The 144,179-nt window shown below is 40.1% G+C and overlaps 3 protein-coding genes and 1 long non-coding RNA gene across 11 annotated transcripts in view; 2 read left to right on the top strand and 2 right to left on the bottom strand.

Annotated features, from left to right (window-relative positions):
• Positions 1-20,060, top strand: part of p2rx1 (purinergic receptor P2X, ligand-gated ion channel, 1) — a 21,575-nt gene extending 1,515 nt beyond the window's left edge. The window contains exons 2-14 of one of the 7 annotated variants that reach the window (XM_089017816.1): positions 4,887-5,031; positions 7,388-7,459; positions 8,944-9,013; positions 10,000-10,087; positions 10,175-10,255; positions 12,883-12,937; positions 13,027-13,172; positions 13,383-13,473; positions 13,615-13,680; positions 13,778-13,873; positions 14,948-15,037; positions 15,130-15,201; positions 17,184-20,060. In XM_089017816.1, coding sequence (XP_088873942.1) covers positions 4,887-5,031; positions 7,388-7,459; positions 8,944-9,013; positions 10,000-10,087; positions 10,175-10,255; positions 12,883-12,937; positions 13,027-13,172; positions 13,383-13,473; positions 13,615-13,680; positions 13,778-13,873; positions 14,948-15,037; positions 15,130-15,201; positions 17,184-17,189 — 1,078 coding nt within the window. In that variant the 3' untranslated portion in view covers positions 17,190-20,060. Of the gene's footprint in view, positions 1-4,886; positions 5,032-7,387; positions 7,460-8,943; positions 9,014-9,999; positions 10,088-10,174; positions 10,256-12,795; positions 12,938-13,026; positions 13,173-13,382; positions 13,474-13,614; positions 13,689-13,777; positions 13,874-14,902; positions 15,038-15,129; positions 15,202-17,183 lie in introns of those variants that run through there. The other 6 variants (XM_089017813.1, XM_089017814.1, XM_089017815.1 and 3 more) reach the window with 6 other exon arrangements.
• On the bottom strand, positions 20,060-55,524 carry camkk1a (calcium/calmodulin dependent protein kinase kinase 1a). Of its 2 annotated transcripts, XM_089017811.1 has the most exons (16): positions 55,196-55,524; positions 53,199-53,246; positions 51,250-51,303; positions 49,025-49,076; positions 48,238-48,371; positions 45,224-45,260; positions 44,862-44,883; positions 43,549-43,637; positions 39,476-39,675; positions 38,494-38,547; positions 38,192-38,265; positions 33,720-33,807; positions 31,695-31,823; positions 28,350-28,453; positions 27,452-27,499; positions 20,060-25,238 (listed from the first exon to the last, which is right to left on the bottom strand). In XM_089017811.1, the coding sequence occupies exons 1-16, from the start codon at positions 55,508-55,510 to the stop codon at positions 25,166-25,168; spliced, it is 1,521 nt and encodes a 506-aa protein (XP_088873937.1). In that variant the 5' UTR covers positions 55,511-55,524; the 3' UTR covers positions 20,060-25,165. The 2 variants fall into 2 exon arrangements, with proteins under 2 accessions (XP_088873937.1, XP_088873938.1); XM_089017812.1 differs by lacking the exon at positions 27,452-27,499.
• LOC148886191 (uncharacterized) lies at positions 53,499-55,630 on the top strand. Its single transcript, XR_016117966.1, has 3 exons — positions 53,499-53,541; positions 55,234-55,288; positions 55,465-55,630. It is a non-coding gene; the product is annotated as an uncharacterized LOC148886191 (long non-coding RNA).
• Positions 55,631-83,477: 27,847 nt separating this feature from the next.
• On the bottom strand, positions 83,478-143,498 carry atp2a3 (ATPase sarcoplasmic/endoplasmic reticulum Ca2+ transporting 3). Its single transcript, XM_089016571.1, has 21 exons — positions 142,993-143,498; positions 129,119-129,136; positions 128,592-128,674; positions 121,714-121,818; positions 120,605-120,743; positions 114,941-115,021; positions 114,687-114,772; positions 112,329-112,793; positions 103,287-103,375; positions 101,894-101,996; positions 98,681-98,812; positions 96,873-96,989; positions 96,556-96,774; positions 94,194-94,529; positions 93,410-93,630; positions 93,132-93,334; positions 92,580-92,665; positions 89,418-89,551; positions 88,214-88,331; positions 87,897-88,014; positions 83,478-86,120 (listed from the first exon to the last, which is right to left on the bottom strand). The coding sequence occupies exons 1-21, from the start codon at positions 143,159-143,161 to the stop codon at positions 86,077-86,079; spliced, it is 3,066 nt and encodes a 1,021-aa protein (XP_088872697.1). The 5' UTR covers positions 143,162-143,498; the 3' UTR covers positions 83,478-86,076.
• Positions 143,499-144,179: the final 681 nt, after the last annotated feature.

The raw sequence follows: 144,179 nt of genomic DNA, 5'->3' as shown, positions 1-144,179 counted from the left end.
CTCTTTGACCACATCCATAAACTTCCTCTTCGGTCTTCCTCTCGGTCTCCTGCCTGGCAGTTCAAGACTCATCATCCTTCTCCCGATATAGTCACTCTCTCTCCTCTGGACATGTCCAAACCATGTCAGTCTGGCCTCTATGACTTTCTCTCCAAAGCCTCTAATATGACTTGTCCCTCTAATGTACTCATTCGTAGAAAACCTCACCATCTTCAGCTCTGCTACCTCCAGCTCTGCTTCCTGTCTTTTCTTCAGTGGCACTGTCTCCAGTCCAAACATCATGGCTGGTCTCAGCACTGTTTTACAGTGTACTGTTTCACAGGTGCGCCTTATATGTGAAGTAATATTGAGGCACAACAGGTCTTGCAACTACTGTCAGCAGCCACTGACTCCATTTCCCCCTGTAAAATAAGTCGTGCGTAACCCAAGCCTGTACCGTAGCGCCTTATAATCAGAATCATAAAGCCTTTAATATTACCACAATGTGGAAATTTACATGTTGTGTGCCTTATATTTAGAAAATGTTTCTATATTTATATATTATATTTGGAAAAATGTGTCATTCATTGGGGGTGGGCCTTATATTCTGGTGTGCCTTTTATATGGAAAAAGTTTGAAAATACACCATTCATTGGGGGTGCGCCTCATACTCATGTGTGCCGTATACACTGGAAAATACTGTTTTCCACCCCCAACCCCTCTTCTTGTCTTATATGTCATTATTCTAAAAATTACTCATTTGAATATCCATATCCATCCAGTTTCACAACAAATAAACTGGAAGACTCATCATTCATTCACGGGTGTCCCTAGTATGGTTTGGGGGCCAATTGAAGCCCACTGTCCATTGTGCATTTACGCATGCATATGTTTTACAGTATTTCCATATCATTGTTATCGTATTATACGGCTGCCGAAACTGCCAGGCCTTGACTTTGACACCTGTGCAGTACTGTATTAGCTCCAAACTGTCAGACACAAAAATGCAGAAATTTTCAACTAAAGAAAAAAAATATTTCGCTCAGAGTGTGAATTATTGTGCACTTACAGTATTATAAAGTGGGTATACTCACATATTTTTCGGGTTTTGAAAATCCACAAACGAGTTCAACCTTTATGGAAGCCCAAGTGACTGACATTGGTTTTAAATTTTGCATCGTCTTTCAAGCTGGTCCCATGTGTTTTTGTGTCATGGTTTTTAATTATGTAGAATTATGATGTCTTCATCTAACATCAATGAACCACCGATTGCCTTTCAATGTATTCAAGAATTCATTATGATTTCTGTAGCTGCACATTCTTCTTTGCGTTGAGGAAAGCATGAATAGGTGGACTCTTAATCTCATGAAATGTTTTTTTCCTTCTCCAAGGCATGACAATCTAACGGTTTTGTGAGCAAGTGGTGCTTTGCATAAATCTTTCCTAAAATACAATATGAAAAGGAAAAGGGTTTCAGCCAAGAACGTAATATTGGATGAGGCCAGACATAAATGATTGGTCTCAAACATAAATAGAAAAAAAACTAATTAATTTTCCCGTACGTCACATTTAAAGTGGCAAAAATGACAATCCATTGTTTGAGATGTTAGACAGATTGTTTGAAACAATGACGGGTAATCGCGGCGGCACAGCATGGTGAGAGAGAGAAAAAGACCTCATTGCATCAAGAAGCCATGTTTCTGCGGCTATTCTCCTTTCACTTCCACTCTTGGACTTAATTTTTCATGCTTTTACAAGTTCTCATTTTTCTATCCATGCGCTCTAGTTTCCTCACTTCCCAAAACCTTATATAATTTGATTTACCCAAAAGAAGTTGCTTTTGGTTGCATACATTCCATTTCACTTCTTCCATTGATTCAATGAGCCGCTTCCCATGACAAGGGTTGCAGGCGTGCTGAAGTCTGTCCCAGCTCTCTTTGGGTAATAGATGCAGTCCACACTGAATTGCTTTGAGCCAGTTCTAGTGCCACACATATACAGTATTAATAACCATTCATGCTCACAATCACAACTAGGGACATTTTTTTGGAATGAGTGGAGAAAAAAAAAAAAAACAGAAAGCCCATGCTGGTACAGGGGGAACATGCGACACTATTACCCAATTAAAAAACACAACCAGAAACTACAAAATGGTGTATTTTGCCATGATCATTTTTCAAACAGTATAGACATATTTTCATAAAATTCACAAATTATTTATTTTGTAATATCATAACACGTTGGCTTTGGCACTATAGTGCAGGAGTGTCAAATGCATTTTTTTGTCGCGGGCCACTTCGGAGTGTGATGTAAAATCTCAATGTTATTTCTTGCCCATTACAATTCAACATTTTGATACAGAACACAGCAAGGATCATAAAATAATGTGGTGGGCCATATCTGGCCCCCGAGCCTTGACTTTGACACCTGTGCTAGTGCTTTTCATGACAATATATTGCTTAACTGACAATAAAAAAGGTGGGATCTAATGATATCCGACACTAGAAGTGTGTTAAATAATTTTCATTTACAAAGGTAATGTTTGACTGACAATATTAGAGAACAAATATTTTAAAATTGTAAATAGCACAGCCACCATATTCAGCATATGTGCAGTTGCATATATACTTGTATCTATATTTTATGTCTTTTATATTTTATATAAATAGCACAACTAGCTGATACAGCATCTGTGCAGTTGTATATATGCTTATATCTATATATTTTTTTATATTTTATATTGCATCCTGTAATGTGTACAGTTATTTTTTTCTTATACATTATGTTGTGCATACAAAACTTTTTGTTTGGGAACTTTGACGCCCCCCCTTCTTAATTAGTGCTGCTGTAGATTGCACTCTCTGTTGAAGGACGAGTAAATGTTTTCTTATTCTGCTGTATTATTATCTTATTATTTAATAATAGCAGTTGTAGTTTGCTGTCACGGAGCACAGCACATTATACTGAGAAATATAAATGCTTATCAACTACTGGTATACATTTAAATAAAATGTTATGATATTTATGATTCATTTATTTCGACACAACTACAAAATACAACATTTATATTTTAAACATGTATGTAAGTGGTCATCATGTGATGGCTGGTCAATTTTTTTTATTGTGATACTTGAATCTATAACGTAAAAAGCAACTGTAGAGCTCCAATTTTATAATTTTGTGTTGAAGCTTTATAGGCTGATACATATGTCATTTTCTCAACAACAGTGCTTTTCCACATCGGATTGCAAGTAAAGTGTTTAGGCCGAAAGCGGGGTGCACCCTGGAATGGTTGCGAACCACTCATGGGGCACATATAAGAATTATTTACACTCACATTTACGCCTATGGACCATTTTGAGTCTTCATTTAGCCTAACCGAGTGGGGGAGGAAAGCTGATTACCCAAGAAGAGGCAAACTGTCGACTGAGAATGAAAAAAATGCTCTTACAAATAATGACTGCCATTTTGTTGCTTTTCTACAAATGCAGTGTTGTTTCATTCAGAAATGCTTGGCCAATGTTTCAGGAGTTCGATTTCATACGTAACAACAATAGACATGAAATTAAAATCAAACAACTACAGGGCATGATTTTGGTGTGGTGTAAGATTGCCATTTTAAATTTAAGGGCTTTCATTAAAAGATAAGAATTAGTCTTTTTTTTTTACAGATTATTCATTTTTTTTCCCAACGTGAGGTGATGACAAGTATTGGCACACAGATTTTAAATCGGGAGGGTTGACACAATCATTTTCACCCATTGCTATCATTCAAGAGCAATGAAGCTATTTTCGACTTTATCAGAAAACATCCAATCAAGATTCTTTGGAGAGATAAAACCAAAGTCATTTTTTATCAGAATTACAGGAATGGACAAAACATTATTGTGAAGGAATAAAATAGTTACTGATATAAAGTGTTAAATATGGCGGATATGTCATCTCATGTGATGACTAAATGAAGACACAAAAAACGGACCTAAGTGTCTATTCTTATCCTCACATTTGAATTCGAACAAGACTACAAATGTGACTTTGTGAACGCATATGAATCCAAGATTCTTCAATGGCCAGGTCAGAGGCCAGATCTCAAATCCAATCGAGAATGCTTTTGTCATGATCTGGTTAGCGACCAACGGGGGGCGCTGTCGGCCCCGCCTACACCTGCACAGGTGCTGGTCGTCCCGATCAGATTGGCGACCAGCGGGTAGCGACGTCAGCCCTGCCTGCAGCCTCGCAGGTGCTGGTCGTTTAATCATTGAAACTTAAAAGGACACCCGGCACGACCATCCCGTGCCGATTCATTGTTTGTTTGCTGCTTGGTTGCAGCATGCATCGTGTACGTGTTTGTTTAACCTTGGCGGGCTTTTACTTTTGGTCTTCTTTTGCTACTTTGTATTTTTTCCATTCAGATCATTTTGATGTTTTACATTTTGTTCCTGCTGACTTTATTTTAATACAATTTGTCAAACAACCTCCTGCTCCCTCCTGCCTGCTTTTTGGGATCCGAACCCGCCATCACCACCTCGCAAACCGTGACAGCTTTTCACTTTTCACACACAAGTTCAGGGAGTCAGACAAAAACCAAACAACTGAAAGTCAAGCCCCAACAAATGATTTCCACTTCATTTTACAGTGTGGGGTTACTAGCTATTCATGTGACATATGAGCACACAAATAATCCATCTCTCTCTATTGCAACATTTCAAGTAGAAGTCCACAACATTATACTACTCCACTGACACACGCTTGAGGTGTCCTGTTGGCATGGCACGATTGCAATGCTCCATGTTTAAATCAACACTATCCCGTACGTGTCCTTGCCTGTGAACTCAGATGCTTAGCAAGGGCATAGCTGAAGCCTGAGGTGATGAACAAGCCTGACGATTGTCCCTTGTCCCTTACAGGTGGGTGTTCATCTACGAGAAAGGCTACCAGTCCACAGACACGGCCGTCGGCTCTGTCTTTACCAAAATGAAAGGAGTGGGCTACACCAACGTGAACGGAGAGGAGAGAGTATGGGACGTGGCCGACTACGTCTTCCCGCCACAGGTTGCTCACTAGATTGCTCATGGTGATTCATACATGGAACGCTGTGAATAAAGTTCAACCACTGCAGTCAATTCGAATCATGGCGTGACGCTGGACGCACTGTCAATCCCGGTCAACATCTTAAGTCACCATTGTCGTTGACTTCATAAATCAAACTGTCAAGTTTCATAAAAATCAGATTGAGTTACTATGAATGCTCCCCAAAAGCTGCATGGTGACCTCCTGGTGACAAAGCTCAAGGTTTATGACATCCTTGTTAGCTTGACTACATGCCAGAAGTCATCAACGACAAGGAGATACTCAGTTTCAACCTCAAGGCGTCTTTGTACTCTCGATCATGTGTCCCATAAAGCACAGAGCAAACCGTCAATGAAAAGACTGCAGTCGATGTATTTCTCTGTTTATCTAAACCGTTCCTGGGTCCTGTTAACTCTGAGGAAGAAATAACAAAGGCTCTGTGATTGTCTTTTTCGCTCGAACGTGTTGAGTGTGGACCTTTATTTGTAATTATAGGGTCATCTTGTGTAAAATACTCAACTGTCATGGGATTGAACTAAAGTCAACTTTCATTTCTTCAACAATTTGAGTGACTGTGTACTATTTGTAACTTTTACCGAAAAGCTTTTAAAAATAGGCATTTTTAGCACCTACAGTAAATGCAGCGAAGCGAAGATGTGATTTTATTGTGTTCTGCCAAAATGAATTTCAGTAAATTCAACACATAATTCTGTTCAGTGTACAATACACCCAGCGCCTACTGCCCAAAGACAGCCCAAAGATTGTAAAATGGATCAATGCATGGATGGATTTTTTTCAGTGTAGTGATTGCAGCCATGAAGAGTATTTCAATCAATGCTAAATTATCTGAATGTTATGCAAATGATAGGAATCTAAAACATATGTGGAAGAAATGGAACAGTTCACAATCAACAGCATTAGTTATGTGCATAATTACTGTATTTCAATGGGATATCATGGCCATCAGGAAAGCAAGAAAAGGCACTGTTTACACATCTCTATGAAAAACCATAAAAATAAACCTTACAATCACTTAGTTCCTGTAAAACAAGTGGAATAAAATGGATGAAGTGTAAATTATGTGAAGTTACAATAAAGTGTATAAGGTGCACTGAAGTATAAGGCGCACCTCCAATGAATTGTGTATTTTCAAACCTTTTCCATATGGAAGGTGCAACGGACTATAAGGCGCACCTTCAATGTATGAAAAAAAGTTTTCCAAATATAATATATTAATAAATAAAATGATACAATATAAGGCAGACCACATTATAAGGCGCTGCAGTAGCTACAGAAGAAGTTGGGTTACCCACACCTTCTACGGGGGAAAATGGACTCGGTAGGTGCTGACAGTAGTTGCAAGACCTGTTGTAGCTCGATATTAATTCACATATAAGGTGCACCTGCGTATAAGGTGCAGGGTCATCTTTTGAAGACAATTAAGGCTTTTGGGTGCCCCTTGAACACAGGAAAATACAATACTTTTAAAAAAAAAGTGTTTCCTGGAAAGTGGCTTTAAATTAAGAGTGTCAAACTCATGTTTTGCCGTGGGCCACATTGTAGTTAGGGTTTCCTGTCGGGGGCCGTTATGAATTTGGGGAAGCCATTAGAGTGTTTAATCCCCTCCACATATTACATCTGAAGTGCACAACAAATAAATGAATAACTAGTTTTCAAATTTCAAGGTAAAAATAATGACTGTTATTATGGTTTACATACGACAATTTGAAATTTTGGTTCAGACTTTTCAAGCATCATGGAATTTCACAAGTTTGATTTGTTTTCACGGGCCGAATAAAATGATGTGGTAGACAGGATTTGGCCCCCGGTCCTTGACTTTGACACTTGTGCTTTAGAAGGGGTTGTTTATAAAGTGTCTGTGTAAGAGGCTTTGAGTGTTCGTGTGTGTCGATGAGTGATGGGCCATTTTTTCAGGTGTCACTTGACTGAAACAGAGGTGAAGCACTCGATAGCCATCGGCGAAAGTGATCCAGCATGCTCAGTCTTCAACAAATGAAACAATCGAGACCACAGTATGATTTTCTGAATTCTACCCAACGGTCCACCTTGAAGGCTGAACTGTGCTAGTTTGTCCAACTTTATGATAAATTCCTCCCCACAGGTAGTTGGTTCATGTACCAGACATGCCTTTTTAACAAACTCTAAACATTGTCAAAGCGCTCCAAACTGGAATGTTGAATAACAATTTTTCAGGTTTTGTATTGACTGTAAATGATGTTCAAGGGGTTAAAAAGAAAGCTCACAATCAACTGGATCTGAGTATTATATGACTGTTTAACATACTGTGAAATATTTGTCTTCTGATTGTAAACCACAGGGAGATTCTTCATTTGTGGTGATGACTAACTACATTATCACGGAAGGCCAACAGATGGGAAAGTGTCCTGAGGTATGCAAATCTCTTTCCTCCCAAACCCTTCACTTGGACATACAGGACCTCAAGAAAAGAATCTGTTTTGAATTACATACAGTACCTCTCTCATAAGCATAAAAAAACATGACAACAAAAGAGAAACGGGGTCTCAAAACTGTTTTGAATAACTGTCAAGTAGGAAATATTTTCTGCACTGATTTTGGTCGTCAAATGACTAATTGTGGTCACACGTCTGCATTCCAGACACGTTTTTTAACCATCGTTAACAGCGAAAATACCACAGTTGAACATTTCACTGTTAAAAATTGGGATTGGCTATTTCAGCTCAGTGAGCTCGTGTAAACTATGAGTGTGTTTTTGATTTTCCTTGTGTTTTCGAGTGATATTACCACAGACAGGTACCAATGAGGGTATTCATAGTAAATTTCACTTTTGGATTGATTTGAAAACTTATCCTATCTTTGTAAAAAATGGCTTAAATTATTTATATTAAATTGTATTTGTATTATTATTATTATTATTATTATTATTATTATTATAGGAAATCAGTTACTGGAAAGCAACAGGCTCCAAACCGGAAGAAAAAAAGAGTTTGTAAAAGACAGGAAATGCAATGAAAAATACCAAAATTTCAAATGCAATAAAGATGACAATAACTGATTTTTACAGTAATCACATTTGATTTTTATGACTGAAATACAACACGTTTTGATGGGCGCCAATTATTTGTGGTTTCACACTGTTCGCTACATATCTGTCAACTTATAGGTTTTCTTAAATCATTTTTTATCGTTTTTTAAAATCATTTTAAATAATATATGGCATACTACAACTTTTATACGGGAACATTTTTTTAAGAGTGAACCGATCTTACAAAGATCAAATTCACTTCGTCTCAACTGCTGGTTGCCAACGACAATGCTGCTGCCGATTGCTGTTATTATCACAGAAAACCAGCAAGTAATCCTCAGTCATATATTTTTTTATGGCTGCATACGGTCACATAGATAAAAGCATAATGTGCACATGCGCGGTAAACGGTGCATTTCCGCTTGTGTTGGCATTTAAAAAAATCGTTTCAAATAATGTCCGGCATACTACAACTATTATACGGGAATTGTTATCATTTATAAGGGCAACTATTAGCCAAGGTTGTCAGGCATGTCGCAAGGTAGCCCAGTTTTTATCTCCCCTTGAATGGCAACGGTCCATAGCAACCCTCTCGGTAATGAAGGGATGACTTGACAATTGCTGTATTTCTTTGGATTGTGCAAAAAAAGAGCAAAAGTATTTCAGCAAATAGAGGGTGGTTGAAAAAATACTCAATGTTCACTGAATTCAATTACATCGCAAAGTATTTACTAATGAAGGTAGTGTCAATAGCTACCGACCATAAAAATGACCAAAGAAACTTGCCACAGAACTTGCCATTTTCTTACTTCTTTTCTTAACTTCTACAGGAAAAAAAAAAACTAACCCAAGTTCATTATTTCCGACAGCTCCCAGGCAAGCACAACTGTAGCACCGACGCCGACTGCGAAGGAGGGAGTTACAAACGTACGGGACACGGTAAATTCTGACGGCCTGACAGTGTGTGACCGCATTAGTCCTCACTGAACAACCGTCTGAACAAACCAATAGATCACACCTAGCTATTCTTCTCCTATTTGATTAGGCTTCAGACTTATCGCCTTCCTCAAACTTCTCCAAAGCCTTTTTTAGACATGATGATGCTGATTGGACAGATGAATTAAAGAGCTCACCTGCCCTCTGTTTGCCAAATGGGCTTTGGCAAATGAGAACTGCTATAAGATATGAAAGACTCATCATTGGCAACCATTTGATGTGTCTTTGTAATTCTTGCCACTGGCCATAGTGCATGCTTGTCTCTTCTTGCTTCTCATTCAAGCACGAGTCTCACGCCGCTTTAAGCAAGTCATGCATAAGTCCATCTATGACCATAGACTCAATGTTAGTTCTCTGTATAAGCTGACATTGAGCCACTAAAAACAAACATTAGAGCCAACTTTTATCGGCCCAAATTTTCATGTCACTCAGCTCAATGATTCTTCGGTATATTTTGTCTCCTCCATCTTTCAATATTTCACGATTTATGTCTTCTGGATGACCCCACACATCAAACAGAAGAGTTAAGGCATTGCCTGATGTGCGTAGCAATCAAGCTAACATCAAGGCGCCACTCGGAGCGTCGCCATCTCATGAAAACGAGTAAACTAGGGGGGTATCGGGGAGAAGGCTGATGGCGAGTGACCAAATGCCTTCTAGGAAACCGCCTGTGAAATCATGTATGGTACGGATAGACGGCCGCACAGAAAAAGAAACAGAGAGAGAGAAGGAGAGAGAGAGAGAGATAGTAAATTCAACATCCGCTTTGCTTCACATCTTGCTTGCTGCAGTTGATGGTAATTAAAGATAAGTTGATCACAAGTGGAAGCAGAAAATGTTTGGAGTGGCATGCGTTCCCCTCGCCAAGAGCTTGGCTAGTGGTGAAGCGATTCTGGATTTTTTTTAATGTTTTTTTTTTATCTTTGAAGGACATATGACTGGCGTGTGTGATAATGCAACAAAGACTTGCGAGGTTCTGGCATGGTGCCCGATTGAGAATGACCATAATATACCAGAGTAAGTTATTGCCTGACACTGAATTGTTACTATTCTTCAGTCTGTTTCAAAGGAAATACAGTTTGTCCAATTTTCTTATTTTTCTAGCCCTCCGCTCTTGATGTCAGCAGAGAACTACACACTGTTCATCAAGAACTCTGTAACATTCCCTGCATTTGGTGTCACGAGGTATGTATGAACCAACATTTCGATGCAATGAACCTCTAAAGGAGGGGTGTCAAACTCATTTTTGCCATTTTTGCCATTCACAATTGAAAAAAAATGTCCATGTTGAGCTTTTATCAAAGATGATGAACTGCCCATTAGTGTAAATGAGGGGTGTCAAACTCACTTTTCACTGTGGGCCACTTAGTAGTTACGGTTTCCTCTTGAGGGCCATTATGAATTTGGGGAAGCCATTAGTAGGTTTAATCCCCCTGACATATTACATATAGAACGCACAACAAATTAATGAATAACGAGTTTTCAAATCTGAAGTAAAAAATAATGACAGTTGTTGTGGCCTACATGGGACTATTTGACATGCTTGATTTGCTTTCGCGGGCCGAATAAAATGATGTGGCGGGTCAGATTTGGCCCCCGAGCCATGACTTTGACAACTCTGCTCTAAAGCATTTTGCAGAAAAATGCACCAGCTAAATATTAAAGAGAAATAATACGATAGAATTATTACGGTTTTAAGAATCAACAAAAAATGTTATTAAAAAGAATATTTTTTCAAAATAGTGCATCATTACATAGTAATAGTTAGCAATCGTATTCAATATTCACATTAACTCATTATTTCACATTATAGAATAGTTGTTGGCAAGTTTTTTTTTTGGGAGGGATAACGTTTTTATCTTTCCCAAACAAATTCGGGGATGGCCTCCACATCATGCTTTTCCCTTCCCAAATACATTCAGGAATGGCAACGAATGAGTTATTATATCATATTTTCCATTGTATAAGGCACACCGGAGTATAAGGCAAACCCCCAATGAATGTTGTATTTTCAAACTTTTTCCATATAGGCGCACCGGACTATGAAGTACACATTCAGTGTATGAAAAAAGGTTTCCACATATCATATATATTTATATAAAAGTTTTCCAACACACCACATTATAAGGCGCTACAGCACAAGCCGGGTTACGCACTACTTCCTCTACAGGGGGAAATTGAGTCTTGGCTGCTGACAGTAGTTGCGAGACCTGTTGTGGTACAGTATTACTTCACATATAAGGCACCTCTGCGTATAAGGCACAGTCATCTTTTGAAGAAAATGTCTTTTGGGTGCGCCTTATACGCCGGAAAATACGGTACTCATAGTTTTTGGGTTTCAAGGGAGTTGCTGATGTGCATGAAAAGGTTGAGAGGCAGTAGTAGTTTTCTGTGAAAACAGTCAGTTAGCCAAGTACTGATTTAAAGGGTAAATATTATGCAAATGAAGTCCACCGGATTTAAAAAAAAATGTCCTTAGATTTGCTTTAGCTATCAAAATTGCAGATTAATTAGCCACACACACTTAAAAGCTTGAGCAGGTTGTGAATGCGGTGGTGGAGCAAATTTGAGTACACACACCGAGAGCAACTTTTTCCAGATTCAGCAACATCAAAATACCCCAAAGCTATTTAAACATTCTTTGCAGCAAAATGGGGATTGATCAGTGTCATCAGAGTGAATAATATGAGTGAACATTCAAAAGTGTGACTTACTAAGTACTGCGGCCCTATATTATTTCACATATAAAGTGCCCATGCGTATAAGGCGCAGGGTCATCTTTTGAATAAAACTAAGGCTTTTGGGTGCGCCTTTTACACCGGAAAATATGGTACCTAAAATATGTAAAAACAAGTCAAATTACATCCATGTTATAATTATATCAGAAGAGATTTGTCCAAAAGACACATCACTAATTCTGCCACCGGCTTTGTTATGATTGATTCTGTTACAGTAAGTACAGTAAAGTCTCGTTATATCGATATTCTCGGGAGTCCGAAAAATATCGATATAACCGGGACTATCAATATATCCGACCCTGCGCGCATGTAATTTTCTCCGTGCATGCATAGAAATAGTATCGTAATAAGCGGGACTATCGATATAACCGATATCGATATAACGAGACTTTACTGTAATATGTCAATATTGGTTTTTCGTTTTGCGGTGTCGTTGCACTGCACCCTACTGGGAGGTCTTTACAATACATCTTTCAGAAAACAATGCAATGCTTAGTTTCGTTTGGCACTTACTGTCACATTTTGGTTTTCATGTTCTTGTAGTACCCACGTGCAGGAAGGCTGGGATGGTGGGGACTGCGGAGCAGGAGGAATCTTCAAAAATATTCACTCCTAGACAATATAAAATAAAAGGAAAAGTAAACAAGGATTAAAGAGGAATTGACCCAAGAATATGAGAGGCTAATTAACAAATCAAACTGTCTGGAAACTTTGACTGACCATGGATGAAACAGAAGCAGAATCAATTAACTGACAAAGACCAAAAGAAAGGAGAGAATTAAATACAAACAAACTGATGAGATGAGAGGTACCTGGACAAGCCAAGACTGGCTTGAACGGGAAAACAAAGACACCTGAGATAAGCTCCAACTGAGCCATGACCTTAGTGGGAACAAGCAGGATAGAACATGGATGAATGGACTCTTAATATAATGTACAATGCAGAAAAATACATCACAAAAATACTACATGTTGTTATCTTTGTAGGAGTAACCTTGTCGAGGGCATTGATGCAACATATATCAACAAATGTGTCCACAATGCAAGAGATTCTCCACTGTGTCCCATATTCAGACTTGGAGACATCGTCAAGGAGTCTGGCTTTAATTTTGAAACCATAGCCAAAGTGGTAAGTTTGACCTGATGTGATGTGAATGGGGAGAGATATTTTTTTTGTTCACTTCTGATTATAACACTTATATGTATGCTATTTTAAAGGGAGGAGCAATTGGCATCGTGGTTGACTGGACATGCAACTTTGATGTGGATGTAAAATACTGCAAACCCACATACAACTTCCATGGACTGTATGGAAACCCTGCAGAGACAGACAAGGCCAGAGCATCAGTTGGCTACAACTTTAGGCGTGTACACATTTTCTTTTTGCTGAACACTTAGTAACCATTTAAGGAGTTTGTGCTTTTGGCTCGACTTTAAGTGCCTCCTAATTTTGATTCTCAATATGATATTTATGAACAGTGTAATAGAATGGAGAAAAGTATGCAGCATTTTCAATGTGTGATGTGGTAAAGGAGAGCATGGATATAATGTTTACATTTCCATCACTCTTTCAGGTATGCAAAACATTATATGGAGGACAGAGTACAAAAAAGAACCCTCCTCAAAGTGTTTGGCATAAGGATAGATATCATTGTGCAATCATTGGTAAGTGAAATCCAAACATACTTGGTGAAGTATCAAAACTGACCAATCCATTTGGTGCAGTCTGGAATACTTTGTTTTATGCTGCGCATGTGTGCGTTAATATTGTACAAAATCTGAAACATTCTTACTATGTATTGACAGGCCAGAAAATTTGATATCATTCCAACATTAACAGCAATAGGCTCCGGAGTGGGAATTTTTGGAGTGGTATGTTGGTACTGACTCTTTTATGATTTATTCGTTTCACAAAGAAAAAACTTTACATTTAAAACGATCTCATACTGTTTTATTACCTTTTTTTCAGGCAACTGTTGTCTGTGACCTGGTGCTGCTGTATCTGCTTCCCAAAAAAGAATTTTACAAGAACATGAAATTCAAATACACAGACACACAAGGACAGGTAAACCGCGAGCGAGTAAATCAAAATTGTAAATCAATGTCTGGGTGACGAAATTGTTACTTTGGCCGCAAGATGGCGGCAGAGATTAGAGAAGAGAGCAGTTGATTTTCAGAGAGGATTGACATACCGATGTGATATTCATTTGAATGAGTATCTATTACATCTACCTCACAATTGAAACAGCAGCCCTCTCCAGTTATTTAATGAATGCTCTCCTATATGAACGTTTGTATAATATATTATGCTAAAAAGAAGGAAACATTTCCATTGGACCGTGGATTTTATCGCTTGGTCTTCAGTAGTGCTCTCTCTGAATCGATCCAGACTGAAAGAAATGTGCTGTGATTTAGTACAAGTCCACTGGAGGGTACCAATAGCCAGGAAATAACTGACCAACCTTTCTTAATGATGTCCACTTTTTCTTGAAAAGTCAGTCTTGAAAATGGCTTTTACTGCACATCTCCAACCAAATCAATTTCTTCTCTTTCAGCCATTGTGGGTTGACAAAATTGGTATTAAATCAACAAGATATATTGGTTAGTGCAGCTCACTACTGATACAGTGTGCTAGCTCTGGCCAGTATGCTCTTGTCACGAGCGGCTTGTGATCAGAGCAAACTATGATTGGCTAGTGACTAGCCAATCATAGTGTGCGAAAATTCTGACGTTGACAAGCGCCTTCAAGAAGGCGTTGGTCAATGTCAGCCCTTTTGGATTGCCAACTCGAAATCTGATTGGTTAGACTTTTTGAGCGACAGTTTGATTGACACATTTGTACAGGTAGCAAATGTTGGCTGAAATGTGATTGGTTAAATGCATAAATATGAAAACACACATCTGGAAACAGCGCAACGGGAAAAGTAATGAAAGGAAGCGGAAAGACAATTTTGAAATTATATAACAGGAATTCATGGACAAAATATAATTAACATCAGTCTGTGATTCAGATATTTTCAGGCCAGCAGAGAAAGCTTTACAGTGCTCGACGGTCCGCCACTGTCCTTACATATACTGTGTATCACCTGAACAGCTTGCTCTCCATCACTGAACCAGGCAGGACATTTTGTATTCACAGCATGACAGTGAGTCGCTTGGTTTAGACACGACCAGCGTCTATTACGCCAGTGAAGGGAAAACAAGACCAAGCCACACTGCTCGGTCAAATGTGAGTCTAGAGTCGCTGTCTCAATTCACTGTAATTCACGTGCCATATTTACATGAGTTTACGCACACTCACCTGAGTGGCCTTCTTAACAGGGGAATTCATGTGCTTCTGTGATGCAGGACCCCGATTCAGAAGCAGGCAGCACAGACACAGAGGAATCCAAAGTAAGGAATTGCTTCCTCCCTCCATTTTCTGTGGTGTATTTGCCCTCCACACATGTGCATCACATAGACCATCTATATTAATGTCTATCATCAACTAAAAAGTGTAAAAGAAATTTTCCTTTCAACTGCTCTAATGTGCAACATGTGTAATGAAAATCATATTATGTCACAGCAAGACAGAATATATGTGTGGGAATGAGAGGGATCCAAGTGCAAGAGTGATGCTACAGGGAGAAGAGATAAAGAAGGTGGAGGATTTTAAGTACTTGGGGTCAACTGTCCAGAGCAATGGAGAGTGTGGAAAATAGGCGAAGAAGTGTGTCCAGGCACGCTGGAAAGGCTGGAGACAAATGTCAGGTGTGATGTGTGAAAGAAGGGTTTCAGCTAGGATGAAAGGAAAGGTGTATAAAACGGTGCTGAGACCAGCCATGATGTTTGGACTGGAGACAGTGCCACTAAAGAAAAGACAGGAAGCAGAGCTGGAGGTAGCAGAGCTGAAGCTGTTGAGGTTTTCTTTGGGAGTGACCAGCTTGGATAGGACCAGGAATGAGTACATTAGAGGGACAACTCATATTAGAGGCTTTGGAGAGAAAGTCAGAGAGGCCAGACTGAGATGGTTTGGACATGTCCAGAGGAGAGAGAGTGACTATATCGGGAGAAGGATGCTGAGCCTTGAACTGCCAGGCAGGAGACCGAGAGGAAGACCGAAGAGGAGGTTTATGGATGTGGTCAAAGAGGACACGAAGGTAGCTGGTGTGAGAGAAGAGGATGCACAAAAACCGGGATAGATGGAGGACATTGATTCGCTGTGGCGACCCCTAAAGGAAAAGCCGACAGGAAAAGAAGCACTAATGAAAATCATATTATATAGTCATATTTTCGAATGCATTCTTGGCTGACATCGCTAACAGTGTGCGTGCTACTAGCAAGAGTCTCTTGCCGTTAGTTAGAAACGTTTGGTGTGACCTTGAAAATGTCGGGTAGTTTAAAACAACTATGCAAACTGCCACGTAGATAGAAAATGTAAGAAGTTAAATGGTTGCCCGAGTGGAATGGGGAGCAATGCAACAGATCTGAAGAGATTTTTCTTCCATGGCCATATTTAACTCATTCATTGCCAGACGTGCAAAAATGTCTCCACTCCACTGCCAGGGTTTTTGTCATTGTCACTCGAATTCCAAGACCCACAGAATATTGAGTTTTAGGACTACATAAACATTACACCTTAGACTATTTTCTTTCATCAGAAAAAAAGAGTTCATATAATATTAAGCAGATTCTTTACTTACAGACAGTGTAGGTGTTCAATTAGCTGACTGCTTAATATTAGATATCAAGTAGACAGGATGAACTTAGTACAACGAAAAAGAGTTCATTCCTAAATTATATGGGCCTGGAGTTATCTGAGCTTGAAATGAGGGTGACTGTCCAAAATGCAATGCAGTACACACATATTGGTTTATATAGCACTTTGACAACAGCTGAAGCTGGAACAAAGCGCTAACATGAAATAAAAGGAAATGCTGCCCCATTGTGGAGGGGGAAAACGTTACCAGAGGCCATGGCCAGCTCTTTATCCGCACCCCAACAAGTAAAAAACTAAAACCAGAACAAATTCGGGAATGGCGCTGTGCGTCATATTTTAAAATCCCGAATTAATTCGGTAAATGGCAGTGAATGAGTTAAGGGAATTACTCTTACAGGAATTCTTAGTGAATGTGTTGAGTCTTAAAATCCGAAGATTGTCACATTCCAAAATTAGGTATTGTAAAAAAAAAAAAAAAACAATATTTTTTCCAGTTGTTATCAATAGTTAATTTACTTAATTTAATTATTTGAGTCTGGGGGGGCGTCTCTGTTTAAAATATTAGCAAAGTAATGTGGATACCATATTTTAATTCTATAGCCAGGTATATTTTATTGTTAAAAACATTTATTGCAATACCGTTATTTCTAGTACTGTAACTATCTTTCTCTTGCAGAAGTGACAACAGGGAAGAATTTCACAGAAGCTGCATTGCATTATGTGAGAGAGTGGAACCTTCAAAAAAGTCAACCCCCTTTCTCAAAGGACACAAAAGGACAATGTCTTTGACCTGACTGAGCATCACCGACCCACATAAATGAACAATAAAGATACAACATCTTATTGGGGTTGCAAAACAAAGTGACTCCCAGTAAATTGCAGTTGAGATGCAGTTCCTCACAGCATATGACACGCACCAAAAACATTTGCAAATGTGTGAGCTGCGGCCATCTTCTGAGGTTGCTCTCATCAAACTCGGTGGGGTCGCATCGGAAGTACATTTCCTTTGTACAAAGAACTCATGATTCAATTCATGAATGTCATAATGGTGAACACATTTGCGAACTGACTACAAGCAAAATAATAGGAAAACGAATATTTGTTGTTGTTGTTTTTATCTTTAGGCTTTCTGAAATGCCTTTCAGTTTGGGACACCTGAAAAATCTAATGAAATCCAACACAAACAAATTCTGCTTTAAAAAAACAGTCTCGAATGATGCATTCAGAAAAGCATTATCATGTTTCTCACGACTGAAATGAACGTACTCAACTTACTTTCATTATCAAAAAGATAATGAAAGTAAATTCCTGTAGTCAAAGTCTACATTCCCACTGAAAAAAAACAACACTAACCCTCATATTTAGCACATTTTGCTCAAAATTATTGTCTTTGCAAACTCCCTTTTTTCATTTGCATTGGAATTTGATCGAGGAGGTGTAATAAATCGAGTGTTTCGATGGGTGGAGGGAACCATCCCACATCAATTGTGTTGTGTGTCGTGCAATCAATTACTGTACCTGTAGGTGTCATTGTCAAAGCTAGAATTACACTGTGTGTGAATATCTGACAGTTGCACCAATTTCATCTTCGTGTTTACCGCTTGAGCCTAATGGAATTCAATAAAACATATTGTTTGGAAAAAAGAAAAAAAAACACCTTTGGATTCTGTCCCATTTTTATTGACTCTTAAATCAAAGTGTACAAAATGCATGCAAAAATAGCTTTGTTTACATATATGTCTATCAAGTAGATATTTACAATGTGACTGTATGAGCATGGAACGTTATTGCTTCGCTTTTAGCAATATGTACAGAGCTTAACTCATTCAATGCCAGATAATGTGCAAAGATATGTCCACTCCGGTGCCAGTGTTTTTGTCATTTTCACTCAAATTGCAGGACACACAAAATATTGAGTTTTCAGATTACATCAACGTTCATTGCAGTGGAAGAAACCTTAGACTGTCTTCTTTCATCAGAAAAAAAGAGTTAATTCCTAAGTTATATCAGTCTGGAGTTATCTGAGCTTCAAATGGGGGCAGCTGTACAAAAGGCAAATGCTGCCCGCTCGTGGGAGGAAAAAAAACATTGCCAGAGGTCTGACCAGCACTTTATAGACACCCTCATGCAAGAAAAACCGAAACCTGAAAAAAATTGGGAATGCCGCTCCACATCATGCTTTTCAATTCCCGAATACATTTGGGAATGGCAGTGAATGAGTTAACAAATCTATTACACCAACCCCATCATTTAGAGGCCCTTAGGGGAAAAAAATATAAATATTTTCATCTCTGAATTTGCAAATCATGAGTTCAATTCAAATCTTACGCTTATTTTTATTTCTCAATTGAGATATGACATAAGTGGCTTTGCTGAACCAGCGCAATTGTTTTCGCGGTTGATTCATGTGTCGTCCTTGATTACTTTCGGACTTCTCAAAAAGACGAGCCGGCCGGATCTAATTTAGTCGTCAAAAGGAGATTTCATTTTCCATTCAGACATTTCCTGCTTGGCTTGAATGGGATCACGCCTGAACTGAAGCTTTTCAAATCTACCCAAGTTTTACCCATTAGTCAGCCAACCATGTACACCACAGGTGTCAAAGTCAAGGGCCACATCATTTTATTTGGCCCACAAAAGCAAATCAAGCATGTTAAGTGCCATGATGCTTACTAAAGTCCGAACCAAAATTTCAAATTATTGTATGTAAACCACAATAACAGCCATTATACTTGAAAACTATGTATTCATTCATTTGTTTTGCGTTCTGTATGTAATATGTGGAGCAGATTTGACACCCTTGATCTACACCAATGGGCACTTTATCATCTTCGATAAAATGTTATCGAAGCTATATTTTATTTAAGCTAACCGGCACATTTTTTTCATTGCGAATGGAAACTGCATTATTCAAGTCCACACTGAAGGATCTAAATTGAGCAACCCAGGACCTCTCGGCTGTGAGGCTTACATGCTAGCTAACCACACAGACATGCTAGCTAGCCACTTGTACACTGTGCCACTCATGATTACATTTTAAAATATTTTTATTCTTCTTCAAAACGGTAAAAACATCCATGTGAAAACACTTCATAACACTGTCGAACAAACAAGCTAAGCACACAGTACACGCAAGAAATGTACCAAACAACGCAACAGACCGTTAACATGGAACAGGACAGTAAAATACACAGCAGCGAGCTTACATTCCACCATTTTCCTTCACCTGAAATCGATTCCAGTGAAACAATTACAGCATCCATTTTAATCTTATCTAAAAGCCCAGTTTTCACGACACCGGGGCATATTTGATATTTCCCATGTATAGAATATATTAACTATATGCATCATAAAATGCAGCTCTGCATAAATCGCGAGCAACATGCATAACATTAGCATTGCTGCAAGTATTACAATTTTCATTGAGGGTGCACAGAAAAGCAAACATGCAAATTATTTACTTTTATAGTTTGGAGCTGCAAAATACCGCAAGGATAGATCATTACACATTGACTTTTTTTTTTTTTTTTTTTGGGGGGGGGGGGAGGGGTAGGGTAGGGTAGGGGGGTGTCTTCTATTTTACTGTATAATGACTTAAAGGACAACCGACGTCTCCGGACAAGTTGTGTCCATAATTTGTAAAATGGCTTCAAATGACTTCTACTGAGCGTATTTTACAAAGATTCCACCGCATATAGCTATATTTTACGTTTTAAGACTCGCACTGAATATTCAGGAAGTCTTGTTTTTGAGTTGGTGAAGAGTCCGTACGTGACGTCACGAAAGGACCGCCCCCTGACACATTGTAGCGGTCCTTCCATCACGTCAATGTATTTTGCTGTACATGTTTGGTCTGAGAACCGTGTTGCACCCAAAAGCCGCCAGAAGAGGGCATCCAAGCTCCATATAAGGAATTTATCAGCCTGTGGAAGCGGAGGTGGCCACCGGAGGGCGCCATTTTGTGTCTCTTTTTTTTGGGTGAGAGATTTTTCCCCAATGTTGCCTCAAAATGGCACATATAATTCTTTAATTGATTGCAAACATGTATGCTTTCCTCTTCAGAACTATTAGAATCATATTCATGACTGGATGTTTAACAAGAAAACATATTCTCCGAATCTGAGGCCGTTGTTTGGATTCTCCAGCAATGCAAGACGTCTTGGCGTGACGTCACGAACTGGGGGCGGGACTTTATGAAAATGCCCAATTCGCAGCTCAATTTTTTGCAGATTTTTGACACTTTAAGTCATTTTTATTGTTTTTTTTGCATTTGACTAAAAATATCATACTGCGTGTTTTGGGTATTTTAGATGCTAAAAACCGTTTTTCTGATGTCAGTTAAAAAACAAAAAAGTGACGTCGGTTGTCCTTTAAGAGGTTAACAAACATGCCTCACTGAAGATTTCAAAGATATTATGCACATTGGGTACGTGAAAGAAAGCACTTTTGTAACTTATTTTATTTGCTGCTTTTCTCATTGAACACTTTTGAATATTAGCACACAACTGTAAAAAGCACCCAGGAGTAATGCATCTTTTTTTTGTTTTTTTTTTAAAGGGGACGCACATCATGACTATTAGTCTTGTACGTGTCTTGCGGATGTTGCAGGTCTTTTATGTAAAAGTGACATATTTACAGTAAATGTAAAGTGCAAGCAGTGAGTTTCCTTTATAGGTTGATGACCAAATCACAGTACACAAGAGCCTGAGTGTTTGGGGGGAAAAAGTTAGCGGCACAGACTTGTACATAGAAGAAAGAAAGAAAAAACAATTCACATAGAATGTTTTGTACTTAAAAAAGCCCTTCATTGACATTTCCCTCAACATACAGCAAGAAAAAAAAACAATACAACACAGCACTTTTGCTGTTTGATGCAGACTCATTATTGATCATTGCACATAAAGATATAAATACGAAACAGCTCCTTTGTCAACTTTGTCATGTTTCACCGAAGGACCCTGAGGAGGAGACCAACCGAGGGCGAGCAAAAGTGCAGCGCTCTCCCTTTCTAATCAGCCACACTCATGAGAGCAAAGAGGTGGATGCAGAGTGCTGTTCCTGCCAGACAAGGCCTAATCATAACGTTGAAATGCACCTTGTCAGTGTGGCTAAACGGATTTCTATTTCGCAAGCAGTGGCCAATGAAAACCCGGTCACTAATTTCAGTTGAATGCCAAGTAAGAAAAAAATAAATACAATAAAAAAACAACTATCAATATCAGAATCCAATATGGAAATATCCCTGAATGCCAGCAGGACATTGCCATTTTAATGTGTTTCAAATGGTATAATTCAACTAAACTTAAAGGACAAGCGAAGCCTCCGGACAAGTTGTGTCCATAATCTGTAAAATCACTTCAAATGACTTCTACTGAGCGTATTTTACAAAGATTCCACCGCATATAGCTATATTTTACGTTTTTAAGACTCGCGCTGAATATTCTGGAAGTCTTGTTTTCGAGTTGATGACGATGCCCGACGTGACGTCACATCTGGAACATCCCTGACCGAGAAAGCGACACACAATGCATTTTGGGTACTTTGTTTGGTCTGAAAACTTCGTGTTGATGGCGAAATTAGAAGGAAAAAACATAACGCGATAGTGAATCATTATGTGTTGCAAGATTACTATTTGATACTAGTTGACACAAATTCCCAGCAGACAAATCAGCCCATTTCCAACGGAGGTTGGGCGCCATCTTGTGCATTTTCTGGGCACTACATTGGAGTCCAGATGCCTCAAAATGAGACGGAAGGACTTCTTTAATCGATTGCAAACATTTATGCTTTCCTCTTCAGAATTATTTGAATCATAATCATAATCATAACTGGATGAGTAACAAGAAAGCATCTTCTCCGAATCTGAAGCCATTGTTTTGATTCTTGAGCAAGGCAGGACATCCTGGCGTGACGTCACGAACAAGGGGGCGGGACCTTCTAAAACTGAAACTTTCTGAGGTCATTTTGAAGTAGTTTTGGGACACTAAGTCATTTTTATTGGTGTTTCGCATTTGACAAAAAATATCAGCCTGTGTGTTTTGGGTATTTTAGATGTTTTAGAACGTTTTTCTGATTCAGTTAAGAAACAAAAAAAAGTGTTGGTTGTCTTTTAAGTGATTTTTGTCTTTCGACACCGCTGAAATTGATTGAAAAAAAAATAATAATAATAATTGAGGACTAACTGCCATTTTGTGGAGAGTAAGTTAATTTACAGGGGCTAAAACATTTAAGTGACGATACCATCATTATGCTGCAAAAACAAATAAATGCTTTTTGGCTACATTCTTTAAAATTAAGCACAGTTAAACGGAATAATAAAAGACCAGAAAGGAAACAGGAGAAAAATAAAGTTGATTCGTTATCATCACAATCTATATTAGAAGTCCAAGATGGCGCCCGAGTAGGCGTCATCTCACGAGCCGTGCTTTTTTTTTGGGGTTGTTTTTGAGTTTTCTTTTGTCACTGAGTTCTTGTGTGTCGTGTGGAACCGATACAGATTGTTTTTTTGCATTTTGGGCCACGACATTCATCAAGGAGGAGACTCTGGTTGCGCCTATTCGGCAGCACGAATATGCCAGCACTGTTTTTTATTTGGGAAGAATGTCAGTGCCATTTCACTGTCCTCGCTGGACAGCTATGGGGTGATTGTGCTTTTTTTGCACCTGTAATTGGCAGCATTTTCACAGCCCCGCTTTGTCCAGTGGAAACTGTTGGTGCTGTTGGACAGTGCGGCTGGATGGATGTATGGCTTGAGGAGCCCGCGATAAGAAGAAAGGAGCGTCAGCGCAGAGCACCGATGAGTATGTGGAACTGTCACGGCTTGGAATTGAAGCGGATTTATGTGGGACAGGAGATGTGAGACAATCTCGTTTCGTCGATGGATGCTACAGCTTTGTGTTTGCTTTCAACATTTAGCTTTTAACAGACATGACCATTGTACCAGGATGTCCCTGATCCACTGGTGAAAAGGAGACTTTGATTATCTTCTCTTTCATCTAGAATTGCTTCTTACAACAAAGAGGGTGCAGAACGTGTTTAAGATTAAATGACTGTTCTTTTGTGTTGTGTCACATTATGTGTTATTTAGGGTTTTTTTTTATTTGTTGTTTTGACTTCAAAATGGCGCCACGAGAGTGGCTGCCTTTCCAGCAGCTCATGTATTTTGTTTTCTATTTCTTCATTTCCTTTCCTCTTACTTTCATCACTTTGCTGCTGTGAAATGTAAATTTCTCCACTGCGTGGCTAATAAAGGTTAATCCAATACAATCAAAAGACACCTTCATGAATGCAAATAGAATACATCTAAGTCACATTTCAGTGTTTGCAAAAACGAAACCGAGGTCAATTTGTATCAAAATGATTGCAAGAGAAGAAAAAAATGGAGCGAGAGAATCATGATCCAAAGCATTCCACATCATGTGTTACATGAAGCTCCTCAACCAACTTAAACATAGTTTCTTGGCACCAAGATATCAGCAAAGCACTGCAGAGCTCCTCAACTGACTTCAACATTGTTCCTTTGCACAAGGATGCCACAAAATAGTGCCACAGGAATGCTTGTGTTGCACAGAAGTGAGAGGTGGTGGTGATGGCTGGGGGTGGACAAGTTAACTCTGTTCTAACATTGAACCAAATGCTATAATGTTGATAAAACTTTAGCTACATCACTGATTATGACCCCAAAATGACTTAACTCCAGACATTAGGAAAACAAATTCAAGTCATGCTGTGGACTTACTAAAGACAGAAAGACTCACTGGTAAAACATCTCTCGGATGACATTTGATGATGATCTATCGGCTCTCGACCACAAGCACTCAACTCAGTGACTGCAAATTATTTTCATTCAATCATTAAAATGCAAATTGTGGGACTCGGCCTCAATTGTGTATAATTCCAAAATGGCAAATGGAATATTTTTTTCTGCAATACTCCACCTCAATCACAACTTGATTGTTTCATTTCAAATCAGTGATGGGGGTGTATGATGGCAAAATAGCCCGAATAACCAAATCCGGAGATGGCTGAAGCCATATTTATCAGACTCTTGTCATAAAATGTCCTTTCCGCCTGTTTAAGAGCAAAAACTGTTTAACTTAAGAGCTGCTTTGTTTGCGATCACTGTCAAATGTTTTGTTTTTACTTTCTGAAGAAATTTGCAAATGTGCACAGGCTTCAAAGGTAGCGAAGGCAACATAGGAATGAGTAAACAATATGGGATGAGGATTGTGGGAATGACCCAGATAAGACCTTTAGACATCTATGTACAAGAATTAGACAAGCAATAATTGGTCAGAAACAAAAACGTCTGCAGTTACTAAGGGAATACACACACCACATGGTCTTCAACTAGGAAGCCAAAGTCCAGTCTTTGACTTCCTCAAAACAGGCCGGCATAAAAAGAACCAATGATGAAAAGCAGATTAAAAAATGGGGGGGGGGCAGTGGGGAGTAATGTCACTCCGAGGTCAACTGGAAGTTCAAACACAAGCACGTCGGAGTGTAAAAAAACAAAGAAAAAAAACCACTCAGCTTCCATGCCTGTTTGCTGCGTAGCAATAATAATAATATCAACCATTATGGCAAGCACATAATGGTTGAAGCAAAGAAAAGTGGAAGAGACGTTTAAGAAGCCTAAAGACAATCAATGTCAAAAACTCAAGACGAGGGCTCATCTTCATGTAAATCCTCGAGCTCTCCTTCCCTGGGTCCATCACCAGTGCTGCTCTTTCTGTAATTAAAAAAAAAACATTCAAGAAGGAAGAATGACTGTCAATAAACGCACTCCAAAGGAAACCAGTGAAATACATCCATTACGGATGAGCATTGAAGGACAAGGACTACTTTTGGCGCCATTAAATGACAGCGGCGGCGGCAGCGGCAGGAAAATGACAAAGAAAGTCAAAGGTGGGGAAGGAGCGGCTGAATTGCCTCAAGGATGAAGCAAGCGGAGGCCGAAGCGGTGGATGTTGGACACACTGCAGTCACCTGCCACAACATTAGGTACACCTGCACAATCGACCTCATTTTCCGGTGTATAAGGGCGACCCAAAAACCTTGATTTTCTTCAAAAGATGACCCTGCGCCTGATACGCCGGTGTGCCTTATATGTGAAGTAATATTGAGCCACAACAGGTCTCACAACTCTTGTCAGCAGCCAGTGACTCCACCTCCCGTGGAAGAAGTAGTGTGTAACTACAGCCTCTACTGTAGCGCCTTATAATGTGGTGTGCCTTATATTTGGAAACCTTTTACATATGTATATATTATATTTAGAAAACCTTTTTCATTAATTGAATGTGTGCCTTATCCACCGTAAAGTACGTCAATCAGGATGATACAAAATCACTCTGTATTGAGAATGTTGCAGGTGTTCAAATGAGACGGATGATTTTTCATTGTTAATCTAAATGTGTTAGCTACAATATCAAAAATGAGTCTTAAATTGCATTTCAATTCAAAGAGGGAAACTCATTTTATTATATGCATTTAAAATAATTTCATGGCCTTTGTTGGTTTCTTATATGAATATTGTATTTTAAGCTCTCATCATCAACAAATAAATACAACCCTGAAATAAGTCACTCTCTGGGTAAAGAGTTCATACATTTTTTTCATTTTGTATTAAATTACATGAAACAGATTTATTGAGCTACAACTATATTATTATTATTATTATTATTATTATTATTATTATTATTATTATTATTATTATTATGTATGTTCCTTTCGGGTTGAGTGAACGTCGCTGCTCACCCGCATAAAAACGTAACCTCCGACTGTAAAGTGTACTTGACAGTTTTGAAAGGCGCTTATGAATGAAGTGTTATTATTATTTATTATGATTATTATGATTATTATTATTATTATTATTATTACTACTACTACTACGATTATTAGTATCCTTATTATTATTATCATTATTATCATCATTATTATTATTATCATTATTATTATCGTAATTATTATCATCATTATTATTATCATTATTATTATTCAGTAGTATTATTATGAGTATTCATTTATTAAGTGTGGATTTAAGCATCATATGTTGAAAAAAAGCATGTTGATTATGTTGTGGGTCATTTTTACCCGTATGTAAAAATCCACAGAAAACAGCCAAATAATAGGTGACATCAGCAACAACTGCTTCTGAGATGTTATGTACTTGAAAAGAGAGACAACATATTTTCTATCCCATTGGGATAGTTTAGAACTGTTTTGAAGAAAGGAAAAGGAAAGGATATCCAGTGCTTTAGTCAACACAAAAATTGACCCCTTAACATAATATGAGGGTTAACCTCACTTTTATCAGACCGAATAAAATATGAGATGCTTTTCATGCTTCATAGATTGTGTGACACTCCGAGAGGTGTTCTCCTCAGACTTGTTGAATTGTATTGCATAATACTGTCAGTTTTTTTGTGTGACTGCTGTGATGTAGTCATGATTAAATTGGGGAGAAAAATTTAGAAATGCCCATGAGTACCGTCGTTGGCGCCATGGTGAAGTATAGCCACAATGACAAAACCACTGCTGAACTAATGATGCTTTGACATCATCATTAACCAATAAATATATAAATTCCAGCAAGATTAAACGACACAAAACGAAAGCTATTGGTAGGCTGGTTGGTTATTTTTCTTTTAGTATTCAGTAATTTACCTAGCATTCTATTTTTTCCCAAAATGGGCAACACTCATACATCAAATTGATTAAGGCATTTTCCATGAATCAGAAAGTACCTTCTGAGCTAAAATATAGATATATATTTATTGATTTGGCTAGAGTTCAGTATTTGTCGCTTCTTGCTGAATGCTGCGCAGCCCCGGTCACTTTTCTAAAAGCTGAAGGCACAATGCAGCTCTGATGCTGGATCCCTCCTTCATTCATTTGCAGGTGTACCTAATGATGTCTCTGGTGAGTATGTATAGCACGTGTTACCTGAGTGATGGGTGCAGTTTTAAAGTTGGCCGGAAAGGCCAAGAGTCCCTGCAGCAAAGTAGAGGAAAAGACGGAGATCCATTTGTGAACGAAAAACCTCAGTAGCTCAGAAGGGGGTAAAAAAATGGCAACTAGTGGAGGCAACCACTGATGCCCTCGCAATCATTGGGATTGGATTGGATTTGCCTTTATTCGTCTCGCAGTGGAGATGAATAATGAGTCAACTTGTCGGGGCTTTACTTAATTTCCTGAATTCGGACGATCATATTTCTCGCAGGGCATATTTCAATGCTCACCAACGTGTAATTAATTTCTTATTTGTCCCCTTTTTGTTGGATTTACATGGAATTTCCATCGGAATCGCTCCTTCCGTTTGCAGTTCATAAGGACGCATCCATTTATTTTCAGTATGTTTGTTTCTGTGTAAGCCATTCAAACGTGCAAATATTAACCAAGCTATAGTCAAAGCAGCTGCCACGGCATTTGTTCATTTTATGCACCTCCGCCGCAGCAATTTACTGCTGTTTTAAAAGCATCCTGGGATATGATGAAACATTACCCAATGGGATTTTTTATCACTGCGTTCACACCCCCCCTATCCAATCCTTTCTCTGTCCCCGACGTATGACACCAACATACAAAGAAACCCTTACAAAAGCCGGTGAGCTCCACGGCATACAAATATAGGATGAATTATGGCACTATGGTGACAAGACAAAGCAGCAGTTAGAGCTGCGGCAGTGATGCTAGCCCGTCTAACAGAAGAGAAAGAGGAGATTGACAGGGAGGGAAGTAGCAACAAGAGTCCCAGACCGCGAGCAATATTCAATATTGACCAACCATTGGAACTTTGTGCTCTTTCTTAACAAAATAGAATGAGTTTGAGGTCTGGACTTACATGAGCAGGCTGCTTGGTGCTGACATCGACCTTTCTTCCCTCCGACTCGGACACTCAAACGGATTACTGAAGGATCGTTTCCTCAACATGGCTTTGACCAAGATCTGAAATTCACAAACAGAATGACATTAAAACCTCACTACTGCTTTGGGTTTTTTTGCATTGCCGTGTTGGCTAAAGTGGGTGATTTAAGTTATGTATGTAGTTCAGGGCCTGATTTACCAAAGGTTTGCTTACTTAATTGCTCAGGCGGTGGTCGCTGATGAAATGACAGAACTCACCCACAAGATTGCATCTACCAAATAGGCAAAGTTGCTGTACAGTGAAACTAGATTAATATAGCAAGCACATTCCGGGGGTGTACTTAACTGGATTATAAACCACGATAAATGAGCGTTATCAAGCCTGATGCTAATTGAGGTGGCTGATTAAGCATCTTTATAAACCATGCCTGAGAGGCGACGCTGTGCCTAACGACGACTGCGTTATTGTGGCAAGGACGATGCACGGACACAATGAAAGACGATGCGAACAAAGAATCTATTTTGCTTCTGCAAGCATTTTGAAAGAAGAAAAAAAAAAACACTTCCAGTTTCTTCGCATGAAGCTTAACATCACATTTACTTACAGACACGTTACGGTATAATCCATTTGAGCGACTTCAAGCATGACGAAAAGCAGTGGCGGGCTGTGGATTTCATCGCTAGGCCTTCAGTAGTGCTATGTCTGAATCAATCTCCAGCTGCGAGCGTGGTGTGATTTACTACACGTCCACTAGAGCAGGGGTCCCCAACCCGGGCCGCGGACCGGTACCGGTCTGTGGGTCATTTGGTACGGGCCGCAAAGAAAGAATAAATAATTTACATAATTTCCGTTTTATTTATTATCTGAGTCCGAACCATGTTTTATTTTGAAAAATGAAAAGTCACCGCTTGCAGTGCATTTCCGTGACGAGGAATGGGTCGCAAAGCTCACTTATTTGTGCGACATATTCAAACTGCTCAATGAACTCAATCTGTCACTTCAGGGGAAAATGACAACTGTCTTCAAGTTGGCTGATAAAGTAGCTGCATTTAAAAACAAACTGGATTTGTGGGGACGGCGCGTGAAAATTTGACATGTTTCAAACATTGGCGGGGTTTTGGGAAGAGACTGAGCCCGAGCCTTGATTCCCCCAGCTGATGCACGAGCACCTGTCTTTGCTTTTAAAAGAGTTTGAGCGCTACTTCCCAGCCACAAAAGACCCACGAAATGACAAGGAATGGATCCGCAACCCATTTGCCAACAAACCAGGTGAATCCAGCATGCCTGTGAGAGAGGAAGAACAACTGCTGGAGTTCGCAAATGATGGCGGATTTAAAAGTATATTTGAGACAACAACTCTGCCGGTGTTCTGGATTAAAGTGATGGCTGAATACCCCGAGATCGCCACAACAGCACTGAAAACCCTGTTGCAGTTTCCGACATCTTATATGTGTGAAGCGGGGTTTTTTGCAGTGACAGCCACCAAAACAAAACTACGGAGTAGACTGGACAGAAGCAAGACACTTGGGGTGTCATTGTCTCCCATTATCCGTAGATGGGACCGTCTCGTTGCAGAGAAACAAGCTCAGGGCTCCCACTGATTCAGTTGTCGTGATTTTTTTTATTTTTCATGCACTTTGCACTTGTTTTTGTGGTGTATCTTATTTTGAAGGCACGTTTAAACATTACCATGGTGACCATTGACCGTTAAAAGGCAGAGACGATGTTACATATGTTGTTGTTGGTGCGATCTTACCAGGACTCTGCTAATAAAGTTGGCTAAAAATACACAATGGATTCACGTTTATTATCATATTTAAAAGAAAGAAAAAACAATTTCCATGCCTGTTGTATCATTTTATTTTGTTGTATTCATCCGCCGGTCTATGAAAATATTGTCTGACATTAAATCGGTCCGTGGCGCAAAAAAGGTTGGGGACTCCTGCACTAGAGGGTGCCGAAAAGCTTGTGACTTGAAGAAACGAAAGAAATATTGTCATTAAACTGTTCACATTTTTACTATGAACATGTGGAGTCATGATAGCTTCATAAAATTGCTATATTATTTCCTATTTTTTGATTGCTTCTGAGCTGTCCATTTGCTTCTGCAGCTCGCGACAGATACAGTGTGCTATCTCTGGCCAGTATGCTCTTAACACTCGTGGCTAGTGATACTACGATTGGCTAGCAAGTGACTAGCCAATCACAGTTCGTGAAAACGTTTACAGCGCCTACCAGCAGACCTTCAGTGACAACTCAAAATCTCATTGGTTAAAGCAACAGTTTCATGGACATGTATTTTTACGCTCCAGGGTCCGCAGAATTTATTGTGAAGGCGCTCAGATAAATTGATGACCTTGGTAACTAATGATGGCTGGTGTGATTGGTTAAATGCTTAAAGGACAACCAACGTCACTTTTTGTTGACGTCTTGCCTTTCTGGAGAATCAAAACAATGGCTTCAGATTCAGAGAATATGCTTTCTTGTTACTCGTCCAATTATGAATATGATTCAAATAGTTCTGAAGAGGAACTATTGTTTGCAATCGATTAAAGAATTTATTCCATGGCATTTTGAGGTATCTGGGGGTGGGAAATGTAGCACAAAAAGAGACAGAAAATGGCGACAAAGCTCCTGTAAGGAATTAATCAGCTGGTTTCCACAGGCTGATTAATTCCTGACCTGGAGCTTTGTCGCCCTCTTCTGCCTCTTTTTTGGTGCTACACGAAGTTTTCAGACCAGCCAAGTACAGCCAAATGCATTGACGCGATGGAAGGACTGCTACAATGTGTCCTTTTTTCGGTCAGAGGCGTTCCTTCAGTGACGTAACGTGAAGCCTCGTCACCAACTCAAACACAAGACTTCCGGAATATTCAGCGCGAGTCTTACAACGTAAAATATAGCGATATGCGGTGGAACCTTTGTAAAATACGCTCAGTAGAAGTCATTTGAAGCCATTTTACAAATTATGGAGACAACTTGTCCGGAGACGTCGCTTGTCCTTTAAATACGAAAACACATATCTGGAAGCTGCACAACAGGGGAAAAGCAATGAAAGGAAGCTGAAAGACAATTTGGAATTATTTAATCAGAATTCATAGACAATATATAATTAACATTAGTCTTTAATTTTGATATTTTTAGGCCAGGAGAGAAGGCCTTGCAGGCCCTGACGGTCCACCACTGATGAAAAGAGAGTGAAATATTTCCCGCACTATGAGGTGCACCTAAAAGTCATTTTTTTTCAAAAGCAGACACTGTACCTTACAATCTGGTGCGCTTTATTATCTGAACAAACGCGGTCCATTTAATTTGACTTACCACAGCAGAGAGGCTGGGAACATATTTGACTGAGTTTTTGATGTCCTCTTCCGTCACCTCCACCACAGAGCAGTGCTCCTCTTCCAGAGGCAGGGGGGCAGTTCCACCTTGAGTCACCCATTGGTCCACCTAAACACACGTATAGGGTTAACTTCAATAGGTGCAAACAATGCTGTGATCATTCAGCAAAAAATCAAAACGCTAACCAATTAAGTCATTAACAATAAGCGCTTGGTAAGCACCAATTGTATATGGCGTGATGTTGCTTAGTTCCATGTGAAAATTACACGACCGAATGAATAATGATTGAATGAAAGATAGCGTGGCATGTCAACCGAGCAAGGAACTCTTAAATTTCAATGAGAATGAGGATAAAATAAACAACTAAATAGATATATAACATATAGGAATCTCTTTCGGGCTTGTCTCTCAAGACCAGTAAGTCAAGTTAAGGTGGGACTTGCTGAAAAAAAAATATTGAATTCAGTCAAGGATTCGTCATCAATCAATTTCAAGTATTGTACTGTATTTTCCAAAGAAGTCACAGCCAAAAGCATTCCATTTTCTGAGCGTGCACCTGATAATAAGATGCATCATATATGGATCAATATTAGGGAGGCCCGGTAGTCGGGCCGCCCTAGTCACAGTGCAGAGGTCGCCGGTTCGCGTCCCGGTCCGGCCTCCCTGTGTGGAGTTTGCATGTTCTCCCCGGACCCGCGTGGGTTTTCTCCGGGTCCTCCGGTTTCCTCCCACACTCCAAAAACACGCATGGCAGGCAGATTGACACTCCAAATTGTCCCTAGGTGTGAGTGTGAGAGTGACTGTTGTATGTCTTTGTGTGCCCTGCGATTGGCTGGCAACCAATTCAGGGTGTCCCCCGCCTCGTGCCCGAAGACAGCTGAGATAGGCTCCAGCACCCCCCGCGACCCTAATGAGGAATAAGCGGTACGGAAAATGAGATGAGATGAGATGAGATGAGATATATGGATCAATATTCTCATTTCTTGGATGTGGTATTTTAAATGTTCCGTAAAACGCTTCGTAACAGCAGCGCTGGTAGTCAAATCTCAATCTTAGGAAAACAGAATTGTATTGTATTCCATTTAGCATAGCTCCAACTAGTGGATGCATAATTTTGTATTGTAGGTTCTGTCTTTTAATGTGATCCACCTTTGTCCATGAAAACTGTTTTAAAATATGCTATTCGTTGAAAGTGTGTGTTATTGTCCAAAGCATTTATTATGTGGGAAATTGTGTATTGTTTTTTAATTCAGATCCTTATTGTAAATGTAAGCTATCCTGGTGGCCGCCTGTTTAACATAACAAGCTAATAGTTTTGAGGTTTGGGGGTTTCAATCTTAGCATTGGTGTATCAGACAAAGTTCATGAAGATCATGTTAAGTAGTGTTAGCCGTAATGTACACAACATTGACAGGTGTCTTGGACTTTTCCTTATGCACTGCACAACATATATCAGCATGCCTTTTCCAAAAAGTGAACCCTGCAATCTGTAATATATAAATACTACGGCCTAACGTTTGCCTTTATTGATTAAGCTCAAGTTAAGTCTACACAGCCACTGAGTAGTTCCAAAACATCAAGCCCAAACAGGAATCGCATGTCCTTAACAACTGCAAAGAACCAATTAAAATCAATCCGTGTGTCAAGAGTGTGCAAAAAGACATGCATGCAACCTGGCAGCCAAATGACGTCTTGAGCTACAAAAACAAGCACAGCGGAGTCACTTGGGAAGAAGATTCAAGATGACTCATAGACACACAATTTAATTGTGTCAGGCAAAAGAACTAACCGGAGAAGGCAATGCCATCCTGTCGAGATTGGATATCCCGGCCTCTCATACACCAGTGCCCGATTGTGTCTTGTCCTCCATTGGGGGAGGTTCAATCATGTGCTAAAGCACGTTGAGTATATTGAAACAATTTAAGTGTGAGCGATGACAGCCAAGCATCAAGTGACGAACCCACGTGGAGTAAATTTCAGATTTTGTTTTCTCTCTCGTGTTACCTTGATCTCAGGGATGGTTGTTCTGGTGTCTGGGTTCTTGTCCAGCATTCGCAAGATGAGAGTCCGCAACTCTTCGTTGATTTTGGGTCTGAAGGGAAAACACAAAATAATGATGCTGTGGGCAACTTTTTGGGAGGGGAGACTTGATCACGAATTACCATGCTTCACTGAATGCCATAATACGCCATAAACGCCATGATAAGAGTGAAGCTAAGGGCTTATTCTATGTTATTGTAACCCCCTCTTTAAATTTTATATTCATGGCTTGAGGAGCTATTCAAACAAACTCTCTTCTGCACTAACGAGTGGGAGTCAATGAAGGTTGACAACAGATTTCTTGTTTGAGTAAGCCGAGTTCATAGGAGATAGGGAGAACCTTGAAGCTAGAATGTCTTTTGCCACGGGTTAATGAGGAACCTATGGAAAATGAATAGAAAGCAGACACTGAGACTCAACCTTGAATGCATTGCTTGAATGCACTGGACTGTTATTGTGATATGTGCAAAATATGATATTACCTCCGCATTCAAAAAAGTAGATCTTGAAGATTTCATTCGTGTCAAATAAACATCAGTTGAGACAGAATTATTCCCCGTTTTCTAATATCCAAGCCATGTTCAAACAGCACTTGGAATCGTTGATGACAATTTGATGGTTGTTAATCAAACAGTAAAATCATAACTACATACCTCATGTTTCTAATCAGTCCACCCAATCAGTCTTTTTTACTTTGATAATTAATTTTGGATGTGCTTGATGCTGCTCGGCCCTAAAGTAAAATCCACTGTTCATTTGGTGGAAGTGGTGAATTTTATCCAAATGTTTTTGACATGGAATTTGCTTTTAACGGAAGCCCAGTATCGAGTGGTAGGCACACTGACTTCACAGTGCAGAGGTCGTGAGTTTAAAACACGGACCGGCGTCCCTGTGTGGAGTTTGTATGTTGTCCCCGGGCCCGCGTGGGTTTTCTCCGGGTCCTCCGGTTTTCCTTCCACATTCCAAAAACATGCATGTTGATTGAACACCCCAAATTGTCCCTCGGTGTGAGTGAATGGTTGTTTTTATCTGTGTTTGGTTATTTTATTTGATCACATTTCATTTGCTTTTATGAGCTGCCATGCAAATTTAATTTGCTGCTGTGTAACACACACACACACACACACACACACACACACACACACACACACACACACACGCACGCACGCGCGCCACTTAAATGGCTGCATTATTTTTAGATTAATCAACAACACAAAAAGAAGACAAAATTTATAATCATTGAGAATATTGATGATTAGGTTTCTTCAATGGTCGTCTGTACTTCTTTGAAGGTATGCGATGTTTCAATCCTTATCCGAGAAGCTTCGTCAGCTAACAAACATTTGCTGGTAGCTCTGGCCCAATAGTTCGCTGACGAAGCTTCTCGGTTGAGGAGCAAAACGTCCGACACCTTCACAGAGGTCCAAATGACCGCTGAAGAAACATTTTAATCGATGAACCACTACTGTACGACTGAGAGCTTACACAGACATATCATTGAGAACATTGTTTTGTTTCCCAAAAACAGCCTTGATGAAAATTAACTAATTCACTGCCATTCCCGAATTTATTCAGGAATAGAAAATATGACATAGAGCGCCATTCCTGAATTTGTTCGGGTTTTGTTTTTTCTTGTTTGGGTGCTGATAAAGGCCTGGCCAGACCTCTCTAAGTTTTTCCCTTCCACAAGGGGGCCGCATTTCTCTATTTTCCATGTTAAGGCTTTGTTGCAGCTTCAGCTTTTGTTAAAGCGCTATATAAACCAAAATGTATGAATTGCATCATATTTTGCCCTCATTTCAAACTCATGTAACTCCAGATCCATATAACTTGGGAATTAACTCTTTCTTTCCTGATGAAAGCCGAACGTCTAATATTTCTTATGTTTCACTGAATGTTTATGTAGTCCTAAAACTCAATATTCTGTGGGTCCTTGAATTTGAGTGACAATGACACAAACCCTGGCACTGGAGTGGACACATTTTTACGCCTGTCTGGCAGTGAATTAGTACATTTTGGCCTTCCCCCCAAAAATTGGTAGAGGTTGGTTAAGGTTTGTTTTGTAGATTCTTGTCCAAATGCATTCAAATTTGAGAGCCAGTTGGTTAAAAAAAAGTGCACCCAAATAACTGACAGAAAGGTGGAAGGAACTTGTTGATGATTACAGGAAGTCACGGATTTCCCCCCCTCATTCTTTTTTTGCTGCCAGATATTAAGTTGTGGGTGCCAATCATGAAGTCGATTTTTAGAGTTGACAGTGTCATGATCAAAATTGGCTTCTTGACCTCTGCTTGTTTGTGTTTTGCCGATGCAAACAAATAACATGGATGAATTTTAAATAATTGGTAACATTTTGACTTGCCCTCTTCGAAAGATTATTTTTCTTATTTAATTTAATTATTATAGTATATTTGTTTAATCTACGGAGTTGTTGATGTCATCCCACACATTAACAGTGGGACCAGCTTTGTAAGGATGTACGTAAGTCTCAATTGTACATCATTACATAAGTAACATACATACATAACTTTACATAACATAATTTAAACAGGGGTGTGTAGACCTAACATCCAGTTCAAGTGAGGCAGCGTTAAGTACAGAGCTGAGAATTAAGAGAGTCATTTTAAATACAAACCCTGTTATCGCTCAGATGTTCACGGCACGCTTAACTGGCCACTGAATTAAACCAGCTGAAATAAATGGAAGCACGTAATGACCCATGGATGGTGCCATATTTACACTGCACAGCGACAGACTCTTAAGATGGAAAACGAAGATGGAACGAAGCTCTGAAAAACTGAGCTTGGTAATCATGTTTGATTAAAGCACAACCGACGTCACTTTTTTTGTTAATTGACATCAGAAAAACGTTTGATAGCATCTAAAATACCCAAAACACGCAGTATGATATTTTTATTCAAATGCAAAACACCAATAAAAATGACTTAAAGTGTCCTAAATCTGCAAAAAATTGAGCTGCGAATTGGGCATTTTGAGAAAGTCCCGCCCCCAGTTCGTGACGTCACACCAAGACGTCTTGCATTGCCTCAGAATAGAAACAATGGCTTCAGATTCGAAGAATATGCTTTCTTGTTACACCTCCAGTTATGAATATGATTCAAATAGTTCTGAAGAGGAAAGCATACATGTTTGCAATCGATTAAAGAATTTATTCCATGCCATTTTTAGGCAACATTGGGGAGAAACGATCACCAGAAGAGGCACAAAATGGCGACCTCCTGTGGCCACCTCCGTTTCCACAGGCTGATAAATTCCTTATATGGAGCTCGGACACCCTCTTCGGGCGGCTTTTGGATGACACACAAGGTTTTCAGACCAAATAATACAGCAAAATACATTGACATGATGGAAGGACTGCGACAATTTGTCTTTTTTTCGGCCAGGGTGCGTTCCTTTAGTGACGTCACGTACGGACTCGTCACCAACTCAAAAACAAGACTTCCTGAATATTCAGCGCGAGTCTTAAAACGTACAATATAGCTATATGCGGTGGAATCTTTTTAAAATACGCTCACTAGAAGTCATTTGAAGCCATTTTACAAATTATGGACAAAACTTGTCCGGAGACGTCGGTTGTCCTTTAAAATTAAATGTTATTTTTTTTAAATCTTTTAGGAAGGAAATAAACTCCCCCACTTTGCTACTAGTGGTAGTTAATGAGAATGAATATGATATTGTACTTCAGCTGCTTCACAAATCAGGCAGTCACATTTCTTGTTTTTACTAAACCCTCACATGGCGAGAAGCTGATTTGAATGTATAAATTTTGTAATGAGCTCGATTGGCCCGCGAGAAATGTAGCTGCCATTAAAAAAAAAAAATCAAGCCATTTCAGTCTTTCATTGTGGGGAACTGAGAAGTTGGTGAAAGCTAAGTTGACATTTTGTTCTTCACAAATGTTTTAGTGATGAGCTCAAATAAGTGTTGTTCACGTTCAGGCATACTTCAAACCAGCACTTATGATGGAATTTGATTTTTTTTTGTGAAAAGGACATTTGCATGTTGCTAAGCAATACGCAGGCTATTGTTGTCGTACTATAACAAACAAGTTAATGATGACAAATTTGACATCTCCATTAATTAGTATCTTGCGGCATTATCCCGATTGAAATGTTTCATTCAAAGTTACAGAGAAGACGTGTCTGTTGATTCAAGAGGTAAAAGGAAACAAAGGTTCATGTAATGCCATTCTGCCGATTGTCTCCGTGTGTCTTTTCTTTGCTTGTTTTGATCACATGAGGGTGACATTTAACGCATGCTGGCGCTGCAATGACATATTTGTGTCTGAGATGCAGACGGAATAAGAGGTAAATGCTTTCAAATATTGACCTGGGAACTGGATGTGTCTGGGCCTGTCTATTTTTTCATAGATTGGTGGTGTGTGGTGGTGCGGTGGGGGAGGGTGGGTAACTTACATTTCGGGGAAATCCACAGCTTTGGTCCTGATCTTATTGTGCAAAGCCAATATGTACTCGTCAATAAACGGGCACTACAGACAAGGCATTGGGAAACAATGGACAAACACAAGAGAGGTAGATTCAATTATTCCGTTGCGAGAGGAAAAATCGTAAAGAGATGTATGTGATAAGTTATTTGATACTAATTCAACTGAATGGCTGAGGGTGCGGAAGTATGAATTAACAATCACGTCGTCAAAACACTTTTCTTGAAATAAGTCAACCAAATGCTGAAACAAAGAGGAAAGAAGCAAACTTGCCTTTCCAAAGATGAAACAGAAGAGAGTGACTCCCATGGCCCAAACATCCAGCGCCTAAAAAACAAATATATAAATAAACCAACCAACAACCAAACAAACAATACATTGGGTGAGATGTTTAAAACTGTAAAAAATACACTGCAAAAAAACAGATTGAATAACAGGGAGTAATATAATCAAATGGATGCCAACAGTTTAAGTTAGTTCAAGCACCATATTTTCCAGTGAATAAGGCACACCCAAAAGCCTTGTTTTTCTTCAAAAGATGACCCTGTGCCTTATACGCCGGTGCGCCTTATATGTGAAGTAAAATTGAGCCACAATAGCTATTGCAACTACTGTCAGCAGCCACTGACTCCATTTCCCCCTATAGAAGAAGGAGTGCGTAAACCCAGCCTCTATTGCAGTACCTTACAATGTTGTGTGCTTTAAATTTGCAATACTACTATATTTATATATTATATTTGGAAAACATTTTTTTCTAAATTGAAAGTGCGCCTGATAGTCCGGTGCGCCTTACACATGGAAAAACACACCATTCATTGGGTGTGCGCCTTATACTCCGGTGCACCTTATACACCGGAAAATACGGTATCTTCTGTGTCTGTGTGTGCAATGACTGTGGAAGTGGGAGTTACTGACCAGGCACACAGAGGTCATTTTTTGGTTTCATTTGAATTCCTTTTTATAATCTTAGTGGTACATTTAGCTGGATTCCAATTTATTGTACTCTTGGTACTCATCAAAATCCCTCAAAAGGAAATTGAATGTACCCATTGTTGTACATGTTTGAATTTCAGAGCACAGAAATTTCTAACCAGCTCTGACTCTGATCCGAAATGAGAAATCTGAGACTGTACAATCCATCACCATGGCCATCGGTGTTAATCACTAGACTGTAGTGCGTGACTAACTTTCTCTAACAAAAGGGAAATGTGTCCAATATATAGGCATCCATCCATCCACCATGTAGCTAACTTACTTTTCCACTGAAGCTCTTCCTCTTGTCTGACAAGGTCTCTGGCGCCATGAACGCAGGAGTACCAGCCGTGCTGGACAGCAAAGCGTCTTTGCCCTCAAACTGGTTGCTCACTCCAAAATCTGCAATCTTAACATGGCCGTCATCACCCAGTAACAAATTAGAAGGCTTGATGTCCCGGTGTACAATTTTCTGGTAGTGCACTGTGAAGACAGGTTCATAATTAGTGCTTAAAACTACCGCAGTCTTTGCTGCTGTGAAATGTAAATTTCTCCACTGTGAGACTAATAAAGGCATATCCAATCCAATCCGATCCAATCCAATCCAATAATGACTGAATACTCAGATTTACAAAATGTAGTTGCATTATCTTTTAATGTGTCGTAAATTGCATAAGCAAAGACAATATAGTACTGGAACTAAACGCCATGACTTGGGTTTTCTTTTCATTGACAGTAAATAACTTTTGTATCATAGGGATTTCCTCTAGACACGACAGAACTGGTCTGAAGAAGACAGCATTGTTTTTGGTTAGCAAGACACAGATCTGGTTGTTTTCTCAAAAATTTAACACAAAGACTGAAAATACAACCAAAACAACAAGGGCCTTAAAATGTAACCTTGGTGAACATCATACAAGTTGGGACACAGAGCAACCAAGGCTAACACAAAACGTCTTGTCTGCCAAGTAGATTCTAAACCATTCTGGAATGTTACTGCTAATGCACAACGGGTGATGAACGCACAACGCTGGTGTGAGATCTAATAGAACAAGAAACAGACCCCAGTGAATGTATTAATACAACACATCTTAACTAATTCACTGCCATTCCCAAATTTGTTCGAGTTTTGGTTTTATCTTTCCGGGGGTGCCAATAAGGCGCTGGTCAGACCTCCGGCAATGTTTTTCTTCCCACGAGTGGGCAGCATTTGCCTTTTGTCCATGTTAGCGCTTTGTTACGGCTTCAGCTGTTGTTAAAGCACTATATACATCAATATGTTGATGAGCCATACAATGAAACTTTGGGAAAGAGTAGTTGAAACTAGACTAAGAACAGAAGTGAACATTTGTGAGCAGCAGTATGGCTTCATGCAAATAAAAGAGTATGACAGATGCAGTGTTTGCTTTAAGAATGCTGATAGAGAAGTACAGAGAAGGTCAGAAGGAATTACATTGTGTCTTTGTAGATCTGGAAAAAGTGTATTACAGGGTGCCCAGATAAGAGCTGTGGTATTGCATTAGGAAGTCTGGAGTGACAGAAAAGTATGTCAGAGCGGTGCAAGACATGTATCATGACTGTAAGACAGTTGTGAGGTGTGCTGTCGGTGTGACGGAGGAATTCAAGGTGGAGGTGGGACTCCACCAGGGGTCAGCTCTGAGACCCTTCTTGTTTGCTATGGTGATGGACAGGCTGACAGACGATGTTAGACAAGAATCTCCTTGGACCATGATGTTTGCAGATGACATTGTGATCTGTAACGAGAACGGGGAACAGGTGGCGGAGAAACTACAGATGTGGAGATATGCCCTGGAAAGGAGAGGAATGAAGATCAGTCGTAGCAAGACGGAATATATGAGTGTGAACGAGAGGGATCCAAGTGCAAGAGTGATGCTACAGGGAAAATAGATAAAGAAGGTGGAGGATTTTAAGTACTTGGGGTCAACTGTCCAGAGCAATGGAGAGTGTGGAAAAGAGGTGAAGAAGCATGTCCAGGCAGGCTGGAGCGGCTGGAGAAAAATGTCAGGTGTGATGTGTGATAGAAGGGTTTCAGCTAGGATGAAAGGAAAAGTGTATAAAACCGTGGTCAGACCAGCCATGATGTTTGGACTGGAGACAGTGCCACTGAAGAAAAGACAGGAAGCAGAGCTGGAGGTAGCAGAGCTGAAGATGTTGAGGTTTTCTACGAATGAGTACATTAGAGGGACAAGTCATATTAGAGGCTTTGGAGAGAAAGTCATAGAGGCCAGGCTGAGATGGTTTGGACATGTCCAGAGGAGAGAGAGTGACTATATCGGGAGAAGGATGCTAAGCCTTGAACTGCCAGGCAGGAGACAGAGAGGAAGACCAAAGAGGAGGTTTATGGATGTTGTCAATGAGGACATGAAGATAGCTGGTGTGAGAGAAGAGGATGCACAAAACTGACTTAGATGGAGGACATTTATTCGCTGTGGCGACCCCTGAAGGGAAAAGCCGAAAGGAAAAGAAGATACATCAAAATGTATGTACGCTATTTTGTACAACTGCCCCCATTTGAAGCCCAGAAAACTCCAGACCCATATAGCTTATGGGTCTTTTCTCATGAAAGACAAGAGTCCAAGGTTTGTAACGCTGTACTGAATGTTTATGTAGTCCTAAAACTCCCTATTCTGTGGGTCCTGCAATTAGTAATAAGTAAAAATTACAAAAACCGTGGCACTGGAATTGACACATTTTTGGCAGTGAATGAGTTAAGAAGCAAGAATTGTTTTTGGTTCGCAGGCCATAGATCTGGTGGTTTTCTCAAAAATGTAACTCAAAGACAGAAAATAGAACCAAAACCACAAGTGCCTTAAAACGTAACCCGGGAGAACACCCACTAATGCCGGCGAAGGGTGATCCACTGTATCAAACGCTCGTGTGATGTCTAATAGAACAAGACACACACACAGACCCCAGTGTCAATATTAAACAGTACAACGCACCTTATTAAAAAGGTACAACAAATTGCTCATCATTACCATGCTTGCAAGCATCTATGATATGTGCTGATTATCATAACATCCAAAACAAAAGGAATTGCTGATCCGAACAAACAAGATGGTCTTGTGCCAACGGGCCGCTGACCTGCTTATTTTAAATCTGACCCTACTGCAACACATCTGATTCAAATGATGAGGATGTCATGTTTTTAGGGTTTCCTGATGAGCTGATCCTTAGAATCTATTGTCTTGAAGAAAGAAGCGATGGAAAAAAGGCAGCACAGTGTCCCCGGAGGACCGGAGCTGGACATGCCTAGTCGAGTATGAGCACATTCTAATAGCTATGGGTATTAATAAACAATAAATAAAATATGTCTTCGCATGGAGACTTTGATATAACCTGAAGCATGAAAAAAAATCAAGTAGAGTACTGAGAGGTGGGTTTTTCAGAAGAACCTCCTTCATCAAACTCGCTGAAAACCCCCTCAGCACAAGAGGTTATCTTCTTTTTAGTACTCTCCACACTTATCTGAAGGGTGCAATCGCAAGCGAGTATTGATTCTGGATCATTAGGACCAAAGCCTGGTGAAACCAATCTACTGCAGCATACCAGGGAACATGTAACGAAACATGATTTAAGGCAGCGATCCGCAGCCTCTGGGCCGTGGACCGCTACGGTCCGTTGGTCGTTTGGTACGGCGCTGCAGAGAACGAATACATAACTTTCATTACTTCTGTTTCATTCCTTTCTGAATCAATTTTATTCATTTTGGAATCTGAAACGTTTTATTTTGAAAAAAATACCAAATTGTCTGTCTACAATATCACTCTTAACGCATGTCAGGGATCGCTTATAGGTCACATGATGGGTTACTCCTAAAAGGAAACCGAGGAGCTGCATCATATAAGGCGAGGGTGAGTTGTATTTTTCATATACTTTGTACAGTATTTCCTTCGTATCTTATTTTGAAGGTATGGTTAAATGTGACCACAGCCAATCTAAGAAGAGTGTTGCGGCCAGATACGTTTTCATGCAGGTCTTATCATTTTATGTTGTTGTATTTTGTTATCTGTCACACCTTAAAGGCCAGTCCCAGAAAATATTTACTGACATTGATCCAGTCTGTAAGGAAAAACAATGTTGGGGCCACTGACTTAAGGTATAAACTGTAGTGTCGGCAAAGTATTGATAAGCTTGTAAGCAGACGCACTCTCGTATGTCCTGTTATGCTTCTGAATGCCATATGCTTCTGAAAAGTATCCTTTGAAGCAGACACAAAACAATGGTCATAATCCACACAATTAAATGTGGTCACAGTTTTTATGAGATTAAAAATGTCCCTTATAATTGTAGTCACTGACCCCCGTATGAGGCTTCAATGTAAAGGATACTCACAGTACTCAATACCAAGGATGACATCCCGGAAGTATAACCTTGCCTGTTCCTCTGACAATGGATTGTCAGTGGGTACTTCCAACACCGGCCTGCAAATTGAAAGTGCACACAGTTTTCCATTTCAGAAGCACTCTAATATGAGAAGCGGCGCTTGGTATTGATAGATTGCGAAATGGAAAGTCAAAGTCGAATATCGCCAACGCCACATTTATGTATGCCGCGGGCGTTTTTCGCCCAATTATAATTGAAAGCTTTCGCTGAAGGTAATTTTGGGGAGTGAATGCCATTGATCAGCACACTGTGATTACAAGGCCGGCCGGGATGTATGATAGAGTGTTACAATGTACCTGTTCTACAAGTGCTTTCAGTGCTGTTACATTGGGATATTCTCTGTACAATCAAGGCTGTATAAAAATCCGAGTACAATTCAGTAAATCTGGTTTCATTAAGTTTTGGTAGATAACTATTTCATCACAATTATGCAAACCGCCCGATAGACGAGGAAAAACTGTTGAAAGATGCAAAAGGGAGTTGTGGATTCAGATGGACTAATTACATTTTCACGATTCCCATTATGAAATTCATTTCCCTCTTTCAGGAAAGATGTCAGAGTGAAGTGATTCCACAACACGGTCATACACAAATTCAGTTAAATATGTAATGACCTGCCTTTTTTCCAGCAGGTACAGAACAGTATTCATGTCTGATGAAACAAAACTGTCAAGATTAGTCATTATTGACGTTTTTTCATTTTTGACATTATGCCTTTCTCATACAAATCAAAATATATCAATAGATCTTTCGCATTGGATGTTATTAAATAAGAAATGGGTAACTTGTGCTGTCAATCATTTTTTAGTAACTGTAAATGCACATTGCTTACTTCTCAAAAACGAGTGAGACTAAACCGATTTTTGTGGATCACCTTTGTAATCAAAAACAACATGTATCTTTCCTGACCTTGCGCTTCAAGATTAAAAGATCAAATCGTGAATCCGATCAACTGCGTGCATGCAAGCATGTCATGTTTAACCGCATTCCCTCGCGCCCTGATGTAATAACAACAGGTCTCATTTCATTTGATCCCATTTTTAGCTGTCTGGGGGAGGCAGCCCCTGCATGCAGGAGCTGACTTCTTCGGGTAATAAGTATGAACTTATTACAAATCCCTTTGAAGGAAAAAAGGCGCAAAGACCGGCACACCGCCGGCTCTGAGCGGATGGATGGAGGGAATGAGGAAATGAAGGGAAGAGGAGGAATAGAAACAGAAAGAACGAGCCTTCAAATATTCACAAAGGATGCGTTGCACTCACCCTTTGCGCATCAGCTCGAACACTGTAAAAAAAAAAGAGAGAATGCATAAGTAAATATGAATGCCAGAGACAAAATAAGTCAGCAATTCATGCAAACATGTCACGATGTTTGGCCGCCGCTCATCCTCACTCGCGGGTGTAGCGGGTCAACAGCAAATTTCTGGCAATGAATTGGACCATTGAATTGTGAAAATGGGCTATATTAAGCAAACGAGGGCTTTGACTGTCCAACTGTGACCTGGCAGTGCTGATGAGGGTTAGCATGTGCCATGGGGAGACGGAAAGGAAAGCTATGGACAAACTGAATTAGTTATAAGAAGGCCAGTTACCGAAACGACAAAAAGAGAATGCAACGTGCATACCCATGTGAAGGTTATCCTCGGATGGATCATCCAGCACCTGTTAGACAAACAAGGAGGTGACTGACAAGTAGTGACAAAACATTTTGAAAAATGACTGCCATCCCTTATGAGACAAAAATCGTTTTTCAATCTTTTAACTGTAATATATTGCAAGGTATTTTATATATTGTCATCAATGTCATTTCCCAATATATTTTACATTTTACATTCATGTATTATATATTGTCAATACATATATTGTACAATATATCATATATTGTCCATAATATATTATATATAGTTCACAATATATTATGATTGTAATAGAGTAAAGTCTCGTTATACCGATATCGGTTATATCGATAGTACTGCTTATTACGATACTATTTCTATGAACGCAAGGAGAGAATTACATGCGCACAGGGTCGGATATATAGATAGTCCCGGTTATATCGATATTTTTCGGACTCCCGAGAATATCGATATAACGAGACTTTACTGTATATTGGAAAATCTAAAAATGCCATTTTTCATTTATTGAAATACAGTAAAGTCTCGTTATATCGATATCGGTTTTATCGATAGTACTGCTTATTACGATACTATTTCTATGAACACAAGGAGAAAATTTACATGCCACAGGATCAGATATACTAGTGCAGCGTGTTCTACCGGAAACAAATTCCTTGTGTGTTCTACATACTTGGCAATAAAGATGATTCTGATTCTGATATCAATAGTCCGGTTATATCGATATTTTTTCCGACTCCCGAGAATATCGATATAACGAGACTTTACTGTATATTCAAAATATCATGTAATATATGCATTCATACAGGACCAAATATATGCAATTTTATATTTATAAATAACCATAATCATATTACATTTTATATTAGACAATATATTTAGTCTTATATGCAAAGATGTATGGCCAATATATGATAAAATGTCTAGATACATATTGTAATGTCATGAGAGTCTAGCTCTCAGCGGGGCAGGACAAGGAGTGCAATGGGCGACAGGTTTGAATGCAAACAAAGATTTTAATAAAGGTTTTCAGGGGGAATTCACAAGCAAAAAAAGGCAAGAATAGTGTCCCTTCCAATTCTCAAAGTATAACAAAGTCACTTTTGAGGTGAAACTGAAGATGAGGTTCTCTCACATGTATTTCTAGGCCTCACCCCTCTTGACGTCCTTCCTAGGTAGCCTAACCACCTTTAGCAAGGGTCCAAATTCAGTGTTCTGTCCTATGGTCCCAACTGGCGACGAGTTCCATGCAACAATCACTTTCTCTGTGTTTCTCCACAGAGCACAACAATGGAGCTTGTCTCCCCGGGCACCACACTCAGAGGCTCTCTGCCTTGCATGCCAATCAAGCCATGATCAGCCACAATTGTGGGGTTTGGATTGCTGCCTTCTACCAGATGGGCCCAAAACTCTCTCTCTGGGTGAAGCCATTTTAGGGGAAGATATTTCCCCTCCAGGACCCAGCCTCTCGTGACATCACCATATGTAGTATTATATGAAAATATAAAACAACTACATACAGATATAAAAATAAAAGAGGTCTTGTGACAGCTGAAAAGTCGTTTTCAACCTACGGTCTGTCAAAGTCATGTGTGAATTGTGCCAGTTCATCTGGGAATGTTGGTTTATTATCCAGTGCCGTGTTAGATCCAAAATATGCTGTCGAAGAGATAGGAATGACCTTAATTAGATGTAAAAGTGGGGGGAGAAGTATTGATTTATTTTTTAAATGCATCATTTGCATTTTAGTCGTGGATGATTACACAATAGCAGATCATTAAATGCCAGCTGAAAGACAAGTGGAAAGCTAATACAAAACAATCATAATAGCACTAGTGTGAGTTAATGTGCCATTTATATTTCAATATAGTACAGCGGGTGGTCCAGTGGTTTGTCCGCTGACCTCACAGCAATTTCACCTCGGGACTCCGTGAGTGGAGTTTGCATGTTCTCCCTGAGCCCGATTTTTTTTCTGGGTATTCCGGTTTCCTCCCACAATCCAAAAACATGCATGGCAGGCTGATTGAACACGCTAAATTGTCCCGAGGTGTAATTGTGAGCGTGGGTGGCTGTTTGTCTGTATCTACCCTGCGATTGGCTGGCAAACGGGTCAGGGTATCCGCTGCCTACTGCCCAAAGACAGCTGGGATAGGCCACAGCAACCCACGCGGCCCTCGTTAGAATAAGCGGACCAAAAATCGATGTATGGATAGATATTTCAATAAACACAATCGCAACATCACTATCATACTCAAACGTGTTGCCATTTTCAGCTAATTTAATTTCTAAGTCACATTAAAACATGGTTTGTTTTAATCAAAGACAGTTGGCTGAAATGTTTGTGTTAATCATGAAAATATGAGTCTTTTTAAATATAGTTTGAAAAGTAGTAAGTCATCACACAGAAAGAAGACTGGCCCGTCGCGGGGTAGTACTTTGGTGGCTGCTGACTAATGTAGTGGCTGACTAAGAGTGATTAAAAGAGTAACTCAATTTCAAATAAAAAAAGCGGTCGATACTCTATGACTCAGCATGGATGATATTCTTGCTTGTCCCTGCCATCTGTGACAAATGGACACAAAACATTCATTGGTTATTATCTGTTCTGCACTGCATGGGCTTCGATATTCATAACGGCACAACAAAAGGGACTGGAATGCAGTCTCCTCTTCAACTCAAAATAAAAGTTCTTTTGACCCAAGAAGATTTCAGGTGACATGATATGGTGGCAGGTTCACTGCTTAGAAAAAACATGGCACTCCCAATCTAATAATTGGAACCCTTATCGCCTGGATGTTTATACCGGCAGACGCTGGAGCCTCCCCTCTCTCTCTCACCCCCTCATTTTACTGGGCTTTGTATCACAGTTCAGGAGTCAGGTCGGTCATCTCCATTGCAACGACACAATGTAACATACATCCACACTCTCACATGCTCACACAACATTCTAATTTGAGTTCTTGGATACAGTATGTATTTGTTTTTCCACTAAGTGATCAACTCACCTCCACTAGTTTCACAATGTTGACATGATCAAGCTTTTTGAGGATGGCGATTTCTTGGTAGACTCTTTCCAATGGGCCCAAGAATTTAGGCTGCTCTCCTTGGACTGCTTTTGGTCCTCTCGGAGGTGGGCGACCTGCAAAATCCCCAAAGTGCACACATACACACACATTTAGAATAAAAAAAAACATTCAAACTTGATTTGTACAAATGCAATTAAGAAATATATTTCATGGTGCACCGGCACAAATACACACACACACACACACACACACACACACACACACACACACACACACACACACACACACACACACACACACACACACACACACACACACACACACACACACACACACACACACACACACAAACGAGCACACACTTGGAAACAGTTGCATTGATTACCAATAGCAACAAGAGTAGAATTGAGGGGGAGTGTGTGTTAATGATTTCGTCATATTGAAAAAGTAATCATGATTTGGGATATTGGCATGCTGTTCATGCAAGAACATCATTTTAATGCCTTCACACACACGTACGTACGCACACACACAACCAAATGGTGTGATTAGATCCTTTGTAATAGCCCGTTTGATGCAGCAATTCAGTGCCAGTGGGCCTCAAAACCAATTACAAATATGCTTTGATGATGATTTTTTTACCCTTCATCTGTACATGGAATTCTTTGAAAAAAAAAAAACAATCCTCCTGATAGGTTTTTTTTTTCTCCAATATAAAAAGTTGACTTTTTGTGTTGTTGAGGGCTCGGGGAGGGTCTTGACTTACGTGGAAAACCACACTGCTTCATTAACTTCTTCTTGGACACCACTTTCATGGCCTGCAAGGCAAAAAGCAATTTTTATTATATATAGCAGAAACAATGTATTGGCAGGTGTGTATCTGCGACCTCACAGCGTTATAATTAAAGCTTTGACTGATTTTTTTAATCTCCTTATAACCTTTATGTAAGAAAATGTACAAAAAGCTACTGCTGACCGAAAGTTTGACTGTGAAAGTAACTTTAGTCATCTTATTAGTAGTGGTGAGATCAAATGTAAAATATGGATGGATTATGTGCAGCCTGGTGTAGCCATTTTAGACCACGATATTCATCAAGGAGGAGACTGTGCTGAGCGGTTGCACCTTTTCGCCAGCACAAACATATGTCATCGCTGGACAACTCTGGGGCGATTGTGCTTTTTTTGCGCCTGTCATGGGCAGCATTTTCACAGCCTCACTTTGTTCAGTGGATACGTTGGTACTGATGGACGGTCTTCGGCTGGATGGATGCTTGGCTTAAGGAGCCCGCGATGAGAAGAAAGGAGCGTCACCACAGAGCGCAGATGCGTATGTGGAACTGTCGCGGCTTGGAATTGATGCACATTTCAGAATCAGAATCAGAATCATCTTTATTGCCAAGTATGTAGAACACACAAGGAATTTGTTTCCGGTAGAACACGCTGCACTATATCGTCGTCAAAAAAAAAAAAAAAAAAAACTGCTAAGTGGCACTATACAGTTCCATTTTGGCTACTGTTGAAAGAGTTCAAAGATTTACGTTCAAAATTTACGTGGGAGATACGAGACAATCTTTTCGTCAGCTTCATGTTTGCTTTCTGCATTTAGCTTGTGGCAGACGTGCACATTTCACCCTAACGTCATTGATCCACTGCTGAAAAGGACTCTTGATTATCTCCTCTTTCATCGAGAACTGCTTCATACAACAAAGAGGATGCAGAAAGTGCTTAAGATTGAATGACTGTCTATGTCTTTTATGTTGTCACATTATTCATTTAGTTGTGTTGTTGTTTTGACTTTAAGATGGCACCGAGAGTGTGCCTGCCTTTACAGCAGACCTGTATTTTGTTTTTTTACTTCTTCCTTTCATGACTTTGCTGCTGCCAAATGGTAAATTTCTCCATTGCGAGACTAATAAAGGCTGATCTCATCCAATCCAAAAGTTTGTCTCACATTTCAGTGTCATGGTTCAAGATTCAGCTCTGTGTTGTGATTTTTTCTACAAATGATTTTTCTACAACATGCATTCATTGAACATTGTAAATTGTCCATTGGTGCGCAAGTGGAGGAAAATCCCTCAAATGGTGTAAACCTAACATAGAGCAAACCTCTACCAATTTTTTAATTCGTGTTTTTCTCTTTTTATGCACTGCAGCACTGAGAGAGCAGTTACTATAGAAGTTGTGGTAACGTTAGTGATCAATTTGGATCCCCAAGGAGACGATTGACATGTACGCCCTGCCTTGTTGTCTGAGTGTGTACAGGACTTAACTCAGTGAATGTGCAGTACAAGCTGCAGATGGGACAAAATAAGCTTGTGTGAAACAAAATTCAAATTACCAGAGTACAGAATCAACCTTTTACATCTGTCATTATTCATCTGTTTCACTCTTGATTCCTGTCACAGTTATTAGGATTCTACTCAGAAATCATTGGCAACCAGTTCAAGGTTTCTCGCAACCCCCACCTTCCGCCTACTGTCTGAAGACAGCTGGGACCGTGAAACTTGTGAGAATAAGTAGATTACAAAATGCATGGACGGATACTCAGATGTCACCGGAGACAAGCTCCAGTACCCACAGTCTGTCCATTTCTGTTGCAGTCCACAATCAACATCAGCAGTGAATGCTTTGAAAAATAAAAATGGGCATGTCTTTAAAAAATGAGAAGAAGAAACAAAAAACAAATAATCATCCTCGTAAACACTTCACTGATAACCCAGCTGTTGTTGTTTTTTTATTTTAGCCAACATTTTTTTTTCAGCATTAGACCCATGTGTAGGTGGTCAGGTTAGGTGGGCGTGAAAAGCACAGACCTGCATTGTCTGACAAATTGGTTTCTACCAAGTAACGAAAACGAGAAGAATATACCATAAAAAAAACTTCTGGTGATGAAAAACGCAAAATTGAGACGTGTGTCATAACTGTGATGGAAAGAAAAACAATTGACTAACTAGCTAATTTACGAACCAGTAAATATATTTTCCAACTCACATAATGTTTGTCATCATCCTCATTGTATGCAAGTTTGACCACACCATAAGAACCCTGCAAAACAAAGATCCAGCTGTCAATCCAGGCTTCTCCCTCCCCATAGTTTAATGCTCAGTAAAAAAAAAAACATCAAAGAAATGCATCCAAACGAGACGATAGGACTTAATGCATTCAAAACGAAAGTTTTGGGCTCGGACAGCTTCCCGGAACACACACACCGCTCCAGGATCTCGACTTACTGTGCTACTTTCAGTTGGGTTGTCTGCCTCTAGCATTTTTCTCTCACATCGCTGCTTTTAAATTAAACCAAACATGTGGAAGACAGGTTGCGTGCTTTATGACTTAAACTAACGGACACAATAATTACTTTTGTCATATTCCTTCCAATTTTTCAAAATGGAGACAAAAGAATCAGAAATTGTTGGGAACGGTGTATGATATGCATTGACTGATACAGTTCATTTTGTGTCCCAACATTCGTAACACATCCTCATCTTCATCTACAATGTTTAATCATAAAATACATGCTTTAAAACATAGGTGTCAAACTCGCGGCCCAGGGGCCATATCTGGCCCACCACATCCTTTTTTTGTGGCACACAGAGGCATATCAAGCATGTCAACTTGAACGATGCTTGCTAAAATGGTTAATTCTGATTTGTAAGAAATAAGAGACATATTACCAACTTTATTTTTAGAACCAAACCCCTCGGTACGGCAACTTCAACAAATGTTGAAAAGTTATGATTGGTATTTTTTTTATTTGTTTACAGTCATCACAAATATCCAAAGGAAATGGTAATTAAAATGTGGCCCATGACAAGAAATTAGTTTAACACCTCTGTCAAAGATAATGTGTCTCTCGTGTTTTGTGTCGCAAAAAATAGATCACAAAAGAAACATATGAAGGACATTGTCACGTTTTGGTTTGCGACCAATGGATGGCACTGTAGGGCCCAGCCTGCAGCTGCACACGTGTGGGTCATTTTAATCAATAGCAGTTAAAAGGACTCCCGGCACAACCATTTAGTGTCGGGTCATTGTTTGTTTCACACCATGAGGTGTGTTTCGTCATGTCATGTTTTAGTCATGCTTTTGTTTGCTACTTTGGACCTTTTTGTTCAGATGACTGTTGTTTAAGATTTTGTTCTTGCCGACTTTATTTAATGCAATTTGTCAAATACACCCTGCTCCTCGCTCCTGCCTGCTTTTTTGGAGGCCTGGGGGTCCACCACCACTACCTTATCAATTGTGACAGACATAACTGCTAGCACCAAAACTGACCGGATTTAATCAGGAATATTTATATCCAGTAGCTATTGTTTTACATGCTAAATAAATAATGCCGGTGTGTGACTTGTGATGATACTGCACTATATTAACTATTTCATGCCATGTAACCGGATATAATGGATGGCTGTCCACTGTAGTAACCGCTGTCCCTTAAAGGTTTTAAAGCAAAGAGCTTCAAAATTTGAACGTTTTCCCTAATTCAGGGGTGTTAAACTCACTTTTTTGCCCCGGGACACATTGTAGTCATGATATCCTCTTGAGGTCCGTTATGAATTTCGGGAAACCATGAGAATGTTTCATCTCCTCCACATATTACATATAGAACACACAATAAATTAATGAATAACTAGTTTTCAAATCTGAAGTCAAGAATAATGACTCATTGTGGTTTACATGGGACAATTGGAAGCTTTAGTTCAGACTTTAGCAAGCATTATGTCTCTTGACATGCTTAGTTTGCTTTCGTGAGCTGAATAAAATGATATGGCAGGCCAGATCTGGCCCCCCGGGCCTTGACTTTGGCACCAGTGCCCTGATTAATTCCCCATGGCGAGATAAATCAACTTTCTTTTCAGTGTATCGTGTGCAAGCGATCTTTGAACACCACAAATCCACAGTGAAACAGGGACGTGCCATTCACGCAACGCCAAACTCACCTTTCCAATTTCACTCTTCAACTTATACTGGTTCAATTGGATACAATCCTGTCATGGGGGAAAATTAAGAGGGGAAAGTGAGAGAGTAGAAACATAAACATTAATCAATCGTAACGCACACTGACAAAGAAAAAAATGCTGAATCAACACGCGGCTGTTTGTTCCCAAAGTTGATTTCGGGTAGCCGATGGTGCAGTCAGTAGTTGGTGTTTACTGTCTGCAGGGTCCATTAGAGTGGTATTGCTTTGAAAGGCTGCTTTGCAGTACCATAGCAACCACTGCCACGACAGGTCAGAGTCAGCCAGCCGGTGGAGGAGAGCAAACGACACACAGGCTTTGGATGGTATGGGGACGGATACACACACACATGCATACATACAAATCCGCACACACACGGCAAAGCCATTTAGTGCTCATATAGTAGGATCAAGAGATGGATCCCCAGTAAAATTGGATGTAACGCATATCTGACGAGAGTTGGTAGGTGGCAATGGCTCAAGCTAGAGCATCGCCTGAGGCTTGTGTTCGGAGGGTGAGAGCAGGGGAAGAACATTTTGTCGATGTTGCAAAAACAGACAGGAATAGCGTGATAAAAAAATAATACACAGCAGCAGCTCATGTTGCAAGGCCACCAGGCGAAAAAAATACTTTTATGAAGAAGGTTATATAAGGTTTTTCTTGTAGGGCTAGCAATATCGAGAAAAAAAAATCACCGCTGGGATGAGAATTTTGTGTTGGAGATTGCTGACTACTGTGATCGAGAGTGTGGGCAGGGACAAGAACGAGAGTGCGAAAAAAAGAGTTTAGCCTGGTCAAGTATATTAATGGGTCAAACTCTGGGCTGCTTTGGTTCAGAGGCATTCGGTTTATATATTTTTTTATTTAATGTTTAAAAGCAAAATACTGTTGCCATCATGGTGGTTTTCTTTAATTAGACTGTTGACAAAAAATACCGTATTTTCCGGTGTATAAGGCGCACTGGATTACAAGGCGCACCTTCAATGAATGAAAAACATTTTCCAAATATAACAAATATATAAAAGTTCCAAAATATAAGACACACCACATTATGAGGTGCTACAGTTGATGCTGGGGTTACACATCGCTTCTTCTACAGAGGGTAATGGAGTCAGTAGCTGCTGACAGTAGTTGCGTGACCTCTTGTGGTTCAATATTAGTTCACATATAAAGCGCACCAGGATATAAGCCGCAGGGTCATCTTTTGAAGACAATCAAGGCTTTATGGTAACACTAAACCAGATACACAAACATGTATTCATTTTAGGCAGCATGATTTGTGCAGTCAATGACAATGTTATCAATGACTATGATAAATTTGCATATTCAAGCTTGATTGGAAAATGTTAAAAAACATACAGTCGGGGAAACTAGTGCTATGAATGTGATAGCCCCCACTGTTGGACTATTGGCAATGTTATGATTGGTCCGTGCAAGCTAATGAGAGGACGAAAGAGGACAGTGGATATTTAAAAAGAAAAAGTGGGGGAGGTTACATATATAGAGTATTGTCGAAGCTAAAAAGTAGTGGTGCTCACATAGGTTTTGGTTTCTCTCCCTCTTCCCCCTCTCTCACATGGTTGTTTTTGAACAATTGGTCATGCAGTGCTGCAGCCGCCTCAGCTGAACTCACCACTTAGCATCACATATCAATGGCTGTGCACTTCATATCTGCAAATCCCATTTTTGACGCGAAACAATGTGCTTGCTAGCCTGCCAGAAATTAAGTTAAAAATGACGATCTTGTTTGATAGAACTGTGTCGACTCACTGTATCGTGTTTCATGACCCTATGTTGTACATTTTACATAGAAAGAAGCATTACGCAATCTGTGTTGGTCAAGATATTTTTATATATGTATTTTTTGTTGCTCTGCAAGCCCGAATTTAATCTGGGGTTTATTTTTTCCTTTACCAAAAAAAAACAAACAGAAAAACAATAACTCCAGGAAAATGGTCTCTACTCAAATGAATACTCACCTGTGTATCTGATATGGACACGCGTTTCGACTCCACAGTGGGCCTTCGAGCCACCCGAGGAGAAATCTGTGTGTAGTCTCCACCGCAGGAGAGGTATGTGCCTCTCTCCTGCAGAGAGAACTTCCTTCCAGTCAACTGAGGACGTGACGGTTGAGTCCTTTTGGGCTGATCCCTGTCCAGCTGAGCACGTCCATTTCTCACCGAAGCACCAAGATCTTCTGTGGACATGGCGGCCATTATGTCTGTCAGACTGGTGCTCTGTTTTTCAGAACTGGACCCCAACCTTTCGATGCCAGGCTCGCTGCTCATCGCCATGGCAAGGGGGGGAGGCAAGGGACTTGGCGCAGGCGGAGTTGGCGGGAAGCGGAATATTGAGCCTCCACCAGCATCAACGGGAACTGGACCAGCTGGCGTTCAGTGTTGGCTATCTTACAAGAGCTGGAAACCTGAAGGGGGAAAAATGTCATTTCTTACAACACAATACTATCTTCAGCAGTGTTTTATAAAAATATTAAAACGCCATGCTAATCTTCAGGGGAAAATTTCAAGATAAACCGAAAGTGCACCCACATGCACGAATCAACCAATACAATTCCAACGACGTCAACTTCAATGCCTTCCACTGACTTTTACAGTGTCCCTCACAAACTACTGTTGGTCGTATTACGCAAAGTGTAATAAAGCTAAAGAACTGTAAAAACTCAAATCAAAACCAGTGGAGGATCGTCAAGGCCTGCAAAGCCTTCTCTGCTGGCCTAAAAAAATCAGAATCACCGATAGATGTCAATTATTATATTCTGTCCATGAATTCTTATGAAATAATTCCAAATTGTCTTTCAGCTTCCTTTCATGACGTTTCCCCTGTTTCTAGATAGATGTGTGTTTTCGTATTTAAGCATTTACATTTCGGCCATCATTTGTTACCAGGGTCAACAATATACCTTCACAATCAGTTCTGCAGGCCTTAGAGCATGAAATGTGTTGATCAAACTGTTGCTTTAACCAATAAGATTTTGAGTTGGCGATTCACTAGACAATCATTGTTTGCGAAAACTGCTCTGATCAAAAGCTGCTAGTGACAAGAGCATACTGGCCAGAGCCAGAACACTGTATTGGTAGCGAGCTGCCAACCCACATTGGCTGAAGGAGAAAAAGAAATGGATTTGGTTGCAGATTTACTGTTCAAGCCTTTTTCAAGACGGACTTTTCAAGAAAAAAATAGTCATCATTAAAAAGAGTTGGTTAGTTATTTCCTGACTAATGATACCCTCTCGTGGGGTTGTACTAAATCAAACCACACTTTTTTTCAGTCTGGATTGATTCAGCCATAGCACTACTGAAGGCCTAGCGATGAAATACACCACCCACCACCAAATAAAACTAAACAACGGTAAACACCCCAAAAAAGGCACATTACCTCATCTGGAGCCTCATGTATTTTTGCTGTGGGCCACCAGGAGGCGCCTCACTCACACAAGCACACACACGCACACACACACGCACACGCGCGCACACACACACACACACACACACACACACACACACACACACACACACACACACACACACACACACACACACACACACACACACGCACGCACACACACACACACACACACACACACACACATGCACACACCTCCTACCCCAACCAATCCCTTATTGGCGGTCAGCCAATCTGTGCGCTTGGTCGATACTTAGGGAAGAGTCAGCATTTTGCCCTAAAAATGTAAACTAATTAGCTTTGCATCACACAGCCAAGAACAGTCAAGAGTCAAGATGAAGAATGGAAAGAGCAATGTTGGCGCACAAAAAGGCAACAATAAAGAAAAACACGGCGATTGAAGCAGATGCGCTGAAATACGCCACACTCGAATGGTTTCTGAACTCATCACGCGGCACACATCTGATGGAGGTGACACAGATGAAGTTTCTTTCTGTCCGTCCATCTATCCATTTTCTAATACGGTCATGCGAGTGTGCTCGAGGCTCTGCCAGCTGTATAAGGGCAGCCAGTCGCAGGGCACAATAGACAAACTACCATTCACAATCACAGTTTTCGACAGAGTACCTGACAAAAACCCACGCAGGCACAGGGGACAACATGCAAGCCCCGCATACAATATAATCAATGTTATCGTTCATTCAACCTGCTAACGCACACAATCACAGAACTCCAAAAGAAGAGCATTTATCTATTTGATCAATTTAGATTTGATTTTACCACGATTCAATATCAGACAATTGTAAAGGCTGTGAAGTGACTCATTGAGAGAAAAATAGAGATGTTACATGTTGTTCATTCTACTACAAAGAAAGGAGAACAAGTCTTTGAGACCATTTCTCTTTCAGACCATTATGAACGTGTGAGCAATATGCTGCGAGGTGAGTAGCAGCGGCGGTCTAATTATTCCTTTGAGCAGTAATGACATTTTCCTGAAAAGCAAACATTATGTACTCATTTTTGTCCTGTATGTGCAATTTGTTGTATCGAATGGGACCTGTACAAAATGTGATGCGACTATTAAAATGAAAGTCGATATATTAATTTAATTTTATTACAAACGAGTTTTCACATGAGCATCCCTCAAAATCCCGCAAAACATTCCAGATTTTATTTTATTATTATTTTATTATTATTTTATTTTGGACACTTGTAACAATGATTTAACATCTAGGGAAGCAGCAAAGGAAATGAACAATCATCATAATTTAAAAAATAATTCTTGCACCATTTAATATTATCCAGTGGCGGGGCGAGCATGTCAACACTAGGCCTTCAGTCTGAGTCCATGTCTGAATCAATTCAGAGCTGCGAGTGTGGTGTGATTTACGACATGTCCACTAGAGGAAGTCGTTGGCCAAGAAATAACTAGTGACTTGAAGAAACACTGTCATTCAACGGTTCGAATTTTTACGATGAAAGTCTGAATTCATGATAATCTCACAAAATTGCAATATTATTTGCTATTTTTGCGAGCTTCGGAGCTCTCCAACCTTTCTTGATGATGTCCATCTATTCTATAAAGTTTGCCTTAAACTGGATTTAACTGTATATCTGCAACCAAATCCATTTCTTCTCCTCCTTCAGCCATTGTGGGTTGACCAAACGGCTATTAAATCGACACGAAAATATATTTGCTTAGGCAGCTCTGTACAGATACAGTGTGCTAGCGCTGGCCAGTATGTACTTATCACTGGTGATACTATGATTGGCTAGTGACTTGCCAATCAAGTGACGAGCAATTCACAGTTTGTGAAAATGTTTACAGCGCCTATCAGCAGGCTTCACTGCCAACTCGAACTCTGATTCGTGAAAGCAAGAGTTTCATCAACATTGATTTTTAAGCTCCAGGGCCCGCAGAATTGATTTTGAAGGCGTCCAGGTACATTTCTGACTCTGGTAACAAATGATGGCTGAAATGTGATTGGTTAAATGCTTGAATACTGATATTGTCCATTTTGAAAATAAATGATGTTTGGCTACATCATTTAAATCCAACAATTTGGCAATAAAAGTGTGAATTTTCCGTATCGTTTAACTACATGCCAGATATTATATTGCATCTTTTGGATCCATATGAGATTTGAAAACAAAAATGAACATGTCCAAGGTTAAAAATGCAGCAATTGATACATGAAAACCAATGAAAGCCCCATGAGCCATGGTTGAATATCAAGCGACCATCTTTGCACAAGTTTAGCTACCCGAGAAGCAATAACGGTAAAAGCTCCAGAGTAGTTTGTTGGAAAAATGACTCCATTAGTGCGCCACTTTCATTCTTAGCAAGCTTCTATCACTCTGTGCCAGCATTCTTTTGCACGCACATGGCAAATACGATCCGAGGCCAAAGTAAAAGAGAACAGACGCCATTTGCAAAAGGTCGAGAAATGGGAACGGGCTATCATAACGCATAAAGAGGAAATCTTCAAGGAGCTCTTCATCTCAATATATTTGCTCTGTCTTTGTTTTCCCGTTTCTTTCTGGGTCATTGACAGAGAGCAAAGATGATTGCCATTACAAAGGCAAACAAATCCCCCACTAGCTTTCTAATGCAAGCATTCGACCTTGCAAGCCTCCATTGGCTTATTTATCTTCATTTATATGAGCAATCTGTCTTTATTTTACTGCGGGAGATGGGAAGAGCAGAGGCCAAGGCTGCATATTGCAAATGTGCAATGACTGGAAACTTTATTAGGTACATTCAGACAATTAAACATGATTTTTTTCTATCCAAGGGGTATGTTGTCATTTTGACGGTTTCAGATGGCAATGCATTATATGAGGAGATGTTGAAAACATGTGGCGCTACAAGGGGCATATAGAGGGAGTGATAGCTCCTTCCGAAATCTTTCTAGTCCAACTTGAAAGTTCCCATAAATATATTCTTTTGAGGATATATTACAGTTCAAAAATGTTTATTTTTAAGTTAATAAATTGCCGTTCTGTTTGAGTATAAATTCCGTGTTTGTGATGCAGCATTATTTTGTGCGTGTTTTCGTGAGTGGAAGGTGGGGTGGGCGTGAGTCTTTCAGTGTCTTGCGTATGAGAGCCGCGTTCTCTAACTCATTCACTGCCAGATATACAAAAATGTGTCCACCCCAGTGTCAGGTTTTTGTCATTTTCACTCAAATTCCAAGACCCCCAGAATAATGAGTAATAGGACTACAAAAACATTCAATGCAGCGTGAGAAACCTTAGACTCTCTTCTTTCGTCAGAAAAAAATAGTTAATTCCCAAGTTATATGGGCATGCAGTAATATGAGGTGCAAGTGGGGGCGGCTGTACAAAAGACAAATGCTGCCCCCTCGTGGGAGGGAGAAACATTGCCAGAGGTCTGACCAGCGCCTTATCGGTACCCAAGCACGAAGCATCAAAACCCGAACAAATTCGAGAATGGCACTCCACGTCACATTTTCAATTTCCGAATAATGGCAGTGAATGAGTTAAAACACATTTGACAAAGTAAGTGGAATGTTATTTTCTTGGCATTGAGGAACCCAACGTAATTCAAATGATCATAAAAATTATCGTGCTTGTCAAGAATGTGTCAATCAGCTGATCCTCATGTTGGAATAAAGAGATATGTGTTTCAATTAAATGCCCGCTTCATTCAAAAGAAGTCCTCATAAGGATTCAAGAATTGCAAAGGCCTTGACTTGGCTTCACCTGTCACATTTGATGACTCAAAATGTGGCTGGGTCACATAAATGACTGAGGAGAAAGAACGCTGCATTGCACATTTGGGACATTGACTGGACTCTTCTGATGGATGACATCACACAAACACACACGCACGTACACACCTGCCTCCAACATACTCCACTCACCACAAACACAACACAAACGTACAATGAGATGAATTTGATTCTTTTCCCTGAGCATTCATTCATTCATTCATCCATATATTGACTTATTTATGTATATATTATTTTTGGCAAACATGCAAATAGACACACTCTCGCCTCCTCCCGTGTCCTCTTTTGTTTTGCTATCATTTGGGAGTGATTATGCCTCTTCATCTTTCATTGAAATTTTAACATGACATTTTCAAATGCGATTTCTTTCCATTAGCACAATACACACCACCCCCAGAGGCCTCCGTGGAGACTGAGCTTGCATAAAAATCCCCTCTCAACTATGGTAATAGGAAACCCAAAATGGATTTTAAAACAATCTAAGTCAGACAGAAATGATTTGCACTTGGGCGAGAGCTGCCGGCGTGACAGTCTGTTTGAAATGGTACATCCGTGCGCTACCTTGGCACAATTTAAGAATAAAAAAATTGTCGCACTAACAATGCCATACCGGATTTGAAATAAACAGTTTTTGACATGGCGGAAAATGTTTACATAAACACAAAAGTTGAAAGCAAGGAGAGTTTGGATGTACAAAAATAAACTAGTGAAACCGTAAAATCATTCTCACATAAAAGGGTAGATGTGATTACATTTTATTAGTAAGTAACACTTATGAATGTTCACTTGTATAATTCACTCTGATGACACTGATCAATTCCCATTTTGCTGCAAAGAATGTTTCAATAGCTTTGGGGTATTTTGATGTTGCTGAATCTGGAAAAGGTTGCTCTCGGTGTGTGCAATCAAATTTGCTCCACCACCGCATCCACAACCTGCTCAAGCTTTTAAGTGTGTGGGGTTAATTACTCTGCAATTTTGATCGCTCAAGCAAATCTAAGGACAAAAAATGTAAATCTGGTGGACTTCATTTGCATAATATTTACCCTTTAAAATCAGTAGTTGGATAACTGACTGTTTTCACAGAAAATTTCAACTGCCTCTCAACCTTTTCATGCACATCAGCAACTCTCTCGAAACCCAAAAACTATGAGTACTGTATTTTTCGGTGTATAAGTCGTACCCAAAAGACATCATTTTCGTCAAAAGATGACTGTGCCCTATACGCAGATGCGCCTTACATGTGACGTAACATTGAGCCACAACAGGTCTCGCCACGACTGTCACCAGCCACCGACCCCATTTCCCGCTATAGAAGTAGTGCATAACCCCAACCTCGACTGTAGCGCCTTATAATGTGATGTGCCTTATATTTGGAAAACTTTCTATATATTCATATATTATATTTGGAAAACATTTTTCATTCATTGAAGGTGCGCTTTATAGTCCGGTGTGCTACGCGCGAGCAGCCCGGCAACGCTGTTGAGATCTGCAGCATATTTGCGATTCATTTGGGAGAATAAAGACTCGAGATAGTCCTTTTTGTTCAGATCGAATAAGTAGGCTGTTTATTTGCCAAAGCACAGAGAGCAACCGCTTCTATCAGCATTGTACAATAACTCTTTTTTCTTTTTTTTTTTAATCGCTGTCAAAGGCCCAGATATAGCGTTGTGGCTGTGTTGCCACATCCGCTCAACATTCAGCATTATGCCGCATTTATCTTAACATAAAATATTACAGCATTGCACACAATGAGGATACAAATTAACTATTTAACAAACGCGTACAACAATTTTGGCTAGCCAGCCAGCATCTCACTCTCGTACAGCAATCGACCGTGTGATGGCACCGGCGGAAGAAGTGTCCAGCGACGCCGAGGCAGGTGGGCGGGGGCACTCGGGCGCACAGGACCGCTGCGACGAGAACAGGGGGATAAAGACGCAGAAAGATTTTGGTATTTTAATCAGGATTTTTTTTTGCCCCAAAGTGATCCCGGGAACTCAAGTCTTGAGTACCTCATTCACTGCCAGACGATTTGCAAAAATGTGTCCACTCCAGTACCACGGTTTTGTCATTTTAACTCAAATTGCACGATCCACACAATATTGAGTTTTACAACTACATAAACATTCAATGCAGCATAAGAAAATTTTGATTCTCTTCTTTCGTCAGAAAAAAAAGTTTGCCGATTTTATTTAGCTTGAGCGTTATCTGCAGCTGGAGGGTAAGCATTAAAATCCCCACAGATAGTCAAAACCCAAACCTCAAATCTGCGAGGCAGATGCGCTAACTACGATATGACTACGCTATCCGGAGGTCTTTCTGAAGATGTAAAATGCAGTCTGTTTAAGTGGATATGAGATGGATAATCGATGCATTTCTTCGCAACTCCAGAGGAGGTCACATAACACATCGTGTTTTCACCTGACACGTTCGAATCTGCTCGTCTGACACAGACTAATCCCTGGAACTCGTTAAATTAATCCATAGGATTAGCGAGCAATTGTACCAGACACCACTTTGTAAATCTGTTCAACACCTGAGTGAGACACAATGACACAAACATAATCAACTGTACTTAGAGTCGTCAATGATTTATGAATAAATCTTCCTCAGTAAAATTTCATGAGCCGTGGATCCCACATCCGACCGAGTGTGCCATAAACGCTTCAAGGATTACACAGGATATAACACTGCAAAGTGACATGCTGGATCAGCCTATTATTTGTCCGCTACTCACCTTCTTTGGAATCCTTGATATGGTGTTGCACTTGCATGGAAAAAATATGTCTGTGTAAACTCTCAGTCGTACAGGAGTGGTCCATCAATGAAAAGGTTTCTTCAGCCATCATCTGTACTTCTTTGAAGGTGTCGGACGTTTTGCTTCTTATCCAAGAAACTTTGTCAGCAAACTAAAGTCTATATATATATATATATATATATATATATACCTACTGTTCAGACATGGCGGTGCCGGACTCTGCTATAATCTTTCCCTGCTCTCAGGTTGGGGAAGCAGAGGACTACTCCCTGCAGCTGCTCCACTGATAGTTCCTGTCGTTCTGACTCACGACTGGCCTGATTGCCCCACTTCGACCGGTATCACCTCATCAGAATTACTAATCCTAAAGTAAGTATTGGTCAGTATGCGTAGCCTTCCTAAAGACTTGCGCTCTGTCCTCTTTTATAATTACTTTACAATCCAAAAAGGCTAGCTAGTGGTTAGCACACCGGCTTCACAGTGCACAGGTTGCCGGTTCGAGTCCCGGTCCGGCCTCCCTGTGTGGAGTTTGCATGTTCTCCCTGGATCCCCGTGGGTTTTCTCCAGGTCCTCCGGTTTCCTCCCACACTCCAAAAACATGCATGGCAGGCAGATTGGCCACTCCAAATTGTCCCTAGGTGTGAGTGTGAGAGTGACTGTTGTAAGTCTTTGTGTGCCCTGCGATTAGCTGGCAACCAATTCCGGGTGTCCCCCGCCTCGTGCTCGAAGACAGCGGAGACCCCCGCTACCCTAATGAGGAATAAGCGGTACGGAAAATGGATGGATGGATGGAATTACTTTACAATCCAAAAAGGCTAGCCTTTTTGGATTGTAAAGTAATTACAGTAAAGTCTCGTGATATCGATATTCTCGGGAGTCGGAAAAAATATTGATATAACCGGACTATCGATATATCCGATCCTGCGGGCATGTAATTTTCTCCTTGAGTTCATAGAAATAGTATCGTAATAAGCAGTACTATCGATATAACCGATATCGATATAACGAGACTTTACTGTATAAAAGAGGACAGAGCGCTAAAAACGGAAGTCTTTAGGAAGGCTACGCACACTGACCAATACTTACTTTTCAATTCTAACCACCCTTTACAACACAAACTAGGAGTTATCAGAACCCTCCAGCATAGGGCTAAACTAATACCAACAAGCATTGAAGGTAGAGAAAAGGAGAGCACTCACAAACTGTGGGTACCCTCAGTGGTCTTTTTAACAAATGTCAAAAAGAAAGAATAGGGAATGAAACCAAAAATTCTGAAGATACAAAAAGGAGAGGAGTAGCAGTACCTTACATTGCAGGAGGTTCTGAAAAACAACAAAGAATCCTTTGGCAAGACACAATTCCTACTTATTTCAAACCGATAAACACTAAGGCAAAAATTAGTGCATCCAAAAGATAGGCTACCAAATGAAAAACAAAGTAATGTAGTTTATTCCATACATTGTAAGAATGAAAATTGTAAAGAACAGTACATTGGGGACACTAAACAAATTCTCAAAAAAGACTATATCAACATCGGGCCTAAACTACCAGTAAGACTTTAGTTTGCTGACGAAGTTTCTTGGATAAGAAGCGAAACACGTCCGACACCTTCAAAGAACTACAGATGACGGCTGAAGAAACCTTTTCATCGTTGCAAGGAAAAACCAACCCCCCCCCCCCCTCCCAGTTTTTCCTTGCAGTTTGTATCAAGAGAGCATCACGTCCCTGTTGACATGTTTGAGTTGAATCCACATGCTCGACAGTCTGGTTCAACATCTACAGTATTTTTGTAAAGTTGTCGCATTGACTTTGAGGCGCTAAAACAATCACACAAAGCAAAGTGGTTTAGTAGAGAAGGGCTCCTTCACGCAACAATAGAAGTCTGCAATGAAGATAACCCACGTGGGATTATGTTGTTGAGATTGGAAATAAGAAATTACCCTCCCCTTTGGCCGGTAACTCCGTGCCCTGTACATACCTCAGAACATCCAACTGATCCCAAGCTCCTCTTTTCAATATTCAAAACTGTGACCATGTGACTGAAAGAGCACGTTGTTTAATTCGCTTCCGGCTGACATCCATTAACTACTAAATGACCCACTCAATATGCAATGAAATGTGGAAAGAGACCCATTACACATTAGAGACTGAAATACATAATTTCACACAGCATTGCACATGTGGATCGATCAGTCAGTTCAGATACTGCTGCTCAGATGTTGCCAGTTGTAATGTGTCCGGTAAAAAATAAAAATAAAATAAAAGACTTTCACAGGTGTGCCAAGTTTAGACCATTTTTTAAAGGCGTGATTAGCCTGACTCAAACTGCTTGTGGCTATTAGCGCCGGCAGTAGTCGATTAAACATTGCTGATAAATGAGGCTCGTCAGAATTTGAATCATCTTTATTGGCCAAGCGTGTAGAACGTACAAGGAAATTGTCTTCAGTAGAACACGCTGCACAAGTATCACCATAAAAAAGACATGACAAATAAGTATGCAGGACACTAATAACGGCTAATCTAATCTAATTACTTAATGTAAATGGTACCTCTCAGAAACAACTGAAAAATTTGCAAGGTATCAAGCACAGCAAAAGTGATCAGTGCTAGAATAAAAAAAAAAAAAAAAAACACCAATTTTTTTTGTAGACCAACCATATTATAAAAAAGATGTCTTAAAATGTGATACTATTCCAGAAAAAAATAAAGACTGTCACACTCACTAAATTCAAACCTTGAATTTGGTCTCTAATGCTGATATACACATCATGACATCATCATGTGATGACGAATCCTATCAAACTGGTGTGTCAGGAGCATGTTACAATATTACCGCAGTTGGTGGAGCTCGTTCAAAGGACATTATGTGATTCATTGGAGAGCAAATACGGGACACAAACCACTAATCTCTTCTTCTTCTTCTTTTCCTTTCGGCTTTCTGTTGATAAATATTAGATTTTCTTTCTCAAATGTTAGCTCTGGAGTGAGATAACAGATTGTTGCGTGGGTAAAACAAAAACAAATTTCAATGAGAAATGCGAAGAATCACTTTGAGATGGTACGTATTTGAGGTAACATCTTGGAAGATCAGATCAACAACACCATGTGTGGGATTTCAATACGTCTATAGTGTAAGCTTTTCTGATTATTGCTTTAAAGTAAAATAACAACACAACATGGATTAAAACAAGGAGTGACATATTGAGAGAGATTGGAAAGCAAGGCTTTCTCATGACTTGAGCAACGGTTATTTTCTGTGTAGTATTTGTAGTATATGTAGCATATGTAGTATAGTAGTACTATTTTGTGCAGTAGACATGTTTAATTTCAGGTTGCGAAAGATCAAATGCATATAGCCCTAACCACAAGCACACATGAATTTGTTCCCTTTTCAGGCAAATTATTCCAATATTATATTCAATTACGTAGTCATTTGTGAGCAGTTATGGTGGAACAGTAAGGCTAAAAAATCAGTAAACACTTGGAAAAAGTGCAAATGTGTCCACAATATTTATTCAAATGAAGAATTGAGATTCAACTCAGCGGTCTTGTCAACCGAGTAAAGTTACAGCATTTGTTCTCCATGAACCAAGTATAGATTCACAATGCACGAAGAAGAACATGACCTTTAAAAATGAAGGAGTGTCCTCTTTTTGGAAAGCAGCTAAAATATTGAAGAGAGGCCAGGGGCAATAATGTAAACGTTTGTCGCGGATGTAGGTCACCAGCAGCAAAGTGCAGCATGGAGAACAGACAGGATTTTTCCTGTACTGGGTTTCATCTCGATTTAATCTTGTCTGATGACGTCGTTCAGGCCTTTGGCATCCTTGACTGCATGAAGGCAGGCAGGCAGGAACCAGTGCTGATGGAATATGATGTTTACATTCCGATTTGCAGTCAAAGTTGAATGTTTGAAACAGGTGAATCATAATACCATTATTCAAATCATTTGATAGGGGATAAGGGATTTTTTTTCATGACACGCTACATTATGTTTCGTGTTCTGATAAGTTTTTGGTCATGTCAAAATTATCACTCCGATATCCCTCTTATGACTTGCTTTTTTTTTTTGCATCATTGAAACAAAAATGTCCCTGTCTGATTAACTTGTTCACTGCCAGCCGTGCAAAAATATTTCCACTCTAGTGCCAGGGTTTTTGTCATTTTCACTCAAATTGCAGGAGCCATTGCATATTGAGTTTGAGGACTACCTAAACATTCAATGCAGCATAAGAAACTTTATATTCTCTTCTTTCACCAGAAGAAAAAAAGTTAAATCCTAAGTGATATGGAGGAATATGAGGTGCAAGTGGGGGCGGCTGTACAAAAGTCAAATGCTGACCCCTTGTGGAAGGGAAAAAATATTGTCAGAGGTCTGACCAGCACTTTATCGGCATCCCTACTCCCCCCCCCCAAATAAATAATTAAATAAATAAACCCGAACAAATTCAAGAATGGAGCTCCATGTCACATTTTCAATTCCTGAATAAATTTGGGAATGGCAGTGAATGAGTTAAAAATCCTGAGAGCCTTGCTTGTGGATCTGTCTCAAAACAGGTTGGGACGAGGAACAAGGAAATGGCAGTAAATAAGAAAACAAGTCTTACACAATGTCCTGTTTTGTATAAGAATGGGTTTTCCTGCCCGCGGAAAGTATTTTCTATTTCACAAATGAAATATTAAATTAGCATGCCGGACTGCATAGAACATATTGTAAAGAACATTTTTGGGTTGACTTCCTCAAGAGCACTATTCTTTTGCATTCAACAAAACACATTTATTTTTGGGCATTGTGTCGTCCAACTGCTGTTCTTTATCCAATCAAACAGCCGAGACTGAGTCATTCTTTCTCAGCTCAGTGTTATGATGCAAAGTAGTTGTAATGTTACAACTAAACAGTGGGGCGAACATGCCTCAATCACAGCTGTATTTTCAGAAAGAAGCTTTAAAGGGACATCTTTTTATACAATAAAAATAGGGTCTGTTGACTGTCTGCACATGTGCCCACCTGACAATTGTGTTATTAAACAACCAAATAAGTGTTTTCTTTGCCACACATTTCAGAATATGTGTTTGGAAATAATAATAATAATAATAATAATAATAATACATTACATTTTAAGCGCCTTTCAAAGTTCGATGTTACGAATGTTGGAAGTGAGTTCCAAAGTTGGTGGGCAGAGCAGCTGAAGGCTCTGTCACCCGTCGTACTGAGACGGGCAGGGGGGGCACACAGAGGTGGAGGGAGGAAGAGGATCTAAGGGAACGACAGGGAATAGAAATTTGAAGAAGGTCAGATAGTCATTTTGTGTCATATGAGTTTCAACACGAACACTATCACATCCCCCTTTCTTTGTCCATGACTTTGGATGGATATAAACAATTTTCACACCAATCTCAGAATGGCGTCAAAGGCTAAAATGTGCTATGTTATCTTTTCTAAACAGTGTGATTGGTATTCACTTCTGAGAACCAGCACATTTGTCAAGTGTTGGGTTGAGTTGATATGTTTACCACGGCATCGTGCCGCTTGTAAATGTTATTCACCACCTGACGTGAAATCCAACGGCAAAGTGCTGCCTCCACACATGAAAATCCAATCGGCAAACATTTTACAGTCCAGTTGGAAGTGTGAAGGTCAGAAGTGTGAAACTGGGCCGTTATTACAGAAACCATATAAAAGTGCACGGTTCCTATTATTGTTTAAGTTACTGTAAGGCACAGGTGTCAAAGTCAAGGCCCGGGGGCCAAATCCCGCCCGCCACACCATCTTGTTTGGCCCGCGAAAGCAAATCTAACTTGTGAAATTCCATGATGCTAGCTAATGTACCAACAAAAAAAAATTCTAATTGTCGTGTATAAACCACAATAACAGTCATTATTTATTACTTCAAATTTGAAAACTAGTCATTTATCAATTTGTTATGCACTCTATATGTAGTATAAGGAGTGGATGAAACCTAATGGCTTCTCCAAATTCATAACGGCCCTAGAGAGGAAACCGGAACTACAATGTGGCCCGCGGCAAAAAATGACTGACACCCCTGCTGTAAGGGGTTTGGTCACAGGAAAATACTTACAATATGTCTCTTGTTTATTATATATGAAAATTTCAACATTTGGTAAAGATTTTAGCAGGCATTGTGGAAGTTGACTTGTTTGATTTGATTTTGCATGACATTTAAATTGATGTGGTGGGCCATATCTGGCCCCCAGCCCTTGGGTTTGACAACTATAATGATAAATATCCATCCATCCATTGTCCGGATTATTCCTCATTAGGGTCAGGGGGATGGGGGGGGGGTGCTGCAGCCTATCCCAGCCGTCTTCGGGCATAAGGCGGGGGACACCCTGAATTGGTTGCCAGCCAATCGCAGGGCACACAAAGACAAACAACTGTCACTCACACACTCACACTAAGGACAATTTGGGTGTTCACTTTGCCTGCCATGCATGTTTTGAGAATGTGGGAGGAATCCGTAGGACCCTGAGAAAACGCACACGGGCCCGGGGAGAACATGCAAACTACACATAGGGAGGCCGCAGCGGCACACGAACCAGCCACCTCTGCACTAATGATAAATATCTAATTATATCACGAAACTATAATGATTTTTGATTTTTGAATGAAGAATCTTTTAATAAGATACTTAACTGTTCCAAATAAACCTTTAGAAACAGCGCACCATAACTTTAATGTCACGATCTGGTTGGCGACCAACGGGTGGCGCTGTCGGCCCCGCCGGCACCTGCACAGGTGTTGGTCGTTCCAATCCGTGGCAGACTGTCACGTTCTGGTTGGCGGCCAACGGATAGCGCTGACGGCCCCGCCCTCAGTTGAACAGGTGTTGGTCGTCCTCCTCAGTGGCAGTTAAAAGGACTTCCAGCACGACCATTTAGGGTCGGGTCATTGCATTATACTGTAGTGTATTGCATTGCACTGTATGTGTTTGATTCACCCTGTCAGGTTTGTTTCATCTTGGCAGATTTTTACTAATAGTTTTCTTTCATACTTTGTACTTTTCTGTTCGGATGACTTTAATGTTTTAGATTTTGTTCCTGCTGACTTTATTTTAATACAATTTGACGAATACAACCTGCTGCTCCTCCTGCCTGCTTATTTGGGATCAACAACCTTCACCACCTCGCAAACCGTGACATTTAACATGCCTTTTCTCATTTCTGCAATGAAAATCCTGATTATAAAACAATTAATATAACAGATAGAGTTCTTTCAACAGTAGCCAAAATGGAACTGTATAGTGCCACTTAGCAGTTTTTTTGACAACGATACTAGTGCAGCGTGTTCTACCGGAAACAAATTCCTTGTGTGTCCTACATACTTGGCAATAAAGATGATTCTGATTCTGATTCTGATTCATGGCCCCACAATAATTTGTAACAGCAGTAAAAACCATTTCTTATTTGAAGAATATCCAATTTTGGTAATTTCAATGACTGCAAGTACTTTGTCTTTGTCCCCGTAGCCAAAGTGGTATGCTTATGTTATCTAGTTAAAGACTGAAAAACAATGCAACATTTATGCTTAGGACTAGAAACTGACATAGCAAGAGCTTTTGTCGCACATCCATATTCATTATTCAGGATAACTGTATATTTTGAAAGAACGAGGATAAGATTCATCCTGGAAAGTAAAAAAAATTGCATGCTTTCTTCTCCCTAAATCAATCGAGCTTATAATTCACCATCGTGGTCCAACCTACTCTGAGAAATGTGGAGAGGCGCCACGGTTGGTCGATTTCCCCGATTGGATTTATGAGCCAAAGTAAAAGAAAAAAAAATCGAATGATTTTCACAAAAAGGAGCCTGATGATGTCAAGCGGTGCAGAATAAGGCCCTACCTAGCAACTGCATGCGACCAAAAAAAAGACAGCTCTGTTTTCATGTAGTTCATGAAGCTGGAGCATCAGACTTCAAAAAAGTCCTTAAAAACTTAGTTTATCGAGAAAATAATGACCATGACATTTATTTGGCATATGAATTACCGTATTTTCCAGCATATAAGGTCCAGCGGAGTATAAGTTTTAGGTATTTTCAAACATCTTCCAAGGCGCACCTTCAATGAACGAAGATAAATTTGCAAATATAATAGATAACTATAGAAAAGTTTTCCAAATAAGGCACACCACATTATAAGGCGCGACAGTAGAGGCTGCGGTTATGCGCGACTGCTTCTATGGGGGCGGGGAAAATGGAGTCACTGGCTACTGATAGTGGTTGTGAGACCTGTTGTGGCTCAATATTACTTGACATATAAGGCACACATTATGGAATCAGTTGTCCTCCAAAAATGGGTACATTTAAATGGATTTTAAAATGATTTTAAAAACATGCGTGTAAGGCGCAGGGTCATCTTTTGAAGGAAAAGAAGGCTTTTGGGTGCGCCTTAGACACCGGAAATTAAGGTAATTGTTTACTGCTAATACATCTGCAGCAGTGTCAATTAGGGGTGGAGCTATCAGATATTTTGGGATTTGATATCTGAATGAAAATAATAAATAATCAGATATTCAAATACAAATAAAGCATGATGTATGATGAATATAGAAGGCAAATACATTTTCACTTAATTGGTGACTAGCCTGTCTGGTTAAAAAGTTATCAGGATGAGCAGCAAATGTGCCTGGCTCAAAGTAGGCTAAGCCTCTTAAATTGCCTTTCAAAAGCAATCCGACTTTTCAAAAACTAAACATTGTAATTGGTTAAACATTTAGTCACCAGACACGCGATGAAAATGACACGTCAAAGAGGAGACAAAATGAACCCATGAAGTCAAGATATCTCCTGCTTATTGGATTTCAAAACCATGACGGCACTTCCTTTCACAGACGTACACATGGTGTCCCTCAATTGCTGAAAATAAACTAAAGCCCCTTTAAAGATTGACTGGCATTACGTTGCCAAATTTTGGGGCCAGTCAAATAACCAAATATTATAAAATATGAAAAACATGCAAGATCCCAATTACAGTTCTGTTCCTGATTATTTCATTTTATATACCAGCTAATGAGAACAGGGAAAGTGCAAATGGGGTCAAGTACAGACTAGCACTTAGCTGCGGTTAACAGGAAAGATCTGAAAAGTCCTCCAAACCCCCCCAAGTCTTTGCTGGTCATGCTTTGAATAATGAAGGCTAACATGCAGATGAAGCAGACTAATGAGGCCTATAAATGTATTGATGTATCCACGCACTGAGTCAACTAAAAAAAAAAAACAATTGCGTTGATCATGTATCATGTCGTGAATCCGACTAAGTTTACAAATAGTGCATCACTATTCCTAAAAGCCGTGACCATAATCACGCTACATTTACATTCTGGTGTCAGAGCCCAAGCTGATGATTTAATTTAAAGGCTAGTGTTGTTGAAAACATCACGCCGCTTGGGGAATAAACAAATAATTAATGCAGCTTGGTGCAAGATCCTGTACGAGTCTGGCAGTAACTGTTGTGGTTTCCAAATCGTCCTTTGGGATACTATGGATCCCTTTTCTATTAACATGTGTTCTCATCAGAGTCAAGGGTGAGTTAGATCTATCCCAGCTGGGGTTGGTCTAGAGGTGGATTCCAGTTTGGGTTGGTCACGCAGGGAAAAATAAATAAAACAAAATATTCTTACTTATATTTTATACTTCCATCCACCTGGATCCGGAGAAAACCCAGGGAGAACATGCAAACTCCAATCACAACTTTATTCACGCCTTATTTTATACTTAGATTAGATGAGCCTTTGTCTAACAGTGGATAAATTTACATTACACAGCAGCGAAAACAAAATACAGGAGCTGCTGTAAAGGCAGCCACTCAAGTGGCGCCATCTTGAAGTCAAAAACAAAACAAAAAAATATTGACACAACACAACGGGAACAGACAGTCATTCAATCTTAAAGCACTTTCTGCACGTTCTTTGTTATATGAAGCAGTTGTAGATGAAAGAGAGGGTCAACGCCTCCTTTTCACCAGTGGATCAGAGACGTCAAGGTGGAATGTGCACGACTACTACAAGCTAAGTTTTGAAAGCAAACACGAAGCTGTAGCATCTATGGACAAAAAAAAGAGATCGTCTCACATCTACTACTAACATCAAGAGAAAACCCACGCAAGCATGGAGAAAGCACCCAAACTCCACCTATTTCTACTTTATTCATGCCAATGGCAAAGTTGAATTAATTAGAGAGGGTCACCGCAGGGGCGATCCCTCACGCTGACTAACTGTCCTGCGGAAACCATTGAGAGGCTTGAGACCTTCAATTCCAGTCTCTCGGGACCTCAACTTGGAGAGCAACATCAACTATGTCCTGAAAAAGACTCAGGAGAGGATGCACTTCCTGCGGCTGCTCGGGAGGCGTACGTATTAAAAGAATTTAGGTTATACTCATGTTTTAATTCGGAAACATGAGCAGCTTTGTTTGAAAAGCATCATGAACCCACATCCACGCACACACACACACACACACACCAAAAGGTAAATGAGAAATAGCTGTGCTACAAGTATCAAAGTTGCTTGGATGGAGAGGTGTCCTTGAACAGTAGTTGGTTGGAAATTGAGACGCCACCACATCATTATTTCAATGTAGGTGTTAAGAACTTCGCGACATTTCCAGACCTTGTCGATTAATTTATCAGTTGACGCTGTATGACAGGGACTGAAACGTAAGAGACTTACTTTGTGAGATTTCAGCAATTGAAATTTGTTTCAACAGAGATGTTTTGTGTCAAAAAAACATGTTTTGAAAGTTGACGCCGCGGCACACGGAGGTGGGACTTTTTTTTTTTTTACTTGAAATTTCAATTTGAGAGCTTTTCAGACATGAAATGCATTTTGTGTCAGATTAAAAATATATCTGAACACTTGAGACTTGAAACAACACTACAGGCAAACATTATGTCGAACATAACCTTGTGCAGAACCTAACATAACTTCATCAGGGATGCAATACTGCTCTACTGCTAAACATTTGCCAAAAGGATGTTACGCAAATGCTTGTTTCCACTACATTTAAAAAATAGAGGACTGTTGTCTTGCAAAACATAACAAAAACAATATTACTACTACTACAACTACAACTACGAATACCATGTCTACTACTAATAATAATATGGATATGGATAATACTAATAATAATATTGAATTTATACTGGATTACACTTTTTGGACCCTCAAAGACACGTCAAAGTAAAGGAAAAATGAATACGATAAAACAGACAACATGAGCCTCAATGAGGTTAAAAAATTAGCTCTCGCTGTCTCGCCTTCTCGCTGTCTCTGAGATTTGATGTTTGAAAAGTCAGTCAATTATGGAGACAACGATGACAGACTTATTTGAGATTTACATTTGAGTATTGTCATCATAAAAGTGAAAAATGGAGTCCATGGAGGCAAATGCTTTAACCGAGGGAAAGCATGAGCATTGTGTAGAAGAGGGGGCCGAGCACTGAACTCTGAGGGACTACATGGGTGACAGAGGAAGTGTGTGACTTGCAGTTGTTGACAGAGACAATGCAATGATGGTTGAAGATGTTAAAAGATAAACAAGAAAAGCGCTGTGCCAAGGACGCCAACAGAATGGGAGACGGTGGAAGACAATTGTGCAATTAATACTGCCAAATGTGGCAGAGCTATCAAAGAAAGTAGAATGGCAATGCAAACAAAATCAGTGTGTGAGCTGAATCCCAAAATAAAAGTTTCCAATATCTGAATGGCGTATGATGTTGTAGTTGCGTGACTGAGTGCTGGAAATGGATAATTGGAGATGGGTCTGTCGTTATCAAGGTTGCCTCACTCTTTTTTTTTTTTTTTTTAATTTGTCTGGGGATGGAAGAAAACTGGCGAAAATAAGATTGGTGATGAGAGGAATGAGAGTCACATACTTTGATCTCCTGTATATCTATCCAAAAAGACCCATTTGCTATTCTATGTTGGTTCATGTGTATCGTGCATTTCACATGTAGGCCTTCAGTAGTGCTACATCTGAATCTATTCAACCCTTAATCACAATTTTATGACAATTTAACCTTTACTGCAACGCTTCTGCTACTAAAAAGTGTGGTGTGATTTACTAGAAGTCCACTAGAGACTCTGATATATTCTGATATATTTTTAGGCCAGCAGGGAAGGCAGGTCCACCACTGGGTTTATCTCACAAAAACACATGGTGCACTCAATTATGCACAATATACCATCCATAAGGGAGACACCACTGAATTCGGTATTACGTATGACTCACTGTAGCAAGGAAAGAACTTAACAGAAATCAGCATTATTTGTTTTGATCAACCAAAAATAGAAAACACTTCAATAAGAAAAGCAACAAGACAGAACCATTTTTGGCATCCAGCAAAGCCACATTCTGGCGACTCTCATACTCACAGACCGGATGTACTTTACTTCACTACATGAGTGAAAATGGTTTTCATGTTTGGCTTAAGGAGATGAAACAAACTACATAAATTCACTCACAGACGTGGACACACACATATACACATACAAAGCAGTTTCTGTCCCTCCGACTTCATCAAGTAATTTCCCAGAGGAGCTGTAAGACGATGAAATTTTGACCCCGACCTCTTTTTCAGTAGTACTCCTGCAAGATGGCCAAAATTAAGGAGTGGTTCTCATATAGAGCTGATGAAACAGTACCACAGAAGCGAAATGGCAATTGGTCATTTGAATCAAGTGAAAGTGCTGAATTTATTATTATTATTATTATTTTTTTTTTTTACGTTAACATAGGAAGTGTATTGCAGAGCAACTTTTTTGTCAGTACAGCAGACATGCAGATGGACTATGATAGCCGGGCCACAACATTTCTGTGCTTCTCATTGTAGAATCCTTTTGTCTGCATAATTGTATCACAGTGCATATTGATGTTCGCAAAAATAATGAACATTCAAGAGGGAAGTGAGGCTGCTCAACTACGTTGTAGCAAAAAAACCCTCAGGCTCATTCAAATACTGGAACATTCAATTAATAATAATTATCACGCACCAACTGGGCTGCGCTCCAAATAAAAGTGGACTTCCTTATTTGTCATATATCGCTTTATATTTCAGCGATGCAAATCTGTACAAGGTCATCAGTCTTGAGCAAATTCAGAGTAAACATCAAGACAATGCCTGGTGATTAAGGAATACGGATAAAACTTGTCACTCCGTAAGCAACGTGCAACATAAACATGCTTGATGTTTATGACATATCTTGTGGCTTTCAGCAATGAAAATGAAGGGGAACCTACGTGCCAAATCTTATCTTTTTATCTGTGGCCACAATTTAATGGGGGCATGTCTTGAGGCTATATGGATGGGCAATATGGTCCCATTTTTTTTCTCACAGTTGAAATTGAAATCATTCACGGTAAAAGTAAACTCCAAGAAGGCTGTTCAAATCCAGTCTTTGAGAGAATTTTGCCTACTCTACTATACTCATTTCGAATCATCAGCGAGCTCTGCAGAAGGTTGACAATGACCCTGACATCAAATTTTCAGGTGTTAGATTCAATTTGCTGTCTTTTCCGCCACGCAAAATGTTCAATTCTCATATCACCACTGCAACTGACTCTGCATTCCAAATTAATATATATTCCATACTGCATACATTATTATTGTTACTTGACACTGGCCTTACGTTACCTTCTCTTAACAACTGCCAGAATGTTTCCCTTGGTGGAATTGTTTACTTTTGCTGTTTCTAGCAGTGCGATGATGGGGAATACAGCAGTATAAAATGTGAGACCCCTACCATGAAGCCAGCCATGGATATTTCAATAATTTTTAAATAGGGTTGTCTATTAAAAGTATAAGAAAATGGAATTTAACACCCACCCTTCCCCCCAAATGTTGAGCTTAAATCAGTTCTGTCTGTGCAGTGAAAAAAATACTTCCCATGTTATTTTCTGTTTCTGTTTTATTTGGGGGGCGGGGGTAACGTTATTTCTATTCATTTCAAATGGGAAAGTTGTTTTCACGTGCGACTGATTTTTTTACGAGCCTGGTTAAACTCGCGAATCAAGGTACTCTCGTACATGCCTTGTCTCAATCGAGATTGTGACACACAACCGTCGTGCATTTTTCTCGACCCACTTCCCCATATGGTGGTCCGCCTGTCTTGACTGTCAGCACCACCAAAAGCACACACTGAACATGCACTGAAATTCAAAAGTTTCACTCACCCAAATGAGCGTCGAACCTCTTCTAGCGTTGTCAGACCCAAAAAGGGGATGTCCCGATCGGACGTGTCCGTCCGTCCCAGCGCGTTTCGGCGCGCACACACCAAAACAACGCGTCGGTGCAACTCTCCTGCCCGGCTAGATGCGAACCAGAAGCACCGGCTGCTGACCTGAGATGTGTCCCATATTTTGACGCCCCGTCTCTTTTCTTCCGGAAACAACAGTGCCACTGTGTTCCCACGCCGAACCGTCTCTCGTCCCCTCGTATGTGTTCGAATCTTCGCCGGTGATTTGCGCAAGCCAGTCGGCTGCTCCTTACAAACTGCAGCTGCTTTTGTCTCACACTGCCTGCCGCACAAAGGAAACCATAACTTCAGTTATTCGCCTTGACTTGAATTACACGGGTCCTATAATCCGCCCGGTTCGCTGCAGTGTGGCGAGAATACGCCATTGTCATATTTACAACACAGCGATATAATAATCTAATGCAAAGTGCATTTATCCCTTTGTATTCACGAATATTTGCACGGATCTACATATTCCCAAATCCCCATTATATATTATTTTGATTTAATCTGTGCATTTAGGTATTTGGACCCATGGAGAGAGAGCGCCCCTATTGGGCACATTTTTATTAGTACATACAGCGTTCCCAAAATCCCATAATCGTCATTCAAAAGCAAATTGACAAAATAATTGATTCGGGGCACCAAAAAAGGAAATAAACCACAATGTCATTTGAGATTGTCTGTTCGTTCAAGCATTCAGAGAACAAGAGATTTCAGATTTTTAAGTAATCTGGTTACAGCGTCTTCTTAAAAACACAGGGGTTCAGTGTCGATTATCGTTGTGGCCTTCCTGTGTGGAGTTTGCATTTTCTCCCTGTATCTGCGTGTTTTTTTTCCGGATACAATACTCTGGTTTCCTCCCATATTTCAGACATGTATGGAAGGTTAACTCATTCACTGCCAGACGATGTGCAAAAACGTGTCTACTCCAGTGCCAGGGTTTTGGTCATTTTCACTGAAATTGCAGGACCCACAAAATATTGAGTTTTAGGACTACATAAACATTCAATACATCGTTAGAAATCTTAGACTATCTTCTTTCATCGGAATCGAAGGCGTTAATTCCCAAGTTAAATGGACCCGGAGTTATCTGAGCTTCAAATGGGAGCGGCTGTACACAATACAATACAATACTGTTCATACATACTGCTTTAACAACAGCTGGAGATGTAACTAAATACTAACATGGACAAAAGGCAAATGCTGCCCCCTCGTGGAAGGAAAAAATTGCCAGAGGCCTGACCAGCGCTTTATTGGCACCCCTGCGAGAAAACAACTAAACCCCAACAAATTTGGGAATGGCGCTCCACGTCATACTTTTCAATTTCCGAATAAATAGAGGAATGGCAGTGAGTAAGTTTGTGAAATATTCTTCAGAAGCGTCAAAGTAGAGTCCTGGAGAGCCACAGTGGTATTTTTTTCCCTCGAGTCTGCCTGTTGCAACACACCTGATTCAAATTAGCAGATTTAATGTCAAGCTTTCGTGGAGCTTCCTGATTATCTGATCATTTGAATCAGGTGTGTTGCAGCAGGAAGCTCAAATCAAAAAATGGATGGAGGGATGGGAAAATTCATGTTTCCACATCCCAATGAGATTCATCAAAGTGTCACAACTAAAATAATCCTATTTTAATTTTAATTTTTGGTTTTCATGTGAATGCTTCAGAGAAGCAAACATGGAAACAGATATTTATGTGAGCGGTGAAAAAGTGGTCGGAATGTAAACAGTCATCAGTATTGATTTTTCAATAGATTTAAAGGACAACCGACGTCTCCGGACAAGTTGTGTCCATAATTTGTAAAATGACTTCTACTGGGCGTCTTTTAATAAGATTCCACCGCATATTTTACGTTTTAAGACTCGCACTGAACATTCAGGAAGTCTTGTTTTTGAGTTGGTGACGAGTCCTCACGTGATGTCAGAAAAGGAGCGTCTCTTGACGTAAAAAAGACGCATTGTAGTGTTTTTCCATCATGTCAATGTATTTTGCTGTACTGTTTTTTTAAACGGTGTGTTACATCCAAAAGCCGCCAGCAGAGGGAGTCCAATCTCCATGGAAATCATTTATCAGCCTGTGGAAACGGGCTGATTCATTCCTTACAGCTCGGTGGCCATTTTGTTGCCTCTTTTTGGGTGAGACGTTCCCCCCTGCCCGTTTGCCTCAAAATGACACGGAATAAATTCTTTAATCGATTGCAAACATGTGTGCTTTCATCTTCAGAACGATTTGAATCATATTCATAACTGGATGTGTAACAAGAAAGCATATTAGCCGAATCTGAAGCCATTGTTTTGATTCTCCAGCAATGCAAGACGTCTTGGCGTGACGTCACAAACTGGGGGCGGGACTTTCTGAAAATGCCCAATTCGCAGCTCATTTTTTTTGCAGATTTTGGACACTCTAAGTCATTTTTATTGGTGTTTTGCATTTGAATAAAAATATCATACTGCGTGTTTTGGGTATTTTAGATGCTATAAAACGTTTTTCTGATGTCAGTTAAGAAACAAAAAAGTGACGTCGGTTGCCCTTTAACTGCAAATTGCAAATAGGGTGCTGTAAATTGGCATTCGGTCATCACAACGTTGCTCGAAATGTATCAATCATTCAAACGAATGCTGGTGGGCAAATTATGTATTCTACAATTATATTCTGACGTAACAAAAATACGTAATTTGCATTACTTTGAAAACAACAAACAAATATATAAGACTACCAATTTAGAAGGTTACCACTTGATGTACATTATGTTGCATGATCTTCCAAGAGGGCATTTTTCATACAATGTCTTGCAATTCTTGTCTTGTTAAATATGGGTTGTTGCAATATATCTAAATGCATTTCTTGATTCTGCACTATGTGCAGTCTTGTTTATAGAACGGTTTTTGCAAATCTACATTTGCACAGTATACAGTTGACATTTTTATTTTGTTATGCTTAGAATATCTTGTTTTCTATCCTTTCACTCCCACCCCAACCCCATCCCTCTTCAATTGCTGCTGTGGACTGCAAATTTCCCCATTGCGGGACGAATAAAGGTATTCTGATTCTGATTAAACATCAAGTGTTCCATCAACTTGACCAACACATCCACATTTGATTGCTATATTTGCAATACAGCTACATATATCAATATGCCTTTCTTGATACTTGCACTATGTACAGTTTTTTTATGAAACGGTTGTGCACATTAACAGTATACAGTTGACATTTTTATTTTGCTATGCTTAGACTATCTTGTTTTCTATCCTTTCACGCCCCATCCCCTTTCAAATTGCTGCTGTGGACTGCCAATTTCCCCATTGTGGGACGAATAAAGGTTTTCTGATTCTGAATCTGATCCATCCTCGCTAAAATGATTCGAACCGCACCTGCTTGTTGAGTTATGCTGAGCAGCTCCGTCAAAACACAGCCTTATATGTCTAAATTTTGGAGTCTAGGTTAAATGAAACCAGATGATTATTCCTTCACAGGTTCCAAGTCTTCATGGTTCAAAGACACAGTAGTAATTTACAACAATATTTTACAAACTATCCCAGTGAAATAATTCACAAAGGAAAAATGATGGATCATGCCACTAAGTTTCCTAGAGTCTCAAGTACATTCTTGGACAATTAGCTTTCTGCGAACTATCCCAAGGAAAAACACACTTTATACACTAACTGACAGCAAAGCATGTATTTTGTTTCCATGACAACTATGCATGACTCTAGGGATAGCTGACCTTGGCGTCTGGAACCTAAACAAGCGTGTGAGAACTGTGTCACCAAGCATTTGAGTTTCTCTCACCAAGCTGTGAGTTAATTACTCTGGAGACCTTTTGGATGTCACATAGGAGACAACTTCACCAAGTCATAAAAAGGTATAGTTCATGGCAATCTATGCTTCTGGCAAATGTTTACATTTAAAACAAACACTAAAATAAAACCTGCTTATGTAAAGTCATGAAGGTCCAATTTAATCATTCCCTGCTATGTAACATCACGGAGCTCAAGAATAGTTAGTCTTCCCCCTCAAAAATAGACCCATACAAATATAATTTCATGTTGAACTCCTCACTCATATGTGGGAAAACATTCCAGACACAACTATTAATGTACAAACAATTTGAAATCAATGTTTCCACAACTTTAATGTTAGATGAAGGAAGTAGAGTAGCTTAGGAGACTGAACAACACTCAACCTGTCTTGTCTGACCGGTTTGATTAAAAAAAAAAAAAAAAAGTCATTGTTTTCCGCTACATTCTTATCGGTGGTAGTTATGCATAATGTGAGGGTCAACCGTAACCTGTAGTCAGTCATAACCCCCCTTGGGTATCATTGAAAATAATTAGACTGTAAATGCAATGGTAGAACTAGGAAAATTATTTTTTTGTATAAATTAACTAAAATGAAGTCTCTCTACACATCCACAAATTCATCCTGTCACACTGGTTAAGTATTTTGTTTTTCAAAATGATGCAACAAATAATGTCAATGGCAGAAAGGTTCCCCTTTGGAATAGTAAGTCTCCTACTACTGAAGGCTATGCTCGTGCTATGCCTGAATCAATCGACAGCAGCAAGTGTCGTGTGATTTACTATATGTCTACTAGAGGGTGCTGGAAAAGCAAGAAAATAACTTGTGCCTCAAAACAACTTAAATACGTACTGTCATTAAACTGCTCTAATCTTCACGATGAATGTGTGAATTCATGATGACCACATAAAATTGCAACTTTGTTTGCCAATTTTGCTATCTTCAAATGTATTTATTTGGGTGGTGGTGGTGGTGGCAAGGGATCACTGTACCCCTCGCTACTTTGTGGTTCACTTATTGCGGTTTCAGTGCCTCACCATTAAAAAAAACATTCAGAATAAAAAAGAAATCCAGAATGACTCAGAGGTTTTGTACATGGCTGTAGCTTGATTGGTTCCACGCACTGACGTCACTCAATGACAGCACGATATCTCATGGTTTACGGCCATGTGGATTGACTGTTCATCTTCTCAGGCCCACCCAGCACCCCCCCTGTCTTAGCACCTGGGTCATTATGACATAACTTTACTTCACAGATTTTCATCTATCGCTGGTGGTCCTGGTCCACATTACTCCAAAACACAAAGGATTACTGTACTTGAAATCTTTGTCCATTTCTTTCAGAAAATAAATTGGTAAATGACAGGTCAGCGGTACAGTCATGCAAGGCCTGGACAACTACAAGCAGAGAATTATTTCTTTAAGGTCAATAACAAATTAGCTTTAAGGAAGAGAACGGTTCCTTCTTGGGTTTCTTGCCAGTCAATTTTACGGGCACTTATGAGAGAAAACCATTCACACTCACATTCACACCTAAGGGCAATTTAGATTCCAACACGCATGGTTCTGGAATGCGAGAAGAGGGGTTGGGACTGTAAAGACGCGCTTACAACTACGCCACCGTGCTACCTTCTCCTCGTTAAATTAAAAAGGTGTGTCTGAACACTTAAGTATGTAATTTAGATGCCGGAAAGGTTTAAAATATTATGTGAAGCAGAGACAAATATGACACTAAAAAAATTGCAACCATGTCGTCATTGCTGGATGAAACTCGTTTTAGATTTTGCCTTTACACAGTTCTGTTTTTGCAGTGTCTTGGCAGCAGTATTGACTCCAAACAGGGTGTCTTTTTTAACGACCCTTCATGAAATACAGCAGAGGCCAGGCGATTTGTTTCATGGCCTTATGTTTGTGCGTCCATGCGCTAACTTGAACCCTAGCAAGCTCATCACGAAAATGTGCTGTTCGAGCCAAGAGTTTGCCTAATATAGAAAAAAAAACAATTAGTACTTCCCTATTTTGAGCACAAGTGGTCTGAAATTGAAACATGGAAATGTTTCAATTTCAAGTCTTCATTGCACAACAAACGTCTTATTACTGATTCTGAACTTGAAGTGTCATGAAAATACATGAGGTGGTAAAATGTCGCCCCCTGCTGCTGGTGTACACCCGATACATGTTTAATCGAGCACGTAATCAAAAGGCCAAGACTCGATTTTTTTCATATGTAACGCGCAACAAGTAAAAACAAAATAAATAAAGCAGAATAAATAACACAAATAATCTTTATTTCCACGTCATCGTTATTTATAAAATTATGTGTTCACAATCAATATTAACAAGGCAATACAGACAATCTTTCATTTTTTTGGGTGAAAGTCAGGCTCTGGAGACTTATTTAAATTAAGAATTGTTATTGTTGAACATGATCGCCACACAACTGTGAGAATAAAAAGTAATAATGACGGTCCCATCAATGAGTTCAATTTGTCAGTATGTGCAGTTGCTCTCCAGAGCCTGCACTACACCACACCCTTCACTATACAGCCAAAAAATTTTACTACCCAGAACACCTCTCTGCTTCTTGCTCAGTGTCAATCAGAGTTCACACGAATCCTCGATTGTTCTCACACCGGCAAACCGAAACAATCACTATCATTGTCGGTCAATCAGTGATGATTCTCACATTTGACATTGTGCGCTTTCCCCCGACAGTCACCACACAAAAACCCAAAGGTAAAAGCAAAAAAAAAAAAAAGACCAAGAAATAACTCTATTCGACAAAATGCTAAGAAGTGATAGAAGGGGGGGAAGTTGAATTGATATCCCCCCCAATCAATTTCTACTGTATAGGTTATTATTACAGTAACATGATTCCACGCAATCATAAATGTATCTTCTGTACAGAATTGAGGATTCAGTAGTAAATAAACAAATATAGACATTGATGGGGCCTGGTGGCCAGAGGCTGGCAAGCCACGGTAAAACCAGGAAATGGGAGCCTGTGGTTCTGAGCACACTTTTCTCCTCTTGGTGTTAAAATGATTTATTTATTTATATATTTATATTTGTATTTATTTTGGGAAATCGAAACAAATTCATTTGGAGCACTTTTAACATTTTTGAATGTTTTTTGTCTTGGTCCATATTCAGCAAGTGGATCAAAGAGATGAAAAAAAAAGAGCCAACCACTGTGACCAACTCCACATAGCTTCCGAACCTGGCACAGAACCAATAATTTAAAGCTAAAAGATACAATCTCAACCCTGCGTGTTCTTTCAAATACATTATTTAATTCTCTAAAACATGACCCTTTGAGTTGCTAAAAGATTTGAGAATGTAGGAGAAGCAAAAGAGTACCGCAACAAGCACGCATGCCTAAAGCTTTTTACCAACATTTGCCTTTGAAAGTAACACGGAAATAATCAAGGTGGACAAAAACATCATGAAGGGCTTTGTGAGACATTCATTTTCACCACTTGGTCCAAGTGGGGTGTCAGTGGGGATGTTTAAGGCCTGCTGTGATTCAATACGTACTTTTGAGACAATCAAGCTGTCTACTTGCCATTCTTTAACTTAAATTGTACAATACGTTCAACTCTGAGCCTGAAGCGTCAACCAGATTATGTATATTTACCACCGCTCCGAAAAATGTTAGTGATGGTCTGCTTTCGGACGGAAATTTCAGGATGGACTAAAAGCGGCGAATAATCTTGACGGGTCCACTTCTTGTCGTCTTCCCCCAACTTTTGAATGCTAATATCCAACTTTTCAATGTTTTCAATGCTTTTGCCTACGAGGAGCTGAATGTTAAAATACAAATTTTCCAAAACAAATCCAAGTCATTGATCCATTTGATTTGATTGACAGGAGCTCACAATTCCAAACTTTGAAAAATGCTCTCAGAGAAAATAAGCTTTGAGTATCATCCAGGGTTTGCAACAGAGATGCGGAAAGAAGGCAAGAATTACAGAAGCGCAACGTGACGGATGTCCTTGGACACATTCCTATTCAGCTTTTTTTTCGGAGAAAGAAAAAAAGCACCAGAAAAAATATTGAAACATTGAACCGTAGAGATCGTTAATATTAAAAAAAAAAGTTGAGAATATCAGCTGTCAGGTTTATCGGCCCGTACTTATGTATTAATTAAAAGAGCCAAATGACAGACACAATTTACAAACTGGTTTTACTGCTGCTTGACATTTTAGCTTTCCCATCAAGCTTTACTTTTTGTCACCAAGTTTTAAAAATGGGCACACAAATAACGTACAGGAGGAAGTAGCCAAACAGCTTAAAGCTGTTCGCAATCCCAGCATGATCTCCTCCATGCTAACAGCTCTTGGACGCCGTATGCTTTAAGGGAGACGGACGAGGAAAGCTTTCTTGTGATGACCATGAGATCAAGATACATCACATTACTTTAAGAAAAGTGATTTGCAGAAGCTCGGGCAGTACCACCAGATTATCGCGTACACAGACACAAAAGATGCACAGGTTCGGTAGTTCCCTAGAAGTGACCTGACACACGAACAGTCGCCCAAAAGCCAGTCCCGCCCCCCCTCCACACACGCATGCCACCAAGACGCAATCGCCGTTCCATCTCTGAGTTGAGGCTTTTTTCCCTTATCTTGAACACCAAGCCCCAACGACCTTACATAATCGATCAAATCTTACATAATCGACAAATAAAAATAAAAAAATAAGTTACTGTAGACATTTTTTCCCGACATTTGGTCACATTCAACCCCCCCACCCCCTCTTGACTGTGTAGTGGTGGCTCATCCAATATGGAATGATGTGTTGGGAGTTGTCACTTATAAAGGGAAGAAGGAAAGTCCGTGTCTAACTGTGAGCGCGCTGGAGGAAGATGATTTAATTCTGCTGCCATCTTTTCCGGTACTTCCTCTCATCGTCACCTGCCAGAGCGACAAAAAAAGTCATTTCAAGTCAGACAGTGAGCAGTCTACAGTTGTTTTATTCAAGAGTAAAGCGGTTATGAGGATGGGTAGTACCTTTCCATACAAGGGAAGGTAAGATTTTAGGCTGCATTAAAAATGCAGAAGAGGGAAAAAAAGGAAAAAAAAATTGGCGTGAGAATGAAATTGTACTTGATTCAAACATCCTTGACAGAACATTAAACAGATTTCAGACATGCAACTTGCTCGAGACTCACAAAATACTGTATTTTCTGGTGTATAAGGCGCACGCCCCCAATAAATGGTGTATTTTCAAACCGTTTTCAGATATAGGGTGCACCGGACTATAAGGCGCACCTTCAGTGTATGAATAAAGTTTTCCAAATATAATATAGAATTTTTTTCCCAAATATAAGGCGCACCACATTATAAGGCGCTGCAGTCGAGGCTGGGTTTACGCACGACTTCTGCAGGCGAAATGGAGTTGGTGGCTACCGACAGTCGTTGCAAGACCTGTGGTGGCTCAACATTACTTCACAGAAAAGGTGCACCGGAGTATACTTTTAACTGATTCAGTTTTGGTCATTGTCACTTGAATACCAGACACCCACAGAATATTGAGTATAAGGGCTACATAAACATTCTATGCGGCGTAAGACTTTAGACTCTCTTCTTTACACAGAAAAAGAGTTAATTCCTAACTTATATGGGTCTAATACATACATATTGGTTTATATACAGGTAACATCCGATTTACGACCGGTGCGAGTTACGACCACCCGTACTTACGATCACGACCGCCAGACCCTTTTTTTTCTACGGCTGGGACTGCTACGGTGCCAGCTGTTGAGATCTGCAGCATACATTTGGTTGAATAATCAAGATGACTTGTTTAGATTGAACAAGTAGGATGTTTATTGGCCGAAGTGCAGAGAGCAACCGCTACTCTCAGCATTGTAAAAGAACTATTTTTTTATTGCTGTCAAAGGGTCATATGTAGCGTTGTTGCCAGATGCGCACATGCCATTGCTCGGGCGCGCGGGATCGGCGCGACGAGAACGCCGCCTCGGGCCCACCTCGACACCGCCTCTTTGAGACTTTTTTCCTCCGGCGTCCGCCTAAGTCCAAGCGTGCGTGTTGGGCGACCTCTTCTGGCTTCTCCGTTAGCAGGGAGAGTCATTTTTCAACAGCGCGTAATGTGTGGGAAGCCGTGCGTATTTGGGTCAGCAGAACGACACAGTAATAAAAATCGATAATACGAACTATAAAATGATAAAAATGACACTAAAAGTAATACGATTTATAATTGAACTGTAAGCAGTTTGGTATATGATAGTATTCAATCGAAAACGTTCTTTAAAAACAACATATTGACATCATATAAACCTTCCATCGGCCATTTTGAATGCTTTTCGATTTACGACCGTTTGGTCGGAACGGAACCCGGTCGTAACTCGGATGTTATCTGTAGCGGTTTAACAGCAGCTGAAGCTGGAACAAAGCACCAATATGATATGGAAAAAAATTTAAATGCTGCCCTTGTGGAAAAGAAAAACATTGCCAGAGGCCATTGCTTTATCAGCACCCAAGCACGAAACAACAAAACGTGGACAAAATCAGGAATGGCGTCCTACGTCATATTTCCAATTCCCAATTAAATGTTTGAATGGCAGTGAATAAATTAAAGAAAACTACGGCTTTTGGGTGCACCTTATATACCGGAAAATACGGTAATCACTTGATGAAATACAATAAATGAGATTTTTTCTTAAATACCTTCAAGGTAATGCCTGGAAATATATTTTAGCGCCTCATCCAGGAGGATGACAGGGATTGAAATTTTCAGGACCACGATCCACTGAGACCAACGCAGGGGAGTGACCTGGAAGATCAGCTGAATAATAAAAGCAAGGGGAGACTTTGATCAATACACAATCATCTGAGGAAAGGTGACAGACACAAATTCTGCATTGAATAATTTGCTTCCGGAAAGTTTGGTGCAGATTACTACTGTGTATGTTGAAGTGAGTCAAGGCTTTTCATTGAGACAAAAATAGCATGACATCACCAAACTGAGCCGAAGATGTACTTACTGGCATAGGCTCGACATAAAGGATGAAGAAGTGGAGGGAGAGAGAAAGGACAATGGCACCCAGTAACCAAATATTGACCCAGGGAGGCATTCGCAGAAGGGACTGGTTCTCAGACAAACTGTGGGGGGGGGAGAAGGTGGTTTTGATTAAGAAATGTAGATCACATGACAGTTGAGCTATACTGTATATTGAAAATGTTGCCTCTTTTTACAACGCTAATTGATTTTACTTTGCAAATTTAAATGTGATTTTTATTGTCATACAAGGAAGACATGCATTAGGCAGCCTATTCATTATTTTGATTTTTTTTCCCCCAAAATTCTTTCAAAATAAGCCAGTGGGTGAGTTTCTGTGGTGAGTGGAAATGAAAAGAACCTTTATAGTCTGTTTTATCTTTCATTCAAGTTGTTAATTCATTCACTGCCAGATGATAGGCAAAAATGCGCAAAAAAATGCAAATTGCTTTCACAGTTTAGTTTAATCAGCTCTTTTACTATTTATCATTTTATTTATGGTTTTATTGTTCTAGTGTTTATTGTTCTTTTAATTTAAAGTGTCCTTGAGTGCTCTGAAAGACGCTTGTAAATTAAATGTAGTTATTATTATGAAATATGTCCACTCCAGTGCCATGAGGGTTTTTGTCATTTTCACTCAAATTGCAGGACCCACAGACCATTGAGTTTTCAGACTACATAAACATTAAAGTCAGCGTAAGAAACCTAAAAGTCTCCTTTTTCATCAGGAAAAAAATGTTAATTCCTAAATTATATGGGTCTGGGGTTATCTGAGCTTGAAATGGGGGCGGCTGTACAATACATACAAATTGATTTATATAGCGCTTTAACAACAGCTCTAACAAAGTACTAACACGGACAAGAGGCAAATGCTACCCCGTCGTGGAAGGGAAAAACATTGTCAGAGGTCTGATCAGCACTTTATCGGAACCCCCCGCAAGAAAAAAACAAAACCCGAACAAATTCAGGAATGGCATTCCATGTTACACTTTTCATTCCCGAATGATATTCGGGAATGGCAGCAAATGAGTTATGGTCATTGTATGTCTGACATAAAAATGATGGGGATGTCCCTATGGCAAATGTGTCAGGCTTTCTCAAAGATGTGTTGCCACGCCAGATGACACTTCAATTACAGCCACGTGACAATCGACATTTCAGTGTGACATTTCAAGGAGACGATGACTGACCTGTTGAGCGCATTGAACATTTCAATGGTGACCAGAACGGAGAGGGCCATGGTGGTGGGATAGCGGGATTCAAACACCTCACAATCGATTCCTTGAAACACTGGGTTCTCCTCGGTGCATTGCATGAAGTGGCGCTGTGGAGACAAACGCATACAAGCTCATGATCTTGTGTGTGTGATGATGCAATAGAAGATCTGTTTGACCTTGGTGATGTTGCTCAAGTCAAACAAGAACCCATTGGCGACTCAGCGTTATGATTTTATGACGGAGACTGCAGCCCGGATGGAAATTGACTATGGGCCGCATTTGTCCACCGGGTCAGACTATGGACATGCCTGCCCTAGTCACTTGGTCCAGCTCTTTCCGGTAGGAATCCAGACGCATTCTCAGATACAATCCAGTAGTTTCTCGAGTGTTTCCAAGGTCGTCTGCAAGAGCCTCCCCATGGCACAAAGGGACGTATACAAGAGACATCTTAATGAAATACCAAAGCCATTTCATGGGGCTTGTTTTGATGCGCGGGAGCACCAGCCCTCCCCCGAGCAACTCTTAGATTTTCACCGTAATATTGGGTTATGCTTATCTTCCCGTAGTTGGCACACACCCTTCGTTCTCCCTTTCTTGCAAAAACAGCAAACATCACCACGGTCATTGGAAGCGGACGGATGGTCCCCAGTGCCAATGGAATGTTCCAGAGGTGTGTTGACCAAGATGTGTCCATGGCCCTTTACAAATGCCAAGGGATCTTATCCACTCCCCACCCACTTAATATCCAGAATTGAGGTGAGTCACACCTCATCCCCACAGCCATTACAGCACACCGTTTACATTGTGTGTACAAGATTAAAACAAAATCAACATTCAATTTAGAAATGAACGCTGGAAAGACAGTCATATCAAAAAGATGATCTGGCAATGCTGCTTTCTGAGGTGCTCAGATAACAAGCTTCAGCTGAGCTCTGCAGGTGTGAATGTCTGACAAACACGCTGATGTCTTGCCAAGAACACAAGGGAACATTCCACCAAAGCGGGAGAGCAGGCAGGAAGGATTGTGACGCAGGACATAAAATAAAAACATAAAAAAAATCCAATAAGATAAAATGCTGCATCCAATATATCAGACTACATATTTTTTCTGTTAGAATAAGAAACACTAAATGATGAGAATGTAACAATATAGCGTATTGCTTGGCTTGACGTGGTGAGATTTCATAGATACTGAGCACCATAGAGGACACTGTTATCTGTATGCATACTAAAGTATTTCAAAATAAGTTTGGAATAGCAGGTAGCAAATATCTTCACTACTCATCAGCATCCATGACTACATATGAAAGCGCATTGATGCCACCCTAAATCACATACCAGAAAATGACATGAAACCCATGATTTAAATGACCAAGGTTTAATGAACTCTTCATATAATTCTGTGAAAAGTGATTTTGTATTTCTGCTTTTTTTGGGCAGCAGTACTTTTCTTACATTAAACCTTTCACATAAATTGTTAACCTGATAACATGATAAATTGTCCACTGTAGTAACTAAGGTCCCTGAATGGCTCAACTTAATATTAATAAACAAACAAATAAAGAGACAAATAAATAGACAAATAAATAAATACACAAACAAATAATGAATTGTTACATATGCAGACTTAAAATAATCAAACAAATACATAGACAAATAAATAAATAGACAAACACACAAATAAATGAATAGACAAATAAGTAGAAAAACAAATACAGTGAGACCTCAGTATACGAACCTCTTGGCTTACGAACTTTTCGGCTTACGAACGTTACATTTATGAAAATGTTACCTTGGCAGACGAACTATTTTTCGGCATACACACAGAGCTGGCACAATGAGTGATGTGTCGCTCGAGAACGAGCCCGTTCTCCTAACAAGAAAATGGTGGCCACCGTGTTTGTCCTCTATTCCCCACCCCCAGTCTTTGGTGAAAGCCACGTGATTGGTCAAGAACACAGCAGTGGGGGATGGGGTTACAGACAGAGAGAGAGAGGCCGTTCTCTCGGAGAACGGCCAAAATGGCGTCTTCGGTTAAAGCCACGTTATTGGTCAAGAACGGAGCAGTGGGGGTAGGGGGGTTAAACATTAAAGAGACAGGCAGACAGAGAGTGAGAAAACACACACACACGAAAGGGAGATGACAGAGCTTGAATCAAAAAAACAAAAGTGTGAGAGTGTGAGAATAGTGAGAAAATGGATAGAAAACAGTCTCACTTTTGTTCAGGCTCCACAAATAACCCGCATAAGTCATCTGTACACTTGATGCAAAAAGCTATCAAACCAGCTAAATAGATCACAATTGATGAAGAACAAGATACAATTACCACAGAGAAAGCACCTACAAGGGATCATTCCTCAAGATGGTGAAAGAAGCCTATGTTCCTCATCAAGTGTTTAATGCTGAGGAAACCGGACACTCCATTCCATCAAGCCATTAACGACCATCACAAAGGTAAATAAAATGACTTTATTGTACAGTACAGTTTATTTCTTTAATCATAATACTATAGCACATTTATTATACATAAAATAAGGTATATTATGTGTAGTTTTAAGGCTTAGAAAATTAGAAAGTAGAAAATTATGTTTTATGGGGACCTGGGAACGGATTATTCTCATTTTAATGGTTTCCTATGGGAAATTACTTTTCGGGATACACACTTTTCGCCTTACACACTCTGTCTGTTCATAAGCCAAGGTCCCACTGTACACAAATGAATGAATAAATAAAAAAAATAAATAAATAGACAACCACAAAAATAAATAGACGAATAAAATAAATCGGTAAATAACTAAACAAATAATGAATTTCTCACATATGCCAACTTAAAATAATTACATAAATCGACAAATAGATAAATAAATCAATAGACAATCAAATAAACACACAAATAAATACATCGACATGAATAACTAAATAAACGGTGAATTGCTACATGTGCCAACTTATCAGCCCGAGAGAGACAAAACAAACTCCCTACAGTACTAGCTGCTTTGAGGGAAACTGCTGCAAAAGTGCCAGGCTTTGGTGGATCATGCTATGCTACCAGACTGTGACAGAACACGGGAAATAAGAATCTGTCCTGTTCAACATTGAAAACACTGTAGAGAGAGAATCAATTTGGGACTCACCAGCTGATAAAAAGACACTTGTGGCCCTTCTTCGTCAAACAGGTACCACCATGTGGCTGCACTTACGGTCCCCAAACCCACATAGCCTAAGACATAAAGAAAATAACAGCAGTCATGACTGCATTTGTGAAAAATTCTAATGCTATTTTTAATTTTACACAGCATTATTTGGGTTATGTTTTACAAAGAAAAGACAGAAAAAGATTTTCATGTTTGCCTAGCGTGTCCGGGCACCACAAACATTTTTTTGTGTATGAACTGTAAAAAGTTTAATTGCTGTTAGGAACACTTCTTTGCACATGGGTTGTGCTTGATTGCAAAAAAAAAACTTGCGTTTGGCCCATCAGAAAACAGGCCAGGGGTGAGGGCTCTTTATTTTGAATGAAATAACCTGCCCCTAAAACTGGTTTATAGGGAAGGTGAGAAAAATGGTGTATCAACTGTGCTTTCCGCATTTGGACAAAAATCGTCACATACATTCAGTCAGGAACTTCATAAATTGTTGAAAAAAGCTGGTTACTTTTAAAGATGCACAACTATTTCAGTGAGTACCTCCAATGGCCAAGTAGCGAAAGAAAAGCCATCCTGAGATGAGCGGTTCTTTGGCATTGCGTGGCGGTTTGTCCATGATGTCCAGGTCAGGGGGGTTAAAGCCCAAAGCGGTGGCAGGCAGACCGTCAGTCACCAGATTTACCCACAACAACTGGACCGGTATGAGAGCCTCAGGGAGACCCAGAATTGCAGTTAAGAAGATGCTGCAGAAGAACCGATATAAATATTGAGGCGAATCAAAATTGACCTCGGCATCTCAGCGCGTCGCTCTTCCTCACCATACGACTTCGCCCACATTGGAGGAAATGAGGTATCTGATGAACTGCTTCATGTTGTTGTAAATGGCTCGGCCCTCCTCCACCGCAGACACAATGGTGGCGAAATTATCATCAGAGAGGACCATCTCGGAGGCTGATTTGGCCACCGCCGTACCCGAGCCCATTGCAATGCCGATCTCTGCTTTCTTCAGGGCGGGGGCATCGTTCACGCCATCTCCAGTCTATGATGAGAACAAGGGTTGATTGCACAATCATTTGGCAAGCAGCAGTAAGAGGTGGTTCGCTATACAAGGCAGCGGGACATGACTGTGAATCACGATCAGAATAATAAACAGCGATCAAAACATTTTCATACATCTGAAGTCAATTTAAAAGGAGTCATTTGAGACCACTTGAGTCTCACTATTTGACCACCGTCATATTTGAGTCTGAAAATTGAATGCACCTGTATTTCCAAGTCTCTGTTCAGAACCTGTCAGGATGAAGCCAAAACAGATCACAGTGAGGTATTAACGTCGCTGTGCTGCTGACAAGTTCCACTCGACCGCCCACCCACATAGCAGTCCCCTTTTAATTTGAATCCAAGTGAAAGTCTTGACATCCAGAGGAAGCAGCAGAGCATGTAAAAGATGACAGTGTCGGATAGAAGACAGTGGCTCCAGGGGAAGACTGATTGTTTTATATATTTTGAAAGGAAAGCTGAATTGCATGTTGAAACTTGGTAACAGGCAAGCGAGACATAGCAGAGCGAGCAAATTATTATTAATTAATTATTATTAATCACCATGGCGGTGATTTCCTCAAAGGACTGCAGGTAGCTCACAATCTTGGACTTGTGAGCTGGCTCCACTCGTGCAAAACATCGCGCGTGTTTCACAGCCTCTTTCTGGCCTTCTGGTGAGAGATCATCAAACTCGCGGCCGGTGTAGGCCTTTCCCTCCACATCCTCCTTTTCGCCGAAGATGCCAATTCGCCTGCAGATGGCCACCGCTGTGCCCTTGTTGTCCCCCGTGATCATGATCACGCGAATACCTGCTTCGTTGCAGAGTTTCACAGAGCTTATGACTTCATTTCTCGGTGGGTCCAGCATGCCCACACAGCCAATGAATGTGAGGCTCAACTAAAACGAAACAAGGAGAAAATGAGATGTGCTGATGCATACAGGCAGTTAAAGGACAACCGACATCTCCCAACAAGTTGCGTCCATAATTTGTAAAATCACTTCAAATGACTTCTACTGAGCGTATTTTACAAAGATTCCACCGCATATAGCTATATTTTACATTTTAAGACTTGCGCTGAATATTCAGGAAGTCTTGTTTTTGAGTTGGTGACGAGTCCGTACGTGACGTCACTAAAGGACCGTCCTTGACAGTAAAAAAGACGCATTGTAGCGGTCCTTCCATCACGTCAATGTATTTTGCTGTACTTGTTTGGTCAGCTTCTTCCCCCAAGCCATTAACTCTTTGAACTCTTTCAACAGTAGCCAAAATGGAACTGTATAGTGCCACTTAGCAGTTTTTTTGACGATACTAGTGCAGCGTGTTCTACCGGAAACAAATTCCTTGTGTGTCCTACATACTTGGCAATAAAGATGATTCTGATTCTGGGGACATTGCGTTGCACCCAAAAGCCGCCAGAAGGCCAGAAGAGGGCGTCCAAGCGCCATATAAGGAATTTATCAGCCTGTGGAAATGGAGATGGCCACAGGAGGTCGCCATTTTGTGCCTCTTTTTTTGGGTGAGAGATTTTCCCCCAATGTTGCCTCAAAATGGCACAAATAAATTCTTTAATCGATTGCAAACATGTATGCTTTCCTCTTCAGAACTATTTGAATCATATTCATCACTGGATGTGGAACAAGAAAGCATATTCTCTGAGTCTGAAGCCATTGTTTTGATTCACCAGCAATGCAAGACGTCGTGGCGTGACGTCATAAACTGGGGGCGGGACTTTCTAAAAATGCCCAATTTGCAGCTCATTTCTTTGCAGATTTTGGACACTTTAAGTCATTTTTATTGGTGTTTTGCATACTGCGTCTTTTGGGTATTTTAGATGCTATAAAACGTTTTTTTTTGTGTCAGTTAAAAAACAAAAAAAGTGATGTTGGTTGTCCTTTAAAGGACAATTTGTAAAATCACTTCAAAAGACTTCTACTGACCGCATTTTACAAAGATTCCACCGCATAGAGCTATATTTTACTTTTTAAAAGTAACGCTGAATAGTCATGAAGTCTTGTTTTCGAGTTGATGTTGATGCCGGAAGTGACATCACATTCGGTACGCCCCTAACCCAGAAAGCGACACACAGTGGATTTTGGGTACTTTTTTTGCATCTGTTCACTCATTTCGTCACACTGCATGCTAACTGTGAGCTCAGCTGGTGGAAGAGAGCAATCGCCATATTAGTGGAGCAAAGCGATCGGACAAACATCCACTTTCCACCGTGTCATTTGTTACTCTGTAGCGCTGTCGAGCTCTCTCTCGTCTCACCATCTTTCCTGTTCGTGTGCTGCTCAAAGTGTGCTGCTGTCTCTAACCCTTCTCCTTTTGTGTGTGTGCGTAAAACTCACACCTCTGTCTTCTACCACCGATTTTAACCAAGCACGGGCGGCTTTCACCAATGGTTGGCTCTTATAAGCAGATCCATATACTGGACGAAACGCCACTTGTGCGTTTTCTGGGCTGCTACATTGGAATCCAGATCTCCTTCACCGGTTTCATCGCTTGCAGGTGGCTTGAATTGATACGGAAGGACTTATTTAATTGATTGCAAAAATGTTCCTCTTCAGAACTATTTGAATCATATTCATAACTGGATGAGTAACAAGGAAGCATTTTCTCCAAATCCGAATCTCTCTGAAGCCATTGTTTTGATTCTGGAGCAAGGCAGTTAGTAGGTGGGCCAATCCTAATGTGACGTCACGAACAAGGGGGCGGGCATTCCTGAATATCCCCAGTTTCGAGCTCATTAGTGGCAGTTTTGGGCAAGTCATTTTTATTGGTGTTTTGCATTTGACTAAAAATATCAGCCTGCGTGTTTTGGGTATTTTAGATGCTATAAAACGTTTTTCTGATGTCTTATGTCGGTTGTCCTTCAAGACTGCCTAGCAGCAAGTCAAGTGAAAATTTTGACGAACAACCTACCTCATAGTCCACAAACTTGCTAGAGTTCTCCAAGTCCATGTTCTCCTTGCGTGGCGGGTTGTCACGGGTGGCCAGAGCTAAGCAGCGAAGGGTGTCCTGTCCCGTTCCCCAGTCACGGACCTTGGACATGAGCTGCTCACGCAAGGTTGGTGTCAGTGCCACCTTCGTGGTTCCCACACGTATGTATTGACATCGCTCAATCACACTCTCTGGAGCACCCTGTTGAAAAATATGACAACTGACTATACAGGCAAAAAGAGATATTAGAATATGATAGAAAGGAAAAACAAATTCTTGAATTGTACTATTCTCCGTGCCTTGATAAACATCTTGCTCTGAGAGCCGGGTTTGAACGGCGTGCAGTAGACCGACATGGATTTGCGATCGCGAGAGAATTCCAAGGTGAATTCCTTCTTCATCAGTTGCCTGATTACCTATAGGAGACACATGGAACAATGGCAATAAAAAAAAAACTATAAAACTTTGTATGGATCCAAACAGATGCTCAAACCTGGGCAGAGATCAGTGGATTATTTCCATTTTGTTTCCCTACCATATGTTCCGGTGTATAAGGCGCACCCCCACTGAAGGTAAATGAATGGGGAAACGACCTGGCCATTGAAATGAACGAAGGGAATCGCCAGCTGGCCGCCGCTACTGTGCTTTCATAGAAATGAATGGAAAAATGACCTCGCCATTCGTATAAATGGGCGCGAGCGTCCGTGGCGGCCAAAGGCAGTACTGCATTCCAAGGTAGCGCCTCCATACAAATGAATGGGAAAATTACCAGGACGTGCAAATGAATGAGGGAGAGCGTCCCTGGCGGCATAATGCAGTGCTGCGTCTCCCTTCAATGCTCGTTCTTTTTGTAGAATCAACTCGGTTGCATATATTCTTATATCTCGACTGAGTGTATATCTGAAACTTTTGCACGGTTGCATGTCCAGTTCTTTTAGCCTGAAACATTGTTTTCCATGTGCAGCTCAGACTTTTTTACCTGCTTTCTACATACTTTGTGACGCTATGTACAGTGTTTTTTTTTCCTCTCTTGCACACTTTGGGTGCGCCTTATACACCAGAAAACACGGTACACACCTATTGACAATTTAAAATGTTTAATGAACCTCATGTGCATATTGTTGCAATTTGGAAAGAAGTCAGATTACTCATTATATAATAAATAAATAAAGCATAGGAAGATCAGAGCAAGTATAATTGTACGTCCCCACCCCCTTTGGCCAGTTGCAGGATTTGATTCAGCCGCTGGAGGCTTCTTTAGAAGAAGAAGACATTTAAAGTCTTGAACAGCGTCATCATTATTTGTTATTTTATTTTTGTTGTTGTTTTGACTGCAAGATGGGCCCGCAAGAGTGGCTGCCTTTACAGCAGCTCCTAGATTTTGTTTTTCTAATTATTATTTCTCCTTTTCTATTCCTTTCATAAGTTTGCTGCTGTGAAATAGGAATTTCACCAATGTGAGACAAATAAAGGTTGTATCATCATCATTTTCTTGTACTGTGCATCAGGTCTGGTTTGACCACTAGATGTCCTTCTCAGTCAGAGTCGACTTGATCATGATGATTTGGCAATATGAAACAAGTTTGATAGTTTTCACCTCGACACTCACCCGTATTACACAAACCAAACACTAAATGGCCAGAAACATCTTCTGAGGGAATATCAGAACTCTCACACGCCTGTAAACTGTGAACTGTGCCGGAGAATTTGGGATAGTTTCACGATGAAATCCGCCTCCTTGTTGTGTAATGATGCTGTGTGGCAATTATTTTAAGTTACGTAAGATATTTGCACAGCCATTATCATGCATCATCTCACTAAATACACATGGTTTTGGCACAATGTCTACTTTGTTCTTAAAGAAAACTGATGATTTTTTTTTAATTAAAAAGTATAAGACTGGCAGATCAGTGAAAGAGTGGATTGAAGGACAACACAATTTTGGACAGTTCAGCTAATAAACTGATAATCGCTATAGATTGTTTTCTCACTTTGATGTGTCTCATTTGCACTTCAACATGTCAAAATGACTGATAAGAGTGTTGTTCAAATCATATAGCTCTATAAAATGATTTTTTTGCATTTGCACTTCTTTGATGAGGCTCACCGAGTTGCAGGCCCCAGCACGCTCCACCTTGCTGAGTCCGGAAAGGTCCGTTTTGAAGACATTCATCTTTTCCACCAAGGTGGTAAGAGCTGTCTCTGTGGCTTCCCCTACTTTCTCGTACACACCTTTGGCCTGAAAGAAACATCATCAAGCATTTGTCAGGAAGAATTAAAATGATATGCAAATCACTATTTGTTTATTAAATTGGTAAAGCACAAGTTAATTTATAGGATGTTACTGTGTTAGCTTAGCAAGAGGATGCAGATGTTCAAATCGATTTTGTATTGCATCACAAAAGTAACAGGATGAGAGATTGTTGAATGTTTTTGTGACTAGTGCGAGTTTGGTGCATTACACGGTTTAAAATCTGTGCAGTGGGGGGCTAGATTTTGTTTTGTGGGTGTTTTTCCGGAGACACGTAGCGTGGTGTATTTTAAGCAGGCGCTCTGTGCCGTCGTGGGTGTGAACACAGCTAATTTGATTCAGTTCCTCTCATTCTGTTTAAAGTCTGCATTGGTTCAGAGCGTTCGATAAAGGCTGAATAAAATACAATGACATGTCCACGGAGCCCCAGGCCATTGTCCCCATCCCAAATTCAAAACTCGTCAAAATAACGTGACACCAACGGCACCAATGTGGTTTCATCTATTTGGAGCCACCAAATTATTAACTCGTTCACTGCCAGACAATATGCAAAAATCTGAACACTCCAGAGCCAGGGTTTTTGTGATTTTCACTCAAATTGCAGGACCCACAGAATATTGAGATTTAGGACTACACAAACATTCAATGCAGCGTAAGAAACCTTAGACTCTCTTCTTTCTTCAAGAAAAAAAGTTACTTCCTAAATTATATGGGTCTGGAGTCAACTGAGCTTGAATTCCAGGCGGCTGTACAAAATGCAATACAAGACAATCTATATCGCGCTTTAACAATAGCTGAAACTTCTGAGTAAGCTCTCAGTCGTACAGGAGTGGTCCATCGATGAGAAGGTTTCTTCAGCCGTCATCTGTACTTCTTTGAAGGTGTTGGACGTTTCGCTTTTTATCCAAGATGCTTCTTCAGCAAACTAAAGTCTTACTGGTAGTATCGGCCCTACATATATATCCCTAATGTCCAGACATGGCGGCGCTGGACACAGCTATGATAGGTCCCTACTCTCAGGTTGGGGGGAGCAGAGGTCCACTCCCTGCGGCCCCACCGATTGTTCCTACATTCCTGACTAACAACTGGCCTGATTGCCCCACTCCCTCCGGTATCACCTCATCAGCATTACTAATGTTGCTATGAACCTATGTTGCCTAAGCGGCTATTGTATGAACGATCCAAATTGAACCTCACCCCACCAGACCGGTTGAATGAAGGATTTAGTTGTTTTGATTTAGTTGAGAATCGCTTCTTTTACTCCCCTTTCAAACCATCTATGTTCTTTTGCTAAGATTTTAACCTCATTGTCGTCAAATGAGTGGTTGCTAGCTTTTAGGTGCAAATGTACTGGTGATTGAGGCCCACTAGTATTGTCCCTGCGATGTTGATAAAGTCTTTTTTTGAGAATTTGTTTAGTCTCCCCTATGTATTGCTCTTTACAATTTTCATTTTTACAATGTATTGAATAAAAGCCTATCTTTTGCATGCAATAATTTTTGCCTTAACGTGTTTATCGGTTTGAAATAAGTAGGAATTTTGTGTTGCCAAAGGACTCTTTGTAGTTTTTCAGAAACTCCTGCAATGTAAGGTACTGCTACTCCTCTCCTTTTTGTATATTGAGAATTATTGGTTTCATTCCCTATTCTTTCTTTCTGACATTTGTTGAATGACCACTGAGGGTACGCACAGTTTGAGAGTGCTCTCTGATATTTTTTGACTCCTTTTCTCTACCTTCAACGCTTGTTGGTATTAGTTTAGCCCTATGCTGGAGGGTTCTGATAACTCCTAGTTTGTGTTGTAATAAATGTAGTCGTGGAAGGGAAAAAAACTTTGCCAGAGGTCTGACCAGTGCTTTATCAGCACCCCCCGTGTAAGAAAAAACTAAACTAAATTCGGAAATGACGCTCCACGTCATGCTTTTGAATTCCCGAATAAAATGTGTGAATGGCAGTGAATCAGTTAAATGCTAGATTGGTTGGTTCTCAAGAGAATGAAAAATGGAAACAAAATTCAGAGTAAACACTTGCTTGAGAAAGTGCTTATTTCCAAAGCACGTGATTTGAAGTCATGTGACAGAAGGATGATGAAAGTACTTTTATGCTTTGACCAAAGAATGTCAGACATTTCATGAATAAAAGAGAAGGGAATTAGTTTTAAATGACATAAAAAGATGGACTTCAAATCAAAAGAATTTCTTGTCTGCAATCATGTACTGCACACATTTCATAGCGCAGCATGTTTAACATCGCATGGCTTAGCAAGCCAAAAGCTCAGATGTATTCATTCCACTTTTGATGAGAGATCCACTTTGTCATAGTTTCTGCACTCTTAACAAAGCACATTCAATTTATTGCGAGCACACAAGATCAAAAGGCCGACCAATTTAAAATCGCTGCACCGCTCCGTGCTGTTGTACAAAATGTTATTTGCTTTTGGTCACAGTGACCTTCCCAAAGGCGTCACTCACCACCAATTAGACGGGCTAAATGTGGGATACTCAACAAGTCACTCATTTCCTTTTGCTCTCAACATTCTGTCAAGGGCAATATTTAGATCTGCTAGAAACCCACCCCGGTGGTGAGTCATACGAGTCAAGTCTCTTGAAAAGGTGCTGAAAAGTGGAGTAGGGTAGCGGACGCACTAATGGCCAATCATTTGTTTGTGTGACAGCACAAAGCAATAAAACTCCATTACCCCCCACCCCCTTCTCGGATGCTCAGCTGCTCTTCTTTTCTGCTTGCTATTTCATCACATAACAACATATTAAATTGGTGCCAAAACATCCGCGGATCAGTTAGGCCAGGGAGGATACATGTAATAGAAGTTGTGTTATCCCCGGCCTCTCTCCGTCAAATTGGTTACCAAGATACTGTGGCCATGACAAAGAGGTGAGAAAAGCAATTCTAAGAATTTTCTCACAAGATTTGGCTAAAAGGAGCTCTTTTAACAAAAAAAAGGATACACTCCAAAACAACGCAATGTTGCCTAGTTGTATGGCAACAGAATTAAATTTAGGACTCCTGTGTGTGCGTGTGTGTTCGTGTGCATGTGCGTGCTTTTGATGACCTCATTGTAATCCAATGAAGAGTCATTGCACATGGAACACACAGTGGCCAACTCCAAAAGTCCATCATAGTCTCCACACTGGACTGACTGGTCTCCTTTCAGTCTGGAAAGGGGAAGAAGAAAAAAAAAAATCACAAACCAACATGACACTAAAATTCTCAAACACAAGAGGGAAACATTTTACAGTTCACCACACATGGGGCGTTCATGAAAATTCATGGCATAAGGACAACGTTCAGCTGTTTAGCATCGCGGGTTGAGATGAGAAACTATTGTCATGCTGTATAAACACGGAGTGCGTTTCTCAAGATTGACAGCGTTGGTGGCAAGGCTCCCACACAATATCCCAACACTTGTGCTGTTATGAAAGGCACAGATTCATATGGAATTGCATTTTTAACTGTGCAGCTAAACAAACAACATGCACACGCACTTCACTCATTCACTGCCAGACGATGTGCAAAAATGGGTCCACTCCTGTTTTTGTCATTTTCACTTAAATTCCAGCACCCACAGAATATTGAGTTTCAGGACCACATAAAAATTCTATTCATCACAAGAAACCTTAGACTTAATTCCTAAGTTATATGGTTCTGGAGTTATCTAAGCTTGAAATGGGGATGGCTGTACAAAATACAATACAATTACTTGCACTATGTACATACATATTGATTTATATCGCGCTTCAACAACAGCTGAAGCTGTAACTAAGCGCTAACATGGACAAAAGGCAAATGATTCCCCCTTGTGGAGGGAAAAAACATTGGCAGAGATCTGACTGGCGCTTTATCGGCACCCCCGTAAGAAAAACCAAAACCCGAAAAAATTCGGGAATAGCGCTCTACGTCATATTTTTAATTCCTGAATAAATTCAGGAATGGCAATGGATGAGTTAAAAACACCCCTTAGTGCAGTTTAAGTCTTTTGTTTTTGTTGGAGGTGACTCACAATTCTTCATTTTAAGTGGGTTATGAAATAAAGGGGCAAAAGATATCATGGTGTCAAAGTCAAGGCCCGGGGGCAAAATCTGGCCGGCCACATCATTTTATTCGGCCCGCGAAAGGAAATCAAACCTGTAAAATTCCATGATGCTTGCTAAAGTCCAAACCAAAATTTCAAATTGTCCCATGTAAAGCACAACAAGGCATTATATTTTATTTCAAATTTGAAAACTAGTTATTCATTAATTTGTAGTGCACTCCATATGTAATATGTGGGGGCAGGGGGGTTAAACATTGTAATGACTTACCAAAATTTCATAACAGTCCAGTCCCTGAGAGGAAACTATAATGTGGCCCGCGGCAAAAAAAAGGAGTTTGACAACCTTGCTCTAGTCTACACAATTGAATGATTGCAGAAGAACACTATCTTTTTTTTCAGTTATGAAACTCACATTTCCCCTTCAGGGGCATATGTGGATCCTGTTATTGAGAACTCATGCAAGGTGCAGCTGAAATTCTGTACTTTGTCCGCCACAAACATCTGGGGAGAGAGAAAAAAAAACAAGTGAAGTCAATTGCTGCGCAGTCACAGTTGATGAGTTTGTGCAAAAACACGACACTTCTATTATTAGCCGAGATTAGTTACGGCCTGTCATGTAATTGATCTAATTTGAACCGTAAAAGAAGTTGCTTTACTTTGTCTGAATGAGGGTGAAGTTGTCCAAATTCAATTTCACATGAAAAAATGAAAAATATAATTTTCTATGTCAGATGTTCTTATAGCAACCAAGATTGATTGGGCGCCAGTCAATCACAAAATACATACAGGCAGTGACGTGCGGTGAGGGACATTGCTGGTGAGGCACTGACGTCATCACAGTCAGATTTACAAACGTATGAACTCTACAAGAGTAGCTTATTCACTATTTCATTGGCAACAGTTAACGTGTTTTGTTTAAAATGTCATGTCCCCATTCTTCATATATACAAACTGTAACATAGACAAAAAAGAATACAAAAACGCTATTATCTTGTTACCTTTACTTACTAATGAAGTCCATGCGCCGCTCCTTCTGAAGGCATCGATACCTTCTTTGTAGAAGCCTTCCTTATCTTTCTTCAGTTTTAAAAGTATCTATTTCTAGATATGTAATCCTCCATTTTGAAAATAAGGCCAAGCAACACGAAAAAAATGACTGGATGACACTTAACTTGCGAACTGTTGATTGTAGCTTGCTCTCACTAATTCTATTATTCTGCAGCCGAGGAGGGGCAAGAAGAATCTCTGTAATCACCAGCGCCCCCTGTCATGAGGCAGGAGAACTGTGTCCCTCACCTATGCACACAGTTTTGATAAAACTAAAATAAATTAAACACTGTAGTACATTGTTTATAATGTAAAGTGACTCTACATTATATACAGCAGCTAAACTGTAGAAAGTTTGTTCATATACTAAAAGTGTTTGAACACTTACAGGTATATGCAAAAATCCATTTGACAGATTTTCCTTAACCCATTCACGCTGAGCATGTTCATATGAACATAGATAAATTCATTTTCAAATGCATTAATGTAGTCTCTTGCCACATTAATTATTGTTCTTTATATATCCTTATATTATTGTTAATTATATACTCAATTTGGACCTAATTGATAGATTTTATTTTGATTTTTTTTAAATGAATTCATCTGTGTTCATATGAAAACGCTCGGTGTAAATGGGTTAATTTCGATAGCTTTCCATGGTGAAGAAAAAAAAGAGGGAAATATATTTTTTGATTGACAAATTACAACAACCGCTCCTTAATTCTAAAGCACCGCCCGCTGAAAATCCAACAACCTGGCCTTGCTTGTCTTTTTCAATTGAATACCAGTGAGCCGATACAGTGTGTCCACCATATGACATCACCGCTATGGATGACTGATTGCTGTTGGAGAAGTTTCCAAAAATCCTTGACTCACATCTTTGATTTCCACCCTCTGCCAAATCGCACATCATGTTATGCCTCATCAGTCACACACACACACCTCACACACACCCACACTTTTGTGCAACATAAATCAAGTGAAATACAATACCTGTACTTGAAGACTTGCTTTCATTATGTTTCTAACTTTCCCCAATCCTCAGCCTCCCTAAAACTATCTATAAGTAGGTTGACCGGCAACCCGATGAGGCACGAGATGGCAATTGAACTCCTGCAGTTGACAGGAAAAACTACAGGCTGCACCGCATGCAAAATACAAGCATGGTTCGATACAAATGATTTGTTTGAATGAAATATACAAAGTCAACAAGAAAAAGAGATAATCTCTTCTCTTTAAATAAACAGATTACCGTATTTTCCACTGTATAAGGCGCACCCAAAAGCCTTGATTTTCTCCAAACGATGACCCTGCGCTTTAAACACAGGTGCGCCTTATATGTGAAGTAATATTGAGCCACAACAGGTCTTGCAACTACTGTTAGCAGCAACCAACTCCATTCCCCCCTGTAGAAGAAGTCGTGTGTAACCCCAGCCTCTACTGCGCCTTGGCGTGCCTAATATTTGGAAAACTTTTATATATTTCTATATTATACTTGGAAACCTTTTTTTATTCATTGAATGTAGTCCAGTGTGCCTTATTCATGGAAAAAGTTTGAAAATACACCATTCATTGGGGGTTTGCCTTAGACTCCGGTGCGCCACAAAAAAAAAAATACAACCTGTTTGAAATTGTTTGAGATTACCAAAATATGTCAATAGAATGAAAGACGACGCTAGACGTGCAACCTTTACGTCGGGCGTACAACTTACAGAACGTCTCTGCCCGGGTGGCCGACAACTTTTAAGGAAAAAAAAGTTTTTTTTTCAAATCAAACGTTTGCTTTATTCCGATTCCGAAATCTTTGTTCGGTGTTGAAATTTCGGAATTTTGGTTCGTTTGGCAATTTCCATACTCGGCAGCCAATCAGAAGCCTGCATCGAATAACTTTTTGCTTCTGGGTGCATTTGCATATCATTTTCCAAAGTAGACGCACAGAGAACACAAGAACAATGGAGAAGTGGTTAGGAATCAAGCCAAAACCGAAGCCCCAGAAGAAAGATTCAAAAGAAGCTAACATTTATGACGCTACAAAACATACATTAAAAGCATGGTGGAAAGAGAAGCTTTGTGGCTTGTTGCAGACGACGCAACGCAAACCATTCCATTGTGCAACATGCCCAACAGTGTTTGGACAAACCACAACTGGAGCAAAATCATCAGCAAGGGATATTTACCATCAATTAAGCAATGTTGCATTTGTGCTCGGTATTTTGACATTATTTTGACATATTATTTATATTTATTTTAAAATGTGTTTCTGTTATATATTCGGATTATCAATCCTTAAAGGACAACCGACGTCACTTTATTGTTTTTTAACTGACATCAGAAAAACGTTTTATAGCATCTAAAATACCCAAAACACGCAGTATGATATTTTTAGTCAAATGCAAAACACCAATAAAAATGACTTAAAGTGTCCAAAATCTGCAAAAAAATGAGCTGCGAATTGGGCTTTTTCAGAAGGTCCCGCCCCCAGTTCGTGACGTCACGCCAAGACGTCTTGCATTGCTGGTGAATCAAAACAATGGCAGATTCGGAGAATATGCTTTCTTGTTACACATCCAGTGATGAATATGATTCAAATAGTTCTGAAGAGGAAAGCATACATGTTTGCAATCGATTAAAGAATTATAAGAAGAAAGGAGCGTCAGCGCAGAGCGCCGATGCGTATGTGGAACTGTTGCGGCTTGGAATTGAAGCAGATTTATGTGGAACAGGAAATGTGAGACAATCTCTTTTCGTCAATGGATGCTACAGCTGCGTGTTTGCTTTCAACATTTAGCTTGTAGTTGACATGCACATTCCACTATGATGTCCCTGATCCACTGGTGGAAAGACGCTTTGATCTTCTCCTCTTTCATCTAGAACTGTTTCATCATTCTGTGTCATCACAAAGAGGGTACAGCAAGTCCTGAAGAATGAATGTCTCTCTGTGTCTTTGTTTTGTCATATTGTCTCTATGCTGTCATATTATTTGTTATTTAGTTTTTTTTTTGTTCTTTTGACTTCAAGACGGCGCCGCGAGAGTGGCTGCCTTTCCAGCAGCTCATGTATTTCGTTTTTCTACTTTCATTCCTTTCATCACATTGCTGCTGTGAAATGTAAATTTCTCCACTGTGAGACTAATAAAGGCATATCCAATCCAATCCAATCCAATTATATGTGCCATTTTGAGGCAACATTGGGGGAAAATCTCTCACCCAAAAAAAAAAGAGGCACAAAATGGCGACCTCCAGTGGACACCTCCGCTTCCACAGGCTGATAAATTCCTTATATGGAGCTTGGATGCCCTTTTCTGGCGGCTTTTGGGTGCAACACGGTTCTCAGACCAAACATGTACAGCAAAATACATTGACGTGATGGAAGGACTGCTACAATGTCTTTTTTCGGTCAGGGGGCGGTCCTTTCGTGCCGTCACGTACGGACTCGTCACCAACTCAAAAACAAGACTTCCTGAATATTCAGCGCGAGTCTTAAAACGTAAAATATAGCTAAATGCGGTGGAATCTTTGTAAAATACGCTCAGCAGAAGTCATTTGAAGCCATTTTACAAATTATGGACACAACTTGTCCGGAGACGTCGGTTGTCCTTTAATGCGTTGCAACAATGTTGTTGTTTTTTTTTTTTTTGCGATTAGTCGTCTTATTGTATTTCAAGTTGTGAAAAACGGGGCAGGCAACTTTATGGACAGGCAGGCAACTTTTTAGAGTTTAGAGTTTCAGACACTGTTTAAATACACAGTCAAACAAAGCAAAATGTCTAAAAATAGGCTACTGCATGAATGTGAAAATGGCAGGAAAGAAAAATCAGATATGAAAATATTCCTTGAGCTATGAGGGTAGCCAGTGAAGTGGTTATAGAGTGACGATGAGTGGCCTTGGCCACCCAATCACTGCACCACGGCTCATAGCAGAAAAACTTTCAGAGATGGATGAGTTGAGAATATCGACTGAAGTTTTGATTTCAAAGAATGATCAAGATAGTCTCATGCATTGCATCTTATTGGAAAAGGGGAGAAAAAAACTCTTCCGTTTTCATTTGTATACATTTATCCAAAAGTCAGGAGGTGACAGTGGAAAATAGCCAATGAAGGCATGAATGTCTGTATCCATGTTTTATGACTTTGAAATGTTATTGCAATATTCAGCCAGCCAGGAGGATCTTTGGCTCCTCCTGACGCAGGAGATAGAAGCTCAATGTTAAAAGAAATGACCTCATTGCTCCTTAGTCATCTTATCTAGTAAAAGCAACACACAAAAGCTTTTTTGAGGCCCAGTTCCAGAAGTCACGAAAAAAAATCAAGAACTGGCGATTTGGAGACCTCAACGACTTCCAAAAGAGAACAACCAGTGCAGCCAAAGCAGCGACAGAGAAATATAATAAGATTGTTCCTTCATCCACTTTTTCCTCACTATCTGATCTGCTGTGGTCTCCACGGTAACAAGGCACAGTGTGATCAACGTGACTCAGTTATAACGGTACCAGATCGGAATCATCACACTATCTCAACTTGCGTGGGGATGACGGGGCGAGTAGCCACTATTTGAGTTGGTACATGTTCAAATGGAAAAGGTAGTCGAGATACAGATTAAAAAAAAAAAACAATGGATCATAAAAAAAAGGCATGAAATTAATAATTAAATAATCACACACACACGAGTAACTAAATATATTAATAAATGAATGAACGAATGGATGAATAAATAAATAAATAAATAAATAAATATATTTTCCAGTGTATAAGGCGCACCCCCAAAGAATGGTGTATTTTTAAAACATTTCCATATATAAGGCGCACTGGAGTATAAGGGGCACTTTCAATGAATGCAAAAGGTTTTCCAAATATAATATATAAATATAAACATTTTCCAAACATAAAGCACACACTACTTCTAGAAGGGGAAATGGATTCAAAGACTGCTGACCGTAGTTGAGAGATCTGTTGAGGCTCAGGGTCATCTTTTGGAGAAAATCAAGGCTTTTGGGTACGCCTTATACACCGGAAAATACGGTAAATAAATATATACAAAATGGTCATCCTGTGCTGAGAAAGGGTGAGATCATAATATTGAGGGGTAGGAAAAAAGAGCCATTTCATGATTGTTCAAAAGCATATTCGCCCCCACTAAGTGTCTTGAAATGAAACTTTCATGGCTTTTGCAGACTCCTTAGTAACAAACCAAATGACAACCAAGTGAAGGGAAAGCTTCTCGCATTCATGCCTTGAGGATATTATGAAGTTTTTATTGACAGTGTCTGTGATTTCTTCATTTTACAAGATGGTCCTCATTGCAGTTGACAATGTCGTCGAACTGCTCTGTATCTCATTGAGAGCTGCTCTGAATATTTTGTGACATCATTTAGCTTGATCAGAGCCTCAATACTGTATACTTTGAAAAAAAAAAATGAATTGCAGCTATTCATCATGTTGTGGGGAGTAGGACGGTCGATGAGCGCGCAGCCTTATTCCCTGTGAGTTTCTCCCTTTTACGCAGACGCGGGTCAATATTTGCCAACATCAGCTGAGCTTAGTTTTCCCGTGCCTGGGAGGGTTTAAAGGCTTGCGGTGAGGTCACTCCTACACATCCGCCAAGTTTGAGGGAACTCCCTGCAGCTACACATTAATCACACACTCACACATACACACACAGACGCAATGTCATCTTGTGAGTGGGGGGATTTGCCTAGTGGACTATGGAGGGTTTTAACACACACAAAGAATACAAATAACCATAATATAAATGCACATAATTTTGAATAACTTGCGCCAAAGCTGCGGATCGCTTTTTTTTTGCATCTCAAAATCGCAATATTACTCAACATAAGACAACAACACTGATGTTTATTTACGATGTGGAAGTCGAGGAAAAGGTTTCTTCAGTCATCATCTGAACTTCTTTGAAGGTGTCGGATGTTTCGCACCTCATCCAAAGAGCTTCGTCTGCAAACTAAAGTTGTGCTGGTAACTCTGGCTCGAAATATATCCCTAATGGACAGAGGTGGCAGTGCCAGACCACTGCTCTGATAGGTCCGTGCTCTAAGGTTAGGTGACCAGTAGAACATCTAATTACCTCTAATGTTCTATCCCTGGCTCTGATTGCCTCATTAGCTCTGGTAGCACCTCATTAGCATGACCGGGCTGATCAAATAACAAGTGTTGAGGTTAAGGAAAAGGAGTCAAAACATATCAGGAGAGCACTCACAAACTGTGGTTACCCTGAGTGGTCTTTTAACTGTCAAAAAAAATGTCAAAAGAAAAAAAATAGGGGAAAAAAACAAAAATCCTGAAGAAACAAAAAGGAGAGGAGTAGCAGTACCTTATATTGCAGGGGTTTCGAAAAAAACTACCAAGAATCCTATTCCAAAACAAAATTCCTACCAATTTCAAACCTATAAATACTTAAAGAAAAAAATTATTAATTAATGCATCCAAAAGATAAGCTGCCAAAAAAAGTAATATAGTTTATTTGATACATTGTAAAAGAGCAATACATGAGGGAAACTAAACAAATGCTAAAAAAAGACTATCAATATCGCAGGGACAATGCTAGTGGGCCTCAATCTGCAATACATCTGCACCTAAAAGCTAGTAACCACTCATTTGACAACAGTGATGTTAAAATCTTATCAAAACAAAATAGATTGTTTGAAAAAGGACTAAAAGAAGCCATTTTTGTAAAACAACAAAAGCCTTCACTAAATCGCCATGGTGGTTCAAGGTTTAATTTAGACCGTGCTTACAATAGACTTCTTAGGTCGTTACCACGTAGCAAGTCATGCTAATGAGGTAATACCAGCCTAATGAGGTAATCAGAGCCAAGGATAGAATATTAGAGGTAATCAGAGTGAACACCCCTAAATTCTATTCATGGCTTTGATTGCCACATTAGCTATGGTATCACCTCATTAGCAAGCTAAAAAACATGAATAGCATGTTAAAGTGGTGATAGCATCGCTAATGAGGCAATCAGAGCCCAAGCATAGAACATTAAGGGTAATCAGAGAGAAAAAAAGAAGTAATCAGATTGGCTTCAGGGGGTGGTCCACCGCTCCCCCAACCTTGGAGAAGGGACCTATCAGATCTGGGGTCTGGCAGCGCCACCACTGTCTATTAGGGATTGGGGCCAGAGTTACCAGCACAACTTTAGTTTGCTGACAAAGCTCTTTGGATGAGGCGCGAAACGTCCAACACCTTCAATGAAGTACAGATGACGGCTGACGAAACCTTGTCTTCGATGGACCACTCCAGTACGACTGAGCATGCAAAGACTTTAAATTCATGGCTGGCACGGCGGCGTGCAAAGCACCAGATGTTGCAGTTTTACCGACATATTATATTGAATGCAGATTATTACTGATTACATTTTTAATGTTATCCATCTAAAAAAAGTAATGCTTTTGTGGTCTGATGCTCGAAAGCCAATTGCTTTCATTTTCATGGAGCCTTCGGAACGTGAATGAGGAGGGAAAAAAAGGCTCAAACCTGTAATAAAGCACACCGTGTTGACTCTGTGCTTCTTCTGAGTAAAGAAAACAACTTCTACACTATGAAAATATTGGCAACTGAAACGCAAGCTCAAGGTGCAATGGCTAAAAAAAAAAAATGTGTACTCATACATTGTCAATAGCACAGCTACCTTATGTTGAGTCAATATATATCATATCTATATCATATTGTACATTTCAGTCTTCTGACATTTTCTTTTTGTACAAACAATACTTCGTTTTTTCTTCTTTTTGAACCACTCTTTCAATTTTGCGCTGTAGATTGCAAATGTCCCCTATTGTGGGACAATTAAAGGCTTTCTGATTCTGAGATTATTGGTAAACAAATAAGACACACACAAGTACAGTATCATGCAGTACCAGCAGAGGTTGTCTCCGACAATTCAAAAACTACAATAAACACTGTGGTTTTCTGTAATGTGCATGTCTCCCACAAAAAAAATAAAAAAAGATAAAGCACACAGAAAAAGAAGAATAAAGAACTTTGGCCACTGGTATGAATAATTTAGAATTCCGCTTCATGATTTCTGAGCAAACTGTTCCTTCTCTCTGAAATTGCCTGACAAATGGAGTGGAGACAAATGGAATTTTGATGAATTGGAGAACATGAATCAGAATAAAACCAAATGCCAGGTTGGGCGTGTAACATAGATTGAAGAATAATTACACACTTACAATAATTGGTTGTCACGTTTTCCGGGACGTCTAATTTCAAATTCAAGGTCGAAGTAAAAATAAATGCTATGACCATGACTGTGAACGGCTGTGTGGAACCACAACCAAGATGTGGCCCTTGAAAATTAGTTTTACAATCCAGGTCTTCAGTGGTAAATGCTCAAATTATTCTAAAGTAGATTTGGGGTGTCATTACAATAAGTAAGAATCGTAACTTACTCGACAGACGGACATTTGGTTGGTGGTGAGGGTCCCGGTCTTGTCGGAACAGATGACAGAGGTGCAGCCAAGGGTCTCCACTGAGGGCAGACTGCGCACAATGGCGTTCTTTTTGGCCATTCGACGGGTTCCGAGGGCCAGACAAGTGGTGATGACGGCAGGCAGGCCTTCGGGGATGGCAGCCACAGCCAAGGCCACCGCTATCTTAAAGTAATAGATAGCCCCCCGCACCCAGGAGCCACCATGTACGGGGTCCCCGAAGTGGCCGATATTGATGACCCACACAGCCACGCAAATGAGAGAGATGACCTTGGAGAGCTGCTCGCCGAACTCATCCAACTTCTGCTGCAGAGGCGTCTTCTCTTGTTCTGTTGACGCCATCTGATTGCGTATTTTGCCGATTTCGGTGGCAACTCCGGTCGCCACGACGACACCTATGGCCCGGCCCGCAGCAATGTTGGTGCCCTGTGGAAAATGAGATGGTTGTGGAATCCCATTGGATTACATCAAAGTCAAAGTCAAAGTCAAAGTCAGCTTTATTGTCAAACATGCTAATATGCATGACATACAGCACAAATGAAATTAATGTCCTCTCGGACCCAGCGTGCAAGACTCACTCAGTTAGTCAATGCATTTACAATCAAGTCATGACTCAATCATGCATATATGACTTTTAATTCACCAGAAACATGCTTAGCACACATTTGGCTTTATTCTAGTCCCTGGTGGAATTGGCACATCAGCGAAAAGTAACTTCCCAGAGTTAATTTAACACTAAATGATTAGCAAGGTAACAAGCGGATTTTCTGCACTCTCGGACGCACCTAAAATAATTTTCTCAAACGCCAACAGTGTGCCTTGATAGTCCAATTCGTCTCATTCAATCTTCTGATCAATCTTCTGACATTTTAACTCATTCGCTGTCATTCACAAATTTATTCGGGAATTGAAAAGTGTGACGTTGAGTGCCATTCCCGAAATTGTTCGGGTTTTTGTTTTTCTTGCGGGGGGTGCCAATAAAGCGCTGGTCAGAACTCTGGAAATGTTGTTTCCCTTCCACGAAGGGGCAGTATTTGGCTTTTATCCATGTTCATGCTTTGTTACAGCTCAAGCTGTTGCTAAAGCGCTATATAAATCTATAGGTATTGTATTTTGTACAGTCACCCTCATTTCAAGCTCAGATACCTCCAGACCCAAATAGCTTAAGAATTAACTTTTTTTATGAAAGAATAGAGTCTAAGGTTTCAAACATTGTATTGAATGTTTATGTAGTCCTAAATCTAAATATTCTGTGGGTCGTGGAATTTCAGTAAAAATGACAAAAACCCTGGAACTAGACACATTTATGCACATCCTCTGGCAGTGAATGAGTTAAATGCTATGCAAACCACTTTGTTTCAACTGTGGTGGTTGTGAAAGTGTATATAAATAATGCTGTTGTATTCCGTTTAGCGTAGCTCGATCTAGTGGATATTTAATGCAACCACAGCCAGAATTATAGTGTCTATTCTATGAGCTTTATAATGCGGTGTGTCCCCCCAATTACTTTTTCGAGGTGCTATAGCAACACTGGTGGGGAGTCACGTGGACCTATTACCACAAGATGAAATCACGTTTGCGGTCAACAAACCAGAATTAATATTAATCGTATCATAGAGGACGTGTAGATTATAACAGAACATACATAAGAAATAGTAAAGACTCAATGTGTATACACTCGAGCTCATTGTACAACCGCAATGCAAATACTTTAAACCTCATGGAAGACTGGAAGGGATTGAAAAACAGTATCCCTCACATGAAAAGTATGAAATTCAGGTTTTTACTCGAGGAAAACAATCTGCTGAGCCACACACACGGAAGCATCAGATTCACCACAGACGTGTTGGAAATACCATTTTTTTTTTTACAAGTTTCTGCTCGCTGAACACGGGTGTAATGAATATCCCACTTGAGGAAAATTAGCATCACTTTTAGTAAAATTGCTGTTATTAGTTTAAACCGTTCAATCAATGCAAATTTCAGCCTCTAATGTGTCTTTCTGATCACTTTTTTCGGTCCACATTTGAATTATTTATAAATTCTGAGGTCAAGAAATCATGTATGTTTGTTTTTGCACATGCAATACTTACTTTTTTTCTTTTCAACCCCCAATCCCCAACCCTTTCAATTTTGTTGCTGTAGATTGCAAATTTCACATTTGTGGGACTATTAAAGCCTTTGTGATTCTGTGAAATGTAAATTTCTCCACTGTGAGACTAATAAAGGCATATCCAATCCATGTTTTATTGATACATGAACAGATGGATTTAAAACTGGGGTGAGAGACATAAATGATAACTCAGAGGATGTGCTCACCGAAAACAACATGTTCTTCTTGTCTTGATTGACAGCTCTGGGATCAGGAACTGGGTCAGTGTGTTTGATGATGGACACAGACTCCCCTTTAGAAAAGATGGCGTCAGAATAATTGATTGAACTCCATCAATGGATTTGATGAAAAAGATGAAGAGGAAGTTTGATTACACCTTATTCCATTTTTTTTTATTTTACAGTCAAAAATACATAAATCAATCCATACCAATTTTGAATAGAGAGACTGTTGAGAGTACCTGTGAGGATGGATTGGTCCACTCTCAAAGTGGTGGACTTAACAGAGGTCAACCTGATGTCAGCTGGAACTTTGTCACCAACTGAAATGAAGAGGGGAAAAAAACAAGCATTTTACACACGCACAATTGTTTTGACTTGTTTATGAATGACTTTTTTTTAATGAAGCATCTTATGCGGCAGCCACCATTGCAGTTATCACAACGTGGACTTGATTGAGCCGCCGGCCTCACTGTGTAGCGGCTGTAGCCCCTATGGGAGATGGAGACGGGGTGTCGGGTGTAATGTGGGTTGCGTTTGCGTGGGAGACGGCTGCAGGCTTGAAGTTGGCCAAGGCTGAAGTGGTCGAAGGCGAGAGAGAGAGAGAGAGAGAGAGAGAGAGAGAGAGAGAGAGAGAGAGAGAGAGAGAGAGAGAGAGAGAGAGAGAGAGAGAGAGAGAGAGAGAGAGAGAGAGAGAGAGAGACACAATACCTACCTTCAGACCTCCTCAAACTAGTTTAAACTCTCACAGCAGCGATCTGTTGTCCAATCAGCTACAGACAAGTGTTGGGAGAACGTTAGACTGAAAGTTGATACTTGTTACACTCTGCATACGCAACTAGTTAACTAATAAGCTACATACATCCATATAGACTAAACTAACATGCAAATAACAGTATGTACTAAACTAAACATGAAATAATAAATGATGTTTACGGATGTGTATAAAAAGACTCTCAGAAATTCAGAATATCTGAAATTCATTAAATATGATCATCATAATACTCAATGGACAAGGTCCAGTGGTATACATCGCTCATTGTTATTACATATTTGGATTGGATTGGATATGCCTTTATTAGTCTCACAGTGGAGAAATTTACATATACATATACATATACATATACATATACATATACATATGGAGAGAGTGTGTATACATATATATATATATACAGCAGTGAAATGTCTACTAGTAGAATTTTATGACACCCGTAGTCCTAGCGACGGGCAACTACCAATTAAGACAATACAATACATACAGATTTATATAGTGCTTTAACAACAGCTGAAGCTGTAACAAAGCGCTAAACATGGACAGCTATCATATCGAGGAAATAAAGCAGTCACAAAGATAGTAGAAAGGACCAGGGAGTGAAACCAAGATCACGTCGGAATCATGCTGAGTCAGTCGAATGCCAAAGAGTACAAGTGAGTTTTGAGATGGGTTTTAAGGACGGGCAGCAAGGGGGCTTGCCGAATGTTTAGTCGCAGGTCATTCCAGAGTGGGACCAGCAACGGAAAAGGCTTGATCCCCTCTTAGCCTACATTTAGTTTTTGGCACATCTAACAATTTCTGGTCAGCAGACCTGAGGCTCCGGGAAGGTGTGTAGGGGTGGATGAGCTCGACTAAGAGGTAAGAAGGAGCGAGGCCATTTAAAGATTTGAACACAAAGAATAAGATCTTGAAAAGAATTCGAAAATGTATAGGTAGCCAGTGAAGGGATGCCAGAGTAGGAGTTATGTGCTCCCTCTTACGAGTGCCAGTCAAGAGGAGAGGATCAGCATTCTGGACCAGCTGGAGATGCTTCTTGGAGGATTGGCTGACACCAAAAGTAAAGCGCATTACAGTAATGGAGCAGAGATATGACAAAAGCATGAATTACTGGTTCAAGGGGCTCATGAGAAAGGAGAAGTTTTATTTTAGCCTGCTGCCTAAGATAAAAGAAGCAACAGCACCAATTTGTCGGTCAAGTTTAAAGTCACTGTCCAGTTTAAGACCCAAGTTTGAGGTGTACAAAGGACAAACAATATGACTTCTGTCTGTTTCAACTGTGTCAATTGGCACAGTTGTGAATCATTGATAAAAAGTAGTTCTAATAGTTGTGTGACCATTCTTCGAGGGCAGAGGCTGTAAACAATCAGCCTGCAGACCCATCATTTGGTACAGCTTTGTAGCTAGCTCTTACATTTCTTTCATAATGAGCCAGGGTGCCAAATCAAGTATCCCATGAAGAGTTTCTTCCCAGAACAAACTGGAAGTTCAACTTGCTCAGTGTGCCCTCTGCTTTTGACACAACCCCACAGTCACAATCTCACTATTGCAAAATAAACTGGGCAGAGTAAACGCGACCCGTTAGGTTTCCATCTCTTCAAGTCTTCTGCAAACCCTCACACAATCCTGACAGAGATCGCCACACTCTCTCCATTAATAAAAAACCATCAAGGAAAGTTCCAGCAGAGGCGCAAAAAGGCAAACGTGTCATAACGCCGGTCGTCCTCGCCAGTGAAGTACCTATGAGAAGGCAAGTGCACTGCATGGGTGGAACCTTATACAAATATATTTATTATAAATGTTCTCTGCTCTGTGGCATTTGTGGTGAAGTGGTGTCCTTTTCCAATTCCTCCATACAGTTTACTTTACCCTCCTCACATCAAGTTCCAGTGGAACCACCTCCGGTTAATCTGAGGTAGAGGGAAAAAAGCCCTGGAGCTCAATGATGCAGATTTATTTTGTTTGTCAGTGTACCCATGTTGTACTGTTTGTATGAGATGGTTTAATATAGGGGACTTTTGGGCAGAATGAAGTGCTCTGCGATCTTCCTGAGCCGGGCTATGAAACACAAAATGCATTCCAACTTGTCACCAGATGATGAACCTACAAAGAAAAAATATATATATATGAACGAACTTAATTGATCGCCAGACAGAGTGTGTAATGCGAAAAGCGTGTATCCCCAAAAAATATTTCCCATAGGACCATTAAAATGAGAATAATCCGTTCCCAGGTCCTCATGAAACATAATTTTCTACTTTCTAATTTTCTAAGCCTTAAAACTACACAAAATATACCTTATTTTATGTATAATAAATGTGCTATGGTATTAGAATTTAAGAAATAAACTGTCCTGTATATTAAAGTCATTTTATTTACCTTTGTCTTGTCTTGATGAAATGGAGTGGCCGGTTTCATCAGCATTAAACACTTGATGAGGAACGTAGCCTTTTTCTTACGCCATCTTGAGGAATGATCCCTTGTAGGTACTTTCTATACGATAATTTTACCTTGTTCCTCATCAATTGTGTTTTGTTTAGCTGGGTTGATAACTTTTTGCATCAAGATGGCTTGTGCGTGTTATTTGTGGAGCCTGATTGATGGGATATTTTAACCTTGCAGTCTACACTCTGCTTTTGAACTATCAAAGTTGAAACAAGTCCAAATTTCACTGTTTTCTATCCATTTTCTCACTCTCTCTGTCGTCTGCCTGTCTCTAATGTTTATGAAAAAAGTTTCAAAATACACCATTCATTGGACGTGTGCCTTATACTCCGGTGCGCCCTATACACCGGAAAATACTATATATTATATCCATCCGTCCATTAACCATTCATTTTCTATACCCTTTGTTGCCATTTGGGTCAGTTTGTAGGATGTTCTTGGTTTTGAGCAAGAAACAAAGCACATGCTGGTCACCAGCCTAACCCGGGACAAAAAGAAAAGAAAAAAATGGACAATTTCAAGTGTTCATTTAACCTAACATGTACAATAAAGTCTCGTTATGTCGATATTCAAGGGAGTCCGAAAAAATATCGATATAACCGGGACTATCGATATATCCGACCCTGTTTGCATGTAATTTTCTCCGTGCGTGCATAGAAATAGTATCGATATAACAGGGACTATCGATATATCCGATATCGATATAACGAGACTTTACTGTATTTTAATTTTTGCTGCAGTAGCCATTCTATCATAACAGCCAGCAAAATGTGCTTTCTCAAGCCTGAAACCTGACTTCTCTCTTTTCCATTGGGCTGAATAAGGGAACTAAACCAATGTTCCAGGTTTCTCATAACAAAGGCGTGAGTGAAAAGTGAGTCTGGGTTGTCGTCACGACGACGGTACCATGTTGACAGTTACGAGGGTAGCGCTGGAGGTAGGTGGGAATTGAGCAGATTACTTTTGATGTTTTGCGTCCTGTGTGAGCTTGTCTGTAAGTTTTTCTGAATATACACGCATGTGTGAAGGAACACGCGGGCTGAAACAAGCCCAAATTCCAAAGCACTGTCGCTTACATAATCATAAACATTCAAAAGGGAGGCACATATTTGCTCCCATTTCACCTCACAGGTTGTATAAGGCCAAAGTCAGCTGGGAGAGGCTCCAGCATCTCCCGTGACCTAACACTTTCCCAGAAAACATTTGGACATTTGTGGAATGTCCAACCATGAGTGTCAGGTTTTGTTTTGTCTTGTTTTTTTTTTAAATAATATACTGAGATATGTCAAATACTTTTTGGTGTACAACTTTAACTCTGCACAGCTTCAGTGAATATACAATTTTTGTAGATCCGGTAAAAATGGATGACAAGATGTTAGTATTTTCATTTTGGGGGTATTTTAGTTCACTTTAAAAAAGACAACATATTCAGGGTGAAATATTTACCGTATTTTCCAGTGTATAAAGCACACCGGATTATAAGGCGCACCCCCCTCTCCCCCAATGAATGGTGTGTTTTCACAAGATGTTAGCATTTTCATTTTCGGGATATTTTAGTTTGTAGTTATTTAGGTATGTATTGTATGTATGTATTTAGTTCATTTTATACAAGGACAACATACTCAGGGTGAAATAATTATTGTATTTTCTGGTGTATAAGGCACACCAGAGTATAAGTCGTACCCCCAATGAATGGTGTGTTTTCAAACTTTTTCCATATACAAGGCGAAGCTTCATTGAATGAAAAAAGGTTTTCCAAATATAATATATAAATGTTTTCCAGATATAAGGCACACCACATAATGTGCTACAGTCGAGGCTCGGGTTATGGACTACTTCTTCTATAGGGGAAATGGAGTCAGTGGTTGCTGACAGTCGTTGCAAGAGCTGTTGTGGATCAATCTTACTTCACATATAAGGCGCAGGGTCATCTTTTCAAGAAAATGTAGGCTTTTGGGTGTGACTTATACAATGTTGAAATACAGTACATATTGCTGTCAAATAATATGAATATGAATCACCTTTCTTCCAAAAGCATTTAAGGGTTAAAACTAAATGCTTCTTATCTTGACTCATGTCGGAATCTCCCACAAATGTGCCCAAACTTCCAGGCCAAGCAAAAAAAAAAAAAAAAAAATACCAATGCCAACGCTCCCAAAAGCAGGAAAGCCAAAGGTCTAGCGACCACCTCCATCCTCGAAGTTCCTGCGTGTGCACATAAAGTCTGCTATACACATGCTGAAACCACGACTATATTTAGATAGGGAAGCCCCTACACGGGCAACTTTATAGCGGGAGGATGAGTGTCTGTGGGTGTGTGTTTGTGTGTGTGTGTGGTCAGAGTGAAGACCTGACAAACATCCAGGTGGTGAGGCTGAGAGTATGGAAAGCAAAGGGAAGTGGAAAGTCAAACTGGGCCTTAAACACAAGGGAAGACCACAACCACTTACACCGAACCATACACACACACACACACACACACACACACACACACAACTGGACGCTAGTTCTGGCACCTGTGAATCTGGGGGAAAGAGTATGTGTGATATTCCAACGTTAGTTCCAGACTCTTGAATGGGCATCAGAGGGTATGGGAGTATATGTTTCTGTGCAAAAGCACACCTGCACCTCAGAAAAAGCAACACGGAAGAATAAATGAGTTTTGCCAAGGGTTTGGTTGTCTTACCCGCCACCTCTACGATGTCTCCTGGAACGATGTCCCTGGCTTTGATTCTCTGCACAGCCTTACGGTTCATGCGGTACACCTTACCCATCTCGGGTTCGTACTCTTTCAACGCCTCAATGGCGTTCTCAGCATTTCGTTCCTGTTTAAAAGAGATGAGTCAGGTTAGAGAAGACATCAGGTCGGAACCGGACCAACTGTAAACGCTTCAAGTCACGGCTTTTACTCAACTCTGTGTGTAATTAAAAATAACAGTAAGACCTCCAAACTTAGTTAAGTATACATCATTCATGCCATAAATATGTATGTGTGTGCGTTTGCACGAGCATGCATGCATATGTATGATATTGGAGTGTGTTAGTTCCCAAAGCATGTTAACATGAAAAATTTATATTTAAAGGTACAGTATTTTCGGTGTATCAGGCGCACCCAGAAGCCTTGATTTTCTTCAAAAGATGACTCTGAGCCTGTTATGCAAGTGCGCCTTATATGTCAAGTAATATTGAGCCACAACTACTGTCAACATCCACTGACTCAATTTACACCCGTAGAAGAAGTAGTGCATAACCGCAGCCTCTATTGTAGCGTGCTTTGTATTAGTAAAACGTGTATATATTTATATATTATATTTGGAAAACTCTGGGGTGTGCCTTATAATCCGGTGTGCCTTCTACATGGAAATTATTTAAAAATCCACCATTCATTGGAGGTGCGCCTTATAGTCCGATATACGTTATACATCAGAAAATATGGTACATTAAGTTATTTGGCTTTCCGTTGAAATTTCAGGACGAGCCTAAAATGCAGTAGCACGAACTTTATACATTTCCCATAAAAGTCGCCTAAAAGTCAAATATCCCAAACTATTCGTGAATGCATTGCCATCCAAGCAACATGTTTTTAAGGGATGTTTACTGGTTATTTACTGCACTTTACTGGACTGGCCTGCCAGCAGTCCAGACCTGTCTCAGGCAGCTTGGCATAATATTTTCAGTCATCGAATTTCATCACAATCCACATATAATGATGCAGGTTCACTTTGTATCAATACTGTATAAGTGAAAGGATTTTATTTTCTCTTTGGGGGAAAAAAAGCGAGCAGCGTATCTCACCTGCCAGACACCGATGACGGCATTCGCGATGAGGATAAGGAGGATTACGACAGGCTCGACAAAGGCGGTGGCTGTCTCCTCCCCCTCCTCAAACAAAGCCAACACCTAGAAAAACATATGGGAGGCAAAGTCATAACTTCTCCATCATACACTTGACACTTAAGTGTTGATTTTGTGTGGCGGAGGAAAAACGTCCTCATGGAGGGCAGAGTTGAGACTACAATGAAAATGCCATTGTTTTAGGACAGCTAAGAATTCCAGGGAGATATGATCATCGCATTTAACTTTGCAATTTGTGAATCAATTTATTTGAGCACTTTGAAAAAAGGCCAGAATTACAATTCAAGCAATATTAACCTCTTGGTTTATGTCAGCTAATAAAATGAAAGAAGCAAAGGAAACGAGTTGTATTTGTCAGGGTATTTACACGCAATTGCACGCTTGCTACCTTTGGGGGGTGGGGGAAGCTGCCATTTTTTCATCAACAAAACATATCTATGTATTCATTTTTTAATGTTTTTTTTACCGTACCTATTCATAAATTTGCCCACATGCCCACAGCCCTAACACGACTATGGTTGGTGTTATGGGCAGAACTGGTCCATCACTGTTATGCAATATCTGGTCGAGAGAACTCCAGAAAGTGTATGTAGCTTTAATGACTGAGCATTTAAAGGACAACCGACACCATTTTTTTGTTTCCTAACTGACATCAGAAAAAACGTTTTATAACATCTAAAATACCCAAAACACACAGGTTGATATTTTTAGTCAAATGCAAAACACCAATAACAATGACTTGAAGTGTCCCAAAACTGCCACAAAATGAGCTCGGAACTGGGGCTTTTCAGAAAGTCCCGCCCCCAGTTCGTGACGTCACGCCAGGACATCTTGCCTTGTTCCAGAATCAAAACAATGGCTTCAAAGAGATGCTTTCTTGTTACTCATCCAGTTATGAATATGATTCAAATAGATCTGAAGAGGAAAGCATACATGTTTGAAATCGATTAAAGAAGTCCTTCTGTATGAATTCGAGCCGTCTGGATTCCAATGTAGCGCCCAGAAAACGCACAAGATGGCGCACAAGCTCCCTTGGAAATGGCTGATTTGTCCGCTGGGAATTTGTGTACATTTACACATTCTTTATGCTCACTTCCTGGAACTCACTTCCACCCAACATCCGCAACATTGACTCCCTTCCTACTTTCAAATCTCACCTGAAAACCCACCTGTTTAAACTTGCTTTCATGGTCTAATTTATTCTGCTGTTTTATTATTTATTGTTTTATGCATGATTTTACTGTTTTGTGTGTTGTCTTTGTGGTAAAGTGTCCTTGAGTGTTCAGAAAGGCGCTTGTAAACTAAATGTATTATTATTATTATTACATTCTTTATGCGCGTAAACGCAATTGGCTGCGAAACACAACGATTCACCATCGCGTTATTCATCGTCATTCCTTCTAATTTCGCTATCAACACGAATCAACACGATGTTGTCAGACCAAACAAAGTACCCAAAATGCATTGTGTGTCGCTTTCTCGGTCAGGGGCGTTCCAGACTTGACTTCATGTCAGGCATCGTCACCACCTCAAAAACAAGACTTCCTGAATATTTAGCGCAAATCTTAAAACGTAAAATATAGCTATATGCGGTGGAATATTTGTAAAATGCGCTCAGTAGAAGTCATTTGAAGTGATTTTACAAATTATGGACACAACTTGTGCGGAGGTGTCGGTTGTCCTTTAAATGGAATGAAAACCACTTTTTCAACAATATATATCATGAAAGGCTGTATACATGTCAAACTGCAATGTAGTGACAACACAAGATGCTGACTATTTCAAAAAGTACTGTAAATCTTTTAGGGTCAACAGTGTCTGCATGCCAAAAGAAACGCAATAATGCAGATTTGATGTAGTCAAAGGTATTCTTCTCTATTTTGCAATTACAATATTTTCCGGTGTATAAGACTCTACCAACAGCTTTCATTTTCTTCAAAAGATGACCCTGCGCCTTATACACAGGTGCACCTTACTGTATGAGAAGTGATATTGAGCCATATCAGGTCTGACAACTACTGTCAGCAGCCACTGACTCAATTTCTGCCTGTAGAAAAAGTAGTGCATTACCCCAGCCTCTACTGTAGCGTTTTATCAGAATCAGAATCATCTTTATTGCCAAGTATGTAGAACACACAAGGAATTTGTTACCGGTAGAACACGCTGCACTAGTATCATCATCAAAAAAATTCAGAGTTCAAAGAGTTCAAAGAGTCAATGGCTTGGGGGAAGAAGCTGTTTCAATGTCTGCTGGATTTGGTGCGCATGGATCGGTAGCGCCGGCCTGAGGGGAGTAGCTGGAAAAGGTGGTGGGCAGGGTGCGGAGGGTCCAGTAGGATTTTCCACACCCTAGTTTGGATTCTTACAGTGTGCAAGTCCTTGTGCGTGGGTAGGGCGGCGCCAATGATTTTTTTCCGCCGTCCTAACTGTCCGTTGAAGGAATTTGTCCATTTTTGTGGCGGCCCCGAACCAAATGGTGATGGAAGAACACAGGATGGATTCAATGACAGCCGTGTAGAAATGTTGCAGCACCTCCTGTGGCAGGCCATGCTTCTTTAGCAGTCTCAGGAAGTCCATCCTCTGTTGGGCCTTTTTCAAGACAGAGTTGGTGTTGACCTCCCACTTCATGTCCTGGGAGACTGTGATTCCCAGGAACTTGAAGGTCTCAACGGTTGACACGAGGCAGCTGGATAGTGTGAGGGGTAGCTGTGGTGATGGTTTCCTGAAGTCCACGATCATCTCAACTGTCTTGTGTGTGTTCAGCTCTAGGTTGTGACGGCTGCACCAGAGCTCCAGCTGCTCCACTTGTTGTCGGTACGCAGACTCGTCGCCGTCTTTGATGAGACCAATGACCGTGGAGTCGTCTGCGAACTTGATGAATTTGACAGCTGGGTGCGTTGAGGTGCAGTCGTTCGTGTAGAGAGAGAAGAGCAATGGAGAGAGGACGCATCCCTATAATGTGGTGTGCTTAATATTTGGAAAAATGTTATATCTTTCTACATTATATTTAAAAAACTTTTTGTATTCATGGTGTGCCTTATAGTACAATGTGCCTCATATATGGAAAAAGTAAAAAATACACAATTCATTACGGGTGCGGCTTATACTCCGGTGTGTCTAATACACCGGAAAGTACGGTCATCATTATCCATTCAACCAGGTTTCATCAGAGTAAATTTGGTCGCAAGGTTTCAATCCAATGCTATGAAATTGGGGGTGGGAGGGAATTGAAATGTACAGCAGTGTTTGCTGATGGGATTTCACTACAGCCATGCAACCATTTGCATAATCTCAAACAAAACAGCATGGAAGAAGATCCAAGTCCAATAATAATACTACAGAGATCTGTGACCAATCCTTGACTGTATATGGACTTTGAGATGTTAATTCAACCGAATCCATTAACTGTGATTGATTCCTGGACATATCCAAAAAAGGTTTGTCTGTGCTCCTGGTTGCTACACACAATTTAGGAGAATGAACTTGCGCTTGACTCCATTGTGAGGAGACACTGCCTGGACACCTTTTGAGTCATCCAAGTCTGCGATGTCATGAAGACAGGCTAGCTTGGGCACCGAGTGTCTAAAGCACAGGTGTCAGAGGTAAGGCTCGGGGGCCAAATTTGTCCCGCAACATCATTTTATTTGGCCCGCAAAAGCATATCAAGCGTGTCTGGTGCCATGATGCTTGCCAGAGTTTGAACCAAAATTCTAAATGTTCCCATGTAAAACACAATGACAGTCATTATTTTTTACTTCAACTTTACAAACTAGTTATTAATTTGTTGTGCGTTCTGTATGTAATATATGGATGGGATTAAATATTATATATATATATATATATATATATATATATTCATAACGCCCCCCGAGAGGAAACCGTAACTATAACTGCCAGTTTCATTTTGGGCAATTTTAGCACAACCAAGATGTCTGTCTTCTAGTTGTAATAGCTGATTACAACTTAAATCTAAAACCAACCCTTGATTATATTAGCAGTCCGGCACCTGCAGAATGGCTCATTCGACAATGTATTTTATATATTTGGGATTTTTGTGGGCTTATCTTGTCAGAACCAGAATTTGGCATAGGTGATGGATAGCAGCTACTGTATGTAGTACACTTGTGAATGCATTGAAGACCTCAATATGTTTTTCTTTGGTTACTACATTGTCAAATGTCAAGCCCAATTCTTCAAAGACCATTTTATTGCGATGATGTCAAACGGCTCCCTCGAATACTTTTAGGATCTAGACACAATTATAACCCCTAACTTTGTTTGGACTTGACTCTCATCGCCAGCCAAAATCATTTGATGCATTGAGACAACAGATGCGTGACGAAATGACGTACAGCTCATTGCATCCACGATCCCTCGTGCACTGGCAGCTGCAGCAATCGGGTTGCTTTGAAAGTCATTTGAATGCCTCATTGAAACACAATTACAAGCGGGGGGAAAAATGACTGACATTTTCGGCCCCATTACACTGAAATTACTGCAGTGCTTTACATAGCTGATTGACTCAAACATCATATATGTACACTTCGTCATTGTCCAAAAGTACATAGTTTGTAGTTTTTTTTTAAGTAGGAGAAAACAATAAACTATGCGTTCCCTAACACAGATCGCCCATATTGACTGACTAAGAGCACAATCTTTAACTAAGTAGTCAAATAGCGACCACTAAATTGCCATTGCACCACTTGGAAAGATTACCCTTGATGGATGCTCGCACAGTCAAACCTCGGTTTTCGACCATAATCCTTTCCAGAAACCTGTTTGAAAACTGATTTGGACAAAAACCGAAACATTTCCCATTATAATCAATGTCTACTTTTTTTAATCGTGATTGAGCAATAGAAACACGTCTTCTCACAATGAAACACTACATAAGATAATGCATCAGTCACAATGAGACAAGGAAATGACAAATAAGGAAGCAAAGGGTCAGTTTGGTCGAGAACCAATTTTCGGTTGCAAGCAAAGGCATTAAAAAAAAAACAAGTTTTGGTTGAAAAACAAATTGGTCGAAAACTGAGAAAATCGAGGTTTGTTTGTCCATGCAAAAATGGATGACAACCAAACTAAATATGAGAGACAAGAGTTAAAGAAATCTGCCTTGCAAAATAGATCAACTCAACATTTGGTTTGTTTTCTGCGCAGTTTTGATGACTGGGACTATGTTTACTTTGAAACGATCATCTTGCTATCTTAACGCTTTAATGCACCATGTAACCTGATATCACAATATGCTGTCCAATGTAGTAATCGCTGTCCCTGACAGCAATAATTGACATTTAAATCTGGCCTTTTATTATGTTATTCTCTAGTCTGTTAAAAAATAAGCACAAAGATGATTAAACACAAAAATCCTTTGTATACCATGCTAGGCAGCTAATCACGAATGTGTTAACAGGGACTCCGTGTTAATTTGGTTTCTTCCTTCAGTTTGCACTTTTGTTGTCAATAGAGGGCAGCAGCGCGGTTATGAAACGGGCACTATAAATGAGTTGAGATGTCTTTGGTTGACAGAGTGTGCCACAACGCCCCAAGTGTGGTCAATAGCACATCATTCCGCTTCGTCTCAGGGCTTATGACAGATAGATTGGATGGTGACAATGGCAATGCTCTCAGAAAGGAACTTTTGAACGGTCTTCACACGCGAGCATTTTGAATAGCCAACTCTCAATAAATAAGATGAACATTTGATTTGACAGTGACTTGATCACACAGGAGACAGATGATGGAAAGCTGACTTCTGAAGTGACTGTATACAAATAGTTCGGTCTCCGGAATGGAGTTCCTTCCTGTCATAAGTTAAACTTTACAAGTGAGATGAGTTCTTTTGTAACGAATTCTCGACTCTATAAGTGGAAATACAATAAATGTTCTTATTATTAGAACTCTGGTTGTCTCACACTTGCTTTTTGTCCTTATTGATGTTTTAAAAAAATCTGATTCTGTGAGCCAATTAGCATGGCGGGGCGGGCAGGATGAGTGGAAGCTTATTTGCGGATGCAGAACCCTACCCGTACATAACCAGTTGGTTCAAACAGGAATGTTCAAACAGAAGACAAACGCGCCGCCATTACTTATTGTTCAAGTATGACAGAAAGTCCAACATGGATACGCAAACAGTGGAAGCCAATGGAAGAAATGTAACCGCTTGACGAATGTCAAGCTGACTGGGTGTGTCAGAAGTGAACAGCTTTTGCCTTTGCTCTTTCTTGTCAACCGCCGTATTTACAAAGAAAACGTCATCTCACAGTACTTGAGGAAAAAGTAGCTTTTCCAACCCACGCCTGCCCTCTGAGCTGTTCTGGAGGGCAAATGGTGTCATATCCAGTTTTAGAGCCATGTTCATATACAGTAAAGTCTCGTTATATCGATATTCTCGGGAGTCGGAAAAAATATCGATATAACCGGACTATCGATATATCCGATCCTGCGGCATGTAAATTTTCTCCTTGCGTTCATAGAAATCGTATCGTAATAAGCAGTACTATCGATATAACTGATATCGATATAACGAGACTTTACTGTATTTGGGATTCCCCTTTCCACCTCCCACAACCTTCACTCAAAGTTGGGTCACAATTTATGTAGCTGCAGTGCTTTTGATGATCCCATCACTAAAATCGGATCGACACAGCACGGAAAAGACTTTCATGCTCAATTTCCCCCCTTCAAACAAAGCAGCAACAAAGTGACTACTGCGACTGAATTTGAATGAGGCCGATAAGCAGTGTCAGCTCCCAATCCAACATTCAATTCGACTGTCATTATTTCAAAAGGAGGGTGAGCCAAGCGCGACTTACGAAGGAGACGCAGGCAGCGAGAAGCAGGATCCTGACCAGAAGGTTTTCAAACTGCTCCAACACAAGCTCCCACAGCGACTTTCCTGTTAGATGCACACACATAAGCATGAAAATACACATACACATAAACGAAAGTAAGAATACATTTAATTTAGCGGCGACTTTCAAAACTCTCAATGACACTTTTCCTGGAGGTGAGCAGCTTTGACATATGCATATATAGACCCTCGAGAAGCCTTTTGATTGAAAAACTTGTGAGGAATGACCAAACCTGTCCACACCTGTCAAAAATGTCCTCACTACATATGGTATAAAATCATAGTGGCCCTCAACAAAAATAGTCATACAAACTCACACACACTAAAAAGGGTCACAATTGAAAAGATTTAATTGTGGAATAAAAACCTAGTTTTTGAACATTTACAAGCAGAATAACTGAAAAAAATGTGCGGGTCTCCTGATATCAGACATTTAATCAAACAAGGGACAAAGTCACACGTGGGGTCAGTAATGTGGGGGGCATTTACCTTCTTCAGCAGGGAGCTCTGTCAATGTGACATCATGATGGTTGTTGAAGAGGTGGAGGCGGAGACAAAGGAAGCGAGGATTGGGAGATGGGGTAGGGGGGAGGAGACAAAAAATGGGCAAAAGTTTGTTAATGTTGAATTTCATGTACATGTAGATGCTTGAAAGAGCACAAGTCAAAAGCATTTTCATGAGGGAACAACTCCAATTGAAGTTAATTAAATCAATGTCTTTCACATTAATCTATGACTCTTGTATTTGATTTTATGATGAGCCAAATTTATTGGATTAGATGTACCTTTATTCGTCTCGCAGTGGAGAAATGTACATTTCACAGCAGCAAAGTTATGAAAGGAAGAGGAAAGGAAAGAAAAAAGTAGAAAAACAAAATAAAGGAGCTGCTGGAAAGGCAGCCACTCTCGCGGCGCCATCTCGAAGACCATTAGAAGACCAATTTGACATGACAAAGTGTGGGTAAAATATCTTTTTTTACTAATCATTTAACCCCTAATTTACAGAGACGTTTCCTCTGAGATGGTGGTTGTATATTTGTATACTCCCTGGTGCTTTCTACTATCTTTGTGACTGGTTTATTTCCTGTACATGAAGGCTGTCCATGTTAAGCACTTTGTTATACCTTAAAGGACAACCGAGGCCTCCGGACAAGTTGTGTCCATAATTTGTAACATCGCTTCAAATGACTTCTACTGAGCGTATTTTACAAAGATTCCACCGCATATAGCTATATTTTACGTTTTAAGACTCGCGCTGAATATTCCGGAAGTCTTGTTTTTGAGTTGGTGACGAGTCCGCACGTCACGGAAGGAACACCCCTGACCGAGAAAGGACATACTGTCGCAGTCCTTTCATCACCTCAATGCATTTTGCGGTACTTTGGTCTGAAAACTTCGTGTTGATCCGTGTTGATCCGTGTTGATGGTGAAATTAGAAGGAAAACACATAAATAATGCGATGGTGAATCCTTGTGTGTTACACCGAACAACTATTTGATATTCGCTGACAAAAATGCCAAGGACAAAAATCAGCCCCTTTCCACGGAGCTTTGTCGCCATCTTGTGGGTGCTACATTTCTCTCCAGATACCTCAAAATGACACGGAATAAATTATTTAATCGATTGCAAACATGTATGATTTTCTCTTCAGAACTATTTGAATCATATTCATAACTGGATGAGTAACAAGAAAGCATTTTCTCCGAATCTGAAGCCATTGTTTTGATTCTCGAGCAAGGCAAGACGTCTTGGCGTGACCTCACGAACAAGGGGGCGGGACCTTCTGAAACTGGCCACTTCCGGTTTCAATTTGAAGTAATTTTTAGACACTTTAAGTCATTTTTATTGGTGTTTTGCATTTGACTAAAAATATCATCCTACGTGTTTTGGGTATTTTAGATGCTATAAAACATTTTTCTGATGTCAGCAAGGACACAAAAAAATGATGTCGGTTGTCCTTTAAGCTGTGGTTAAAACGCGATATAAATCCTTATGTATTTTCTTGTATATTTATTAAATCTTATTATAATGAACTATAATGATTACTATGAACTAAAAAAATATTTGTAGTCAATTTCCGTCAGAGCAAAAACCTCCACAAAATATCAGCCTTGACAATTTTTCTCGTTTGAACGTTTTGAAAGAGACATTTTTTGTTCTGCTGCTAGTGTTTCATGAACAAATAAGACCACCCCGTAATCAGATGAGTCACTCGGAAAAAAACAACAACAACAACACGTATTCTGCAAAACGCGGGGAGCGTTTTCATTCTGTTACCACGCTCATGACACAAACCTGCTCAGTCAAGTCCAACACAAAGAAACAAATTCAATCTGACTGCTGACGAATGTAGAAAATTTTGAAGCAACACGCTGATTGTGGTGACCCTAAATGGTCCCGTGGAAAGAAGCGCCATGTTTCTCTAGCATGTTTTGAGCAGTCGTCTTTACACGATTATGAAACGTGACCATGTGTGGGGAAAAGACTTGGAAAGCAGGAGGACTGTGACGCCAGGCCTCCGCCGCCTTCCAAAAACAAAATCTTGGCAGTCACTCGGTTTGTACGCGTCTCGAGCGGAAAGAGAAACAACTTAAAGGGCCCCTGTAATTGGCCAAATTTTGCCACTTACATTCAAGTTGAGGACTTAAAAATGATGCCTGAATGAAATATCCCCCTCCCGTAAGACCCTGCAGTGATTTAAATCATGTTTTCTGATGATTTTAGCAGATTTTGTAGTGTACCCAGGTCGAAAATTGCAACCTCAGACTGCTCAGTGTCCAAGGCAGACGGCGAATAAACGATGTCAGAATCCACTCCAGCTCGATTTACTATGCTGTTACTTCACCTTTTCTCGCTTCTCCTTGCAAGTGTTTTCATATTACATTCAAGTGTTTGACTTATTGTCCAAGACTGTTATTCTTGCAATTGATTGAGAGCAAAAATTAAAACAAAACAAAAAAAAAAATGCTTAGATGTGCTAACCTCAAGCGCCAATATGGCCTCCGAGAAATCTATTAAAAAAGGAAAAAGTGCTGCATTCAAGTATCAGGCTAAATAGGGGATTTTCCATAAGCAATGTCCTTAGCAGTTTTTTTGACAACGATACTAGTGCAGCGTGTTCTACCGGAAACAAATTCCTTGTGTGTTCTACATACTTGGCAATAAAGATGATTCTGATTCTGATTCTGATTCTGCCTGGAGTTACGTCACCATTGTGCCGTTTGAGGTCTTAGCTGCTTTATTTCCTGACCAGTCGGATAATGTCAAGCTATTGCGTGCTTCCCCCTGCTTAATGGAACCAAGTTTCAGAATTCATTTGGAACCCCATCATCTGAAACGAGCTGATTTGGTCTGCAGTTCACACCTGAGCTCTATTACTTTTAAGACCTGACTAAACAAACTGAACCGAGGGTGGAAAACAACTTGACTTTGATTAAAACAGACGAGTATGACTGCACCTTATTACGGGTGTCAAATAAACACTTTCCCGATGATGTGTTTCGGGCATGTCCAGGCATTAAGTATACCAAATTGGAGCGACTGCGTCATAAATTTGACCTTGAATTGCCTCAGTGCCTCCCTCACTCCCAAACTGGATGAATTGCATGCTGGGATTGGGCATCTTTGCCAACCGGGGCATAGCGAGCAGGCCATATAAATAGCCTAGAGGGTAATAAACTGCTGAGTCACTGTGGATGGGCTTCAAACTTGCAGTCTCGAGGGCTTTTAACCGTTGAGGCTTGATGAGTGAAGTCAGAGGGGAATTCAGAGGCGGCAACAGCAAAATGGAGAAGCGGGTTCTGCCGTTTTCCACACTTCACCGCTCTGACATAAGCGCCATTACCCTGTGTTGTAGCAGAGGGGCTGGCCGAGACTCAAGTGCGGGAGACAAAAGACAGACTGACTGACGGAGGGCTAGAGGTGCAGAACGGGTTTCCCGGACTTCCCTCTGCCAAGGATTCCCTCGCAGTCACTCTGGGCTGCGTCAAGTCAAAGGATTGCCCAGTCACATTCCTGAATACTGACGCACTTCAAGCGGTGTCCCCGCAACACCTCCCCACGGGCTCAGACAATGAAAAAAAGAGCTTGTTTACACACAGCAGAAAAGCAGTTGATGCCAAACAAAATGGGAAATACTTTCTGGAGAATTTTTCCAACAATTGCAAGTGGCTTGTTTTGAAGGAAGGGCAGTAAACATGACATCTTTCTTTCACCACTTCACATTGTTTCATTGCTTTCGCGGTTTGACTCCTTTTACACATCTGCAGATTATTGGGAATCAAATAAACATCACGCGAGGAGGGCTGGACAGGATTACCACGCATGACTACGTGACTACGGGTAAATATCAGCAGTGCCAGGGCAAAAAAAAATCTACTCCGAATCCACATGCTTGAACTGTGACAGTTACAAAGTATACAGTGGCACCGCTACTAACTAACACTTATTTACTACTTCATACGAAATTTCCAAATTACGAAACGCCTCAACAGGAAAATATTGCCTCTTGTTACGAAATAAATTTCAAGATACGAAAGGCTAAAATATTGACCAGGCGGCTACTAGCAGCTCCCCATTTCCTGAACACAACAAACATGGCTGCTTTGCTCTTGGCTACTATGAGCAGACATCTTTGTATCCCATTAGCTAAGAGAAACTTTTACCGGATGTTGCCATTCGTCCCTCGAGCTATAAGGCTTTCTGATAGTTTTATGTAAATACGATACACCCAGAAAAAGTGTTCACAATTCCGGCGATCTTTTACTATGCTAATGTTTAGCTAAGACAATTCCAAAGGATTGTGAAAAATCGACAAAAGCAAATGTTCCTTGATGAGTTCTTTACAAAATGCCAAGCAAAAACCACTTCAAAGAGAGACTAAAGAGGGCAAAAAAACAATGAGAAAGCATTAAACTCATTCACTGCCAGATGTGTAAAAATGTGTGCACTCCAGTGCCAGGATTTTTGTCATTTTCACTCAAATTCCAGGACCCATAGAATATTGAGTTCTAGGACTACATAAACATTCAATGCAGCATAACAAACTTTAGACTCTCTTTTTTCATCAGAAAAAAAAGAGTCAATTTCTAAATTATATGGTTTTGGAGCTTGAAATGAGGGTGGCTGTCCAAAATACAATGCAATACATACATTTTGTATGTAGCGCTTTAACAACAGCTGAAGCCGTCACAAGGACCTAACATGGAAAAAAAAGGAAATGCTGCCCAATCGTGGAAGGGAAAACACTTTGACAAAGGTGTGAGCAGCGCTTTATCGGCAAGAAAAACCAAAACCCGAACAAATTTGCGAAGGGCGATCTTCGTCATATTTTCAATTTCCAAATAAATTGGGGAATGGCAGCGAATGAGCTCAAAGTTAAATGACATTGATTAGTATTTTTCACTCTATTCTTAGTTTTTTCTTACAGGATACACAACTTATTGTATAATATTCCTATTGTACCTTGTATTTGTTACATATTTTGATGCATTTTTAGTTTTTGAAAATATCTATGCCTGAATTTTGGGGTGAACAGATTAGGGCGTTTACATGGAAAATACGTCTCAACTTCCAACATATTCTAGTTAGCCAGAACCAATCAATTTTGCAAGAATGTATAGTGATACCCACTATACATTCGTTCAAAAATTCTCAACACAAGATGGATAATGTTTGTGTGTGGGGGGTGTGCATTACCAAATTAGACCAAAATATGTTCTTGACATTGAATTATCAATCGCCCTTACAAAAATAAATAAGCATTCATCTTATGTTTGCCTTTGTTGACATTCATCTCAAGCTACATCTACTTTCCTCTCTTGAACCATAAACAGCTACTGAGCCAACTCACCACAAGCACAAGGAAATTGAAAGTTGAGCCAATCAATCACGAAAATGTAAAACGGGCCTAAAAATATCATACCGGGAACCCCCTAATAGCTTTTGCGCACTAATGTATGATTGCCTCCTACATAGACTTCCTCCCGTAATGTATGATCCAACTGGAAAACGCTCTCAAATGCATTAACAAAAAGCGAACGACAAATGCTGACAATTTTCCTACCCAACTGTATTATCACGATTGCGTAAGAGACAACAACCCTCCTTCACGTCAGCCCCGTGTGAATTGCGTGAAGTGTTCATTCCACAGAGACGACGTGACACCAAGTTGCTCTTATCATTTCTCGGCAGCACAATAAAACCAGGAAAATTGCTTGTCACAATGGGAAACCCCAAACTGGAATTTACGATGCACAGAAATAAACGCACGATGAAGCATGCATGCGCACATGCAGTAATTATCTTGATAGGATGAGGATACTCATGACGACGGCGGGAGTTGCAGGGGACTGCCGGTAGTCCGGTTTGTTGGACTCCACCTATGCCTGCCTACCCCCAAGTGTGGGTTTGGGATCACTCTTCGTCTGGCCTCTACCCTTTGACCTGTTCGGCTTGGGTGAGCCTGCCAGGAGGGAAAGACTCCAGCCGACGTATAGCTCTTGGGGTCATCGAGACGCGCAAAGTGCCTCACCACCATAAGATGGTGATCCCAGTCGAGGCAGACACACACACGCCCACACAAAATGGTTTGTTTGATAAGGAATTTCCTCGATGAGCCCAATTCAAAGACCATACAAGGAGAAAAGTTTGCAGCGGGCTCCAAAAATAGGGTACACGAAGACTCATTTGAAAACGACTTTCTTCCTGATGTTCCAGATGGATGGAATGGTGGATTTTTATATACCACCGAGACACTCATTAAACACTGGAGCACGCACAGAAAAGTGGTCAGGGTGGAAAGAAAAAAAATATATTCTATTCCGTGTAGTCATTATTTTAGCCTCTGTGCTGGATCAAACTTTAATTTGCACTTATAATGTGGGCAAATCTCCCCAAATGCCCAAAATGTACCATCTCAAACTGACTTTTTTTTCCTCTTCTTTGTTTTTGAGAGATGTCATGAGACAGAATTAAACGGAAACTTAGTTTGTTTCCAGTTTTGAACAAATGTCTTGAAATTGAGGTCACTGGCTCGGTCGGCTCAGTCTGTCGTTTACCACCATCCAATCCAACAATTTTTGCTTTTATCTTCTATCGTATGATAGTTTCCGACATTGCCATGCAATACACTCACAAACCAGAAGGATAAACATTTAAATATCAAATGGCAAAGAAATATTGTCCTAATACATTTAAAAAGGATGCTATTATATAAATAATGAAATATTGTAAAAACTTGAGACAAATGAAAACGAGCATGTTCATCATCAATGTAGTTTTCAAAATGTTTCATATTTATTGGATTGGATTAGCCTTTATTAGTCTCGCAAAGGAGAAATTTACATTTCACAGCAGCAAAGGTATGAAAGTAAGAGGAAAGGAAGAAGTAGAAAAACAAATACAGGTGCCGCTGCAAAGGCAGCCACTCTCACGGCGCCATCTTGAAGTCATAGCAACAGACAGACAGTCAGAAAACACAAAACCGTCTGTTATATGAAGCAGTTCTCGGTGAAAGAGGAGAGGATCCAAGCGTCCTTTTCACTAGTGGATCAAGGACATCATGGTGAAATGTGTACGTATGCTACATGCAAAATGTTGAAAGCAAACATGAAGCTGTAGCATCCATTACTGAAAATACATTGTTTCACATCTCCTGTTTTATGTAAATCCACATCAATTCCAAGCCGCAACAGTTCCACATATACATCGGCACTCTGCGCTTGACGCTCCTTTCTTCTCATCGCAGGCTGACGGTTGCCTATTCATGCACCCTCTTGGGCTTCTTACGATATTTGTGGAGGAAGCAAATGTTTGGCTCACTTGTCTCAGCATGTTATGGATACGTTTCTAGGTAGAAAAGACAATTTATATCCATTCATTTGTTTTCCTGTTTATTTATGTTGTATTTCAGGTCGCAGGAGAGCAAGATTTTTCCTTTGCCATTCAAATTTTAAAACAAGACGGTGTGGTCGTCAACAAAATAAAGCCACCTTGGGGAGTGCAACTGCCTCTAATATTTGTCACGCTGTTGTTATTCACACCACAAACTATAATTAAATTATGGGATTTTTCTTCTTGGTCTGTAATATTCTATACAGAAAATCCCTTTCGGTGAAGCCTTCGTCACGTGCGATCACAAGTCGCACAAATGGGATGTATGAACACACGTGATAAGCAAAAGTAGGATGACACAGCGGAATCACTTGAGCTAACGGGGGCACAACGCCGGTTCTCTATTGGAAAAATGATGAGACAATTCAAGTGAAAGGCAAACAAACGCCTGATTGAGGAGCGCACTCCGTAGCGTGTTGGCGTGGAGGCCCAGGAGAGAGTTAGACAATGGAACATCTCACTCAACCACTGACAAATTCTGTCTTTCAAGTGGTGGTGCGACGCAGGAGGAGAACTCAAACTGAACAAGGGAGGGCTCCTAAAAGAGAAATGTTCTCATTCAGAGTTGAAGTTTTGTGTACAAGCGACATGTAGAACAGAAAAGAATTCAACATTGGATTTTTTTTAACGTGTCCCGAGTTTGTCTGGTAACCGGTTCAGGGTTTCTTTGGGTGTTTTTTTGCTGACACAAAAGGACCATTTTTTTGGATCGTTTGTCTGCATTTGTATTGTAAAGTGCTTCTCCGATGCCAAGACAATCAATGAAATCCGAAAACTGAATTTCCTCTGCAAAAATCACCCACTGTTGCCAAAATTGTTCCAAACTGACAAAGAACAAAAAGTTGTATATTTCAGTCTTCTGACATTTTCTTTGGTGCATAGAATACAGTGATACCTCGGTTTACAAACCCCTTGGTAACATTAAACATTAAAGAGACATGCAGATGACAGAGAGAGAGTGACAAAATGGATAGAAAACAGTGAAATTTGGACTTGTTTCAACTTTGATCGTTCAAAGGCAGAGTGTAGACTGCAAGGTTAAAATTCCCATCAATCAGGCTCGACAAATAACCCGCACAAGCCATCTGGACACTTAATGCAAAAAGCTATCAACCCAGCTACACAGAGCACAATTGATGAGGAACAAGGTAAAATTATCACGGAGAAAGCACCTACAAGGGATCATTCCCCAAGATGGTGAAGAAAGAAGGCTACGTTCCTCATCCAGTGTTTATTGATGATGAAACCAGCCACTCCATTCCATCAAGCTATCAACGACCATCACAAAGGTAAATGAAACAACTTTGTTATATAGTACAGTTTATTTCTTTAATTGTAATACCATAGCACATTCATTATCCATAAAATAAGCTATATTTTGTGTAGTTTTAAGGCTTAGAAAATTAGAAAAGTATGTTTTGTGGGGACCTGGGAACGGACTATTCTCATTTTAATGGATTCCTATGGGAAATTAATTTTTGGGATACACACTTTGCCTTCCACGCTTTGTCTGGGAACCAATTAAGTTCATAAACCAAGGTATCACTGTACTTTGGTTTATCTTTTCACCCACAACCCCTTTCAATGTTGCTGCTGGAGATTGCAAATTTCCCCATTGTGGGACTATTAAAGGCTTTCTGATTCTGATTTGTTATTCACGCCAGACTAACTTGGTAGAAATTTGTTCAGTTGTCATAGTGACCGCTGAAAAGTCAAAAGTGTACAGGAAGTTCACAACTCTGACTGAAGTCAACAAAGAAACAGTCTTCCATATGATTTGAATCTATGTAATTTTTTTAAAGGTTTTGTTTTGGATTTTTTGATGAGCCTAACCGAGCTCTGTCAAACTCATTTTTTGTCACGGGCCACTTTGGAGGTACGGCCGGCTTCCCTCGGTGCAAAATCTCAACAGTATTTTTTTTACTCATGACAGTTTGACATTTCGGTCCATATTTCAGCAAGAATCATGAAACTGACAAACATGATTTGCTCTCACGAATCACATAAAAGGAGGTTGGGGGAGCCTTGAATTTGCCAACTATGGCCTAACCAATACAACCAAAACATTGACGGCAAATAAATGTGATAGTTTATTGTAACCATGATTAGTTTATGTCTAACGTTTGTCAAAAACAATACAATGCCAAGCAGACCTTGAAAAATGTACAACATATTATATCGCAATCTCAAGATTAAGGGGGAAAAATATTGATTGTCATCTACTCCCTAAACTGCTGCATCAAAACATTTCTTATCATTCCTATTAGGGGGACACGACAGGAGAACACCACCACAACTAGTTACACCTGAATTTGTGTCACATATCACTAATGTCACATCGCTTTCAAATTAGGCCCCCATTGCATTTCATGTCACAATTTCGCCGCAAATGGCTTAGCTACACGTCAATAAGGATTTGTGGTCGCAATAATCGACGTGGTTTTTATTTGAATGAGCCACGAAATAATGCAGACGTCGACCGCGTTTAGTTAGTTTATGGCATGGGTGTCAAACTCATTTTTTTGCTGCGGGCGACATTGTAGTTATGGTTTTCTCTTTGGGGCTGTTATGAATTTGGGTAAGCCATGAGAGTGCTTAATCTCTTCCAAACATTGCACATAGAACGTACAACAAATTAATGAATAACTAGTTTTCAAATTTGAAGTAAAAAATAATGACTGTTAATGTGGTTTACATGGGACAATTTGACATTTTGGTTTGGACTTTAGCAATCGGGCCAAATAAAATGAGGTGGTGGGCCAAATTCGGCCCCCGGCCCTTGACTTTGACACAGGTGGTTTGGTGGAAGGGCAGACTTTATTTACTTGATTTGAAAATTAAATGATGAAATAATTACTCTAAATGATTCAATTTGCAATAATAATTCTATTAATTGTTCAAAACTATTTGCTAGTGTTGAATTAAGCAAAAAAAAAAGCTGCCAGAAAGGGGAGTTGTTCCAGAGTGGAAGATGACACGGATGTCGCCAACTTGCCATTGTGGATGTCATCTCATGTCTTGTTTTCGATCCATCAAGGAGAGCACAACATGTTGATAGCGAAAGGGGAAAAACAAAGTAGAAAACAATCCCTAAAATGTCAGTGTATCCATTTTCTGAAGAAAAAAAAAAGCATTTTCCCCCTCTCTAACTGCTATAAAAGGCAGTCCTTTGCCTGTGGACTGTGAATGTGCAGGGCAGAACTCATTGACCATTGCAGACTGTTAAAACACAAACATACTTTTGCGGGCAGTGTGTGAAAATGTACGATTTAAGTGACTTACTGGGCGGACGGGGAGGGGGGCGCATTTTTACTGCACTGAGGTAAATGAGTGAGATTCCTGCAGTAAATGGAGCGCGTCATTACTCGGAACCGATGAAGTCAAAAATAAAAAGAGTCGATGGTCGGCCATATATGGATGGTGTGAATGAGCGGTCGGTTGTTTTACATCTGACGGAGGAGAATACAAAAAGCCCTCACGGAGAGCGATATTTTCAGATAACCTTAAAATATTTATTGGGAAATAGCGATAAGATGTGGTTACACTACTACAACAGCTTATATTACCGCATTTCCCAGTTTTTAAGGCGCATCCACAAGTCTTCATTTTCTTCTGCGCCTTATATGTGAAGTAATATTGAGCCACAACAGGTCTCGCAAATACTGTCAGCAGCCAACGACTCCATTTCCCCCCATAGAAGCAGTGCGTAACTTCAGCCTCTCTTGTCCAACCTCAAAATGTGGTGTGCCTCATATTTGGAAAACTTTTATCCATTTCTATATCATATTTAGATTTTTTTTGTCATTCATTGAAGGTGAGCCTTATATTGCAGTGCACCTTATACAATATATCGAAAAAGTTAGAGAATACACAATCCATTGGGGGTGTGCCTTATACTCCAGTGTACCTTATACACCGGAAAATACAATACATTTTTCCCCCCATTTGGTGTTTTTAACCCTTCCAAGATAGCTTATCAAGTTATTAGGTTACAGGCTGCATGAAGGGGTTAAAACATCTTTATGATCTTTTCCGGCTCAAAACAAGATGACATTTCTCAAAAAAAAATGAGATCACATTTCTCAATAAGTGAATGCGCTGGAGTGCATCAGTTAAAGTATATTCCGGATTTAATGGATTCCATCAGCAATGTAAAAGTATTTTTTCATAAAAGGAAAAAAAATCACTGAGTTTATTGTCCATATACTGTAAATGTTATCACTTGATTGACTATGATTGACGGTCGCTGTAGTGAAATCAACAAAATTGTCTCAATAAGTAAGTGAGCGAATGGTTGCACAAAATATTCCCAAACGAGTAGAGTAGCGAAGTAAAGATGACTTTCAACTCAGTGAGGATTTACACAAAAGTACAGATTAGATACAATCATCCAAGATATCAAAACTAGCCAGACACTTGACTTGTGCAGCTCATGTCAAATTGCCTGTTATTTGTCCTCTCATGTCCACACCAAGATAAAGACTTGTGCTCATCATGCTAATAAGATTCTGGTAAAACTGCTTAATTTTTGAGGCATGTGTCTTTGCCAGAGCTAACACGCTCATCCCACTGCAAGGCTTTTTTTACAATAACACAGAAACAAACACCTGGCAGTCAACTAGAAAGTCAACATGTTCCGAGAAGGAGAAGCAGCTGTGCAACACTCTGTAATAACATATCCTAAAGTAGTCAACAAAGCTAAGTGCATAAAAGATTGGCCTTGATACATTGCCTTACTCTTCGAGAAGAAACAAGAGTGAACACAATAATAGTCAGATCTAAAAAGGGAAAAGGGTATCCCCTTGCTCCAGCTAATATCTCCACACACTCACACACACGCACATGAACAGGAAGTTCACAGCTAAAAGCGAAACGCGATGTTATCTGCGGCGAGACGTTGCTTTTTCCATGAAGTCATCACAGGCTGCGCAGCAAACAAGAGGCCAACTGTTTGACGCGCACAATATGGCGCTATACGGTATTCCACAGCTTGGCCACACATGCAAATGACAGGCCAGGAGGGAAGGTGGGGCTGGCTGTGAACATTCAACACTTTCAACATTGACTCCAGGCTTCATACAAGCTGACAGTGCTAGAAGCATGCGACAGTTGATATTCAACAAGAAAATGCAATTCGATAATAAAAGCCATACCATAGTTGTAGCTAAAAAGTAGTGTACAGGTTTTGGAAACATCTGTGGCAGCATTACGCCCAAATATCATCAAAATCTCACTAGGGAGCACATACAGGAGAGATTCATCATGGCCGAACTGTTAACAAAAGTGTTGTGCATCATTGTTTTTTTTTTTTGTTTTTCATCATTGTTGCATCTCTTAATTTTTGAATGGGTCACAATTTGCCAGTGTGCTCGTGTTGCTTTCTTGTCTAAGATAGGCATTCTTAAAGTAGACTAGAGCAGGAAATAAATAAATGGAAACTTCCTATCAAAAACAATGCATGTACATTTATAGCAACCATCTTAGAAGGGGCAAGTGTTCCATCAAAGTTAATTGGAAGCATTGCCCATAGGATGTCGCTCAAAGTATACATTACATTAAAACCTTATCTACGGCAACTAATCATATACTGTACTTGAAAATATTGCAACGTTTTATGTGTTTTTACATAATTTATTCAGTCATTTTCCAAACCGATTTATCCTTACTCAGGTTACTGAGGTGCTGGAGTCTATACAGTATTTACGAATGTGTACTGTATATAAACACTACAATGCTATAAATAACAGGAACTACCTGAGGACCCTTCTCCGAATTAACCCGTTAAATCGATGTTTTATTGCATTAATTTTTGGTTCATTTGCATTTCCCTGCTGCGAGGCTGATGCAAAGTATCAGCCTGTTTTTGTGAAACAAGTGTTTAAAATGAAAACAGGTTGATCAAGCTTTTGGGGTTTCATCAACGTCATAGCCTTGTCTTCCATTCGAGTTCAAGTGTGTGCACTTCCTGCATGGTGGCACGAATAACACGCGGGGATGTGTAAGGTGTTTACACAGTGGAAGGCTCCGGGTTTGTTTGACTTATTTTAGGAACCTGACAAAAGACGACTTTAAAGAACCAGCAGACCAGATTAAAGGAGTTAATCAATAAAAAATATATTTATCGGTATAAATGTCAAATGACTTGTCATTTGTTTGTTACTCTGATAGTTCCTGCAAGGACCGATTCCATAAGTGAGCATACCAGCATTGATGGTTCACGGAAGGGGTACACATTGCTATACAGTATTGCAATCCAAAAATTTAGACATAGTGTATATTTTTTATATTATAAAATATGGGACTTCAACCTCGTCGTAATAGTTTAAAACTGCGCAGTTTAATATAACAGCATTGAAAGTTCATCTGAAAAAAAATATGTAACACTCATATTTTGACAGATGCTAATTGAATAGTGCACGTTTGACGACTTGGGTCCGTGATGAGGGAGATAAAGAAGTCAAAGTACTCACCGTTCGGCCCATATTTCTCCAATTGCACTTTCACTTGCTCCTGGGTCAATCCGGTGTTTTCATTCACGCTGAAAAAGTCTACAACTTCACTCGCCGCTTTGGTGTGCGCGTTCTCCATTGCGGCGTGGGTGGATAAAAATTGGCGCTTAGATAAGGGGATGAGATGCATGGAGTTGAACTACTCAGGAGCTCGTGCGGTTGAGACGAACGAGGTTGGCGTGGGGGGGGGGCCTCAAAGCTTTTCCGCAGACGGACGCAGAGGCGGCCGGGTGCTTCTCCTTGCGCGAGACAACCTGTCGCTGCTCGAACAAGAACAAGCGATCACCCAGCTCTGAACGAGACGCACGTTGCTACGCTTCAAGTGATCGCCTGCAGTCGACTTCATCCGCGTGTGAAGGTGTGCTGGGTGTGCGAACCGGCATGCACCGCCTCTCATCGATTGCACACTCCCTCCTGCGTCCCGATTGGCTGCACATACCTGTAGGGTAGGCACTCACTTCGGTTGCGAGGGGTCTTCCTCACATGGCGTTGAGCTAATTCAAACTATCAAGGTCGTTCTCATGCTGCTTCACAGCTGGTTGATGAGGTGATCACCTGAATCAGGTGTGTTGCAGCTGGGAGAGTTGGAAAAACAAGCAGGACAGTCCCTCTCCAGGCCTGGAGTTGCACATTCAGGACCTGGTGTAGAGGAGAGTAATTCCTCTTTTTTTCGCGGTAAATGAGGACCAGGACCACCCACGATAGATGAAAATCCGTGAAGTAGAGTTACATAGGGTTACAGCCGCTCTGCAACCAAACTCTGGAACTCACTTCCACCCAATATCCAAATTATTGACTCTTCCCACCTTCAAATCCCACGTCAAAACCCATCTGTTTAAAATTGCATTCACTGTTTAGTTTAATCAGCTCTTTTATTATTTATAATTTAATTATGGTTTTATTCTTCTGGTGATTATTGCTCCACTGTTCATTTTGATTGAAAAGTGGGTGCTTTTAAAGGCACTTGTAAATAAATAATAATAATAATAATTATTATTATTATTATTAGTAGTAGTAGTAGTGGTAGTCGTAGTAGTATTTATAACCCACGTGATAATAGCCAAGCACAGCTAAGTGACATGGCTGTAAACCATGAGATATCGTGCTGTCATTGGGCGACGTTAGCGCTAAGAACCAATCAAGCTACA

The sequence above is a fragment of the Hippocampus bargibanti genome, linkage group LG16 (genome assembly GCF_051943395.1).
Source record: "Hippocampus bargibanti isolate YZ-2025 linkage group LG16, ASM5194339v1, whole genome shotgun sequence".
Lineage (NCBI taxonomy): Eukaryota > Metazoa > Chordata > Actinopteri > Syngnathiformes > Syngnathidae > Hippocampus > Hippocampus bargibanti.
Note: the sequence above shows the minus strand (reverse complement) of the source record. Positions and strands in the feature narration are given on the sequence as shown.

What these genes read in the sequence shown, in the direction of transcription:
- atp2a3 (XM_089016571.1), bottom strand. Translation starts at nt 143,161, where the DNA reads ATGCATCTCATCCCCTTATCTAAGCGCCAATTTTTATCCACCCACGCC. An exon ending in AAGTGTCTTTTTATCAGCTG is followed by an intron (nt 89,552 to 92,579) that starts GTGAGTCCCAAA and finishes TTGTCTCCACAG; the next exon opens with CGCCACTTCATGCAATGCAC. An exon ending in TTCCAGGCATTACCTTGAAG is followed by an intron (nt 86,121 to 87,896) that starts GTATTTAAGAAA and finishes TCGCTCTGGCAG; the next exon opens with GTGACGATGAGAGGAAGTAC.
- camkk1a (XM_089017811.1), bottom strand. Translation starts at nt 55,510, where the DNA reads ATGGCGATGAGCAGCGAGCCTGGCATCGAAAGGTTGGGGTCCAGTTCT. An exon ending in GAAGCAGTGTGGTTTTCCAC is followed by an intron (nt 48,372 to 49,024) that starts GTAAGTCAAGAC and finishes GGGATTTTGCAG; the next exon opens with GTCGCCCACCTCCGAGAGGA. An exon ending in ACATTGTGAAACTAGTGGAG is followed by an intron (nt 45,261 to 48,237) that starts GTGAGTTGATCA and finishes TTTGTCTAACAG; the next exon opens with GTGCTGGATGATCCATCCGA.